Source organism: Etheostoma spectabile, chromosome 11, assembly GCF_008692095.1.
Source record: "Etheostoma spectabile isolate EspeVRDwgs_2016 chromosome 11, UIUC_Espe_1.0, whole genome shotgun sequence".
In the NCBI taxonomy this organism is placed as follows: Eukaryota; Metazoa; Chordata; class Actinopteri; order Perciformes; family Percidae; genus Etheostoma; species Etheostoma spectabile.
The window spans coordinates 1869281-2013459 of NC_045743.1; the positions used below are offsets into that span (position 1 = coordinate 1869281).

Here is a 144179-nt window from a genome sequence, read left to right on the forward strand (position 1 = left end):
GCAGTTTTTTTACACCAACTACTACTACTCATTTAACTCTCTATGTTGCAAGTCTTCAGATTGACAGCAGCTTTCCAAGGTCTAAGTTTTATTGACTTCAGGTGCAGTTTATTCTACATGAATATAAAATGGCAGTATGGCTAAGTTTGCTTTTTATCAGTTTGAAAACCTCTAGAGAGAAAAGTTTTAGGACAAACTGTATATGTACACCTCAAATTAAGGCTAAACAAACAAGGATTTCAAATAATAATAATAAAATTGTAAAAAAAAAAGTATCATTTTAAAATCACTAGGGTGGGCAAAACCCAACTGCCACGAAACTCCTTATTTGAAAATTATGCTGATAAACTTAAAATGCATTAACTTGGGCTATAATAAATTATTTTTTTAATTATTGATGAATCAGTTGATTACTTTTTTTTTGTTTAGTCTGTAAAATGGTGAAAAAGGCTTATCACACCATCCCAAAGTCCAATAGGACATTTTTAAGTGGCTTGTTTTTTCTGACCAACCACCCAAATCTAAAAGAATCAATTAACAATGATATATATTAAACTGAGAAAAAACAACAAGTCCCTACATTTTAAAAATCTGAAACCACAGATTTCTTTCTTTCTATTTGCTTGATAAACAATTAATCAATTTTCCGAAGTGTCTAAATTAAGTCTTTGTTGATCTAATTAGTTGTTGTCAGCTCTATATTTAACTATAAGAGTGAAGTCAAATTAATTTCAAGAGTCATGCTGTGATGACAACGGTCCCTCAGAAGATTAAAAGCAAATTTCATGGAACAAATCTTCAACGCCCTGATGTGACTTTTTACATGGATAAATCACCTGAAACCAAAGCTTGAGTTGTAGTATTGCCCTTCGACTGAACCTTGATCCCAGGTAACTCCTCCCACCTGTCAACTGTTGAGTCACTAACAGCTACATGAGTCCTCCCCTCTCTCTCTGCTCTTCGGTGCATGTCTCGACATGCCGAGAAACACCAAGGGAGGGAGGATACAAAAAAACAGAACAGGAAAAACCGGAGAGCATGAGAGACAGATAGATGGAGAGAGGGAGGTGTGAAGTAGCAACCACGGGTTGTGAAGAGCTGAAAGCGTGAGAAAGGAAAATGACATTTCATGCTAAAGCTGCAGTTTGGGATTGATGCTCGAAATCTTAAAAGAAGCGGCACAGAACCTGAAAGAAGGGAAGACTGTAGCTGTAATTGAAAAATTAAGGAACACTCAGTCAGGGTAGGGGTGAGATACTGTGTCATTATATCTGTGAAAAACATGTTGTCACTTCCTCTTGACTCATTCCTTTTCCCTCTTTCTGATTTCTGATTTTTGACGGAACAGCTTCACAACCATGGATCCTCTCCTTCGCTGTGGCGTATCAAACCTTGCAACACACCGATCATGACAAAGTGGAATGAAGAAAATTAAGAGGTGAACAATCAGCTGACTTAACCTTTTTCTGACTCATCTGCTCGTCAGCCTTACACCTCTAGACCTGAAGGGGACAGACAGCCACTGATAATAATCACCTGATGCACCACTTTCAGGAACTCTGTCAGGAAATGCCCAGAGCTGTCTCAAACCAGAGGTGTTAACAGCTGCAGCTCAACCTAAAAGTCAGAGTACAATTACTGGAGGAGCATGGTGGAACGTGGAGTTCAGAGCAGTGAGTTGTCGCCTGGAAGTCAAACACCCAGGAACAAATGAGTAGCAGTGGATTTGGCAGCAGCTCCAGCTTGCTCCAGGGCCGACGTTTCTACTGCCGGGAATGGGCCCTGGACAAGCTACGACGCTGCCTGGACAGCCGCTCTGTGCCAGGGCAACCGGCAGGGCTGCTGGTGATGGGGGGCCCCGGCGCCGGGAAGACCGCTCTGTGCACTGAGGTGGTGTGGCCCAGCTCGAAGGAAGGTCTGGCAGTCGGGCTGGCACCACGCTGCCTGGCCTCCCACTTCTGCCAGAGGGAGGACCAGAGGAGTACGGTCCTGTGGAGGTTTGTCCTGGGCCTGGTGGAGCAGCTGAGGGCCTCACCTCTCCTTTCTTCTGGGTACAAAGAGATCATCAACAGCTCATCTGTATCCGCTTCTCTGGAGCCTCTCACCTGTCAAAGAGACCCCGATGATACCTTCAAGAGGTTTGTATCACATTTTCTTCAGACTTTTACTTTAGAAAAGTTTTGATGTGACAGTCGAACTGAGGTTTATTCTTTATTGAAGGGAGAGTACAAGGTTGAGAGAAAAGTTAACCAAAGGTAGCAAGCCTGAAACTCATGCAGGCGCTTGGCATGTGTGTGCATGTTCAAGAGTGAGGCTCATTCCCAGCTCCACACAGCAAAATGTACACGTGTGGCATCACATTCTGTAAATGGAGATTATTGTTGATGAAAGCAGGAGCAGCTGAACAAAGTTGCATCTGACATGTGTCAAAAGGGAAACAAGTGGTTTATTGGTGAAAACAACACAGTGAGAACCTGTGCCACAAGTTCCTTTTTTTTGTTTTGTAAATGGTCGGTTCCAACATTTGATTGTGGTGACCAAAAACATTGGTTTGTGGTTATTTTAGATGTGACAACCGATTATGAGTCATGGGAATGTAACCTAGTCTGTTGTCCACCAGACAAGCTTAGATTTAAGATCATAGACACATTAAGGAGCCATTTATTGTTTTGTAACATAAAAGCTTGCTTGGTTATCTTAATTAATTTGTAGCCTATTGCAACAGTAAAACCTATGGCTGGCTGATTTGAAATCAAAATGACAAAACTTTTCCGTGATCAGTAGGGTTGGGTATTATGAGACTAAATCAATTTTCTACTGTACTGAGATTTCACATCACACACTATAGGATGTGTATGCAAAATCAATCCAATTAATGCTCAAAACATGTTGTGCTGTTAAAAAAGAAAGAAACCGATTTTGTCAGTTTATAAGTTTGCCTAGCATCACTACGTTGGACAAGTATATGATGTACGATTCTGATTCCACTGCAAGTTAACTAGTAATGATACTGGATTATCAGCCCTCATTGCAATGGCAGCAACACTATAATAAAAAATTAAAAGCTCCCCACTCAGCCTAGAAAAAATAGTGATTGTGTCAAACACAGCAGCAACTCCTGCTCATGTTGTGGGAAAAAGATCCGAGACAGCTTTGAGTTTGCACCTCTTCTTGTATAAACAGAGGTGATTCTATGCAGGTGTTTAGACTGTCAACAGACAAAAAGAGTTGCAAAGCCTGTAAATGTAAAAAACCAAAACGAGTGGCCGTTGCTGTAGCAAAGAGAGGCCACAACAGTCACAGGAAAAAGACGGCAGCTATTCTTCTTCATCTTATATTTATTTCTCCACTCATAATGCAGCCCATTCACAGCACACACAATGGGCCTCCAGTGTGAATGAATGCTACAGTGTTATTTACGACACAACTTTCCTTTCAGAGAGGAGAAAAAAGAACAAAGAAGTGAAAAATGCCTCTAGTACCCCAGTGACCATCTCAGCACCAGTCAGCGAAGTCACTCTCCTCTGCAGGACTTTTTCATTCTCTCCCGGTGTGTTTGCTCTGCAATGAGTCTGAACCCTTTCACGCTCCTCCTGTGTTTGCTTACCTCTGGTGTTAAGTACCTAGCTGGATTCCTCATGCCTCTCAGACTGGCTCACAGCCAGACACTGTTTGTGTTTGGAGCTCTTGTGGGAGAAAGTGGCAGCGGGCAAAACATTGCCATGTGAGAACAGCCGTTGACAAACTGTTGAAACATGGGCTTCAGTTGCTTCAATTAAAGGGCATACATGGGATGTATGTCTTGAGGCAACTGGTTGTAGTTATCAAGTCATTACAGTTTGTCTTGATTGCTAAATGACACTGGTCACAATTAAAGACTGTGCAAAACTCTTACCACAGTTTGCATTACTAACAGTGACCTGAGCAATAGTCTATATCCACAATCGTTCCAATTCCAGGACTGCTCTGGTGCTGCCGCAAATTCTGCCAGATGCATGTCTTTTCAACCAGTACCTGCTTCCTTCCGCTTTCTTTGTGTTGGAATTTTAAACTCCAGTTGATTTATGTGGACTATGGTTAACTGCTCCTTACCCTCTGCAGGGTAAATTGAGGCAGCTCGCTAGTCTGTCCACTCTGAGTTTTCTCTCGCACAACTAAAACAACTTTTGAATGTACACGTTTCACCAAAACCTACCTGAGTTCACATCACCTGCAAAACTCATACCAAATACAACTCTTCACACATGTCTCAAAACAGGCTCAGTGCAGCAAATATAAAAAATAATAATAAGAAGAAGAATAATGATAATAATAATAAATTGAATTTATATAGCACTTTTCAACAACTCAAAGTCGCTTTACAGGGCAAGGTAAAAAACAAAGCAAAATAAAACAAAACAAGATTTAGGCACAGATGAAAAGGGAGGGGGGTGTGGGGCTACGGATAAGCAGAGGTTTTGAGGAGGGACCGGAAGATGATGAGGGACTCAGAGGTGCGGATCTCTTGGGGGAGGGGAGTCTGGGAGCTGCCTGGGAGAAGGCTGTGTCCCCAAAACTGCGGTAGGCTGGACTTGTGGATGGAGAGGAGACTGGCTGAGGTGGACCTGAGGGGCCGTGAGGGTTGGTAGGGGGAAGAGGTCCGTGAGATATGAGGGGGCCAGATGGTGGAGGGCTTTGGAGTTGAGGATCAGGATTGTGTAGGCCACTGGCCATTGGAGTTGTTTTAGGACTGGAGTGATGTGGTGCCAGGATTTGGTGCGGGTGATGATTCGGGCGGCTGCGTTCTGGACCAGTTGGAGTTGCTTGATTTAGGTAGAGCAAGAGGAGATAAAGGCGTGAATGAGTCTTACTCTAGGTTAAGTTAGAAAACCACCACCTGGTGGCCTGAGAGCTCTGATCTGATTGTAGCCTGTGAAGTGATACTGAGTACCGGAATAATATGTTTTGATGTGAGGAAACCTGGTTTTAATTTGTGACATACTAACATCTACAAGTTGAATTAAAGCTCAGGTTCAAAGGTCACCCACAGCCCTGTGTCCAGGACTATGTGGGCTGAATGGAGCGGTAAACTTAAAGCGGCAATAAAAGGTTCATTACACTTCCTCTACCACAGCGCTGAACGTGTGCCCGGTGAGGGAGTGTCGCTTTAATCAGATGACTCAAGCAAATAGAGTTATGATAAGCTTGTTGTAACCCAGATGTAGTTGTCAAACAGGGCAGGGTTTAAATGTGCTTTTAATTGCAGGATATCCTCAATGATAAAAGTCAAGGCTACCGCGTGGGGCAATGTCTTACTGTAATAATATAATTGACACATTAAGGCTTGGCTTGTAATATCTTGCAGGAAGATGCTAGATTGATGTGAAGCTCTCTGACTAAAGACCTTTTCTTGGTGTGGCCTGTATTGTTCACCTGAATAGGTCTGTATTTCTCATACAGCACATTAGGTTTATTACTGAAACCAGTAATTAATCAAAAATACATTTAACCTCTTTAAACACACTTAAATACATGCTTTCTTGCCTAAATGTTTTACTAAAATAAAAGTGATACAGCTCCCGTATACTTTGGCCCCCTGGGATGTGGATGTGGAAGTTCATTGGGAAGCTAACACCCTCAATTTTGTGTTCCAAGTGTCAGTGTGATTCTAGGCCTCACTGACGCAGAACTACAGAGGTTAGAATGGAGGTTTTCTATTTCCGTCCAAGTAAAGCATCTGTAACATGATTGGGAAAACACTGAACATATCAGATGGGCTACACACAGTACTAGTACCATAGCCACATGTCTCAACTTACTGCAGAAAAAAATCCAGAAAAAAAAAAAAAAAGATTTTATATGATTAATAGAAGCTTTTACACACACACACACACACCACACACACACACACACACACACACACACACACACACACACCACAACACACACACACACCAAGTATATTAGTGGAGAAAACGTTTTCTCTTAAGTGGAGAAAACGGTCCCGTCACCGTAACTAATTTCAATGTGTTGCATGAAGACAAATCAACAGTGGTGGAAGTTCAAATCAAAATATACTTAAAGGTACCCTGCCACACTAAACCGTTTTTACTTGCATTTTTTAAAACATGTTAGGTCGATATGTGTTTGTGTTATGTTGAGAATGGGAATATGAACTGCTACCTCCTCTGTCAGCTCTAGCCACTGAAAAGAAATAATCAGAGAAATCCGGCCAATTAAAACAGCTGGTCAGTCTGATGTCATGTTGCCTGAGCTTATTATCATCATGAGCTCTCCTAGTTGCGCTGGGTAAAGGATGCTTATAGCTAGGCTCTCATTGGCTAGCTCTTAGCCAATCAGAGTCAAGCAGCTTAGCTCATTGAACATGAATGAGAACTGACGCAAATCTTCCTGCAGGCTTTCTATACCACGCTGGAATGGCTTGAAACACCTTTACATTACAAAAAGTAGAAGTAGTAGAAAACAGCAGTAGAGTACAAGTACCTCAAAAACTGTCCTAAAGTACTTGGGTAAGGTTCTTTGATTCTCCACTGCAGCAAATCAATCAAAAAAGGGCAAACATTTGCTGCTTCCAGCCTGTCAAATTTTTGGATTTGCTACTTTTCTTTCTTTTTTTAATTGTTGTAAACTTAATATTTTTTGAATTTTAGACTGTACACATAAAATAAGTAATTAAAGATCTTGTGATGGGCATTTATTCACTATTGATTGAATTATTTGTGGATGGATTAATGAATTATGGAAATAAACTTTTTTTTGCTGCAAGTATAAAATGACCACAGGGGTTACTGCTGTTTTTTTTATAGCAGAGGCAGGACACCTTACTTGAAAGACACTCAACCCACACCATAAAAAATGTAGTTTTTTTCCTTCAGGTTGAAATGATATGTGCTATTTCACACAGCAAATGCCATATCTTTGAGTCTCATTACTGTTTAGACTGTTAGACTGTTTATTCTAACTTATTTTGAGACGTGTCAGGATGTGGGCGGCTTTTCACCAATGCTGAATACTTTCCTGGGCTAAAGTCTGAAACAAAATACACCCATAAACGATGCTAGTTCAAATGTACATTAAGTGAGGATAAATGTAATAGTTTATGGACGTTTTAATGGGGGCGCTAATAGTTAATTTGTGTTTTTCAGAATCATATATGGTGCATGTAGTAATGCACAATTTCATGAGAGTAGCTTAAACAGGGCAGACATTTTTGATGCATCATTTGCCAAAGTCTAATTGTTATGGATGATTAGTCATCTGTGATGTTGTTAAATTTCAGTCCCCACTCCCTACGCGAATACTAAATCTGAGCCTGCTACTTTGTTGTTGACCTTAACACGTTCAGCTAATGACCCTGCTTGTAGTTACTTATTCAACTTCACAGGCTTCTGCTTCTGATTAATTAACCAAGCTTCTGTGCTTGCCAGAGTAAACTTCTCATAAAACTGTCATGCATCTCTGCCACAACAGCTCTGTTTACAGGTTAAATAATCTATCCATGGTGTTTTATAAACACTGCTGGAGCTGTTTCCTTCCCGGTAGCGGTCTAGTCTGATTGGAAACATTGCTCACTTTGCTATTATTAGGCACCGGAAACACGCTGAAAAAGCTGAAAACATAAAAGGTTTTTCTAGGTTTTTATAAAAATCAGGTTAAAAAAAAACAGCCCTGCTTGGACTAAAGGTGACTGGTCCTTCTGCTCATTTCTAAATATAGCCATTAACACTAATGACAGCACACACACAAGCATACACCCTGTGTTGGTTGCAGGATAATTGATAATCAAGTTTAGCCTCTGTGTGACCCATTCATACCAAACTGTCGAAGGTTAATCATTGTTTGTCACCTTTGAAACAAGACCGCTGTCAATATGTTAGTTCTGTACAAATCTCTGCTATTCGGAACACAGATTGAAACGAGGCCTGGTAAAAATGCGTTCAGGTTATTTAATGTTGCATCTGAAATGTTTACAATGGCAATTCAGTATGCCACTATAGGTACGGTGTTGTGTATTTAGTTTTATGACATTTTTATATAGTTATAAAAGACAGAACATATCAAACACTGTCTGGGATAGATCAGTAGGTCCATGTATTTAAGAAAATTGAATTGCAGACGTTCATTAAATGTTCCAAGTATCAAACAAGTAAGAAGGTAGACTAGAAAAAAACAAGTGTAGAGCCACGCTATTGGCTCTGTACTGCTGTCTGAAAGCACAGTGGCGCTTTGAACTAAATGCTAAAATGCTCACAGTAAGAGAACTAACCTGCAGATGTGAAACAGGTATAGGTATAATGGTTACCATGTTCACTATCTAAGTTTAATTTGCTAGGATGCTAGTATTTGCCAATTAGCACGGCTAATACTGATGGGAATATTCCATGTATTTTGGTCGTAAACCAACGACCAACAAACAACAAAGAGGAAAAGTGAGGGGATCACCAAAGTCATTAGGCTTAATCCTATGGGCAACATGAATGTTAAAACAAAACTTTTATGCAATCCATCAAATAGTTGTCGAGATTTCTGGACCAAAGTTGTGGGCTGACCAACAGACTGGCTGAAGATGTCAGTGATCCACTAACTACTCCTTTACAACCCTCACCAGGCCCAGTTTAAACACAGGTCTGACACTGTTTGGCTTAGTTAGGACAAGGTAAACATGGGTTCCTATAATAACTACTATTACTATACAGTTGCCATAACATTATCAGAGGTGTCAGAAGATGTTTGTGTCTTTGTCTTGCATATTTTTACTGCAGCCACAGTATTCATCTGGAAGCGCCTCCACCTCCCTCAACTTGCACTGTCATCATGAAGTTTTCATGCTCCAACAGTGCTATACAATCTTGATGACTGCAGTATTTCATTCTCCCCAGATAAACTTGCCTCAGGTCTTAAGTCTAGATTCAGGAATAGTAGCCTGGAGGTCCAAAAAACATTTGATCTCTGTGCTCCCGCACTGGGTTCAGGTCCTCATTGAAGACATGTTTTCTTAAAGACATTCTTTTTCATGTGTTATTGTTTGTGGACCATTTTTGTGTGTTTTAAAGGTCCTGAAATTAATATAGTCAGTGGAAGTACTTAAAAAGGAGAGGTGCACATTACAAGTATGCTACAGTATGTTAGGATTGTGTGTGTGTATATAAACTGTGTACACCTGTGAGGGTGGGGGTGGGGGGTGGAGCAGAATTTTTCAGAAGTTCCATTAACCTGAGTCACCATCAGATCACAACAGGGTGTGGGTGCTGCCTGTGCACTTCAAAGTTACACTGGAATTTTTTTTGTTTTTGTTTCACTGTTTTACCTCCAATTCCAGTGTTTAATCACAGTAGAAGATACAATGTTTGCTATTTCTGTTCCTTAATCACAGCTGTATTTCAAAGTTAAACGTTTGAGGTAAATGTCTCAATATTACAGTTTACAGAGTAAAAGGTCAGGAGAAACCCAAATTTGAGTCACACTGCCTGCTTATGTCGCTGATAGAAACATTTTGCTTTGGTCGTCTGTTGTGAGGTTGGTTTGACTGACATGCCTGTTGTTTACATTGAAATGATTTGAATTGACTGTGTGTCTAACAATCTGAGAGGTATGGTAAGATTATTTGTAAAATGAGTGAAATGGAAAGCAAAAGCAAAAAAAAGTGGAGTTGCCTTAAGTAGGTATGGCAAAATAGCTGCCTGCATAGTGATTGAATTATCTCATTTTGTGTCACTGACTTTATATTTAAAATGTTTAGCCGGCTGTGTTGCAGTGAAGTTATTACACTGCAGTCAATATAAAAGAAAATGCTCACACTGTTACTTTCAACTCCCTCATCTGCCCTTCTGCATTTTTTGACGGCCGACTTGCATTTAATCTCTTTCTTTGTGTGTCTGTCTCTTTCTCACATCCTTTAGAGCAGTGTTGGGACCCCTGTTGGACCTTCCTCCTCCCGCCCAGACGCTGCTGGTGGTGGTGGACGCCCTGGATGTTGGGTATGGAGCAGGAGAAGGAAACGGGAACAGCGGCTCCATTGCACAGCTCCTGGCCGCCAATCAACACCTGCTGCCCAGCTGGCTGCTGCTGGTCTGCTCTGTCCGCCGCCACAACAAGGCTGTGTCCAAGATGTTCTCAGGTAAGAAGAAAGAATAACTCATCTTTGTGGACGTTGCACTTTAAGATGCTATTATGTTAGTGGGGCTAAACATGAACTACCTCAGGCTTGCATGTGGTGGATATTCGGCAGCCTTGATTGGGGAGTGAAATGACTGTTTGTTCTTCTCTTGTTTTTTTGTGTATAACATTAATTGATTCATTTTAATGATTATTATTAAACATACAGTTAACAAACAATACTTTTTTTAGAATTACTACCTAGGCACACAGTAGATGTAAAATATTTTTTTTTTAGATGAAAACTAGAAGAACCCAAATAACACAATGTTGGACTGATACATTCCAGAAAAATATGCAAAACTATATTGGGTTAAAAAAAAACCTGCACTCTCTTTCTGTGTTGTAGGTTTTCGTAGGCTCTGTCTGGATGATCTGCGCAAGCCCCCGCCAGTCCGTGATGTCCAGCAGTACATCCTCTGCCGTCTAGATGAAGATGCAACACTTCGCCGTCAGCTCACCCCTGACACAGCTGACATGTTGAATCTGCTGCATATTAAGAGCGGCGGCTGCTTTCTCTTCCTTGAGCGTGTGCTGGATGGAGTGGCAGGTGCACTTGTGGGACTCCGGGAGATCCGAGACATCCCTGGGACTCTCAACGGCCTCTACCTGTGGTTATGCCAGAGACTGTTCCCCCGGGGGCTCTTTGTCTATGTCAGGCCTCTCCTCAATGTCCTCTTGGCTGCCCCAAGGCCCCTCACGCCCCAGCAGCTGTTCACAGCAGTCTGGACACATGACACCCCGCTCAGCATCCAGGACTTCCAGAACAAGCTCCGAACCCTTGCACCTCTCTTGATCAATGGCCCTGGGGACACCAAACTACTTTTTCATGCCAGCTTTGCTGAGTGGCTGACGGATGTTAAGTATTGCACACAGAAGTACCTCTGTAGCAGAACAGAAGGTCACAGCATGCTTGCTATGGCTTTGACTTTGCAGGGACCCCACCTGGACATTGAGGACACTTGCCAGCTTGCCACACATTTAGTTTGCTCAGGTCACCATAAAGATAAACCCTCATTATTGGCCCTGTGGATGCTGTGGGCAGGTGTGCCTGCTCTTACTCCTGTCGGCAGTAGTGCCCTCACCACATCCATAAGCCATCCTCCTGTTCTGGTCAGTCAGGAAGTCTTTCAGCTTTTAACAAGGAGTGGGCTAGTCTCTGCAACATGTTTTTCAGATGCAGACCTAAGGGTTGGAGTGCATTACACAGGAGAAGAGGGAACAAATTTACGAGAGGCGTTTGAAAGGGAGATGTCTGTAAAGAAGCTGCTAGGCAGTGGGGTGTCTGTAAACCAGCCTATTTCTACAGATGGACAGACCTTGCTAGCCATTGCGGCTCATGAGGGTTCTGCAAACGTAGCTGAACTCCTCCTGAAACATGGATCTGATCCACTGATTAGTGATCACCAGGGTCAAACGCCACTGACGTTGGCTTCCAGGCAGGGTCATGTCAAAGTGTTGTCTGTGTTCCTTGAATGGACCAAAAGCCAGGAGCCAGAAACTGCAGTGCGGATGATGGAGCATCACGACAATGAAGGCTGGACAGCATTGCGCTCTGCAGCTTGGGGAGGACACAGCGAGGCTGTCCGGCTTCTACTAGATTCAGGAGCAGATGTGGATGGATGTGACGCTGAGGGCAGAACTGCTCTCAGAGCTGCTGCCTGGGGGGGGCATGAGGAAATTGTCCTGACCCTGCTGCACTATAGGGCACAGGTGGATAAAGCTGACAGCAAGGGCCGCACGCCGCTTATTGTTGCTGCCTATATGGGACACCATGAAGCTGTGGAGATATTGCTGGACCACAATGCAGAAGTTAACTTAGCTGATGGAGATGGGCGCACTGCTTTGTCAGTCGCTGCCCTCTGTGTCCCTACAGCAGCAGGGGTCAAAGGTTATGGTGAGGTAGCAAGTCTGTTGCTGGAGCGTGGAGCAGATCCAGGACACAGAGACCATGATGGAATGACACCATTGCTTCTTGCAGCCTATGAGGGCCATGCCGATGTAGTTGAGCTTCTGTTAGAAGCTGGTGCTGATATAGATGAGACTGCTGGCCCTAATGGCAATGTCCCTGCTGCAGCTGCTGTTACTCCCCTACTGGCAGCTGCAGCAATGGGCCACATGAAGACAGTGTCACGGCTGCTTTTCTGGGGAGCAGCTGTGGATGCCATTGATTGTGAAGGCAGGACGGCACTCTGCCTTGCAGCAGCAAGAGGCAGCGTTGAGGTTGTCCGTGCCCTGCTGGACCGAGGCCTGGACGAGAACCACAAGGATGACCTTGGCTGGACTCCACTGCACGCTGCTGCTTGTGAAGGCCATCGGGGTGTGTGTGCTGCTTTGACAGAGCGAGGCAGCATGGCACGTGTTGGAGAGATGGATATTGAAGGACGCACCCCTCTTATACTGGCTGCCCAGGAAGGTCACTGGAGCACTGTCAGGCTGTTGTTGGACAGACGTTCTCCCATTGATCACAGGGCGTACGATGGACATTCTGCCTTGAGTGCTGCACTCCTGGAGGGCCATGCTGAGGTTGCAGAGCTTCTTATGAGGCGAGGGGCTGATACTGATGTCCGGGATGCAGAGGGAAGGCCTCTGCTCTACCTCCTAGTGTTGGAGAATCGCCTTGAAAAGGCTACTCTCCTCATAGAGAAGGGGGGGGTGCCCCTGGAGTCTAGAGACTCTGAGGGCCGTACAGCGCTTCATGTGGCTTGCTGGCAGGGGTGTGTGGAGATGGTAGAACTACTTTTAAAGCATGGGGCAAACCCCAATGTACAGGATACAGAGGGGAGACCACCAATGCATTCAGTGTCTTGGACAGGACATGCTAAAGTAGGACGTTGTCTCCTTGATAGCAGTGGTGTCAATATAGACCTTGCTTGTCACCAGAAGGCAACAGCTCTGAGTATTGCTGCCCAGGAGGGGAAAGAAACATTTTGCAAAAACTTTGGAAAGGGTAATCCAAACATGGGTAAAATTTGGCCCCCAGTCCATCAAAAGGCTGGGGAAACATGGGCACTTTAACATTGTCAGGGTTTGGAGAGCTAGGATCCAAGCCAATTTTGGGCCGTTGCCTAACCCCAATACGTCTTCTGCAAAAACCCAAAAAGTCCCTTTTTGGGGTCTTGGGGGTAATGGAGGGGTGTCACAGCTGCTGCTAACCTCCCCTCTTCAGATCTTTTCCGGCCCACGCAGAACCTTCCACTCTACGCAGACTCCCAAACCTCATTCCCCCCCACCCTGGCCCGGGGCAGCCCGCCCCCGCCACGCCCGCTTCATTAGCAATCCCAGCATCATGCCCGCGTGTAGTGTCCCCCCCACCCTCCCCCCACCCCGGGAGGGCCGCTGGCGCCTCCATGGGAAACAGCAAGACACCAAAAGGGCAGCCCCCCTTTCCCTGTTTGCAAAATCTCTGCCATGGGCAAAATGCGAACTGCCCCAGAAAGGTTTTGTTGGGACTTGAATATATACAAAATGAACAAAAAAACTCAAACCTAAAAACCAGACAGGATTTCATATGGGTGGGAAAGGACTCGTCATGTTCCCCGGATAAGCCAGGGGAAACAGCCCCCCGCAGTAGGGCTAAAAACGAGAAAGTCCTCCTCTGGGTACCAAAAGGCTACAGAGCCAACTTCAAGGGGAAGCTTGGGATTCTCAACCCCAGAAGAACATTTTGTCACCTGCTTACTACAGTTTTTTTCCCCCCCCCAACCCTTTTGTGCCTTTCCAAGGGGTGTTTTGGGTTTCTAGAACCAAGACCCAGGCTTAATCTGAAAAAGGGCCCTCAAAGCAGTTTGGGGGCCCCCAGGAGCCTTTCAAAAAGAACCCCCTACTTTTGCTCATAGTGATAAAGTTTTGCATTTTACCTTTTTTTACAAACCTTTACTTTAAGATTAAAAGGGGGAATTGGAAAAAAAATTTCACAGCAAAATTTAAAAAAAGTAATTTATCAACCAAAACTCTCTGTCCAGCATCTCCATGTGAAGTTTGCGCATTTTTTTTTTTTTTTTATTTTTAAATTAAAATTGTAGGGATTGTAATTTTTTATTTTGAAAAAAAATATTATTTAAATTTAAAAAACTAAATTGCCCCCAGTGGGGTTTTTTAAAGGGTATTTTTTTGGGGACAAAACCCCAAAAGTGGCAAAACATTTTTAAACATCCACAAAAATTTAAATTCAAAATGACAAATTTTTTTTTTGGGGAGAGGAATTTTTTTTCGTTCAAAGAGGAAAGCGTTTTTTTTTATTTCACGAGACCTTTTGGGCGGAAAAAAAAGGAGTGGTCCTTTCTCCACCCCCTTTAGAAAACCAAGGAGAAAAAAAAATGACATCAAAGTTCATTCCGCCTTTCCGTTTCCTTTTGGGGGTGTTGGCAGGGCTTAACGACGTCTTTAATTTTAAAAGGGCTGTAAACTGTGTTAATTTCAACCCACCCTATTTTTGTTATGTTTTGTTTAAATTTTTTTTTTGCAAGGAAATACCTTTTTTTTTAAGCATAACACCTTTTCAAAAGGGTTAAAACTTGTGGCCTTGATCTTTATTGAAGCCTTTAATATTTACTATAAAGTGGTGTACACCCCACATAGGTCCAGTGCTGACAACCAAAAACAGTTTCAAGAAAAGCAAGCTTACCAAAAGCCTAACCCAGTGCGGGGTTTATGATACAAAACTATAAAAGACAGCCAAGTGTACTGAACCAATTTGGCTTGCTAACAGTGCGTGTCTGTGAGCAAACAGGAAGGAAAGTGAAAATTGGACCATAAAAACTGAGGGTGGATGTGGGAGGATTGTTAATTCCAAAACTTGTGTGGCGGCCCAAAGACATTTTGAGTTCTTTTATCATTTTCCATCGGATTAATGTTTAATTACATTCATTCATTAAAGTGGCAAACGGTGCCATAACAATGTCTACCTCTTTGCTGTCTGCTTCATTTGTGAAAGAAGTGTGTTTATGTTTTATTTCATGCACTTTACTACTGTAAGTTGCAGAAAGCTTCTGATGTAGCATCATGCAGAGATGAAAGTCTGTTAGTGGGCTGATGGTTGCCACCTGGGAGTGTAAAACCAAGCAATTTTGGATAGGTTAGAAACTGGAGAAGGGAGGGGTCTGCATGCAGGCCCAAGTGTGTTTTATCATCCACTTTTGGGATGGGTTGTATTAGTGAAACATTTCACCTACTCAGACTTTGGGAGCTACATTTCTATACAAGCACAAGTGTGCTATTTTGATGTCATCATAATCTTATTTGTCAGCATTTACCCTCACAAAGTCTAGTACCTGAAAAGCTTTAGCATTGTATGGTCCTGAGTGTGATCTTCTCAAAACGACAGTTTTCAAGCTAAAATGTAACACTTTCTTTTCACCAATTTACTTTGAATCTACAGCATGTGGCCAGCTACTCCTTCCCAGCAGGTTAAACCTTACCTTTGTGTTCTGCAACTTTCTGAGACTCATGTTGTGTCTCAGTATAGAGAGCTCACGCCACCCCTCATTTTAACCTCTAGCTAGGCACTTTTCTACTTGAAATGCAATGCATTCAGAGGGCTTCTTTCATCAGTTGCTTGTTTCTTCAGTTCCTTTTCCAAACTAAATGTGTATCTTCTGTTATTGGACCGTAACATCAGGTCATTTTACTGTAAAACTGCACTACAGTATTGTACTGAGAATTTTTAATTAATTAATTTTCAACATTTTGACAAGGAGTTGACATTTTTTACCCAGTACTGTAGTAGAAACCCAACTAGCTTAGAATACCGATAGAAACCCCCAACTGAAACAGTTTTCAGGAAGATGGATAAAATGGAACAAAAGCTAAACCAGACGTGAGGTGGGACTTCGGCTTGCTACACCCAAGCAAACGCAATACAGCTGTTGTCACTGACATGTTTCTGTTGTCAGACAGCTACTTCTGTTCAAACCACTAAATTCTCAGCCCGTTTTTTTGGGGTGTTAAATGGGTTATATTGGAAAATGTCAGCTTGGGGTCAACTAGGGAAAAAAAGTGTACTTTGAAATCATACTGTAGCAGAATTTGCTGTCACCGTGGGATATCGTCAGCGCAAATCACAGCCCAGACAGACAATTTACAGGCAACAGTGATTATTTTGTCTGCTCATACTTTTAACACAACTTTATAACCACCAACCACGCTCTGCTGTCTGCCCAGCTACTGGCGAGCGCATAGCCCGTTGCTCATGTTTTAACAAAGAACCAACAAAACAATAGCTTTACAGCCCAGTGTCCTGTCTCTGTGGTGTGTGGCAAAGATCAAGTACAGTACTGCATATAAAGGGAGAGTTTAATTAGTACAACAATCAGCTGAGACAGTTAACTCACCTGGCACTGATCTCCTGATCTATCCTCACAGCTCTCTCCACTGCAGCTGATTGCAGACCACATACACATTAGTGAAAACACAGTATGGGCTGCATCCAGAAGAATGTACTGTACTTTTTGTTTTAGTTCCGTAGTATGCACTGTCACCAAGGGGACTGGCAAAGAGAGAGCACTGTGTACATGTTTGTAGGCTATGTGTAGGCCATTCACAAGTTGTGCTGACATCTGTGTTACAACTGCTTTAATGAAGACAAGCTGGAAAGGTTGGAATGATCTTTCAGCCACTCTGCCCCTCTTTTACCCAGCTGAAACATCAGTCTACACACTGACTTTAAAGCAAGGAAAGATGAACACAAGCAAACATGTTTTTGGAAATGTGTTAGTGTAACATTTGTGAAAACGATCACATTCCCTGCTTGGTCGACAGGGTTCCAAAGGTAAACATCTGGTGCAAAATTGGTATTGACACTGAGAATCGTAAACTATGAGCCTCTTATCCTGTACAAATGCACTATGCTCTGTAAATAATCTGGTATTTTTGCGTTGGTGTGTTGTGTGTAGGATCCCAGTCATTTCCATAATTGCTCAACATCTCAAGTGTTTATTCAACATCAGTGAATACATTGAGCACAACGTTATAATGTTCTTATATAAATGCATTCATCTATAACTTACACAATGCTTGTTCCAGACAAAATTACATATGTAAAATATGTTATGTAAGTGAATTTGCTTTGGTTTAAAGACATCTTGTGCTGGTTGTACATTTCTTTAGCAAAAAAAAAAAATATTTTTTTAAATCCATAATTTAGGCATTTTCTGTGTGTTTATAACCTCATGTGTGAAAATTTAGGACAGTTATTTTTGCTGTATAATGTTAGGTAAGTGAGTAAAATTGTCTGGAAGCATCCAAACAATTGCCTACTTACTGTAAAGAAAATATAAGCTGACTATGAGTTGGGCGAGTGAAAGAGCTTGTGAACTTGGAGAAGGGGTTAGCTGACTGAGGAACAGGAAAGCTGGATAGCAGGATGACCAGCTGGTTAGGAAACAAGAAGGCTGGCTGACTGGAGAACAATGGATAGTTCTTCACCTAGGAAACCGCTGAAATGGGTGAACCTGATGACCGGGAAACAGTAAGATAACTCTCTTAAACTCTGTAGTAACACCTAGTGGTAGTGGCAGGAAAGTACAACAATGTGTCTTCTGTTATCACTCAGCAGGTTTCCTTAAATATACGTAATGAAGTCTTTAAAATAGGTCTTGACTTGACTCAGAGGTTGTTTATCATAATAAGGTTTTATGTAACAACCTAAGTCCTGCACTGGTGTGTATCCTCGTCTCCATCTGCACAACCTGACTCGGGTGAGGGGATTGGTGCTAGCAGTATGCTAAATATATAGCATGCTGAATAAAGTGCGGTGTGCATTTAAAAACTTAGCTGACACAATCCGAATATTGTAGGATGTTTGTATAATGTTTATGAGAGATGCTCTTGAGATTAGCTAGTTTACGTAGCTTCGTTTCATCAACACCAAACTTGCTAGCTTTTGTGGCTCCTATTGAGATGTAGCTAATAGTATTAGCTACATCTCATTGCAGGTTGCCTTGCCTGTCCGTCAAGTCTACCAAGTGAAGAGCAAATTGTATGAATATGTTTGGGGCCTGAAATGTAGAGCAATTACAGTAAATACCGTACTTTGGTGCCACAGCCCTTTCAGTGAATCTTGTAGTACAGAAAATTCCCAGCAAATACTCTGTGCCCGGGGTTGGTTCAGGGAACATGAGAACGTGGCGCATCCCCCTGGAAATAGACATAGCCGGGTGTGCTTCCTGTCTTCAAAGTGCTCAACTGCAGCAGCTAACTAAACTGGATTAACTAACAACGTTTATGTTACGGTTAACATTACCGTTTGCACCAGAGCACTTCTATTTGGCTACATAACAGGGTGTGTTAAAATCACTTTAGTGGATGATGAAAAACAAAACGTTGGTTTGAATATCAGATGTGTAGGAAATTGATGCAAACAAAGCCTTTAGGCTACTGCATGTATCTTTAGTTGGCAACAAATACGAGTATTGTGGGTGTTAGACCCACGAGATTCCTCCTTCAGTTTTTTTTTTCAGTTTTTTTTTTGTGGTTAGTACTTTTTCATCTGCATTTAAATTCTAATTGTGGTTGGTGTAGGATTAAACTTGTGATTCCCCACTAGTGCAAGATATAGCTGACAAATGATTGTTTAGTTAGTGTCAAATGCTTCTAATGTGATAGAAAATTAAGAAAAGGGCTGTGATTTCTTGAAAAATGATCAGATTCTCCATTTTGTAAATTTATTTCTAGTTGCAGTGTTCATATACACCAATACCTGGATGACTCCATACACAAATTAGCTGTACTATTTTAAAATGTGTTTTAATGTTCCATTGTGTAGTGCTACAGTATAAACCATGTTTAAGGTTTTTTTAATATGTTGTTGTGGCTCCACCGTTGTATTTCTGGAAAAGCCTCTTATTTTGCTGACACTCCTGATGATGAGACTTGATAATACCAAGATTTACAAAAAAACAAAACAAAGTTTCTTAATAAACAAAACAAGCTGCAGGAGGTAAAGATCACAACAGTATAGTGTTGCTCATGAGTATAGGAACCTCTGCTTAAGTTGACTAAAAAGAGGAATTAAAAAAATTATCTTTTGGAAATTGATCTTATGGCATTAATTTAAAAAAAAAGAGGAAAAATCCAACATTTAAGGACACCAATTTTCTTTGTGAATGAATAATGTATAGTAAATGAATAAATGCTCTTCCTTAAAATACTTTGGCTTTTTCCTCGTTCTGTTAATTAAGGCATTAAGATCAATTTCCAAAAGATGAATTTTTCTTATCCCTCTTTTTAGTCAACTTAAGCAGGTGTTCTTATTCTCATAAGCAGCACTGTATTTCAGCGGAAAAAAAATTAACTATCAACATACAAGTCATCACAACAATAGATTTTCTAGGAATAAACATAATATTATAATCTCTGCATTCTATTTTTTTTTTTTTTAAATTACACCAGCTTGTCTTTTTGAACAATGCAAAACCTGCAAAGATATCAGGTACTGTATATATGAGAGCATGGTGACATTTAGGATGTAAACCTAAATGAATGCACTCCAATCTCCCACTTTAGTAAAAGTAGCAATACCCTAATGGAAAAACAAAAAAATCCAATAGGTAAAAAAATATATCTAAATTTGTGCTGTACTTGTACAAGTAGAAAGTACTAAAGTATCAAATGGTATTTGTCACAGTTTTAACTTAAACATCAAAGCAGTATTTGAGCTAGATTTAGCTACTTCATGATACTGTTGGGGGATTTAAACTACAGCAATGTCAAAACGCATATCTCAAGTTTAGAGGATTGAAGGCTTACATGCTCCTCCAAATGTTTAGAGAACTTTCTTACCTCTTTCCATTTCAAAAAAACGATGTGGTAATGTAAAAAATGCATAATTGAAGCTAAAACAAGTTCAAATTTCAAATAGCTGCAACCACGTACAGCATCCATCCACACACACACACACACACACACAGACACACACACACACACAGACACACACACCTTCACAAACACGTACTCCATGCCTTCAGCCTCTTAGGGTGAAAAATGACTGCCAAAGGGTAATGTGACTTTACATCAAACAAGGTAAAAACAAATTTCCTCGAGTGGTAGTGGAGTAAAAGTATAAAGTTTCCTAAAAAATGAAATACTAAACACACTAAGTATGATTACTGCAAATACTGTATTTGTGTATACAACTTTGCTTGATCCCAAATATCAATGTTCCCCTGATCTGCTATAAACAGACACATTTCACAGAAAAGAATTTGGATGACAGTCTGGTTTCACTGCTGATGATTCACCCTCCCTATACCTTCTGGCAACAGTGTATCCACATGTTAAATACAGAATCCATCAAAGAGTGGCGGATATGACAGACGCTGCTGGTGAAAGAATGGAGTGGGAGGACTGAAAAAAGCCACCAAGCTCTACTGGTTGTCTGTAAAGATTAGTGACGGCGTGAACAATTGTAGAATTTGCAGGAATTATTAAAGCAAATCGTGAACACTGAACACATCAAAATTAAAATGCCACATTGAAAAAACAATACTGCATTCATATTGGTCTTGAATCTTGTTGATTTTATTAAATCCATACACGTAAGAGTGAATACGTTTTCAGAGTTGATTTGTCGGTACTATTCTCTGCAGGTAAGCAGCTGTGGGTGAAAACTTTTACAGAAAATTAAGAGCAACACAGATATTATACAGACTGTAATTGAACTTTTAATCTATAAACTATATTTGGAAAACAATCAGAAATTTTATTTGACCTTGAATAGTTTAGATCATGAAAACCAAACTAAACACAGTTTAGCACCAGCTATTTGTTTTTTGTCTTTATAGCTTACCTTTAGGGCTTTTGCCTTTTTTGATGAATTGATAGCCTTTGGCTTACAAATACACCTCCTGCTCAACCAAACACCAATACATTGTCAGTGACGTTTACAGTCTCGGCACAGGAGCTGCATCTGATTGTAGTTGCAGTTCAGCAGAAAAAACAAACAAATTAGTTATTAGGAATAAATACACACTAGATCTCAGGTATGATTGGTTACCACACCACAGTTTCTTAAATCTTCAAACATCAAAACATTCTCTCTACTCCTTGTTCACTTTGTACTGGTATATCTTAATGCAGTGGTGCATGCTGTCAGACACAGCTAGTTGGCCCTCAGGCAGCAGGGTCAGTCCACGTGGACTACTCAACCCGTGGGTTACTATCGGCCACCCGACTCCCTCTGCTGGGTATAACAGGACTCTGTGCTGCTCCCCCCAGTCCGCTACCAGCACACTACCATCTGTATCTATAGAGATGCCCCAGGGGCAGGCAAGGACTGGTCCCATACCAGCACATACACCTAAAACTCTCACCGTGTTCCAGCCTGGTTCTAGCACTTTTATGCAAGGCACACAACCTGTTTCATTGCCCCTTTCAGACACAGCTACCATGCCTGAGCTCGAGCATGCTGCCACTAAGTAAGGCCGGTGGAATCCGGTTACTACTGTGCGCTCAAGACGGGAGCCTGTCTTAGGGTCAAGCTTTAAGGCAATGAGGGTACCTTTCCGGATATCGGCTATTAAGAACTCATCCATCCTGGTTACGGTCACACCCCTGGGAGCCTCAAGCTCATCTTTTGCAGAGCCCAACCCGGACCCTCCAAAGGTCTGGAGCAGGCGACCATGCCGGCTGAAGACAAGCAGGGCCCGTTCTGCTGCACAGCTTAGTGCAATCAAACCCTTAGCATTAACGGCAATGTCAAAGTAGTTTCGACATCGTCTGGAAGAGCCATCAGAAGTTGGGGAGGTCACTTGCTGGAGGACATTGCCCCGAGGGTCAGTCACCTGTTTCAAAGTTGGATTCAGTTTTAACAAGGGAGGAAACTTTGTTTCATATAGTACACATACTGTATGTTGTATGTCTGAAAGAGTGTTAACACAACACATACCTGAACACGTGCATTTCCACAGTCCACTATATAGAGTTGGCCCTGTGGTGTTGCATGGATACCACTTGGCAGCGTAAGCTCAGCTCTACCTGAACCCTGCTTCCCAAACTTCCTGATCAGATGGATTCCTCTGTGGTTGAATACGGTCATGGAAGATTCTACTTCCTCCTCCAACTCCACCAGGGCTGGCTCTCCTCTCTCTCTTCTGCCTTTCTTTGGCTCTTGAGTGAAACCATCTATGACGGGCATGGATAAAGACCTAGCCACCAGGGGTTGTTTTGAGCCAGCCATGGTGATGTTTTTCTGTGGCTGTTGCAGAATATTATAACTTCTATATGTAGGGTATGAGAGGGTCTGCCCTATGTCAGAGACCCTAGGCCCTCTACTGAAAGTTGGGGAGGTTGAGCCCAACATGGAGTTGAAGTTGCTACACTTCACGTTCCACACTCCTACTTGTTCATTTGTCCCACCACTGATCAACGGGCGAGTCTTGTGTGTCAAGTCCACTGCAGACTTTGATAGACGGCAATTGTAGTTCAGAGAGCCTCTGTTCATGCTGTGGTCATGAGGTGGGCTAACAATGAAAGTATAGCTGGAGTCCAGGCTGTCTGTCGGGGATGGTGCTCGGCCAGAGTCCCCATAGGTCCCTATAGAGTGTTCATCGGAGGACTGACTGAGGCGAGAGTGAGGTCGCCCCCTGGAAGTGAGGTCTAGGCAGCTTTGGCTGGTCAGAGGCTCTCTTGGAATCATCCTCGGAGTTGATACGGCACTGTTGCTGTACCTCAAAAGTCTACTATTTGAATCTTGACTCACTTTTCCTCTATCTCTACCCTGGCTGTCTAAACTCAAGCACCGACTTACTTCACTCTTAGCGTGCTTCCATCTTCGATCAGGTGAGGGGGATGGCTTCCTACCAGAGACCACCGTAATCGACTTCCTCACATTTTGGGGAGAGTTGTGTTTCCCGTTACTATTCACCCTGTACATCTGCTGCTTGCCTTCAGTATCAATGTTTATATGTACCTTAGGGGCGGCAATAAATGCATCCTCTCCTTGTTGCTGAATAGAGGCTGATTCCATCTCGTCATCCTGTGATGACTCCCAGTCAGACTGCTCACACTTCGGAAGCCAGCGACATATCTTTGTTGAGGACAGGTTTTGTTCCTCTTCTGATTCCCGATTACTCCGGGTGGAGAGGCTGATCTTTCTGGCAACCCTGCCTGTTGGTGAGCTCCACCCCTGTCCTAGGCTGCTTTTATCTCCTCCAGCACCTTGATGGTTTGTGTCTTCACACTGCGCCTCCGGTGAATGGAGAGCACAAAGCCGCCCCTGTGGCCCACAACCGCCAACATGCAGGCAGAGGCTTTGCTCTTGCACACAGATATCTCCAAAGTTGACAGCATGAGGTTGGGAGCTGGGTTTGAAGTTCACTTTCTTTAGGGAAACTGAAACTTCCCAGGGTTGTAGGAACTCTGCAATGTCCCTCAGCATCTGGTTTGGCCCACCATCCTCCAGACGTGACTGTTGACCCATCTCCTGAATCTGATGCTGAAGTTGAGCCAGTTTACGGAGCCTTTGGTCCAACAGGGACTGGCTGACCCGGGTTGCTGCCATGTTCTCCCTCTGGACCTGCTCCAAATGCTGCTGAGTGTCCCGATGGTCTTGTTCCACCCTCTCCAGCAGGCGCCGCTCTTCTCTGCGTGCTCCCAGGATGGCCCTCTCTACACCCCGCTTCACAGATTCAGTCTCAGTAGCATGGCGCTCTTGTAGGCGACGCAGATCTGCCTCTGCCTTGGCAAGGTCACACCGTGCCTGTGTTGCCCAACATGGAGGGGACTGAGGCAGGAGAGCAGGGGAAAGACCGTCTGAATGACAATCAGGACTGGGGCTGTGGGCTGGAACAGGAGAGGAGGAATTGCTACCCAAAGGAGTTCCCGCAAACATCGTAATGGATGGATGGATCTTTATTTTCTAGTTTGAGTTCCTACAGAAAGACATGATTGGCGGAAAGGGAAGATCATTAAAATAATAAATGCCTAATGTAGGTAATTCAGACTTTAACATTAAGAGTAATATGCCACACACATGTAGTGTACTGAATCTGACACACAAATTCAGCCTGTCAAAGGTGTCTGAGCAACCACTTCTTCAACTATGTGCACCAAAAAGATATTTTATTAGAGCCATTTTATGCTGCCTAGTGAACAGATGCTTTTAGAAAGGTGATACAGCTATGAAGGACGGGCATACGAGAGACAATTCTATGGGCAGAGAGAACTAGCATAGAAGGAGAAGAAAGTTTTACACTGAAAAACATCAATTGGCATTTAAAATAGAGGCAGACAGCCAGAAGCATCTAGAGCGAGGGCAAGAGTGGGAGGTAAAGAGACAGCCCAAGTCTCAACGCAACAATACTTCTCAACTCCCCAGCTCACCATACAGACTCCGCTTTGAAATTGTATTCATGAGAAGAACACAGTGATAGGGCAGTGAAAGATGTCTGTCCTCCGTGCAATGTATTGTGATAATAGTGGAACCCCAGGGAGCCATCATATAATGAACACAAAGAAGCATTCAGGGAATGCATCAGGACTTTTCTGGCCCCAAACTATTTTATAGAAATGGGTATGCCAGTCCAATGTATGAATATGTTATAATGCTTTTTTGCAAGTTTTTCTAAAATGGAAAAGAAGTTACTTTAACAAACATGTAACACAGCTGTACAAGGACATTGGCTGTAATAAATGCAGAATGAAAGTATGACTCCAAATTGCAAAGTATGCGTTAAAGAATACTAAAAATGACATTTTGAATGAAGTATTCAGTGACAACTTCTCATACTTTGGAATTTGTATTACTCAGTGGTGTTGGAGACAAGTATAACAATTAAAACCTCACACACAGACCCACAATTATATGGTTCATTCCTGCGCTACTGAGGATTTACGTGTTTTAATCTGTATGTTCAAGCTCAATATGGAGAGTTGAGAATATAAAGAAAGATAATTAGTGGGCCACAAAATTCTTTTTGGACGTGCAATGCATATTATATGATGACATATTATAGCAGCACTTGAGTTATAATACATTGAAAGAGGTGGAAAGTAATTGAAGTTGTATAATTTAAACCTATATCCCACGCAAAAAGCTTTTTCAACTAAATATTTGCAAATATTGAACATGTCTGAGTTATAACTAGCCTTATTTAGCAACATTCAATAGTTTAGCAAAAGGGAGATATTGAGGAAGGAAAAGAGAGAAAGAAGCCATTACTTTATCTGTATTTAAAAATGCTATAAATTCATCAGTAAGAATGCAAAGTATTAAACTGAACCTCCAGTCTAGTCCTCTGTCCCTGATATTTGCCCTCTACATCCAACCTTACCCTTCATCCCAATTTTTTTGTGCAATCACTTGTGCAAGGCACTATGGTTAATCCCTTTCCTTGTCTTTGTCTTGCACTTTAATTGACATAACCGCACATATTGTAAATCGCACTAATGTTTCGAATTTATATCTTTTACCCTGATCAGCGGAGTTAATTGACCACACCATCACAGAACGTGTCATTGATAAGGTTGGATAACAAAATGGTTTGGAAGTTCCTTAAAGTCTCTTTGTGGGAACGTCTGGATTGGATACCTTTTTTAAATGTTTAAAAAAGGCAGAAAGGCATTAAACACAGCGTGTGGTTGAAGCGTGGGGGCCTCCTTGGGTGGGGGTTAGCATTGGTATCTGACTCTGGCCTTAACTTGATGCTATTTAGAAGCATTGATGAGCCAAGCCGAGCCATGAGACGTAGTAGTTGAGAGAATGTACCTAACATATTTAAATTAGCGTGGCATTTGTATCAGGGTTGTGCATATTTTTGAGTAGCTGGAAGTCTTTTTGCTGCGGTATGAGTTGCGTAACACATTACTTATTAAACGTTATCTATTCTATTCATGAGTCTTCATATCAGTCTTGGAGATTTGATACTTGCTCACATTTTTGTTGACTTGGTCTATGTTCCTTGTGGTGTAGCTACTTGTATTTATGGAATGGATTTTAAGTCGTGAAGTTTTTTTTTACGATGAAGAGATGAAGTGACAGGTGTGTCTTAGGCACAGTGCCAGGCCCATCTCTTTGTGTCACACCAGGTTTCCACTTACAACTACATTATAGATGCGGAGGGTCCAGTTGCTCATCCTGCGAGTGCTGTGTTATAACTGGGTCACATTAGGAAAATGTAGTTCTCACTACATGTCCGTCTCAACAAAATAAGACTTAACTCCAGAAGTACTCAAAAGATATTGTGAAATTGTAATATTTGTAAAAATAAAATACTAAAAAGCCCCTTTTCGCATTTGCATTTTCACACAAAATAGAAATGAAATCAAGTACTTAATCAAACCGTACTTTATAACAAAACCATTGAAATCTGATTGATAAAAACACAAATCCACTGGCGCGTCTTACCTGCAGTCAGGCACCAGCATTGCTACGAACCCATGCTCTGCTCTTCTTCTACACATCTCCCCACTCCCTCACTTTTTACCATTAACCTCTGGCCCTCCCTCTGTGCTGTTTCCCCTCTTGTTGGCTGTTGCTAGGAGACCGCCAAGCTGACTCCAGTTTCTCTCTGCATGCAAACTCCGAACGTTCATCCACAATTTACATTTTTCCTGATCTGTGGTCTGTATTATTTATACGGAGTCCTGCTGCTTTGTTTCAGAGAAGAAGACTTTAAGTAGTAAACATTCAGAGCGGGGAGCAAATGTGTTGGCAACATAAAGCACTGAAATCCACCAATGAGCTTCTGTGTAGACATGCTGCATGATGAAAGTGTTCCCGTGATGGTTGAGTGTAAGAGTTTACTAAAACATTTACAGTTTACATTAAACATTGATTTGTAGGGTCGGTCAGCATGCCGTCCAGTGTTGAGCCAATACCTTCTGCTCCCGGATTGTTTATGTGATGTTAGGGCTGCAACTACTAACGATTTATATTATTAGTTAATGTTCAGATTATTTTTTTATTAATTCATTGATTAAATATGTAACTCATAACATGTCAGGAAATAGTGGGACATTCCCAAGCTCTATGGTGATGCCCCCCCAAAAAAGATATTTAGTTTATTGTTGCAAAAAAACAGCAAATGTTCCCATTTGAGAGGCTGTAAAAGATTAATTTTTGCTCAAAAAAGTAATTTGACAGTTAACTGATATCAGGTTCCTTGCCGATTTAATTTCTTGTTAATTGACTACTTGATTATTTGACTAATTATTTCAGCGCTACTGGTGACCAGTGTTGGTCAAGTTACTTCCAAAATGTAATATATTTTAGATTGCTATTTACTTTCATTTTTGAGTTATTAGTTATATTACAATCTTACTGTCTCTAAATTGTAATGTGCTACTTTTGCATTACTTTTGAATTACTTTCACCAAAATAACACCGGAAGTTTGACTTGGCAGCTAGTGTGTGAATTTCACTACCGGATCAAAAAAAAAAGTTTCCTCTTTATCCACTTTAATACATCATAAATTATTCATAATATTTTGTAAAATGAATATGCAAAGTAAAGCTATACAAATAGATAATTAAAACGTACAATAGACAAGTGGGAGAAACTGAAAATACTTAATTATAACTACCTTACAGTTCTATTGAACTATGGCATTGTTGTAAAATGTTTGTAAAGCATTTTCATGTAAATTCATGTTGTTTAGTTTAAAACTAAGGTAGTCTAAAGGAAACGGTCTATTATAGTGTGATTAAAACTCACCATTTACAGTACTTGATTTACAGCTATGTGAAAAGGTACATAACCTTATTCAACCGGAATTTAGTTTTACTGCAAACCGTCACAGGAAGTGCTTTTATTTTGAAGCAACCTCCACGGAAGTGTTCTGTTGTGCACTCCTGCCAGCTTATCGAGATGAACGTGAGACGCTAGATACAAAACATGTTCATCAAGCTTAAGTTGTTCACTTTCTAGTTTGTAAAACTGCAACATGTTGAACGCATGGTCCCAGTAACAGACACGGTCGCCATTAGAAGCCGCACCACTGCCGGCAGAGTTACTCCACGGCTGATAAAATGCTGTTAAGATATTAGCTCTGTGTAGCAGCCTCGACGTTACTTTCCGCAGCTCTGACACACTGCTGTCCGTGCTGCCCGTCACCTGTTGGGACCATAGACTGGATATTATTAATTTTATCATATTTATATTAACGGTCTATGGTTGGGACACAGAGGTTGTCCGTTCCGTCTCTGTGTCTGATCACGGGAACAGAGACGACACAGCACCAAATGTGTCTGTCTCTGCAGTCACCTCAACCATCGAATACAGCAACGGGAAATAACGCTCCCGCCTTTTTTTTTTTTCTTGTGAAGAACGTATTAAAAAAAAAAAAAAAAACACCCACTAAAATGTTGCGTTAAAATGAGTTGTAACTTGCGTTACTAATGTTGACAAGTATAATATTTCCGAAATTTAGTTAGTAATGCATTATATTCCCGCGTTACCGCAAAAAGGAATAGGCCTACTGTACTCCCAACACTGCTGGTGACCAGTCCAATGTATTTTTCGGAAGTTAACTTCAGTGATTTATTTCAGTTTTATTTGGAATATCCCCGTCTACATGATTCTAATATTAGCTGATTATCAATTAACCTTTTGTTGCAAAGATATTACATGCATTTACAGTGCTATGAAACAAACAAAAGCAGTAAATTGAGACACTGGAACATTTGGCATGTCTTCTTAAAAATGCCCTCTAACTGTCAATGATAAAAGTAGTTGCAGATTATTTACTATTGATTACTTGACTTTAGCTCTAAACATTACCCAGGTTTCTGATCTGTGGGTGCACCAGTTTGTGTCTTTGACTCCTCGATGTCCAGCACCTCTCTGTTTGTGTGCTGATTTAAGTTCCCTCAGCAGTTGAGGATGAACCAACTTTGATTTATGATTTCCCGGACACTGCTGAATTAATACTCAGTTTCTTCCTCATCTCTTCACCCGTGATGGAAGAAGAGAACAAGAGTGACAAGAACTGCACTCAAGACATCATTACTTTGCTTATTAGGCATGGGCTGCTAAAGGCTTCTGACGGTTTAAATTTATTTTTATTTTTATTTTTTTACATTGAACACAATGTATTTTACTTTTTAAATTTCGTAACTGCACTTTGAAGACTCACCGCAATAATGAGGGAAAATGTAGTGGTTTCAAATTTACTTTTAAAAAACAGCAATATACCTTAAAAATCGGTAATCGGCCCGTGCCTATTGCTTATTATTACATAACTACTACATAACAGTTAAAGATGTGCCAGCACCCATGGCAGACGAGCATCAGAAACCTGGTGAAGGGGTTATGTAGAACACTATCTTTCTTTCTGAGTAAAGCTGTTTCTCATAACCAGGCTATCCAGGATGTGTAAACAGACAAACATGAAACCTGAAATTGAAATACTAGTGTTCCAGGAAAGCTCAATGCATGCTGGGATGGGCCCCATCCCCCAAATGGATGAATTAGAAATCAACACTGCTTTGTGCATGTGCGCCAAGCATGTTAACATGAGTACTAGTTAGTTACTACTAGTTAGTGTTATCCAGTCTTTAAGCACAGTGGTTTCCAACATCATCAGCGTCACACAAAGTAATGTTTATTGCTTTCAGATTTATTTTACTAGTTCTTGCTGTTTTTCATGTAAAACTGTTTTTTTAGGCCCTAAATGGTTCAAACTATTCAAGAAGGAAAGTCCCTTTTATGGTTGAATGTGTCCATGCAAAAGCCGTATATAATCTGTGACGAGAGTTCACAAGTAGACTTATTGCACAAGCCAAGGCGGTCGGGAACCACTGTTTTACCAAACTGGAGATATGTTTACATGGAAAATAAATAAATGTTTGTACAGTCACAAGACGACAAAGAAAAGACACCAGGACAAAAGCCATATTGCTAGGCAAATTTATAAATTAATAAAAACATTCCCTTTGTAGTGTTTTCTGACAGATCTTTCCCACTTTGTATTTTTGTCCTTTTTTTTTTTCTAATGATTTCAAAATATAGAAAAATATTTCCGATAACATTCATCATTACATTATTTTTCACATGATTTCCATTCTGTCCTGTTGGTTATTTCACACACATCTGCATTTTTAACCCATTACTTTTTCTTTTCTTTTTTTTTACATTATTTACACATCAGTCCACATCCTCTTTCAGCCTCACTCGGGGGACGACACTTGAGCATGATTTTGCATAGATCACAGGGGAGAAATCAGTTGGGGGTAAAGTCGAAGCTTTTCAAAGGAAAAGTGAAGATTCTGTACATCCCATGATAAGCACTGCAAGTCAAACGTGTACACATCCTGTATGTTGAGAAATCAGCTGTGACAACAAATTCTAACCGGCAACTGATTCTCTTTAGATGAACTGTATATGTTCCCAAAGCTAAATGGCCAAAAACAGTTTGATCTTATAGTCATACAGTTAAAACCACTTTCAGAAATATTCTAACTGTTCGTACATTTGCGAGTGAAAAATTTTGCAACGTTAGAACTGTCAACAGCCAATCATAACCCTAACCCTGAAACAAAGGTGCATGCTGTAATTCCAATTCAAATGAAAAAGTCAGTCGCATGCTGTGAAATGAATCAATTCAACATCTTGGGAATTTGAAAGATCTGAAAGATGCTATTTTTATCTCACTGATGGATCACTTGTAGTGTAAGTACATCTGCCTGAAACACAGAACACAGCAGAAAAAAAAAAAACACTAAATATATAACAAAACATTTTCTGAAGCTTAGCTTTGGGTTTACCACTCACCACCATGTGTCAGTTAACAATCATAATTCAATAATACGTTGGAGTCTGAGCAGAGCTGAGGTGCGACACGGAAGCAGCAACCACCCCAGCTGAGACGTCGGTCTATCGAGCCAACACACAAACCAAAGACATTTACTATTAAACTGTTTCGGAGGGTTTAAATTAATTTGGGTTTGTTGTTCTGCACTGGCTTTAGCATCCAGCTGCTGTAGTTGCTGCATATTTAAAACCTCTTTCCCAAATGTAACATTCAAAGTATTGGTGTGTTTTGGACAGGCTGTCCCTGTGTCCATGATGCCTACTAGTGCCTGAACAGTTGGAGGGCTCACTTTCCTACCGGCAGAGGAAGCCATTAGCTGGCTGCCATTCTTGTGGAGTGTGAAAAACGACTTCCATAAAACAATGTGATCCATCACTGCAAGTGACCACACAGCGTCAATTATATTTGCCAAACTCCCTGTTTTTTTTTTGTTACACTGTGTGCGAGTTCTGTTTCTACAAATCAGCGCTGCGTTAAATAAAGCTCTGCTCACAGTCTGTCATCGGACTTCTCCAAATAGGAGTTAAAGTCCCGGTAGGAAATAATTCCTTTTATAAAAACGACAAACTTTGCCACGTCTGTGTCTGTGTTCTTAAAAATTAAATACAAGTACATACTGTATGTAAAAAGAAAACAGTAAGTAAGGAAAAAAATATGACTGCAGTATGTGTAGATACATGGGCTAAAATCCCAAATCAGAAAGAATTCCGTCCCATAGGACCGATACCAAGTTTTGCATCTCAGGGTTACTGAGTAGCTCCCTTTTTATTTAAATTACAGCTAAGTCCCCAAAAACCCACCTCCCCCTGGCCAATAAGCTTTACCTGGTAAATCTCCTTTTTAAGCAATAATCCTGGTTTATTACAGCTTTGGTCTCGTTTTCACAGGTTTAGCCATCGGTTCTATCGTCTCACAATGTTGCACCGATCAACTTGGGGGGTACAATTTCATCATAATGTTTTCCATCCTTTCCTTGCTTTCAACTTTTGCTGTCATTACCAGAACGGTTTGTAAAAAGTAGTACTAATAACGAGTGTAAAAGTAGACAAACTTGAGGAATGAGACCCTCTGGCCTTTTTATCTGTGCAAGGGAAACAATCTGACCAAGGTGAACAGATGGAAGGACGAATGGCAGAAGGTAAAAATACAGAGCCATCAATCACCATTTTAACTAAGCGAGTGCAAACATTCAGTGTGAAATTTGTTCTTTGCCGCCACCGATGATCTCAGTCGGCGAGATTAGTCACTAACCACTAAAACCTACACCATAAAAGCTTATTCGAGTTCAGCGCTATCGCACAAACCAAAGGAAACTTTCTCAACACTATTTCATTATTATTTAATTATAAAACTTGCCTTAAGTGGCATGCAGAAACTCTTAACTAATGGCATTAAAACAGTGAGGTGTTACGAAATGTGTCTAGAAATTTCATAGAAAAGTGAGTTACAGCAGTAATGAAGTTCTACGTGTACAAACATGACGACCACGGATATGGCTTTGACAAGTTGAGAAGGTCTCAACTTCTCTAGATGAAACGGTTGTCTTCGCAGGATGGCAGGCACTTTTAGCAGCTTCTCTACTGCTAAAAGATGAGAGAGAATGTCTATGTGTAGAAAACCAAACAAATTCACAAAAAGCTGGGTCATAGTTACATGGGTTTTACATCCCAGTCAATGCGTCATTTAAGAGGTCCAAAATTATGGACCTGTGAATTAAAGAACCATCTTATGAAACAAACTCCCAACACATAATTCAAATCTTCAAAAGGTTGCTGAAAAAAAAAAAAAAGAGAGAATTTCGTCTTGGCAAATGCTTTTAACACTGGGCGGCTGCGACTTCATTCAACCTCCGACACAAGAAAATAAATTAAATGCCGACCACAACGCTGGCACTGACTCTGTCACATCCTCACATGCACATTCATACTTGGTACCTAACAATGAAATGAGTGTTAGTGTTACAAAAACAAATAGCAGCATGTTAAGCTCCAAGATGAACAGTTGTATGTTGGCCTGTCTCATCCAAAGGAGACAACTGAAGCGAACTTAAAATGGAAAAGCTGAAATTGAGATCGCTTCATTTTTTGCATACAAACAAAGAAATGAAGAAAAGTGAGTGACTGCCTCACAAGGACCTTTTTCAAACGTCAGTTCAAAATAAATGGAAATCATGCCAACACTCCCTCAAAAAATTCTTCCCTTCTCACTTGTTTTTGGCAGATTTTCTCAGGTCTTTTAAAAAGACTGAATGACAGACAAAAGGTATGAATTGTAAAGCAGTGCTGCCTTTCAATCCCGCAGCCTCCTTTATGGCAACAGGTGAATGGCTTACTAATGGCCTGACGAGTTGGAGTCATTTGTTAAAATAAAACCTCGCTTACACGACAACAGACACACCTGCTCCCACATGTTGCTGATATGTCTAGAAAATGGTGCAAATGCAAAAGACAAACATGTTTAAAACAAAATATAATAGAAATGGTATTCATTACCCAAAGTTTTCCAGTACATTTTGTGTTGGCCGTGCTGATTCACAGGAGACAGTGGCACTGTCCCTCGCCTGTGTTCCAGTTCTCATCTCTCTGTGAGCTTTCTCTATTGGCCAGTCCTTGATAGAGGACCAAAGCAAAGACAAGCTTGTCTTACAGACATGGCCAAAGCTGATGGAATCATTTTTTTAGGCGATTGACGAGTCTACACTTTCAATGTTTTCCTGTCAAACTATTTATTTTTGGTTCTTCTACTCTGTGCCGCCTGAAAGCACCCTTTCAACCTAAAACATAAGAGACTAGCACCAATATGTGCACCTATTTCTTTTATCTGTGGCTTTACTGTGTCACATTATACCATGGCATGGTATGTGTATGTACAAGCTCCTAAATCTCAAGCATTTACTGAGATTTTACGAGTATAGAATGTAAATATAATACATGATATGCACAATATCATAAGTTTACAGATTAGGAAAAATGTTTCCAGTCATATAGGTATCCTATAACAATTTGGTACAAAAATGTCACTCTATCCATCTTGCCTTTTGTCAGTGTTATTTTAGACGACTCACTTTGGCGACAGAAAAGTCTCAGTGCTTTAGTCTGTCCTCTGGTGGTGGGAGAATCATAGAACAGTTTTTTTTGACAGCCTAATCAAAATGAAATAGAGGCTAAGAGCTAGATTTGAGGAGTTTGCAGTCTATTCCTCTGCCTCTGGGCTGTGAGGGAAAGGCAGAGTGACGGCGTGCTCTTGAGCCAGGGCAGCCAGCTCCTTGAGGAACTCACAGAAGATAACGGCACAGTAGACGGCGTTCTTAACTCGCAGAGCCTCAGCTTGCTTCTCCAGGCCAGAAGTCCCTCCGCCACCCTTGAACAAAGCGCTGTGCAGTGATTGGCTTCCGTCCCGGACGTGTGCGAGGGCCAGCTGAGCGGCGTGCCGAGCTCTGGTCGGGCTGTTGGTGTGACGAAGGATCAGGTCTCCGAGAGATGGCTTACGACTCTTCACTGGAACAAGAGAACGTTAGGTTTACAAGTCAGCACAGCACTAATAAGGATATAGGGCTGGAAATTATTCCACTTGCTAGTTTTTTTTATTGAGCGCTTTCAAAGACGACTGTAAGCACTGTTTAAAAAAAAAAAAAAAAAACCTATCCGTATGAACATGCATTTTTTCCTTCAATTTAAGATTAAGTTATTAATAGTCATTATTGTGATCTCACTCTTTTCAAAAACGAAAAATTAATTGAATGAAAAGCGCTCACTTGTTTAGAGAAAAGACTGTAAATTAATTGAGAAATAACTTGTTACATAGATTTCTGTGTGGAAATAAATATCTATAAATATATCTCACATTTTGAGTGCTTGGTAATTAACAATCACATGCAAAGAAGTTTCTTACAAACTGAGGAAACTGATTCTGTTCCACTGTAACAGCCAGATAGGGAAGGCATAAAAAGGTGAAACTTGAACTTGATGTAAGCCGTCCTAGTCTGCCTGATTAGATACCAGAGACAAACGACACAAAGACACAGTATGTGTAAATCCCTCCTGTATCCACGCTCACCTAATGAGTCAGAGCGCCGCAGGGTAGGAACTGCTGCAGGAGAGTCGGCCCAGTCCAACTTGCCTCGGGCCACCAGGTACTGTTGGGCTTTCTTCAGCATGGCAGGGAAGTCCTCATGAGAGGCAGCAAACGCCTCGATGCGGTTCTTCACAGAACCTAGAACCTGATGTGAGTCGGCGAAAAAGGTTTTTTGATTGATTTTCCAAAAGGCAGCTGGCTTTTGTTCGTTGATTAGTTAGTCAATTTTATTTAAGACGGATCCATGTATCCCAACTTAAGTGCTATTTTTTGTCCAATTCAGTATTAGTCATCCGTTTACAGCATATTAGAATACGGCAAGAAACGGAATATGAAAAAGAAACCGTGCAAATGCATTGTGGGCCTGATCCTATTGGAACAGAAGCTAACAGAAGTGAGGTGGGCTGGAAATGGACAACTATGCCTACAAACAATAGACTAAAAGCCGTCATCTCTTCAAGTAGAAATACAGAAACTATTAGGTTTAATAGACAGCATGAAGAGCATCCTTGGGTCAATACTGCATGTCACAGGTGTGGCATGGTGCAGTGTACCTGGATCAGTGACTTGATGCTCGGCTGGAAGACCATGTTGGTGTTGAGCAGGAAGGAGCGTAGGAGGGGCTGAGGATAGCAGGCCAGCTGGGCCACGATGCCTGTGAGCAGGATGTTGACGTACAGCGAGTTTTGGAGCATGTTCTCCAGCTTGGCAAACAGAACCACCATGAACGGACCTGCACAGAGAAGAATCATTGAGTGGAAAGGTACAACACACAATTTCAGCTCAGCTGCACGCAAAATAAATTAGGGATGAAATAAAAAGGTGTCTTTCACAGCTATTTTAAATAAGCGAGGTGGCGTAGAGGCTGTCAGACTGTGAAAAACAAGAGGCGGCAGGGTGCTCTAACAGCTTGTAGAGGTTAAATGGGGACAATTAAATCTGCCACTGGCGAGAAAAAAAAACTAATCTATTCCCTATGATTTCAGGACTGACTTAATGAAAAACTGTGTCAATGAAGAAACATTATTATAAAAAGAGAAGAACTGTTTAGTCTTGGTGTGTGGGTACTGCTGCTAAAAACTAGTGGCACCACACACCTTAATAGAAGAATTAGTTATGATTCAGTATTTGAACCAACAATGGAGTAAATCAACTATTTTAGTCACTTAATATTTAAAAGTAAAAATTTCACCTTGTAATTGTGTCTTATGTAATTGGTTTAGAATCGTACAATATTATCATTGCAAATGTATCTGTATTGCTTTTATATTGGATCCTGGCCTGTGTACACCTATGCTGCAAGAGAGAGAGAGAGAGAGACCGAACCAAAAATAAAATACCTTGATTACCCATAATTGCACAAAGTCAGGCACAGCTTTAAAATAAAATGGAATATAAAAAAAATACAGCCAACAAGTCATCACACTTTCAACACTGCCGCTCTCCGCAAATAAAAAAAAACCTAAGTCAAAAACACACACACACACAGTCTCACCTGTGTACGGCTGGTAGGCAGGCTGATTTAGTGGTCTGGCAGGACTGCAGAGGCCCACAGCAGGCCCTTCTTCCTTGGTGTCAGCTGTCAGCTTCACCTCCAGGGCCGAGGACAGCTGCTGCTCCTCCTCCTGCCGCTCAGAGGATAGGGACTCCCTGGTGGTTTCCTCCTGCTGGCAGGCTGCTCTGCTGCGCTCCTTCACTCGTTCCTCCAGCTCCCTCAGCTCCTGTGTGAAGGCTTCGATGCTGATGCCCTGACCGCTGGAGTCTCCGGGGAGCGGCGCTTCTCCTGGTGCCTGTTCCAGCAGCTCCTGGATAAGACTCTCTACAGATTGTTGCGTCTGGTTGGCTTCTGGAAGATCTGAGGATGCACTGGGTGGGTTTGAGGTTTCGCTGGTCAGCAATTCTGTGACAGACGTTAGCTGGGTGATGGAGCTTTGAGAGGAAATCTGGTTAGGGCAATCACCCATTTCGCTGTTGCTAAAAATGGACTGCGGGAGAGTGGTGCAGCTTTGGGAGGAGCAAGTGACAAGGGATCCATTTTGATTTGCGTTTTCATCCAAATACTGCTGCTCCCCCAAGTCTCTTTTCACTTTCTTTACCTGCAGTCCTCTGTCCCGATTATCTGAGCACCCGTCCCCCTGCCCAGTCACTCCGTTAAACATGGCCTGGTAGCTAACAGTGATGGCAGAGGTGGGATTGTGTGGTGCTGGGGACGAGGCGGTGTGAGAAGTTGATAAAGGGGCGGCCGAGGACGAGGGGACGAGATGAGGTATTGGCTTTGGCAGGAGCTCCTCTCTCTGCAGGCTGCGTTTCTTGGAGCGTGGTGTGAGGCTGATGCAGTTGTTTTTGCCGATTGTAACGTCCCACTCGCCGCTGTCCCGTTCTGAGCTGCTCCACTCTGCTCGTGCTGCAGCCACAATGGGCGCCCTCTGCTGGCCTGGTGGGGTGTTACTGCTTCCTCCCTGCTGGAAAGAGAAGTGCTCAGGGAACATAGCAATGGAGGGGTTGGAGGTAGGGGGAGGGGGAGGTGGAGGGGCTGTGTTCGGGGAGGGGTTTTCTCCATCATAGGGCGCCGACCAGTTGCGGCAGGCCCAGGAGCAAATCTCAATGCCCCGCCGGGCGTCTTTGAGGTACTCCAGGTAACCCGAATCCCAGTCCAGACACTCAGTGTTAGCCTGCTGCTGGTGCATTGGGCTCTCAGGGGACAGGGGGTGGGAGCTGGAAGGACCCGACTGCAGCGGCTCCATGCTGGTGGGGGTAGAGGGACCCCCTCCTCCTGATCCACCTCCGCTGCTCTGTTGGCGGATGAAGAAGGATAAGCGGGATGGGGTGCTGGGTCTGGGTGCGGCTGGAGACTCTGTGGGGGGACTGTTCAGTGCTGTAAGGTGAAAGAATACAGATGCAAACAGTTAACTTTCTCACACTGTTGGTAAGTTACATTATATAAAAGAGTCACATACAAAGATTACGTGTATGATAGAATCTAGACCTTTTCAAAGTAATTCCATTGCCAGGCAACAGCTTGGCCCCTTGTTAACTTCCTGTCAGTTGATTTCATTCACATACACCGCAACAGGAAATCAACTTGGAGCCATTTAGAATGTTTATGTTTACATCTGTGAAATTATCAGTTACTTATGAACGTTTGTCTTGATTTGATATCACAATAATTATGTGTGGTCCTGCACTGAAATTAACAATTTGTGCTCCTGAATTACTAAATTTGCACCATCCAATAGATGAAAAAAAACAAAAAAAAAAAACATTTTCAGTTGTGTCACAGCCACAGCTAAAAAGGTAGTAGCTCACCTTTTCCCCAGAACGCACCGTCGTCATCAGCAGTGGACCCTGCGTTCAGCCGGCAGCACTCTGGGATCAGCGACAGGAACTTGTCTGCTGACTTTCCGTACAGGTCAGCCTCCCTGATAGCACGACGCTGACTCAGCATTACATGGGTACAGGGCAGTAGATACCTGGCAGCAACACAAACATGCCCCCAACAATTAATAAACTGTCATTTTTTGATACCACATTTTATTTGGCAATATTGGCTTTTCTATCTTGCTGTGACGGTTGGCAGATACAAACTTTAGTTATCATGTTTATAAAGATTCTTAATCATCTGGTGAGAAGATACAAAGAAGTACAACGACACAAGCAAATGTATTAACTGTTTAGTCCTAAAGACAAAAAGGCAAAACTGACCTTGGAAGTTTGCAAAATGCTTGTTAAAATTTTAATATGTGAAGACAGTGTGTTCCCTATCTGGTTTGTAGGCTGAGGAACACTTCATTTTTCAAACTTCTGGAAGGAGGGTACATATCTAAGTGACACAAAGTGAGTGTTTCCTTGCAACTACGTAAAAGGCATTTCACATATTCAAAAGGACCCAGGTAGTACATCTAAAAGCAAAGATGGGGAGGGACAAATACTCTGTGCTGTACACAGAAGACAAAGAATGACTTTCTGACACATACATTAACCTTCAATTAATCTAAATTAGTATGGAGAAAAATAATTACTACTAGAGCCATGTTTTGCATATTAAATGAGCCTATTAAAAATATAACACTCGGGAGGACATGGTGAGATGTGCAGACATACCTGAGAACAAGCTGCAGCATGACGTCCTCACAGTTGAGAGACAGAAGAGTCCTGAAGAGGCTCAACGATACCATACAGAGCTGCAACACACACAAAAGGAAATTAGTTGGAAAACGTGTCCGCAGAAAAAATTTAGACGAATGCTAATTTGCATATGATATGGTCAAAAGTTGGAGTCTTTAAGTCTTATTTTTGCAATTTACCAAAAATTGAGACACTTAACTTTTCTTCTCATTTGTCTGGTATATTTCAGTAAAAAAAGATTTCCTAGGACTGTGTTCAGTGGTACCGTCGTATTTAAATGTTACTGTGTGAGTGATGATGATGATGTGGGTGAACAGAACTACAAAAAAGACTGACGTCAAAAAGCACACTTTTCCTGAAATATTTACTCTGTTTTGTTTCCATTGTTGCTTCCTATGACAAAAAAATAAAATAAAAATGAAATTTAAGAATATTTGCACATTTCACTGTGGATTGTTTTACCAACTACAAACAACGTACAATACAGCATGCATAGATGCTGGAGACTTGATGACATTTGCTCTCCACGTTTGTTCTGAAAAACCAGATACTTCTGTATACTGCCGGAATCACTTTCAATCCATTTTTGTTCTCTGCCCACGCACCGCCCACACAAGTGAGTTCATACAAGGACCTTGAGGCTCTCTCACACACACACACACACCCTTGAATTGCTGCTGATGCGTGTGAGTAATGTGTCCAGGATGGTGTCGTTGTCGTGGCGATGCAGCAGGAAGAAGCGCAGGAAGGTTTTGAGGAGAGAGGTCTCCGACACGCTGCGCAGGAAAAGGTCCAGGTAGGCGGTGCTGGCAATCATCTCATCCACCGACGACTACAAAAACACACACACACGCACATAAAAAATGAAAACAAAAAAAAGGCAGTACAACAACCGTCCTATGAATAAGATGAAGTCCAACATTAAAAAACGGCAATGAGACAATTTCTTTAAATTGTCTTCTTTTTTTGCTTTGACTCACAATCTGACTCATCTGTTGAATGGTCAGCAAACTACCGAGTGAACACAATTGTTCCCCTGCTAATTCACTTCAGATACACAATAAATAACATCTTTCAGTAACTCAAGAGCAGCCATAAACAAGAGGTCAATTTCCATTTGTGTGGTCCACCATATCTTGTTTTACTTACAGGATGAGTTTATCCAAATCACAAAAAAAAACTCACAAACCCTGAATGGTTTCTGGCCATGCATAGTTTATGGTCCACAAAGCCTTCAAAAAAAAAGAACCAGGGAAACTATTTCCTAACATTAAAATAGTTTTAAGGTAAACTGGTGACATGGAGGTCTGTGATAATCCTTTCCTTTCTGGCTGTACCTTATGCAGTGCTGGGCCCATGACGGGTACGAGGAAGCCGTTGTGGAGGTAGTCCAGGAGCTGGGAGCGGACTAGGGGATGAGCAACCTGCACCACAGCATTGCAGAACTCCAGAGAGTTCATAAACAGCACGAGCGACGACACGCCCATCCAGTCCTCCCGCCGCAGGGCATGCCAGTCGTCTCCTCGGACCTCGATCTTTCTCGGCAGAGAGGAGTAGAGACCGCTGAGGCCCGTCGCCAACACCTGAGAAGACACCGAGAGGCTTTAGATAAGACAGCTGTGGGTCAGAAGGTGGTGGAGGTGTCGAACAGCTCTCACGTAAAGATGTGTGAGTATTCCTAAAGCACAATGTTTTTAGTGTGGAGATTTTCACAGAAAACAATAACACCCTAATAACAAACGAGAGCTAAAACAGTAGCTATGTTTCCATCCACACGTTTTTATCCAACTTAAGTGATGTCAAACAAAAAATGACTTATGGAAATAATAGATCATATGGTCTGCACACAAACAATCCTGTTATTTTGTGTCTCTGGTGCTTCCACACGCATACCAACTTGGACAAAAACTATCTATGCTGTTTTGAGTGAGATACAGGTTTCTGAATGTCCTCTGCCTTCAGTCTCCGGGTGAGCTGTTAAAAATCTCCATGGCTTTTTAGCGTCACTAGCCCAGCCAGGGTGGCTAACCGTAGCACATGCTAACACTAACATACTAGGTCGTTCTCGATGGCAAAACACTGCTACAACACACACTAGTTCACCAAAATCTACAAAAGAACTACTTACATGTCCCTGTTCTGAAAATGAGCATAATATAGGCACTTTAAGAACTGAGTTTGATAAGCAAAATGACCTCCCAGTATGTATAGACATGATGGAAAAGTCACAGGTAAAGCCACAAAAGCCCTAAAGGTTTTTGATGGCATTTATGAAACTCTATTTTTGCTTGCTGGACCAGTGGAAACATGATGTAGAAATCTGGACCCGTTATCCCGACTAAGCAAACGCAAACAATTCATTGATCAAGCAATGCGCTGAGATTCCATGGGACAAAAGAGGAGTGGGTTTGTGATGAGCACTGCTTGCGGTACCACACAGTAAGAGGGCTGTTACAGTTGTCACAGAATCTACTGCTACATCCACAAACTTCAAACTAAGTTAATTAGAATGTGTGAGCATGTACAGGCAGAAAATAGTGAGCCTCGAGCAGGAAGGAGCATTGGGTCCTTGATGCCACCTCCACTGGTCCTGCTAGCCTGTAAGTAGGTCAGACTGAAGCTGCTGGAAGGAGGGCGAGCGGAAAATAGCTGAGCTAGCTCTTTGGAAACAAGAGTGAACAGGCAGAGGAAAACAGTACTGACCATAGCATTAAAGTATGGCATACAGCCACACTCCACAACAGCCACAATGCCGTCCTAATGCAGTTTTGAAGCTAAAAGGTTGCTCGGTTGCTGTAATTTTAGACTAGATTTTGGCAGCAAAGACTGGATTCAGAACGATGGGCCTGACGTTAGAATGTGTGCACACAAACCTGCGCCTCACACCGAGTCACTTTCAACATTACATCCAGCAAGTTAGCATTGCATTTTTTAGTACCAAATACACTTTAAAGTGCAATCAGCAAAGAATGGCTCTTTAGTTACACCTGGTGGCAGAAGGTGGAAACTACAACAACACCAGCAGAAACAGCTCCAATCTTCTACATCTCTTTTGATCATTTACAGACCAAACGAAAATGTCAAAACAGACACCAAGTGCTTTTTTATATTTTATCTAAAAGGAGAATTTTACGGATTGTAATAATGATGGTTCATTTAAAAGTAATTCAGAAATACATGGAAAATCATAATCTACAATTTTTTTTTCTTCTTTTTTTACTTAAGTTACTTGCTACACCAACTGCTATGTTTCATTATCAAGTTTCAGTTAAACTCTTTGATTAGCTGTCCTGGTAGTTTAGCCGAAAAAGCAGTGGTTAGAGATTATTGATTAGGTGGCGTTGAGTGAGGTGTTTTTTTTTTTCGTTCAAAATGTCTATAAAAAGCTTTCTAAGATGAGGCAGAGCTGATAGGATGTGGGTAAGGACGAATGATCTGTCAGATGGCAAAGTCATGTCCTTCCCCTTTCCATTATCACACACCATTACACACACACACAAGTATAGGTGTACGGTGTGCACCTCTCCCACAACATCGCTGATGCAACACACACCCCACATTATATGCTGTTCTCAACTATCGCATCATTAAATAGTAGGTCATATTTACAGTCTGTGTATAGAATATGGATGGCACTTTTACTTAAGAGCCAAAAGTAACTATAAATAATCAAACCGAGTTTGATAATATGCATAGTAATGTGAATTACTGTTAAGTCAGTTATGGTAAGAGTGGGGGAAAAAAAGGATTTGACAGGTCATACATTTTCAAATGCTTCACTTTTAAAGAAGCTCAGTAGGATTTTACCTTGTGGATGGGAACTAAAAAAACTTGATAGGGAGGAGGATGTTAATAAACCATCAAACCCAAATGAATGGATCTCTTCCCTACTCTGAGTTATTAACAATTGAACAAGATAATTAATGAATGCCTGAAAATGAGTCAAGACTCTACTTTGCTTGATTTCTTATTTAGTTCAGCTATCAAAAATATGCCAAAATACCAAAAGCAGGTAGAAAATAATGAGGTTGTTCTGGTTTTTAAAACAAATGGACAAAAGCCTTGATCATCAATTTCTGTGACTATGGTATATTGGAATTATTCTTTAACTTTACTTCAAATTCACAAACTGAACATATAACTACAGCATATATAATTAAGTGCCTGGAAATAGTTACAGCCACATTTTTCATAGAGCCCAATACCACCCACAACGTGTCAACAGTCAGACCCACAGCAGCGAAATGAGAAGAAAACATTTATTGTATAAGCAAAACAGAAGATGCCCAGACACAGGTCCAAATGTATCACTTTATGTTTTCTCTTCTCTACTAATACTCCAGTTAAAGTCTAAAAAAAAAAAAAAAAAACTTTCCATAACAACACACTTTAATGAGCACCATCACTCACTGGGCAGAAGTAGGAGTTCTCAGCAATGTAACGCGCCACGGCCTCGTGGCTGGCCGAGGCCGCCATGACCAGCAGCAGTGCGTCTCGGGCCTGCTGTCCGATGGCTCCGTCCCGGTGGATGAACGGCACCAGGAGGGAGAAGATCAGCAGATTGGTGGAGCCCTGCTGAACCGGTGCCGCCCGAAACAACATCTCTAGAACCACAGGCTGCCGGGCCATTGACACACAGATCTGGTGGGGATTCACAGAGTCACAATTATAAAAACAGTATTATTACATGGCTTGGTTGAATGTGACATTGACATTCTGCGGTCTGCTAATTCTTGATTACAGACCATCGCTAACAATAACAGACCGTTTCCATGCATAGAAGAGCGACGCCATGGACGCAGTTCTGACCAATCAGCAGGGCAGCACTCATTTTGACAGTCACATATACGGCTACTACCAGAGCCTTTTGCCAGAAATGTATTCACTGCAAACAGCTGGCTATCAGTAGCTCATAGCTGGAACAAGTGGGGCACAACCTTGCTCTTGGGGAATTACTGGATTTGTGGGTTTTTGTAAATTATAGTGTGTGGTCTAGACCTACTCAATCTGTAAAATGTCTTGAGATAACTGTTGTTATAAATTGATACTACAAATACAACTGAATTGAACCACCAGTCTGATGCCAAGGAGGAGATACTGTGGTGTTGGATGACAGATGGAGGGTTGCATTAAAAAGATAGAGTTTATGTTGCTGTGGGCGCTGGATTACAACCGTAGAGATGGAATGGACTAATTTCTTTAGCGGAATACTTTACTATCGTTTTTAAATCAATAAAATCCTTTTTAAATCAATATTTTGGGTCAAATTATTAATTTATTTGGTAAGTAGCCATGTAATAAGCAGGATAATGTAGAGAGAGGCAGTCTTAATGACCGCCTCGCTCTACATTATCCCCTACCTATAGTATAGTATAGTCCAAAATACAGGACAGGGTATAGCTAAAAAAACTCTCTCCTAATTTTAGAGAAGCTCCCAGTTTCAGCCTTATCAGCCAGGAAAACCATGAAGTTAGGAGGACACCTAACAAGTTATAGTTATTTGGCTGTTCTGTCTGATCGTTCCAAGTTGGACTGAGAGTTGGCGTCAGTCTGCGTGAGTTGGTGTTGGCGGTCGGGAGAATCAGTTTCAGAGTTTGCCTTCTGCTACTTTTCATCTTCATAAGAATTATTTACAAAAGAAGTTGGATCTTTAAGTCTTGAAACTGAGACAGTCAATTTTACATAGTGAATCATTAAAAAGACAACTGTCAAACAGCAAAAAAAAACCCATTTTCTTTCCTTTTGGGTTCTACGTGCATATTGCAGCTAAATTAGCTATATCAACTTCCTTCGAACTTCCCCCTAAAAGTACTCTATTGAAATTGTTGCCATTTGTAGGTCTCAAAAATCTCAGTCTGTTTTCATCTTTAGTTTACATTTTGCAAATATAGCTAGAAGGCCAAAAAAAAAAAAAACTTCTTATGTAGATTGTAGGTCACTATATATACCAATAGAGAAGTATATAGACCGTAGGGGAATCTACCTGATTGAGCAGCAGTACCAGGCTGTTTTCAAGGGCTAACGGACAACCAAGTTCCGGGTCAGCGCAAGCTCCCAGCAGCCTCAGCAGGGGGTGGAGGATGGCCGTGTGCTGCAGCAGAGGCTGCTGGGACTGGCCGATGAGCATCTCAAACAGCTTGAGTAGCGCCCCCTGGCTGTCTGGGTCCAGGCCACGTCGGAGGTGCCACTGAACCAGGCCCGCCAGAATATTCTGGGTGACCACCAGCTCCAGTATGGGGCCCATGGGTGCCATGCCAGTGGCACCCTCTGGGCTCTCAGCAGGCCGCTCCTCTGCCAGCAGACATAACATCTGGTCTGTGTGGTTTCTCACTGCCGTCAGGTCATCACTGGAGGACGAAGGTTCCTGCTGCTCCAACACCCAAGAGACCTGAATAAAAAGGTACAGTGTTTAACTGTAAAGTTTAACTCTTACCATTGCTGCTGTCCTGATACGAGGAGTTAAAGAGTAACATAAGGATGGATGGCCTCATTCCATTTCAGTTCAGTTCAGTTCTTTAAACTAAACCAAAAAAAGATTGTAGGCTATTATATAAAAGTTTGCTTCTAATTTTTACTAAATAATTTAAATGAATTCACTAAGATCTAAATACTTTGACAGATGATATACATTTGATAAAAAGCCATTACTGGCACTGCAACACAGTTGTTTTTTTTAAAGTTCAAATGCAACAAAATTGCATAATTGTTGTGTGGAAAACAAACAACAAATGAGGTTTCGCAACAACAATTTATCAAAGGGACCTATCAGTCAGCATGACTACAGCAATTATGAATTTACAGATCTGCAAACAGCTTGTGCAGACAAAGGATGTGCTTCTTTGTGTTTCTGCAGCTTGAAGTTTGTGGTGAGTGTTGCACAACAAATTTGTGTTTGCAAAAACACACTCGTTCACAAAACACACTTTTTTTGTCATATCCACTTGCATGTTACTGGATTGTCGACACGTATACCTCTATCCTCCCCTTACAAACGAAGAAAACATGAAGGACTGATATTTCAAAAACAAATGTACAGGGCGCTCCACTTTCCTTCCACTACAACACATGCAGGTTAGGTACAGTAGTAGGAATCATTTAGTGACATGAAGGAGCGCTTTAACATCTATTCAGTCACGCGTGCACGCACGTGCACATTCAGTCAGTGATCGGACATTGGCCCGTCACACTGTTCCAGTAGACTAACTGACCACGCCCATTAGCACTGGCACAGCTAACTGAATGTGTGAACATCCACACTTGGTATCTAGACAGATTATCATTCACTAAAACAAAGAAAAAAAAAAGAGTCTTAAAACTCGTACTGGTCTTGTTATGATTTACTGTTAACCAAAAGTCAACATTTACTTTTGCATCTGCACAAAGCAAAACATGCAAAAAAAGATGTCAACCATTGTAAATGACTGATGAGTGTGGGGTATAGCAGATTTAGTTCTGAAATGATTAGTGTTTGATCGTTATTGTACGTTTTAATCAGAAGAGAAGACACATTAAACACAACTAGTCTGTTACCATTTCTTCTTTTTTTAACATACATTTGAATGTTTCATAACAAAACCTATTTTGATCAAACTTGGCTAGACGGGCCAGTGCCGCCCTGGCCTATTACGGACTACGCCCCTGCAGCAAACTAATATCCAGGTTCTAAACAATAAAATGCATAATTTTATCAAACTTCCCAAAAGAGGCGCGTTTGTAGCTCACCTGTCTCCAGTGGTTCTCAAACACCATGAGGCAGGTCTCCGGGTCAGCAGTGCAGGGGCTGGAAGGGGCAGCACCCCGGCCAGACCGACTCCCCGGGGCACGCGGGTTCAACCTGCTCAGCCAACTCATTCTGGGTCCGGCAAGGGGCAGGTCAAAGGTCACAAGAACTTAAATATGAGAGAAGGTGTTCCGGTTTTTAAAAAAAAGGTCAAAGTCTGAAAGCAACAGAAGGCAAAAAGAAATGAAGAGGGGTGAAAAAGGAAAAGATGAGGGGGAGGCAGGAGGAGATGGAGATGGGGAGAAGGGGGAAGGGAAGTGTTTCCAAACAGAGAGGAGGGGAAGGAGGTCTACTGCAAACGCGCTGTCACAGCCAGTCAGTGTACATCTAGGAAAAGGCCGCTGCTGCGTCAGAATCTGTGTGAGCCTGTCCGCCCTGTAGACCCTGTCATCCAGTCTGAAGCCAACACCACTCCATAGCCAGTCAGGACGGCCACTCTGCTCTGTGTAAAACAAACACGAAACATATTAGCATGTACACCTGCGGGCACAAACTATAAGGCATTTTCACAACCTTTTAAACTTTATAAAGTTAAAATATCAAAATGTGTATATAAGGCTACTTGAATATGTTCCAGTATGTCCCTAAAGCGTGATTTCTGGTTGGGTAGAGGCTCCACGCAGAACTTTTGCCTCTCTTTTTAAGAGAATAACAGGGCCTGTGTGTGTGTGTGTGTGTGTGTGTGTGTGTGTGTGTGTGGTAGAGCGAGTGAGAGAGCGATGGTGATTAGGTTTGGAGCGAGTAACAACTCTAGCGTTACAGTGAAAGAAACCAGGTGTCTCCCCTGTGCTTTCTGACGACGGTGGGAAAGCTGTAGCAGGAAACGTTAACCCTTGTTAGTTATAATTCTCGAGGGGTGCACGTTAGGCTCAGCGTAGGGTCCATATCTCCACGTACCTACCTTTGTAGCCACAGCGTAGGCACACTTTAGTTTGATGTAATAGCCTTTTTTATTCATGGTAGTCCCTAGGTATGTTTCAGTGGGTCACACTTAGCAAAATCCAGACTAGTCTGAGCTAGTGCAGTGTTTTACTTTACACTAATGCATGTGTGACGCCCACCACGTCATCAACAGTCTGAAAGTGTTTTATTCATGCCAGCAGTCCCAGTGGGAAACATGAATAAAATAATTTTTGGGGCTAATCCAGTTATTTAAATATCAATTATATATAATACTATATATATTATACTATAATATTACACACACACGTGATCTTGATTAACACACACACACCACACACACACACACACACACACACACACACCACACACACCAACACACACACACACACACACCACACACACACACACACACACACACACACACACACAACACACAACACACACACACACACACCACACACACACACACACACACACAATATAGAGCGAAGAAACACACAGTCTGTATTGCCATAAGGTAGTCCAACTCATTCATTTGCCAAAACAGCAACATGAAATAGTCTCATACAGCCAGAGATATTAAGTGATGTACAAAACACCCATTCATTCAGAAATCACATCATTTATGCTAAAGAGCATCTGTGTTTTTTCTGTGTTTTCCTAAACAAACAGAATGTTGTTACCAGGGAAACCATTTTGTCCTTCTGTGGAAAAACTACATCCAATCCACCTCCAGCTCAACCTGGGAGAAACTGCCTGTCTTGTATTATGCGTGCACATTTCAAGCATTTTCCTTGCATCAAAGTGAACAATAGATTAAATTATAAACTTACAAGATGCATGCTTTCTTTCAATGATTTTTGTTCCGCAACCATATTAAAATTCAGTGTGTTATCAAAAACGCCCACCTAAATCAACGCCTCCGTCCAACCTTTTTTTCAAAAAATAAGGAAGGTTAAATTAAAGTTTCGCACAATTTAAAGGCTTCACTGCTCAACGTGCAGGACACTTTAGAGCAAAACATTCTGCTTTGTTGTATCAACTAAAAAAAGGTTGAGGGTAAAAATGCTGATATCAAGTAAGAAAACATAAAACAGTGCCCAGGTCTGGCAACAGATCTTAGTTGTTTTTATTTGAGAATATGAGATAATTAACATGGTCAGAGCTAAACTGTATGCAAAGTAATATTCTCTGTAACTCTGTTGATAAATCATGTGGTTGAACACTCTGGCATGTCATCGCAGGTGAAAAAAGATAAAAGAGGAAGCAGCCACAGTGAACGGATGAAGAGTTTCAGTTTGGGCTCAGACTGGCTACGACACGTACTTTTTTTATCAGTCAATTCAGCTGTTAAAAACACCTGCAAGGAGCAATGTCTAACGTATGCACATGTCCTCATGCTGCATCTTTGTGCACTGCCAGAGCCTCTCTCTATGTTTTTATACTGGATGTATTTAAGTAACAGGGTTACTGTCAACTCTCTGCAGTAACACAATTGCTTAAATATCATGTGAGCTTGAAACTGGTTTCTTTAACTAGGGAAATGTATGATGGAAATAGGCTGTTAAATGTGTTTTTTGACAGTTTACGGTTGATGAAAAGTGTAGGAATCTCTGGGCACTTTACAATTTGATTCAGTGGCCAACGATAAGCCTTAAACATGCTAATGAAAGTCTCCTTCTCTCACAGTAATCTTCCATGTCAGAGGATCAGTCATGTGTAAAGGTGGAGAATTGGCTTCTTAGAACATGAAACATGAGGTGGTCAGATGTAATATGATAAAGTAGATGAACAGTCTTTATGTGTTTTGCCTCATTAGATCATGTGCACATATATTCTCTTTCAGTCCCTCCGTTTCCGGATTTGTACATTTCTGGAGACAGTAACTTTTAAATAACACATTCAATTTTTTTTTTTTTTAAATAATCAATTATTAACTTATCAGCATCAAATCATTCTAGAGAGAATCACGATGCATCTAATTAATTTTTGCACCCCTACCATTTATCAATAACATTGCTAGAGACGCTACTTCTGCTCTCACATCCTAAAGAGCTCCAAAAGTATTAACTAGAAGTAGTACATTATATTTAGTCATTTATTGTGAGGATTATTTGGAAAGGACTGAACAGATGGATCAACATTGGAGAAGTATATTATAATGCAGTAACCCAAAAAACCCTTTTGGATGTTTTGGTGCCTTTTTTGTTGTTGTTGTTGTTGAATGTGAACAAACATCTGACACCCTTTCCAACATGCCTATTTTATACCTCAAAGATAGATTAGCTTTGGGGAGAGAGAGAAGAGAAATGTGGTTATCAAAGTTAGATTTCTGCTGGAGAAACCGGATTTCCCTGTAATGCATCTAGTCCAAGGTAAATGTCAAAAGCAATGTTTGACCAAATACCTCGATATCGATACTGCAATGATATTGTAGTGTTGACTATTGGTGCTTTCACAAAATAGTTACACTATGAGATTTTTGATAAATAATCATCATAATAAGTAGGTAAAGCAAAATGATAGAACAGTTACAAAAAAAATCTGGTAAATTCAGAAAATGACATCACTTTACTGTAATGCAGCCTTTAAAACCAGGAAAAGACAACACTTATGCCATATTATATCACAATATCCAAAATCTAAGACAATATCTAGTCTCTTATCACAATATCAATATAATATTGATATATTGCCCAGCTCTACAAGCAATAGTTATTAATGGACCTTGATAGTGTATGAATAAAAGATTATTCATAAGAGCCCTCTGGTTGGTCCAGAAAGGTACAATAGGTTCACGGGTTTAATGCAAGCCGTTGGTATAGATAAATAAACTGTAACTGTGTGTTTTTTTGTATTATTAATGACCACATAAAGTGGACTGAAGTCACATGACTTGGTCTTGGGTCGGACACGAGTAGCAGATTTAATGAACAACAAATCAATAATGCGCCATGATTTTTCTTCGTTGAATTTCTAATCCAGCAGCTGTATGAGCAGACCTTAACGTCCATGCTTCTTTAATGATTAACCAGTCCTCAGTGGGTGAGTCAATCCAATCTTTTCTTTAAGTGCACTGAGTGAATCCATTCACAGGCACGGAAATGGAGAGAAACTCAGCCCACAAAAAAGTTGAAACAGAGAGATAGGCGATCTACAGCGAAATGACGGACTGAAAACAAGCTCAGTGGAAATACAGTCTATGATTCAGCATAATTGCAACTGACTTAAATGCACGTCTTCCAACCTGCCTCAGCAAATTCAAAATGTGTTTCATTTCATGTCACATGCACACACAATTATAAAAAAAGCACCCATAAAATGAGTTCAAAGTTCAACTACAGATTCCACTAAAGGGAGGCTGCCATCCAAAAGACAATAGTTTGTCAAAGGTTAGTGATTAAACACGCCATGACACGGCTAGTCTTGACTGGTATATAATCTTTCACCACAATATCTAAAAGCCAAGATATACTCTCTCACATGTTCAGACAGAAGTGGAGAAAAGCTTACTGTGCCTTCTTACGAGGGACAAACTGGCAGCCACACCTGCTTTCTGCAGGAATTTTCAAGGTGTGCAAAGGTTTAGAAACAGGTAGAGCTCCAAGGTGTCCTTCACTTTCATCACATTTCTACTTCTGTCCCTGTCTGTTTTACCTGTTGAACTTCACGGATCACATCTGTGTTTGCAGGGGTAGAGGCAGGCAACGGCGACAGGTATCAGCTGATACAGTGCATGTTTAGTAGTTTAGTTGTTGCAAAGCTGATCTTGAAACCCACCATAAAAAGTGGCTACCTTTGTGCTCCTGTCTAACTGCAAAATAATGTATTTCCTGCAGCCCGTTTACAGATCTACCGTACCAACAAATACTCCTGCTCTGTCACCCCCACCACTCACCAGCATGACAACCGGCTTCTCGGCCTACCTTCAAATATTGTCTCTATAAAAAAAAGTGAAGTATGTAGTCTATAACTTGCTTCTTTTCTGATATGATATCATCCAAACTTATTCTGAGAGACTAGATTGCAGCCTTAAAGTTAACTTATGGCACAACTACAGTCCTGAAACTTTACAAGAATATTGTCATGTGGGTCACTTTTAATGAAAGATGTCAGTGACTTTACCCAAGAGAAGCAGACAAACTTCAAATACATGAGTTATTAATTTTGTCTTCTTAATACTATCCGTACACAAACGTTGCAATGCAGGCCGGCGCTGCAATTAGCAATGACTTTCATTATCAATTAATATGCAGCTTATTTTCTAGATTGATTTCATAATTGTTTGGTCTATACATGTCAGACAATGCCAGAGTCCATACTTTTCAATACTACAGACACATTTCAGTCAATACTATTAATATATTAACATCTAGACCTACACTTGAGTGAATTAATAACTATCATAATATAATCTGTTATATTAACTATCCGATACTTGCCTTTGATTTTCGATTTGATTGAGAACTGATCTACTCAATTTGGAGGTGCGTTTGGATTACAGTTCATTGAAGGATTAGGTGTCTTTGCTCCAGCTCACAAGGAAGATAACTACCAAAGCAAAGTTTCAGGGAAAACAACATCCTATAATTTAATCAGATTGTTCACAGATTGTATCGTGCAAAGTCAGCCATCAATAATCGCAGTGTTTAGGGTCATGTGTTCTCTTCAGTCTGACAATGGGACACCTAGGTTAGCTCTCGGTCATCCACAACATTGCCTTTACACTGATGGGTTAATTAACGTTACCTAAACAGCATTTGGGATTTACACCTGATCCTACAGTCATCATCCTGCGCCAGATCTCACAATAGCCAACCCAAGCGGCTTAGCTCCAGTACGTAGGGTCCGCCGAAAAACAACAATCACTGCCTTTCAATAGCGAGATGATGTAGCAAGCTAGTTGGTGACGTTACTGCAAATATAATTAGCTATCTTAGAAATGTCAACCACGCTATGTGGTCAATTCATCAAGTTTTCACCAAGTGCACTGTCATAGAAGGTAATCAAATAGTTGTTTACCTTTAATATGTGTTGGAGTCTCAACAGTTGTTGCAAGGTCCTGATTTCCACGGATACCTGCTAGCTGGTTGCTAGTGAGTTAGCGCTGGTAGGTTGCTAACGACTAGCTGCTAATGAATTCCACAATGTCAGAGCAGTAAACGGATGACCAGCGAGCAAGTAACCTGGAGACAACTGGCGAGCTAGACCATATTGAGCCGGGAAAGCTAACACATTAACCACTCCTTCTCTCGGGCAGCTGTGCATCCTGTTAGAGACAGATAAACATCCCATTTGATGATTTCACAAACACTCTTCCCTTTCCCGCAGCCATCTTACTTTAACTCCTCCCACACGACTCCTCTGACTCACACCCACAGCGACGCTGCTCCTCTCTGCTCCATCCTGCTGTCTGAAGGGTTCAGAGTGCCAAAATTAAGAAGAAAGCATGGTGACCCAGTTCTATACTTACTGACAAATGTACATTGTGTGGCCTACTAACGGTTCTATTTTGGTCTTTACTAGGCCTACGTGAAAAACTGATTAAAAATGAGAAATCAGTCCTTAAAGCAGCTCATGATGACTAAACATCATTATTGATCCTGGAATAGTAATTTGACTTTCATGGCCTCCAACCATAGCCTATCATCTCATCAGTTTGATTTGCTAGTTGCTAAAATACATTGTGACCTCAGTAGCTGACTTGCTCATCCTGCATTGGAATTTTATAAAGTTTGAGGAGACAGATTTAGAAACAAAACAAAACGTAACGGTCAAAATTGAAGCAACAGAGGCCGAGATACCCTGACTTTAGTCCCCCACTATGGGTCAGTCAACCTTTAAAAAAAGCTGCATCCAATTTTCAACTCAATTGTCTTTTATTAGACCTTCCCTGCCTACTAAATGCTTTAAAATCCAAACCTCACACAGTCAGTTTGTAATTCAAGCTTTGTGCTAAAATGCCCTTTAGAAGGCTGATCCCAATGATTAACACACACAAAAACAGATCAATTTAAAAAAAATTGAGGCATGTATTTCTCTGGAAAGAAGTAAAATATTGCAAACTATTTACTCTTTTTATTAACTCTTAACAGCTAAAACATCAATGAATTGGGACAAAGCTACGGCTAAATGACATTACACCAAAACAGGGCTTTAACACCAGAGAATGGCTCATGTCTTAAACCCACAGTGAGATAACCCTGATGACACATGACATTTCGTTTGTTTTTTCAAACCTTAAAAAATGCTCCCTCTAGAGCAGTGGTTCTTAACCTGGGTTCGATCGAACCCCAGGGGTTCAGTGAGGGTCAAGACACACACCCGACTCATATGATTCGTGATGACACGCCCCGCTTGGCCATCATCAGAAGGGTTCGGTGAACGCGCATATGAAACTGGTGGGGGTCAGTGCCTCCAACAAGGTTAAGAACCACTGCTCTAGAGCTACAGAAGACTATCCTGGAAATCCAGGCCTAAAATTAAGGGTCTGGCATCAAGTAATGAAAGTTGCCCAACCCGAGGGGCGGCACCAAGTGTGCATTTGAAAACGTCACTTCACGCAATTGGATAACACTACGACCAATCACAACAACACACGGGGTGAAGTATCCAGAGCCCCAAACACTTAGCTACCAGCGGAGCTAACTGGTAGATTAATCTGTAGTCATCTGTTTAGCTCGCCTCTGGCCCGCCTATATCAGATACACCGATGTGATTGGTGCAGCTCGGCTACAAGGCTCTAGTTAATGAGCAGCAGTACTCGATGTCAGAGTAACTCGCTGAGCAAATTCAAACTGTGCGCCTTTAAAAGTTAAACATCTAAGCTCATTCCTGACCTTGTAAATAATACTTTGACACATTCTGTGTCTGATGAAGGGCAGTGGTATATGCATACATATAAAACAGTTTTATATCAATGGGTATACGCTTGAAAGCTCTGGAGGGGGGAGCTAGCAAGTGAACTTTGAGTTGGGATTGTTTTATTGAAATGCTGATGCTGATGGTTTCTTTATGCTCTATGTCAGTCTTTGAATCTTCAATGTTTTTCTGGTCAAGGTTTATATGGGCAGTCAGACCGATCGAAATATAACATTTCAAGTAGCTCTGGATTCAAAATTACAAAGAACAAAAGTATTATCAGCAAAACAGAAAAGTTTTAATGGGATCTAAATTAGTCAATTCATCATGATGAAACATCAACCCAAATGATTGAATTATGTGCAAAGAGAGCAAAATGCAAAATGGAGGCAAGAAAATGGGAAGAAGAGATGCATTACTGTAAAGCTTTTCAAGTTCCACATTTCCAGGCTACATGTAGTTTATACATTTGACTTCTCATTTCAAGTTTTTAAATTTCATTTTATTGACAGTGATACATGCTCTATAGTTTGGGTTCTATACACTCCATTTATTGTTTGTTGTATCTAACAGCTACTGTGATGTGTAAAAGAAAACCTCGCTGGTTTTCTAGGCAAAGGATGAATTCCCTGAGGATGCATGCCATCTGTTGTGGTTTTCTTCCATGGAGACCTGCATCACCAGGCAGTGCTCAGGTACACCTTGTCTGTTGTTATAAATGAAACACGTAGTCTACTTCCTGATGCATGTCAACAAGGTTGTTTGAACTATTGTCCAAGAAAGTGCAACGGTCATGCAAGAGGGAACAAGATCCAAGGCCATTCTCACTTAGAAAAAGTGTTGGTTTAAAAGGCTACACTTTGGAGAATGGATAAAACAGGCGATGTTAGTATTAGAGGTAACCAATGGAAGAGACTGCTGCAGCGGCAACGGGTGGAGAAAGTGACTGAGGAAGGAGAAGATGGAGTCAAGAATGAAGGGAAACATAATACCAACCTAGGTTTGAAGTTGAACGTTAAGTAAGTAATTAATGGATCTTAATCGGATATCTGGTTTTAAGGTATTTTCGAATTAGTGTGAAGACATTTATTCATGTATTCAGACTTAATTACTTCTACATTAGTGAAGAACTACAGCAAGCCTCTTGGATGAGAGAATGCATGTCCAGCTAGTGTATAGGGAGCATTTTTATCCACACTGAGAGCTTTTTTTTAACATTGTATGTTCTTATTTTTGTATCTGAATTGGTTAGAGGATTTAAAAGAAGCATCTACCAAATTGCATTTTAAAATGATATACATATGTTTAAGACTGTATAAACAAGCTGAAGTAGACAACATGAACAAAATTAAATATTCTAATAATTACCAAAAAATCTTAAAGGTCCCATGGCATGAACATTTCACTTTGTGAGTTTTTTTAACATTAGTATGAGTTCCCCCAGCCTGCCTATGGTCTCCCGGTGGCTAGAAATGGTGATAGGTGTAAACCAAGCCCTGGGTATCCTGCTCTGACTTTGAGAAAATGAAAGCTCAAATGGACCGATCTGGAATCCTTCCCCTTATGAGGTCATAAGGGGCAAGATTACTTTCCCTTTCTCTGCTTTGCCCGTCCAGAGAATTTAGCCCACCCATGAGAGAGAGAGACATCATGGCTTTCAAATGAGTAAAGTGGTAGTTGGTCAAGGCAACACCCCCACCCCCACCCTCCCCCTTAAACCCCAGTCTGTATGTGACAGTTCCCCTCATGTTACACTGACATCATCATGACTGATGAGCCTCATCTCCGCTCATTACTCTTCATCATAATTTCCTTCTCAGCTGGAAAGAGTTGGTGGTTGATCCGGCAGAACAGTTTTATTATGTCTGGCTACAGGTCATGATCTTCCCCATCGTCTACAACTGGGTGATCATCATTTTGAGGTACAACACATTATGATCATATAGAATATCAAGTAGTAATGTTACATTTAGGCATTTAACCTGTAATAATTTGACATTCCTTGTCTTATTGGAAATGTTTTCACAGGACATGCTTCACTACAATTGGACTGAGCTACCGGCCTGTGTGGCTCACACTGGACTATCTGTCAGACCTCATGTATCTGGTCGACATGATCATCAATGTTCACACAGGTTAATGTTTTTTTTTTTTAATTTTATTTTTATTGAGACTTTGCAATAGAATATAACTCTTAAAATTGAACTTGTATTTGTCAGATATGTAGCCAAATGAAATGGATAATATAAAACGAACATCAACAGATCAGTTGTAATAAACTGAGATGGCATTTCAGTTTATCCAGTTGTTATCATAGCATCAATGGGATTAATGGGAACCGTCGCATTATGTGTCACATTAGAGTTAAAAACTGGTAAATACCATTTATGTCATCTTCCAAGTTGAAATTGAGACTAGGAAATTCAGATTTGTCGAGATCCTCCCATGTATGTGATTTGGTACTCAATAATAAAGAAGGACCTGAAAAAGCAAAGAGACATGGCTGCCTTATATCAGCCTTAGTCCATTCTTCAGTGTAATTTCATAACAGTCAATGGATATATTGCCATATTGATGATGCACAGTATTTGAACCCCCACATGAGCAATTTTGCAACCAAACAATGATCTTGAGATGTCAGATGATGTAAAAGCTTGAAACCTCATAAACATGGATATCGTCCTCATCTTCCATTTATGATGTGAAAGCAAGACCAAGGCTGAATCCCATTTTTCTGTCTCACCCCTTCCCTTAACCATTTGTCTTATCCCTAGCCTCTTGCAAGTCAGATGAATTTGATACTCCCGAATAGTTAGCAACAAATTACGCTTTGACTTGATCATTCTGCCAGTGTTTGAAGTGTACTCTGAGCTTTGTCCAACCGCGTTCTTTTCTCTCCAGGTTACTTGGATCAGGGCATCCTGGTCAAGGACCTAACTCATCTGAAGAAGCGCTACCTGCATTCTAAACATTTCTTATTGGATCTGATTTCCTTGCTGCCCACCGACTTCCTCTACTTTGTCTTTGGCATTGAAACTCCACTAGTTAGGATCAACCGCCTTCTGCGCATTTCACGACTTGACGAGGCTCTGGATCGCATGGAGACAAGAACCTCTTACCCCAACACCTTCCGCATCTCCAAGCTCATGATCTACATCTTTGTGTTGATCCACTGGAACGCCTGTTTTTACTTTGCACTGTCAAGCTATATGGGCTTTGGAAGTGATCTTTGGGTTTACCCCAATGTCTCCGAACCAGAGTTTGCCTCCATGCGTCGTCAGTACTTTTATTGCTTCTGGTTCTCTACCCTGATTTTCACCACAGTGGGAGATTTCCCTGAACCACAAAGGGAAGAAGAGCACTTATTTATGACGGCAGACCTGCTCATTGCTGTACTGGTGTTTGCATCGGTTGTTGGCAATGTTGGCGATGTCATTACAAGCCTAAGGGACCGTGATAATGTCTTCTTTCCTAACCATGAGCTGGTAAGTTTTTGAACTGATTCTTCATTCTGTTGGTATCTTTAATATATAGGGCAGATAGCTACATGTGGTAATGTGGGAATTTCATTATTTTATATAAGATAAGGTTAATCGTATCCTCTTTCAGGTGAAGGCTTACCTGCGTAGCCATGTCATTAGTAAAGAGCTTCGTCAGCGTATAAACAACTGGTACCAGCATCTTTACATCAACAAGAAGATCATTCGAGAGAATGAAATCCTGCAACAGCTGCCCATACACCTGAGGACAGAGATTGCAGTCAGCGTTCACCTTCCCACACTCTCCAAAGTCACCATCTTCCAGAGCTGTGAGAAAAGTCTGCTGGAGGAGCTGGTGCTCAAACTAACACCTCAGGTCAGGGGGGAAACAGGTGAACCTGCTACCATCAGGTTCAATACTCAATGGCTATGGGGCATGTATGTGTTATGTATATTTGAATTCAACCCTGTTTCTTTGCCTAGTATTATCTTATCTAAAATAATTTGTTTAAGGATGAGGAGATTTCTCATGCCGTGTGTCTTGCAGGTGTTCAGTCCAGGAGAGTATGTCTGTAGGAAAGGAGATGTGGGCCATGAAATGTACATCATCACAAACGGCAAACTTGCAGTTGTAGCGGATGATGGGGTCACAGAGTATGCTGTGCTGAGTGAATCGAATTTCTTTGGGGAAATTAGTATCCTCAATATCAAAGGTAGGTCAAGTGTCAAGTACTTCATGCTGCATTTATTATTGCATGTATGTGGGGGGGAAATAAAGCATTTTTTATTGTACTAAAAACAAATACGATTGGAATCGAGAGTTTGATTGGGTCAACAGTGCAAAAAGGTAGAATACTAGACTATAGACAAGACAAGCATGAGTTGGTACCATGGAGAAGAGACATGTTGGTACTTTAGGACAGCAGCTCTGGAATTATGAAGTGAAGGGTTAGTAATAAAGCAACACTTATGTCTAAGAAAATGTCTAAAGCACCTGCTGTAAGATTGGTCAAGACTGGAAAATTTGAAAGGTTGTAGTTCACATTAAAGGTCAGTCGAATAATTTCAGTGACTTGAGTCATGGAGAATGTGCATTGGAAGACCCTGTAGAAAAACAAAATGTAGATGAACATAATGAAAGGAAATTTGCAGTGAAGCTGGAAAGCACAGAGCTGAAAGACACAACTGTAAAATCTTAATACTTTTGACGGCTTCATTTAAGTCAGCAACAACAACGTTTCCCTAATGTCCCTTTAATCTATATATATATATATATATATATATATATATATATATTTGTTAAATATAATTAAATATAATTGTTTTTTTAAATCTTACTGAAGTTTTCAAGAAATTACAACATGTTACCTTTTAGGTAACAAGTCAGGCAATCGTCGCACTGCCAACATCCGAAGCATTGGCTACTCTGACCTGTTCAGCTTGTCCAAAGAAGACCTGACAGATGTGCTATCCGAGTTCCCTGCAGCCAAACGTCACCTGGAGGAAAAAGGCAGACAGATCCTCACCAAGATGGGCATGTTGGAGGAGACCAGAGACCAAGAAGAGGCAGAGAAAGTCGAAACCAAGATAAACAGGCTGGAGAGCCATTTGGAAATCCTGCAAACAAAACTAGCTCGCCTCATGGTGGAATTAGAGTCGTCTAATCACAAGGCGCAGGCCAGGATAGAGCAGCTGGAGTGGGAGGTGGCAGCACTGGAGACTCAGCTGCCGAAAGACGAGATGGAAGGAGAACAGGGAAGAGGTGAAGGGGTCGGAGGGGAGGTTGGATGGGAGCGAGAAGAGGCAGAGGGGGAGGAAGAAGAAGAACAGGGTTTAGAAGCCAAGGTAAAAAAACAAGGACAGGGAGAAGATGGTAATGATGTGACCAAAGAGGGAGATGGGGAGAGCACTAAAAGTACAAAGGATGATGTGGAAGGGACGGTGGAGGGAGATAAATCTGCGCTCAAAGACCTGTATAATCAGGGAAACAAAAAAGAAGACGATGAAGGGAAAAACAGAAAAGGAGATGACAGACCTGGGAAAGGAGATGGAGCGGAAATTGAACCTGAAGATGAGAAAGAAGAGAAAAGTGGAGGGAGAGAATCTGAAGAGGGGAGGGAAAGGGATGAAGAAAAGATGGGGGAGAAAGGTGAAGGGCAGAAAAAAGAATAATGAAAAAGCTAAATAACGGAAAAGAAGAGTGATTAAAAAGATGTAATTGTGTAATTTCGTTTGTAGGCATTTCTAGGTATGATATTAATAAAAATATTGAAAACCTTAACATCTCATTGATACACTTTCTGCAATACAACTTTGTACCCCAAGGTGACAGCATTGTATTCCCCAAGCAGTGTAGAAGTGTCTCATCCAAAACAGGTGTTGAAACGTAACCTACATGACAGATATGTATTTTAACTTTTCATTTATCTACAAGTTTTCTTTTTAATTTTATAAAATACTTCATAAACATTTTGTAGGTTGCATGGTGACTAATTGTTTTTGCTTTTGGAATTAATTGAATGAAAAAATGTTACGTGGGGTTTTGTTATTTGCGTATTTATTTTGATTCGTCTCTTTGGAGCTTGAGCAATTTATTTTAGTTTTCACCTCCGAGTCAGATAAGCTACTTGTATAAAACACTTGTAATGGGTGCGCAGCGTGGATGCATGGCGCATCGACAGTAAAAATGAATTGTCGTAAAAAGCACAGGTCGGCCCTTTAATGACGCACGGTTTACGCAGTTCCCGGAAGTGCAGTGGAGACACAGGCCCATCGATTCAACACAACTGCATACATAAGCATTTACTAATAATAAAGCTCGGTTTGTATATATTTTTCATGGAGTACCACCGCTAACACATATGGAGTGTCAAGAGGAAAAGCCAATCATCTATACTATGGAAAACAAGCCGATTGTGACATGTGAGTGTTTAGTAAAAGGAGACGTTCAATCTTATTTTTCTGGTCTTGACAGTTAGCCAGCCAACTAGCTAGCTACATCCAGTAGCTCGTTTTATTTTATCTAGCAGGTACCCTCATATTAAGTAGCTTGGAGACGCTGAGTGTGGTTATGTGTGGCTTCAATTTTACTCGTCACAGCTATACTTATACACTGCAACACTGTCTGAGATAAATGTTAACATGTGTAGCGGAATTTCTCTCAGCTAGTTTGTAGCTACATCGATTAACAGGCCTAGCTAACGATACAACGTCACGGCTATAGTTGCTGCAGTTTTGGGAAGGATATCACCTTGTTCGCTGATGGACAGCCACAGTTTTCTCCGTGAACAGCCCAGACTGTGGCTATAGTTGTCACATGATGTTTGGATGGTGGGGTCAGTTTGCCATTCATAAATCCCTTGGAGTCCTATGGAAGCTTCTTGGAGAGGTTATTTTAGGAGCTGGGTCTGGTTGGTGCCAGCTTCCTCTCGCACCGCAGGCGGCTCCATTTTTAGGACAGAGTGGACATAGTCAGAGAGGTCAGAATATGAATATAAATCATAGGTGTGAACGTTGACTCATGGGATTTGTTGGTGGATTCAAATGTTAAGTCACAGGTTTCCCCAAGTGGGAGCAGCCTGTGTTTCTTGAGTCTATCCGGTGTCCTGACTGAGGCTATCGTCGTTGTTACATTGGGACTTTTGCATTGGTGAATAGATTAAGAAATTAGCAACTTAATTAAAAAAAAAAACGCACACAAATAAACCCTGTATATGTGCGACACCCTGTTCCTTCTCGTTTTTGCTGGTGTCCCTTTGGCTATTATTTGACGCTGTGTGTTGATTTCCACAGGCCCAGGGATTGTAATGGTGTTTGCCTTGATAACAACAGATTTGAATAATCTTTGTAGAACATTCAAAGTTCAGTTTTGTTCAGACTTTACTGGAGCTTTAATACCCTAAAGAGATTAATGACATCAATTAACAAACACATGCACATTAACTTTTTTGTTCTTTCATCTCCCACCCCCAGTCACCTCAAAAAGTCCCTTCATGTGACCACATGTACTGTGTGTTGTCCTGTGCACCAGTATGATCATTGTGTTTTTTGTGTTGTTTTCTTGTTTCTTCTCCTTCTCATGCTGTATCGGATGCTGGTAACTTTAATTTCCTTGCGGGAGTCATCCCAAAGGGATTAATAAAGCTAAGTCTAGCTAAATGTGTAAACTGTTGCATTTTAACAAGATTTCAGATCATGCTGAGAGACATTGAGAAAAGACCTTCAAATACAAATAGTGTTTGCTGGCAGTCATGAACTTTAATAGTGACCCCCCAGCACCAAAGGAAAATCACTAGTACCAAAATAAAAAATTGCACTTCTCTGAATGTGTTTAATAGGAATTTACCAAACAACAGTTAAAGAAGTAGATCATAAACTGGAACGTGAGAACTAACTAATCATTTTCAATCAGAATTAACAGGTGAATGCACAGATTTCTGTCAAATAACACAGATTCTGTCAAATAATCATTGCCTTTACACCAGACCGGTCATGCTTACTGTCGTGCGTGATCGACCAGTTCATATTTTGTTACTAATGTAAATGGAACTCACTCGAACTGAAGCTTATCCCGCAGGATGTTTGAAGGTTTTTACATCAACAGTGCATGAATAGTGAGGACTAGTTATCCTGTTTTTCCCATTTATAAAAAAGGGCTAATTATGTGGTTCATTGGATGTAGCCCAGTTCCAGTGTAGCTTGAACAATTACTTCACTCCTATAAGTCACTGTTTATCAAAAAGCACACAGCTACCATGAATGACAGATTGAGCTTTGCTGAAATGGGGAACTGGTGGTGACATTGGAGTAACTTTATTGTTGAGCTGGACTTTGGACTCTACCAGTGGGGAGGAAGGCCTGGTCCACAACAGTAGTGGGGATTTGGAGGATGGACCAACCTCAAAAGTGGATCTACACAGTTTAGGATCCAAATGTTAGAGAAGACTGACTCGTATTTACTAATGCTGTCAAACGATAAAAATAGTTAATCATGATTATTTCATAGTTAACTCGCAATTAATCACACATTTTTATCTATTCTAAATGTCCCATTATTTTTTTTCTCATTTTAATGCTCTTATCAAGATGGAAAAGTGGATCGGCTTGCTTTGTCTAGATGTTTTATTTTTATTTTTATTGAAAACAACATTGGCATATAGCCTACTGTAGTGTTCAATTTCACATGTAACAGTCTCACCTGGAGCAAATAATCTCTCACATAGTGTAACACTGTCCATCAATAAAAGGGGGAAAAAAATACTTTGACGAGGGGGCGGAGAATTGGCATCAGCTGTGTGCTTGGCCATCCAGTGGTATTTCAGACTGGACGTGTTGCGGTGATAGCTCAGTTCACAACGACAAAACACACAGATCACTTTGGTCTTGTCAGTGGAACCATTTGGCGACTTAAAAAAAGTAAACTTTCCATTCAGAATCTCATTGGCTTTCATTTCGGCGTCTCACGCTCGCCATCCACTCAAAACGTAACGTTACTACTCTTTGGCCGGCTCGCAAGCCCAAACAAGTGAGCACGGCGCGCCTGTTGTTTTGTTTCCGGTCTAGCTAGATCTGGTGTGGTGTTGTAGTTTTTCTAATGTTACTAGTAGTTACAACAGCATGTGAAAAAAAACTACAAAGTTTGCTAGGCGAAAAATAACGTTAATCTTTCTATACAAAAATTGACGCCGTTAAAAAGGGTTTGCGTTAACGCCCTTAATAACGCATTTAACTGACAGCACTACATATTTACACAAACTCACCAGCTATAAAAAAAAAAAAAATCAATTAAGTGCAATTTAAAACTGAACATACGCAACTTACTCTCATAGTAATATTTTAATTTTAAATGCAATGTACTTCAGGTGCATTGCCACAACAACTATATAGCAGTACTTAAGGACTGCTTTTCATATGGATAAGTATAAGATGATCTAAGGGGTGGATTTTTAGTTTAAAGCACTGGTGAGATGTGAGCAGTTAGTTAAGTGAAAAAGACCAAATGTTAATAGGAAGGGCTTTTTCAGTTTGTGTTGTTAGACTTCTATGTAGGTTCAGTCTCCGACTGTGCACTAATATGACATGGTGATGAAACACGGTCTGAGGACAGAGGGTGTTGCTCTCTGTAGATTGTAAAGCCCTCTGGGACAAACAGTGACAAACTCAATGGTTTGAAATAGCTCCGCAGTCGCTTTGTCAGTTCAGCCACACATTTTTAACATTATGTTCCCTAAAGCACAATAACAGTAGAAAGCATGATATGTGCACAGACATATGAATCCAATGCAATACAGAACAATTTTCCAAAGCTTTTTGGAAGCAGGCATTTACCAACTCAGCTCAATGGAAAAGAAGTGAGTAAATAATCCGTTACACAGCTCCGTGATTCCCAGAAAGACAGCAACCATGGCAACTTTTGCTGATTTTTCTCCTCCACTCTCCAGTAGACTGGCAGTAACTCCAGTGGTGACGCCACACATTGAGCTCAGAGCCCATAAGTTATTTATTGCTTCAGGGCTGAAAGACAATTTCAAACCATATATAAACAAAGCATATTGGAAATAGTTACCAACACTGCATTTGGCTGTGAGTGTGAAAACATCAGTACAAGGGTTGAGTGTGAGGAGAGCAAAAACAACTTCTGACTTCTGCTCTGGATAATGTTCTTTTAAAGTTCTATTTTTTTTGTCTGGTAAGTATTTTTTGTAGCATTTGTACCCTTTTCCCATTGTGCCCCTGCCTTTCACTTGAGTTTATTGGGTAAGCGTATATTCTTTTTATTTACATTAGTATGATTGCAAATGAGCTTTCATTTAAGAGCTTTGTTAATTTCTGACATATTTTTAATTGCCCTTTGTTCTGCCCTTTTCACCACAGGTGCTGGAGACCAGGGCTTGTTTACGTCTCTCTATACCTCATTGGCCCAACAACTTCCCAGGGAGCCAATGGAGTGGAGGAGGTGAGTACTGCTCTGGTGAATGAACAATGGAAAAAACATTGTAATAGCTTTTACTTTTTGTTGCTACTGTGTTGGAGAGGATGGAGTTGATCGGCTGCTCTTGAATTTTTGTCCACTCTCATCAATGCCAGTGGGTTCTATGTTTTTTGATACAGGTGTTCTAAGTGGTTAACAGCATTACACCATGCATTTTTTATTTCTTACATAGCCACACTAATAACCACGAAACATTCACAGTAAAAGACAGGAAGCATGTAGGAAGCAGTGAGTGCAGGATGTACATAAATATAAGACTGTTTGAATAGTAGTTATGGATGGCAAGAACTCCTGCACTCACAGGGTGTGTAGAGCCATAGACTCTCTCCCTTTACGATCCTCTTTACATTCTGATAGAGACATTTAACGAGTGTAAGGTAGTGCTGGTGATTTGGGGTGACTTATTTATAATGTGCTAGAGTTTAAAATGCAGGTCAGACAATCCAGACTGCCATAACAAACTGCTGTGTATGATGTAAGAATGTTTTTTTTATGATGGCTGAGATGGAGCATGAGAAATTGCCTCACATTGACTTTTTTATGAGCTAAAATAAGTTAAGAGTTTGTTGGGCTTTTAATGTGATGTCTGCATTTTGATTCCATGTCAGTTTATTAGTTATTAGGAATAGATTTGAATGAGCCAATGAAGGATGTCAGAGATGAGTGTCAGTTTTGACAAATGACATATTTTTTTTATAAAGGCCTTGTTGTTCTCTCTTTAAGTGAGGGATAGTATTTACTCAAAACAATAGTATGAGAAACTGAATTGTCCTTCAAACACTTTTAAACGAAGCTTCTAAAAAAGCTGCTGATCCAGTGACAGATTCAGGGGTTAGTGTTCATGAACTCTCTCTCTCTCTCTCTATCGTTTTCTTTCTCTTCATCTACCTCTCCCTTTGTCTCAAATGTGGAACTAATGTGGAAAAAATGTCTGAGGGAAACAAAATATCTGGCATGGGTTTTCCATAGATATGGCCACAGTTTTTCATGGACCAATGAAAATAATATTCATCGTAAACAGTATGTACGGTAATTGATCCTATAAAACCTGCTTTCTTTTCCTTACAGGACTTATGGCCGTGCCCCGAAAATGATCCACCTTGAAGCTAATTTTGTCCAGTTTAAAGAGGAGCTACTCCCCAAGGAAGGCAACAAGGCTCTCCTCACCTTCCCCTTTCTTCACATCTATTGGACCGACTGCTGTGTGAGTAGCTACACACACACACGCACGCAAGCACGCACGCACGCGCACACCACACACACACACACACACACACACACACACACACGCGCACAACAACCTCCATCATTCAGTCACACTGTAATTTCATTAACAATACTGGGAACAAAGTGTGTTAAGATACGAGGGAGGTTTGTCCTCCTGTTCCAGTGGGACAATAAAGTACTGTTCTCATACATGTAAATTCCATTCTGTTCTTCTCTATCCTGCTGGCAGACCCGGTGCAAAGACTCAAGTGCTTTAATGATATAACTCTCTGCTAGGGCTGCACAATTATGGCCAAAATGATAATCACGATTAGTTTGATCAATATTGTGATCACGATTATTTGTTGATTTTAACCAAAACAAATTTTAGTGTCACATAGGCTGTTTATAACTGCTTTCACATCCATATTATGTTACATTCTTCTTATGTTGAAGTTGTATAGATCTACAGCTGCAACACATGTACAGGAACATTAGCTATCTGAAATAAATAGCGTAGGACTTTTTTTTTATGGATCTCTGAGAAAGCTCCTTCACTTGTTTTCAACAATAACTGATTAAAAGAGCTAGGGAGAGAGCTAGGGAGTGCGATGGACGTACAGTATATTCTACTCAAAGAGCCACGGCTGATCACTGTCCAGCACGGGTCGAATGGCGGAAACACACGTTGTGTGTATGAAATGTCTGTGTCGTCACTGCGCTGCAATTTTATGAACTATGATATTCTGGCCATGGGTCACATCTCTCGCCCAGGTCCAGCAGCTCCGTCTCACACGCTGTTACTCTACGAACTGAAGTTAGTTGCATTCAATAACTTCTTCGGTGTTTTTCGCCGTGGCGGCTGCGATAGCAGAGAGCTTTCAGCGGAAACACTGGTACTAATACAGGTTTGCCCCTCATACTTAACAATATACAGCTGTGTTAATAAAAAATTAAAACTGTAGACAAATGTCAAAAGTGTGGACTGGGCCGCTGTGTGGCCGGGCTGCGCGGAGAGTAAGAGGAGAGAGAGTAGAGGAGAGATCCCACACAGGCACGGCTTTACAGAAGAAATGGGTCATGTAACGCAAAATTAAACCGTATCCATATAACAACATTGCAGCGGATGAAAGGACATTAGCACCGGTGCGTCCTAGAGGAGCTAACAGCTAACAGACGCTACTAGCACCGACTAGCACTGGTCACTGCTGTCGTCTGAAAAACGATTTAGACGGGACAAAATGTTGCGTTTACTGGTAATCTGGTAAACCTTGAGACCGGCGTATAACCGACTGCTATCTGTTTAATTTTCCCCCCGTTACTCTGTCCTCTGTGACTGTCTACATCTAGAAACTAAGCTGCGCGGTGCAGGAACTACTCTGACTGGCCCTTGAGCAGACGGCGGTTTACGGAGCGGTAGACTGGCTTTGCAAAAAACCCGGAGCGTTCTATGAAATGACGCTTTAAAAAAAAAAAATCGCTCGATCACGCAAATTTGATCGTGGGAAGTCAAAATCGTGATCGTGATAAAAATTTGAATTAATTGTGCAGCTCTACTCTCTGTGAACACTTTTGTGTTTCAGTAGCCGAACACTCGGTGCAGATGATTTGGTTATTGTGGTAGCTTTCTGTCTTTACTGTCAGACAGTTGCACGCATAATTACTTGAATTGTGGTCATAAAAGCTTCCTGTCAACTAAGACTAATGAAAGATAAGCTGCTGCTGTTAGTTTGGATTAAATGTGGACTGTTTTATGGCCATTACCATTGAGTTGTCTGACACTATAAATATAAAGACACATCAATAACACTTTTATTGTGTGATCACTCACTCTATCATACAAACTGATTAATCCTAGAGATGGGGTGGCGGCAATGCATTAGTATTGCTGCTACCCAACTTTTTGTGTGCAGGAAGTCCCAAGAAAAAACAAGTTTATTTCATGTGTTTTGGATTATAGGAAATGTATGCTTGCCTATCTGGGAAAAATAGGTCACACAGCTCTGTAAGCAAGATATGCAAACTCATAGTGTAAGATCTATAAGATAAGTTAAGATCATTTTGGCATAACTCCCATGACTCATAAGGTTAACAGGCACACGCAAAGCTTTATTTTCCTTGTCCATACACCCAGAAAATGGCATTTTCAAATGTATTTAGTTGTAGAGTAATTTTCATGGAAGGAGAAAATGGCACGTTTGCAAATGCACCTGCATGTATATGCACACACAGGAGCCTGCAGTCACCAACGTTAACTGAACTTTATATCTACTGTGCGGGGCCGCTGCTTAGGGAAAGCAGATAGGGAAAAACAAATGGAGACACAGGAACCTGCTGCTGCTTAGTTTAAGGAAGTGCTGTCATCAGTGTGTAACGCATGGCATTTCTTAAGAACTATGCCTCCAGTGTGGGAGTAGTGAGCCTGCATATTGTAGAAGGGCACAGCAACATTATCACCTGTACAGTATTACAACTCACTACACTACACCTGCAATAAGAGACTGCGTCAGAGTGCAAATTGCCACTTCCTGATACTATCTTAAAGGAAAATAACAAATTAATTTGTTTCAATCTCCTTTTAAGGTTAACTGTCAAATGTAATAATTGTACCTTAGATGCTGTCTAGTGACTGAAACTGTGACTCTAATGTCTATCAACACGTGATTGCATGTGCAGTGTCAATCGACTGATCCCCAAGATTCACAACCCAAAAATGATCCTACCAAATGTAAATAGAAGTTCACTTCCAAAACATTGTGAAACACCAGGGCTTCAGTTCCTCTCCCTGCCACTCCACACTGTTACATAATAACAGACATGCCTTAATACATCCCACCTCTGCTCAGTCCAACCAATTTAAAAAGAACTCCCTCAAGTAGCAGTCATTCACTGAGTCACAGCCTTCAGTAAGTTTTATTAAAATGTTAACTTGCTGGCCAGCGTTCTTATTGTAGTTTCTGTCCTCTGGTATCTTCTGATGTGAAAACATCCTCATTGTGTACATTCAGGGCACTTAAAGGAGAAGACTCCTTTCCCTTTCTTTCATCATTCAATCCTTCATTTCTAGAAGACTTGATTTCCCCCAAATTCAGTATCAACAAGAGTTTTTAAAGTTGTATTCCTTCCTGTATAATTGTTTGTTAACCTCTTTTTTGGGGGTTCACATTAGGCAATCAAGAGTGAGAGGATACTGTTTGCCAACCTTCTGCTCTAAAGAATGATTATTTTCATTTGACCTATTATTTTGTAACTTCATTGTAGGACACAGAATTGTATAAGGGCACGGTGAAGGAGGACATGATGCGCTGGCAGAACAGCTTGCGAGCTCATGGCTCAGCAGACTGGGTCATCATTGTCGTGGAGACCAACGACACTAAGAAGAAGAACAAGACCAACATCCTGCCTCGTTCATCCATCGTGGACAAGATCCGCAGCGATTTTTGCAACAAGCAGAACGACAGGTGAGAACACTCCTCCCCTATAAACTTAAGCAAAAAAAGTTGATTTTGGTGAATTTTGGAGAGGACCATGAGAATTGGTAACAAACTGACTCATTGCCGTCGTTTTTATATGTTCTCACTGCAGGCAACGTGATCAATACCCGCTGACTATATAAAACCTTGTTGATTCAACCTTCCCTCAGTGTATAAAGGTTATTTCCCCTTTGATGCAGGTGTGTGGTGCTGTCTGATCCTCTGAAGGACTCGTCTCGGTCTCAGGAATCCTGGAATTCCCTGCTGCTCAAGCTGCGAACTCTTCTCCTCATGTCCTTCACCAAGAACCTGGGGCGCTTTGAAGACGACATGCGTACGCTCCGAGAGAAACGCACCCAGCCTGGCTGGAGCTTCTGTGAATACTTCATGGTCCAGGTACATACTGTAGAAAATCTACAGGCATGCGGTCTGCACAGAAAGAGAAGTAGAGGTTGTGTAACGAGTGAAAATGAGTCCAGTCCAGTCTCATTAAACTAGCCTCACCTCTATTTTCCACCGGGCTCCTATGCGCTGCGGTCCGGAGGCACTGCCACTTAATTCAATTCAACGCAATGCTTGATATTCCACCAGCTGGGCCATGGCGCGTCCCGGGAACGAGCCCCTCTCCGCTCCGCTAAAGAGATACGTGCCAGGTTTATTTCCATGCAAGCCGCAGGGCATTCGGACAACCGGGCAGGAAGTGAAACAGCAAGACAAGAATATATATGGAAGGAAGGTACTAGCTTAATAAACATGCAAGTACTTTACCTTTTAGTGACCATAAAATCTGCGAGTCGGGCAGCAAGACGCTCATCTTCAGAGACGTTCCCGGTGTGGGATGGCGCATGACAGGGAACGGAACAAAACCATAACGCAGCCGGAAAGCAGCACAGACGCTCCCGGTGGAGAATCCGAGTCCGAGTGCTCAGTGGGGCTCTCAGTCGAGAACATATTCATCAATTTGATGTAGAGGGATTGTGTGTTGATGTTAATGCTGTCCTAACTCTGCCTTGCCTTGGGAATTACGGTGCTAAAGTGTCCCAGTTCAGTTGTTTTTTGTGTGTGTGTGTGTGTGTGTGTGTGTGTGTGTGTGTGTGTGTGTGTGTGTGTGTGTACGTAGGAGGAGCTGGCCTTTGTTTTTGAGATGCTACAGCAGTTTGAAGATGCCTTGGTCCAGTATGATGAACTTGATGCTCTTTTTACCCAATACGTCCTTAACTTTGGAGCTGGAGGTAAATTACCACCACCTAACGGTTGGCTTCAATATGGCAGTCCTCAAGTAAAATAACATGCATTTTTTGTTTTCAAGATAAAAGGTCCGTTCTAGTTTTGATTTTGGTCTGACCAGTCTATTTCTATCCACAGATACAGCGAACTGGCTCGGATCGTTCTGCGCCCCAGTGCGCAGCTGGAACGGCTTGCTTCTTCGGCGGCCCATCGACATGGAGAAGAGGGACGGGATCCAGCGCGGGGAGGCCAGCCTGTTGGATCTGAGGAGCTACCTGTTCTCTCGCCAGTGCACCTTACTCATCTTCCTCCTGAGGCCCTGGGAGGTCACACAGAGAGCCCTGGAGCTGCTGCACAACTGTGTCCAGGAGCTCCGCCTGCTGGAGGTGCAGACTCTGACTACAGGGACATTTCTGTCATGTATATTACACTTTAATCAACTACATGTACTTCATACACTCTGAATCTCAAAATGTATTTAAACTCTGTAGTCATCTATAGAAAACGTATAATACTTATTGTTTGTTTGACATATGAACGGCTCTACATCCTAAATCCTAAAACAATCTACATACAAATTTAACTGAACTAAATGTATCACTCATCATAATGCTGTTGTGTAGGTGTCGGTGCTGGAGGGGGCGCTAGACTGCTGGGTGTTTCTCAGCTGCTTGGAGGTTCTGCACAGGATCGAGGGCTGCTGTGATCAGGCCCAGTTAGCTGCTAACTGCTCTCATACCGTTGGGTTGTGGGCGTACGCCACTGACAAGGTAACAAAAATACTGAATCATGTAGCTTTGGCTTTGATTGACCAAGATGTGTCATCGGTCCCGTTCTTTACAACAGTAGTACATTTTGGACTTAAGAGGACAAATTCTTTTGCTCATTCCTTTACTCATTCATTTAAATAGTGAGCAGTTAATAGCTGGTAAAAATGTTTTTTTTTTTTCCTGAATAATAAAAGTGTTTTCAAATCAAATTCTTTTTTCTTTTTCCTATCTGATTTCTCCAGTTGAAGTCCCTAGGGGAACTCTGTGGCCTGGTGTCAGAGAAGGGACCCACATCAGAAGACCTGAACAGGACTGTGGATCTGCTGGCCGGACTGGGGGATGAGAGGCCCGAGACTGGTGAGTTTTTTTAGACTTTGCTGTTAAATAAAACTAGCGTAATTTTCTAGTCCTGCTGGGTGGTAATGTTTACAGGGATCCCAACCCCTCCCTGATGACATCAACACATAGATTGTGATTTAGGGCCCTGACACACCAACAGTCGGTCTTTGTGCCGGGTGTGGTTGTCTTTTGCAGTGTGATCGTGATTCTAAAAGCAGATGGCCATGGGCTGGAAACGCCAGCAAAGCAAAACTTTACAGCACTAATTCCAACTTTTTATTTTGTATAGAACTTACAACTACTATTTACTGAATAGATACTCATATTTGAAAGAGTTCTGCCTTGTTTTCCTTTTGTTATCCTCCACAGTCAACAGTTTGCAGAGCCCTTACAAAAAGCTGAAAGAAGCCTTGTCGTCTGTGGAAGCTTTTGAAAGGCACTATCTTGTAAGTCAATTTCTTGCCACAGCTGGGTGTTGTATTTCTGTATTTGGCAAAGCAAGAAGATAATAGATTTGCAATAGATTTTCTGAATTTCTGTCCCAAATCTTAAATAATTATTTTTCTGATGTAATCTCCTGGAAACCACAGTGGAAATTATCCTTCTCGTCCCTTTTCCTTTCTCACCCTCTCCCTCCTTCACCACCTTCTTGGCCACTTTTTGCATCAGGAACTCTCTCATGCTGCTATGGAGATGTATAGGGCCATCGGCCGGCTTAGGTCTGCCAGACTGGTGGGAAAAAGCCTCGCTGAGTTCTACATGTAAGTTATCCTTCTACTTCCCTTTGGGTACACAAGGGTTAAAGCTGCTACACTTCGGCGCTGGTATTTTCAGTTCTTCTGGCTGATTAGGCTTCTTCTTCAGAACTGTCAATCAGTTCCTGTTTGTAAACACCCACACACTCCTGTGGAGAGGTCTAATTAGGCAGAACAAACGAAAACACTAATGTAGTACGATGGGTGTGAATGGGGTTTTAAAATAAATGTGAAGCCATAAATGTGCAGTTGAAAGTTGCATTTTAAACACATTTATTATAGTATATTATGCAGTGACAGGTTTCTTTTTGCTGAGTTTTGAAGCCGATCTTTGACATCCCTTTTAAGATAATTATCACCTAATGCCAAACACCAGTCAAAAGCAGGTGGATTGTTAATCATTCTGCATTCACAGTAGATATCGGCTTTTAAAAACGATTTAATTGGCAAAATAATACCCTTTACAAATATTTAAAAAAGAGTAAAGCTTCAATTTGTTATGCTAAGTACATGAAGGATATAGATACTCTCTATCTGTTGTCTGCCTTTACTTTGGTCTTTAAATTAGAGTTAATTTCTCTTCTAAGTAGCGTTGTGTAAAAGGATGTGGAAAAGCAAACATTCTGTTAGTTATCTATGTGCTTTTGTATAGATGTGAGAAACAAGGCAATGTATTTTTGTCTGTCTGTGCGTTTATTAGGAAGAAGGGAGACCCTGAGCGGGCAGAAACCTTCTTACAGGAGGCTTTGAAGTCGTACGTGTCGGAGGGATGGAGCCTCCCCGTCACTCACACCAGGAAACAGATTGCTGAGTGTCAGAAACTGCTGGGCAGAACTGAAGAGTATCCTTCATACCACCAAGAATAGCCAGAAGATCAATTAAGGGCCAAATATTTCAACTCTATAGTAGTACCAAGATTAAATTGTAAAAGGACAAAACCGTCAGTCTTATGTGGCATATGCAGTTGCTTAAATAATCAAAGCCGTATTGTGCTGTACACTAGAGGAACAAATAATAAGAAATACATTAATCGACTTTGAGTTAGTCGTACTGTGCCATCTTTTCAGTCAGGGTTAAAGTATGCTGGCCCGTTGGTGATCCTAACTCTCATCCAACATGCTCAGGCATTGGAAAGTTAACAAAAGGGTTCCTGTGTTGACCTGATAGAAGTGGTGTTCTTGTACCAATGCACTGCAGTGTTCGGTTTCCTTTACAGCCCACTGCAGTTACTTGCAAACCAGTGCCTTGTTGGCTGGTGATGTGAATCTTACCACGGAGGAGAGGAAGCACTTTTGTCAAGAAATTCTGACCTTTGCGGACAAGTCTGAAGATCAGTGTAAGTGATCATGCCATCATTACAAGTTCACCTTCACAAAACTTAAAGGGGCAACAACACCTCATAAACCCTGTTGTACAGTATATCATTGGTCAGTGATGGTCACTGCTTTCTGGGGGTCTTTAACATCAAATTTAATTTTCTTCCTCCTCAGCTCACAAAGTGACTCTCAGTATGGATGTTTTTTCTCAACTCACACGGCTACAGTTCCGACCAGCCACAGCCTCAGTGCACTCTGGAGCCGTCCTGCAGGTGGAGCTCACTCTGCGATCTTTGATGCCCATGGCAGTGCACATACAGCAACTAGCTGCTAGCATTCACTTTGACCTGGAGCGTGGAGGGACTAGTGGAAGGTCTAAGGGAAATCAGAGACAAACAAACCCGGGGACAGTAGAGTTTCACCAAGGTAACTCGTCAGCGGGTCCATCCTCCTCCTCAGCTAATGGTCCCCCTTTAGAGCTAGACGAGATTCAAGACAGGAGTCCTTCGGACAATTCACTCAACTCTACAGGAGTGGTCTGTAAAAACACTCATCTGGTCATGCGTGTTCATGACAACCTCTCGCTCCCGGACACGCCCAACTGTGTCAGCCCTCCTGCTGTTACCATAAAGGAAGGCGCACAGATGCTGAAAGTGCAGGATGTAACATTAGAGCCCGGGAATAACAGCATCATATTCACAGCACCAGTAAGAGAAACTTTGCTACTGCCTTAAATGAAGAAAAAAAAACACACTAAACTAAACTAAAATGTGACCTTTTTAAAATAACTTTTGCTCTGTCACTATTATCTTTTCTTTGTAGAGTGGACAACCAGGTACTTACACATTGCGTCAGCTATATGCCACAGTGGGTCAGGTGCAGTTTGTACTTCCTCATATCTACCCATCGGTCCAGTATGAAGTCTATTCTCAGGAGCCTCAACTCACCGTGGAGCCTCTCTCAGGTCTGAATGGTTTATATAATGGGTGACATGAATGCCTAAAATCTGAGGTTGTGGTAAGGGTTTCAATTTTCAGATGTGTGTGCTTTGTACTACATGAACTTAATTCCATTAAACACTTAAACTGCGCAACATTGATTTCTCAATTTTATATAACTTACTTACATTAGGAAGTGCACTCAGCTTTTCACAGATGTCTCTTATTGAACACACCAAACATGCAGCCGGCAGACCAAAACGTGTCACACTGTCCCCAGACTTCTTCAGCTTACCATTTTATGAGTGTTTATGTGATTGTCTAGAATAAGTTGGGTATGCTCATGTAGCAAGTCTAGAGTCTTGACAGCAATGTGTATCATCATCATATTTTTTTTTTATTTTATTTTTATTTTATTTTTTTATTAGGACCATGCACATTAATGAACATTTCTGTAAATGCGCCAGTGTTAGCCAATTGGCTTTAACTGTTTCTGTACAAGCGTTCTGTATTAACGTAATTATGCAGGGCTGAATCACCATTAGCTGTCATGTAAATATTTATAGGATCATCAGTTGCAAAAGCTGCGAGGGTAAAATAATGTTTTTCTGCCTACATAGGAAGTTCAAGTTCAGTTAACATATCATGGTGAAGTTTCACCTGAGCTTGCATCACATGTGTTTCTACTGCTCTGGTTACAACCATATCACGTTTATGATTGTATATAAACCGCAGTGCAGCATTTGTGTGGCGTTTTTGTTCACTCTGGTTGTTCGTTCTTTCAGAGCCACTGTTGGCCGGTCTGCCTCAGATGGTGAAGTTCACTCTGTTGACGGGTCACTACGCAGTGAAGAAGGGAGACGCTCTGCAGCTCAGCAACACAGACACCATGCCCATCCTGCCCTCTACCAGCTGCACCGCCCGCATCAGCAACCCTACAGCTGGTCAGTACACATTTGAAAAGCTTAATTTGAATCGGCCACTTACATTGGAGAAGTGATCTTTCCTGACAATCCATCTCTCCACTGTTGTTCTTTCCCCGTCTGAAATCTTTGTAAAAAACATGTTTGAAGTATGGTTACGCCTCTACATGGACAAGAAATCGGGTTCCTCCAGCACAAATCTACCTATGTTAACTGATTTCATCTGGATAGGCAAATTAAACATGAGACAACTACGTATTGTGTTCCTGATTCCAAAAAGTGATAATGTTGCTCATGTTGTATAAAAACATGCATATACTATTTTGTGAGTTCTAGATGATCTAAGCACTCTTTAGGTATGTTGTTTATGATTTCAGTTATATTATTTATGGATTATTATATCATGCACTGTATGTTGTTGCATTGTATGTGTTCATCGCGGTTTGGGTGGAAGTGGAAGTTTTTGTTTGCGTCACCTGTTCACCTGGGGCTTTTTGGGCTTTGACAGAGAGGGAAACAGACTGGGAGCAAACACTTTCTGTTGACCGCAGCACTTTTTTCGACTCCAAAAGTAACTTCACATTTGGTAACTGCAGTTCTAGTTGTATTTTACGTGTGGAGGAATAAATCATTGCCATACAATCTTGAGCACATTAGTGTTTATGCATCTCAGTTTAGTCCCTCGCGGCAGCACTTTGTTGGACTGCCGCAACAAACTCCTACCACATTAGGAGACATTCCCACCATAAATAACCACTGTTTGTTTTTGTCAAACCATGCTTCTTGGGTATGTAATGTTCACATCATAAAAATCCGGTTCCTGCAGAAAGCTGATCACAACCAAATATGTGTGTGCCTATAAACACACTGACAGACCCATACACAGCTTTTCTCATTGCCCTTTATTCCCCTTCCTGTGTTCAGAGTTGGTGGGTGAAAGCGCCCTCTTCATCCAGTCGTCTGAGAAGGTGACCAGCATCAGCCTGCCCGCCACCCCTCCTTACCACACTGTGGAGTTCCTCCTGGAGGTCCTGTGCATCATCCCGTCCGGGTCCGACCGACCCCCGAATGAGAGGCTGACCAATGGGGAGGTCCGCCATCGACCACGCAGCTACAGTCATCCTGACACGCCCATGACCGCCATCGATCAGAGGGTGAGCCTCTCAAACAATTACACACTTTCAAAGTGTGAGACCGGGAAATAGTAATGGAAGCAACATTTCTGTTGGCACAGCGCACAATGTGTTCAACTATGATTTAACGGCTTTATCTGTACAGTAATCTAGAGCTGTAATGATTATGGATTCATAGATTAAATGCTCGACAGAAAATGCATTGGCAACTATTTTGATAATTGATCAATTATTTAAGTCATTTTTCAAAAATGGCTAAATAATTGATATTAGGGAGATTCCAGATTCTCAGATGTCGGTAATTGCTGCTTTTCTTTGTCTTACATTATACTAAATTCATTGTGGGTTAGGGAGTTTTTGGTCAGACAAAACAAGACATTCGATGAAGTGGCTTTGAGCTCAAGGATACTGTAACAGGCATTTTTCACTTTTTACCAATGTTTTCTAGACCAAACAATTATTTGAAAAAGAAAATCTGTAATCAAAAATAATCAGTAGTTGCCCTTAGGCCAGTTAGAGCTGTTTGTCACAAGATACTTCGAGAGATTTGAAAGTAAAGCCCCACTGGTGTCTGTCCCCAGATGTCCATCGACTGTCCGTGGTCCATCTACTCCACGCTGCTTGCCCTCACCTTCTACATCCCTTTCAAGACCAAACACTCTCTACTTTCTGCTGGAAACAGGTCAGTCTCATTCTCATAGAAATAACCTGTATGTGCCATTTTGAATTGTTAAACCAACCATGTTTATCCATGGGAATCCTTGGGAAATAGTTTTGATTTCACATAAATTGTAAAAACAAAAGAACCTACTTTACTAATTTAATTAACAGCATGCTTTACCATTTACATTCCCCGTCTTGCTCATACACATGCCTGACCTGTGACCTTTGACCTCCCCACAGGAAGTACATCCAAGTGTGTGTGCAGAACGTATCAGATGTAAACTTCACGCTTGCAGAAGTAAAGCTGGCCGAAAAGCAGTACGCGTCATTGGAGCTGCAGTCTCTCAACACTAAAACTCAACAGGTGAGCAGAAAAAAAGAAATCAAACAAATGTATACATACATTATACATTTTATTATATTTATGGGAAAATTTTAGAAATTAATAAGATGGGTCATGGACATGTTTATACTAGTCTTGCATTGCCAAACCTTCCTCCACAGCACTGCGGAGGGGGGTCTGGTGAGTCCACATAGCACCCCCGGGATGGGAGAGACGCATGCTCTGGTTTATTGGCATTTCTTTAAACCAATCACAATTGTCTTGGGTGGCGCGAAGTCCTGGACTCAAAGACTGTACTGCTGCAAAATATCCTCGGGAAGGAACTTGTTTAGGTGGAACATGTGTCCTAAATTTAAAAGTTGTTTTACTCGTCCAACAGAAAACTCAGCTTGGACAAATAGTGTAGCTAGCTGTCTGGATTTACCCTGCAGAGATCTGAGGAACAGTCAACCGTAGTCCTCATAAATCGACCGGGAAAGGGGAAGGTGCGGAACTGTGACATCTGGCCAAAAATGACGGACATCTGGCCAAATTTCCAGTGACACCGGAAGTGGATTGTCGTCGATATAGACTATGTTCACAATAATAGGGATGGATATGAAAATACTTGTTTTTTCCCCTTAGTTTCAGCCTTCCATGTAAAGAGAGCAACCTGAGGATGCAGCTCTTGATTAACCAGTGAATCTATGTTGCATGAACTCTGGCTAGTGACAGAAATTATTGTTTTCACAAGCAGCCAAAATGAGTTTCTTTAGCAGAGCTGAGACGGAGGGATTTAAAGTGGCCAACTGAGATGGTTCAGGCATCTGATAAGGATCCTCCTAATGTCTTTGGCTCTGTTTAGTCCTTATTTCTCAAATAAACAAGTGGACACTGGCTAACAATCATTGTACATTTCTCGTCCGTTGACTTCATTTTAAAGAACATCAAAACTACATCAACCACTAATTCATAGTCATGCATTTTTTTCGTAGCTTTTGTGCAGTAAGCACAGCGTGTTCTGCTTGTGGGAGGTGAGGTGGAAGGACGACCTGCCCTCCTGTCTACAGTGTGTTTTCTCCGCCAACTTCTCTCCACTCAAGCAAGACGTCTCTGCTTACAAACCCTTCCACTACCAGTTCCAGTTGGAGAAAGTCACTGTAAGTCCACTTAAACATTTATTGTGTCCTTTTGTCCTGGCAGTTTGATAGGTGAAGCTGTAATTGTGTTGCCCGAAAGCCAGACGAATCTGCAAGCCAGAGGCGTTGCTGAGGTGCGGGGCTAAGCCCAGGCCTATTTCAAATAAACTGAAGGCAATGCACGCAAATCACAAAAGCGGTGATTTGCTCTCCCAGTTTGCCATGTATGTTCATTTCAGCTGCCCAGTTTGTAGATGTTAGTTTGATGGCACAAACATTTGGCTTAATTAAAGCTGGCCAGGCACCAAGGCAAAGGTTTTTTTTCACTTTTGGTAGACACACTTGATGGGGGTGTCGGTGGGACCTCTCCCAGTAAACTTTGAAGATTAAACATTTAATTTCCTTCATTCTGGTGAATTTGATGCACCTATTTCTACTGATTTCTGAATCAATTTGTGCTGGAAATATCTTTATTTATGTTAAGGGAAGCATAGATGACAATTGTAAATGTAAAATTATAATTGTAAATTATGCAGTAAGGCTCTTAGGCATTCTGTATTGTGTTCATGTATTCTCCTGTAGATCAACTTTTCTCATCATCTAAACTGACTAAGACAGCACACACGTCAGCATAATTTACTCCTCACTCCTCTTTTGGGTTTTTTGTCTGGAAGTAACCTCTGTTTTTTTCTCCTTTTAATTTAATAGGACAACACACATTAATGAATATTTCTGTATATGTGCCAGTGTTAGCCAGTCAGCTAATTTTCAACTGTAGTCCTTTTGCCAGATGATTTAAGACCAGAGCAACAGCAAGATATTAGCAGTTACACAGTCTTGCGTCTTTTGTTGGGGAAGTAACTTCTTTAAATGTGGCACAAATATCTAGATGTTTTTAAAACATGTGGACAGGCAATTATGTTCCTGGTTTGAATACATGATAATGTTGCTCATGTAGTATATAGACATGCACATACTATTTTGTGAGTTTTGGTAATCTAAACACTCCTACCACATGAAGAGACTTTTTCCACCATAAATAACCCCTGTTTGTTTTTGTCAGACGTTGTACAGTGTGAGAGCTGAGATCTTGCCTCCTGCTGGTGAGCAGCACTGTCGCTCCGGTTTCCTCTGCGGCCTGGAGGTGTGTATAACCCGACTGACTGAACCTGCAGAGGGAGAGATGGCGGAGGACAGTAAGACTGACACAGATGGCCTCAAAACCACCAAACTCATGTATGAAGGTATGTCGGGTTTATCATCTGGGTTTTTTCTAATATGATGGAAAACACATGCAAAGATTGATGAAATCAGGGGGAATGGAAATGATCCTAGCACTGAAAAATGAATTATCAGTAAAGTCTTTTTTTATTCAGCAACGTATATCATCGGCGCTTCAAATGTGAGTAAAAAGATCAAGTTTAAGTTTTCTTCAAGCTCTGGTAATATGTGACAAATGATTATATGATGAAATAAAAATGTAATGAAGATAATCATCCATTGCAACTAAGATTATAGCAAAAATATTCAAATAATGATTCCAAAAATAGTCCAGAATAAGTGCTACAATGTTTTTTGATTAAGCTTGATTAGTCAATCAAACTCTAATTAATTAGCAACTATTTTAATAATTGATAACCTGTTTAAACAAATTTTAAAATAAAAATGCCAAACATTTGTAGGTTCCAGCATCTCCCGTGCGTTTATTTTTAGCTTTTTCCCGCCTTTGTTGTCATTTCAGTCGTTCATCAAATCAGACATTTGATAAACTAAATAATTCATCAATTTGATGAAAGAAATATTTGATAGGCAAATCATTAAGAAGATATTCATTAGTTGCGGATAATATTGACGTTGTATTGGTGTGCCGTCTTGGCCGGGTCTCCCTCGGAAAAGAGATTTTAATCTCAAGGGACTTCATGGTTAAATAAAGGTTAAAAAAGAATATGAATAATATTGAAAGTAAAAAATCAAAAAAGCGTTTGTCAGCTGTAAGCATAACAAAGGGTCATTGATGCAAGTTTAGCAATTTTTGCAAATATTTCTTGAAGTAGATTGATCCACTTTGTAGGTCATATAACCAAACATAGTAATAAAAATATGTTATGTAGAGTCACTCTACAGTCAACTGTAGAACAGACAAAACATCAGTGACGTGTGTGTGTGTGTGTGTGTGTGTGTGTGTGTGTGTGTGTGTGTGTGTGTGTGTGTGTGTGTGTGTGTGTGTGTGTGTGTGTGTGTGTGTGTGTGTGTGTGTCTGTGTGTGTCTGTGTGTGTCTGTGTGCCCACAGTGGCTGACAGCAGCAGTAACTGGGCGGTGTGTGGGAAGAGTTCGGGGATGGTGTTGATGCCGATGGCGGTCAACGCCACTCACAAGGTGCAGATCGAGGTGATGCCTCTGTTCGCAGGACACCTGCCCTTCCCCAAGATTAAAGTGCTGAAGTACCTGCCTCACACTGCAGCAGTGGCCATTCAGCCAGACCCTGGTAAGACGTCCCCAAACACAAAACCACACATCTTAATGTTCATTCCATATTGAAGGAATGATGACTTCCAGAGAAACCGTAGATCTAAGAGTGTTTTTGAATTTACTGTCATCCCATGTTATGTAGCAGAAGAAACAGGTAAAAACACTTAAATGTCATTCAAGCAGCAAGTAGTGGGTTAGGGTAAGAGCTATATATAGGGGAAAGTTTTCCATGATTTCTTAAAAGAGTAAGAGGCATCTAAATGTCAGGTAAACAACATATTAACCTCCAAACCACGGTCTGTTGGGAAACATGTAGTCATCATTCAGGACAAATTTTAATTTTAGCTCTGGACAACTTTTTAACAAACAGAATACATCAAATAGGCTCAGATTAAATGGAGTGGAAAGCACACTGGTCCATCAAAACCCAATGGACCTGGGATGTGAAAACATTACAGCAAATGGACTTCTGCTAACTTGCTGATCGCCTTTCTCATCCTGTGGACGCTTAGTAATTAGTTTTTCTCTGCCCGTCCTCAGACAGCTGCGTGGAGAATGACAGTCTGTCCCTGCTGGACAAGGCGCTGGACGACCAGGGGGACACAGCGAGCATCCGCAGCCGGGGTAGCGTGCACTCTGTGGGCAGCGGTGACCAGCAGCAGAAGGGCGTGGCCATGCCGCGTCTGGAGCCCTTTAGCCCCGGACAGGTGTTCAACCACAGCCACACACAGCAGGTCCTGGTGCTGCCCGCCACCGACGACCACATCCTGGAGGTCAACGCTACATGACCCTGGTGGCAAGACCGCCCGCTTCTTATAGAACTGAACCCGGGCCCTGGGTGGACTCCGCTGAGCTTTTCCTCTGGGGCAGATCGGGTCCATGAGTCCTTGTCAAAGACCGCTGCAGGTTGCCGGCATGGACTCACCCTTAAGCATGGATCATTCAAAAGACATTACGGACTAGACGCAGTGAAGAGCCAATGACATCTGCTGATAAAATTTAAATAAAGATGTTTCTTTGCCATACTTTGTACATAGCTCATTGGATGGATTTATAGTTATAAATATATAAATATAAATATATATATATATATGGACTGATCAATCAGATCGCCGCCTGTCCTGCTCCTTTGAACTGAAGAAAGCAGTCCTGATTGTCCCACGATGCACCAAAGCTCTAGATGTGTGTACACCTCAGTCAAAGTTACAGTACTCAAGTAGCTGATGGAGTGTGTCCAGCTGTAAGTGCTGTTCCTGTGCCACTCAAGTCATCGTCATTTTTACATTTGAGACTTTTGCCTTGATGATTATCTTTTGAGTTGCTTCAATTTTACAGAAGTCACATCGAGGAAGGTTAACAAACTTGTATGCATCTTTCAAGACAAATACATCCATCCTCCCAGACTCTTCTGTCCTGCCAATACGGACACTTTTCCCTCTGATGTACAGTATGTTGAAGCAGAATAGTAGGAGTAATAGTATCAGCCTGATAATGGTCCAAAAATTATCAAGATTTTAGCTTTTGGACAGTTGTAACGTTGTGAAATTGAGTTGTCTCTGGCATCGTTTTGTATTTTCTAATAGAAAAAGAGTTTAAAATTGATAGAATGGAAATTTGAAACGTTTTAAACTAATACTGCTACTAATTTTGGTGCTTGCTGATCGATTATTCAAACATTCAAAAACTATTACCTGTAGCCAGGTTTTTCTTTAGATCAATCTGCTGCTGCTGCTCGCCCTCCACAGTAGAGTTTTGGTAAAGATTTAGATGAAAATGTACATTACTATACAATGTATTCTAAATATTAGTTTTATTACAAGTATAACAGAAAAGAAAATAGTTTTTGTTAAAAAAAAAAAAAAAAAAAAAAAAAATGGAAGCCCAAGGCTAATTTTTCCCTCTTGTTCTTTTTTTGCATCTGTGAAAATGGGTGAAATGGGTAGTGGTGCACTTCAGCCTCTTGTGGACGAAATTAGTATGACAACAACAAACCTTCAAAAGAAAATTCTCTCTTGCCTCTCAGGGCTTCCGTAGAAAAAGTCGCCAGTGATTATAAAAATGTCTTAAAGCATACAAGTAAGATTGGTTGGATAACTTGATTCATTTTGAACAAAAACAGAAAACCAATTATCAGCACAAAATTCTCAAATGTAAAACCGTTGATGACATGACCGTTTCAGACTGAGTCTAGCGGTGTGTGTCCGTTCAGCTCATAGACTGTAAGGGTTCAGCTGTAGTTGTGTGTATGTGTGAGGATTTACGTGTATGTTTCTGTATGAGTGTGTGTGTGATCAAGCGAGATCAGCCAGTGCACATTAGTCTTTCTATTGTCTTACCTTATCAGTGAATTGTGCATAATCAGTGTGTGTATATTTATTGTTTGTGTTTGGGTGTGTGAGCATTGCCAAATCCATATGCGAGCTTTGCACACATACCGTTAGGTGTTGAATAGATGAATGTAATAAGTCTTTATTGGATTTATGTATTCATTTATTTGAGAGGATGAATGTTAGCTACTCCCCCCCCCTTCCCCCCCACCATCCTTCAACCCTTTCCTCCCCCCTGGTGCGCACACACACAGTGTAACTACAGCCTCTGGCTCCTCTCTGACCACTGTGCATACTGATCTGTAAATAATGAATCAAATCAAAATCATCTTTGATTTCCAACTATATTAAAAAAAATCCTTGGAACTGACTCGATGTGTGGTGTTTATAACAGCATGCAAGCAAGGCCATTATAGTTAAAGAGAGTCTCCTCAAACAAGAAGTGATTGTTAGACATGTCTAACATGTGCATTTATCTGCTGCTAAATCAGCCTCAATTTTCAGGCTTTCCACCAGATTTTGGAACCTGGCAGGAGTTTACTCCCATTCAAAGTAGGCCTGCACGAAAAATATGAATCATGATTTTATTAGCTTCGAACTGATATCACGATTCTCTGCCACAATTCTTTTGACCATGACAAAACAAAACAAAAATTGGCAGTACCAAACATGGATTTTTTTTTGCATCACCACAAGCCTGTTAACATAGAGGCTTCATTAAAGAGAAGGGAGAGTATGGGAGCGCTTTAAAACCTTTTTTATACAGACAATGTTTAAAAAATACAGAAAATTCTTGTTTTTGAGATCGTGATTTTATAACAATTGACGTGCAGGCCTAATTCAGAGCATTATCGACGTCCAACACCGATGTTGGCTCTCAGTTTGCAGTGCAGTTCATCCCAAAGCTGTTAAATGGAGTTAGGTTCAGGACTATGTGCAGGCCAGTCAAGTTCTTTCCCACCAAACTCAGAAAACCAATTATTCACGGCTCTGACTCTGTACACGGAGGAGTTGTTGTGTTAAAGAACGAGACAAACTGTTGACACAAAGTTGGAAGAACACTTATATACAGTATATTGGTGTTTGCTTGGAATGTGGACAGTGGTGTCAAACTTCTGATCATAGAAGAAGAAAAAAGACAAAACAAAGTTATATGGATACATTATTACAGATACAAAACCTGAGCACAACGCAGCAGAAGGATTTCAATTATCTTTGGAAGTTCAGTGAAAAATAAAAAAAAATGTAAGTCCAAGTGTTTATTTAAAAAAATTGTGAACTTTACAACTTGAAAAAAAAAAGGTTAGCTGTGATTATTGTGTGGTTTAAGCAGGAATTGGGCACCAAGTTCTTTTTGTGAATGGACAACGGACAACACTGACTTAATGGGCTTAAATAAGGTAGTGTCTCCAAATTTACCTTAAGTAAAACTTGGCTCCTCCTGTACTACAGCACCTACTGTTAAAAATAAGTTTGGAGACACTACCTTATTTAATCATTACATTTATAGATATTTTTTTGTTTTTTGTTTTGTAGTTTCTACTGCTACTAGAGACCAATCTTATTTCTCCAGCTTGGAGGAATGCTTGTTTTGATAAAAAAAATTGTCAAAAATTGTGTTTTGATAGCTCATTGTTAACTTTACTATGTAAGGAAAGATGCGTCATTCGTGCTTTAATATAATTTCGCTATAGAGTAATTGATCCCAGAAGTTTGAATCTGTGAATATCTTTCCTAGTTTGCTCTCTTTCATAAAACCGAGAGCACGGATGATGAGTCCGTGCTCTCGGTTTAGTCTTTTTTTCTAAGCTGACCCCAGGGGGGCTCTGTAGACTTGCAAAGACTGAGCTGGATACTAAAATGTGATACTGCCAACATGGGCCAAATTGTTTTGTGTGTGTGAAATACTGGCTATTTTTTGTGAAATACTGGATGTTCTTACCGCCTTGGGCATTTAGAAATATAAACTACACTGTCTGAAAGGGAATGTTGAACTATAAACTATGAGTTGTCACAGGCAAAAAATGTTATGAGCCACAACATGACAGTACAGTTAACATGACAGTACATGGAAAAAGCAAAATAAGCTCAACACACAGTTGTTGCTGAGAGCTGTGTGGTTGTTTGTATTGGTGCTGTCAGTTTGTAGAATTACAGAGAGGGAAGTTACTGTAATGGACACGAGATGGCGTAAGAAACCCACAAAGTGCTGGCAGAACTGTTCAGTAATGCCTCTAACACACTGCAGACCTCACAGCTTTGGGTTGAAATACTGCAGAATAAACTCCAGCATTAGTTTAACACGCTGATATAGCTTTTTTCTGTTGAGTTTGGTGTGTGTATTTCTAACTACAATCTCTTTTTAGGTGTGGATAGACAACGGGTGGACATGCTAATTAGCAGTGTGCAGTGATGTCTGCAACAGTGTTATTTTTTATACTACTACTATACACCAGTATAGTCTTTTTTTGTCCTATTTATTTATGTATTTATATTCTACACAAAGTGGTGTTAATGTTTAGCCTGATCGGTGCCCGAGAGGGTTTAGAGGGGTGAAACAAACAGTGACTTTAAGTTGAAAAGAAATTATTTTAGGTGTCAACATTTTGGCAGTGCGTGTTGTTGCTATGTTTTGAACATGTTAACTCACGTTAGCTGTGTTGGTTGAAATAGTTCAAACTGCTAAAATAATTCGGGGCAGACATTTGTGGTCTCCAGATGACAATCCTAAGGATGTTGGTAGGTCCTGACCTTTTATGTCGTCCCGGTAACCTCCCAATGTTAACAATGGTTTCATTAGGGGACTGCATTGTTAGACAGAAGTTAAACAGTTTACACTGAAGTCTTAAGATTATCCTGGGAAACCACGACCACATGTCTGTATTTATGCTGCTTTTTGTTTTAAATATAAGAAACATTTGTTGTTTTGAATTAAATTATTAAAGTAATGTCCCCCCCCCTGTAGTCCTATCTTATAGTAGGCCTAAAGTATCTTAATTTGATATAGCCTACTTTGGATTAATTCAATATACCAGCTTTCTATTTTAACTTCTTCATCTATAACTCAAACTCTTGGGTTTGGTGATGAATCTCACACTTACATGGTAAAAGTCTCCGAGTCTCTTCCCGCCCCACTCACCTTATCTCTGCCCGCTTCTCATTACCTTAATTATGCAGCTGCACGCCGGGAGGTTTCACAGGGTAAAACAAACGCCCCGCTCTCTTTGGGGGCAACGGTCCAGGTGAGGTACCAACAGACCTGAGTAATGCAATCAAACATGAGGCCGAACGAGACTCTTCTTCTGCTGCTGCTGCAAGCGGCGTGTTTCCTCGGTGTGTGTGCTCTTTCACATGTCGAGGAGATGAGGAGCCAGGAGCGGCTCTTCCTCAGCTCCCTGGGACTCTCCGAGCAGCCTCGGGCCGCGGGGAGCCACCAGCCCCAGCGCCACGTCCCCTCCGCTCTCTGGAGAATGTTCCGGAGGTCAGGCAACACCCAGGCCCGGGAGAGCGACCCCTGCACGGTGTCTGAGTACGGAGTCCGCGGCAACATCATCCGATACGTGCAGGACCAAGGTAGGTCTTCATATTTTGTGTGTAGACACACTAATGTTGACTGGTTGTAAAGGCCAAATGTTTTCAAGTTGTCATGTGAAGTGTAGTTGTTTCCTCATGACCACAAGTTAGGCCTAGATGGAGACCGATCAAATGTAAACTCAGCCTTTTAAACTTCTAATTAGGTAATTAGATAATTAACTCAAACTTAGATAGCCTATTTTTAGTAGACTAGTTATGTATCTGAAATACATTTCTTAAAATCTGCCCAGTGGTGAAGAAAATAAAATGCGTTTAAATAAAATAATAAATTAGTAGGCCTACTCGTGGAGTTGTGGATAGACTTTATAATTCTCATGTACTTGCATAGCCCTAATTTTCCTTTCCATCCGTTTTCAGTCGACTACAAAGGACATTTGTATCAGTGTCACTGAACAGTGGCATATTCCATGTGTTGTGGTTGTGCGAAGTTTCGCACATCTGTGTTTATTAAAAAAACAGGTTCTGCCGAGATTTGCACTCAGGTATGTAAATGAAAGCGAGAATACATGCTTTTATTTATTGATCAAAGTGTTATCAGAAACATGGCAGAGCAATCGGTGAAAATACATTTCTATAAAAATAGACAACAAAAGGCAAGTTATTTTTAGGCGTTGGCACTAAATCATACTGTTGTTCTTTATTTGTGCTGCTAAACATGCAGAGTGAGTACAACCCCAGTGTGTGCGTTTGAGAGAGAAGTAGTCGGCCATGACAAATGATTATTCCCCATGATTGAAGTTATCATGCATCCCATCTCGGCTTAAATATAAAACTTAAATAAACCCCTGCGGTTAAAATGCTCCTCTCCCTGCTGATGTTTTGCAGGCAGGCTGATGTCAGGCTGGAGCAGCAGCTGTCAGGCCTGTCTGGAGAAGCAGCTTTTCTTCAACATGTCGGTCCTGCAGCCTGTGGAGCTGCTGTCTCTGGCTCAGCTGGAAATCAAGTTCCACTGGAACCTCTTCCAATCTGCAGATTACCTTCACGGGCCCCGGGCCCTCGGCGTGTCTCTGTATAAAGTGCTTCGAGCCACGCTGAGGGGAGCCAATCCCCAGGCCAACCGCAGACTCCTGCTGTCCCAGTCGGTCCAGCTGCAGCCTGAGCCCGCCTCCATCACCATGGACCTCACCTCGCTGGCAGAGAGCTGGCGCAAACCGGGACGCAACTACGGTTTAGTTTTAGAGCTGCTTCCTCACAGCACAGATTCAAAGGAGCTTCTTCCATTTCACCCCGGGAACTCCCTCCCTTTGGAACCAGCCTTCACCCTGCCGCTGATCCAGGCCTCGCTGGTGGCCGTGTCCCTTAACCCCCATCAGTGTAGCTCTAGACAGAGAAGAAGTGCTGTCCACCTCCCGGTGACACCCAGCAACGTGTGCAAGGCCCGCCGCCTCTACATTGACTTTAAAGACGTGGGTTGGCAGGACTGGATCATCGCTCCACAGGGCTACATGGCCAACTACTGCCACGGCGAGTGCCCGTTCCCGCTCAGTGAGAGTCTGAATGGCACCAACCACGCCATCCTGCAGACCCTGGTGCACTCCCTGGACCCGCACGGCACGCCACAGCCCTGCTGCGTCCCCATCCGCCTCTCCCCAATCTCCATGCTCTACTACGACAACAACGACAACGTGGTGCTCCGACATTACCAGGACATGGTGGTGGATGAGTGTGGGTGTCGATGATGTCTGTGGACATTTCTCACCACCATATATCCACCAGTTATTTTTTTTTTAAAGCTTTTCTTGGTCCAAAGTTAGGATGTCTCAATTTCTTAATGTGACTTAATGCTGTTTGTCAGACGAGGAATTCAGTGTACAATGTTCTTTGCAGTCAATGATATAGAATTTTAACATTTTGTATTCTCACAGACATGTAGACATTTTTTAATATGAAGGCTGTTAATAAAAATTACAATAAAACCACACTGGAGGACTAAATTTGAAAGACAAGTTTTCTTAAGTATTCAGTTTTGGTGGAGCTTTCTTAACAAATCCACACTTAAGATAAGGGGGCTGAAAATCAAATCACTTGGGGGCCACTGGCCAGGTTATCCTCTCCTATGGGTCCCCTCAGTGGATGATCGGGGGGGGGGGGGGTGTTGTTTTTGCAAGAATTTCAGAGACCAGTGCTTTGGAACAGCAATCCAGATGTGAGGAATAAATCATGCATTATCTTTAGAGGGTTTGTGCTGACTTTAATGAAAGAAACCCTATGTTCTGTGTTTTTGTCACTGGGAAGATTGCATATCATCCAATAATTTTATATTTTCATCATTCTTCCCCCCCCCCCCCCCAGCAAAATTAAAGACCCTTGTGAGACTGAAATGTATCAGACAGCTAGCTAATCTAAAACTGAGCAGCTTGTCTTTCCTTCCCCTCTCCTTTGTCCCTAGTGTGCCGCTCTGTTTATTCCAAGAATGCTGCTTAAGTAACCGGTTACTTTAAAACAAAAGCTGGTAGTTTAAATCTCACATTTGAGAAGCTGAAAGCAGAGAATATCAATGTGTGCTTAAATGATTTCTGTTGATCTACTAATCAATAAATCAACTATTGAAATAATTGTATCCTGAAGATAAAACTTACAAACAAATTCTCATTTTAACTGTTATACAGCCTAGTATTTGCTTAACAATGGAAACAAAATTATACTCAATGCATTCACTTTGCAATCATGTTTCTTCGCCAGAATCAATACTGATAGAAAGAGACTCAGATCAGCAGAAATTCTCTCCGCCTTTACGTGTCTCTACCGGTTTCCTATGGTGTCAATGTCTCCCTGACAGGGACCAGCTACTCTCTTATCTACTAAAGGAGAAATGAACTCTTATCTCACCTTCCTGCCTGATAACACCCCCCACCAGCTACCTCCTCCCTCACTGTGCCACACAGACCACTGGAGTTGCCTTGACGACAGCTAGTCGCCACAGCAACCGAGAGAGGCTGACAGGTTGTACTAATTAGTAAGAGACAGGGAGACAGAGTTTGGGGTGTGAAGGAGGAGAGAAGAAGAGACCCAGTGAGCAGTTGTTGGCTCCCAGAAGGTTCTCCTAACGTTCCCACTGGGTTGTGGTAATGTTAATCTTTTAAAGGTTCCTAGCCTGTCTCTCTTTCATTCCCACGTTATGAGAGCATTCTTGAAATGCTCTCAAACAACATTATTAACCCTTTAAACTATTAAATTTCACTTTTTGATTTTCACACTTGTTCCAACCCATGCAGTCCATTGTTCCAACACTTACTGACTCAAATACTGATGTAAATATTTAAAACCAATTCAGGAAAGTGTGTTTTTGTTGTTACGACTATTTCACATAAAAAAATATTGTAGACGCTCTGAGCATCAATTCATAGAAATGTCCCTAAAAGAGTTTTAGGCATTTTTTGGTGGGTTTTGGAATCTCGACTAGAAGTGAAGTGAAAGATTCCTGGAACCGTAAGTGCTTCAGAGGTCAGGAGGTTGAATTAAGAGCCGTTTAGTGCACACCTTGTTTACCGGTTCATAAGAAGTCATGCAACAGAAACAGAGTTGGAAATAAATACTGTCCTTTGAAGAGTTTCAGAAGTTAACAATACAGCAGAAAGGTAGAGCTAGAGGGTGCTAGTCCCCTTTCCCTCTTTTATTTTATTTTTCATACACATCCACACTCCAATAAAGGGACACTTTATTGAACTTTCATAAAGTTGGCAAAATCTGTGTAGCAGGGGCTGTGATACTCTAACTTTTATTCCCTGGTATGGGTTGGGCTAAAAAAAAAAACACAGGGTCCCTCATTTCCCATAATGGAACCAAAAGGGTCAGCCTGGTTTCCACTGGTTGCAGAACAATGGGATTTTGTTTTTTAAAACTGGGAGCTGCACAGTAAAACCATTGACCACAGATTTAAGCCAATCCAGACCAATCCATCTCTAATTCCTAAAAGATGTTAGATCTGAAAGCAAAGGTGTAGCAAAAGTATTTTTATTTATTTTTTTTTTTTTTTGCATCCCTTCCTGTTTATTACTCTGCCAGTTTTTATTTTTTATTCAATCATATAGTTTTCTTATTTTCCTCTGATGTGTAACATAACTGAACTGAAACAGAAGATGAATGAGAGAGAGAGTGAAGCAGCAGAGGGATAGATGGGAAAAGGAAGGAGAAGCCTCAGGCTGTGCAACAGTACTTTGCTGTCAAAGACAAAGTCATTTCCACTTTACCCTCTAGGGGAGGGTAACAGTCAGATTCACAGAAGTGTTTTCTTCCTGTCTCTAAAACTAAAACACTCGCTCTCTCCTCCTCCCGAATGAATCTTCACTGAGTTACGGATGAGCCACAGAGTCAAATTATCTTTAAGCTTTGCGTCAGTGGTGAAGCCCGGGGACACCCTGAGCTCCTTTAACACTCTCAGAAAAAAAGATACAGAGTTCAACCTTTTTTTATTGGGTCCAGGGGTCTGGGACAAAGTACCCCTTTCTTTTTTAGTCATGCCAGCAGCGTTGCTCTGTGGTCCACCACTTTGGTCCGGGCTGAAATATCTCAACAACTGTTGGATGGGTTATTATGAGATTCAGGACAGACCAGCATGATTCCTCAGAGAATGAATCTTACTGACTTTGGTGATCCCCAACAACAAATCACGTCTCATTTAAAAAAAAAAAAAAAAAAAAAAATGAACGATGTCAGAATAATTTAAAGTGTTCCTATTATGCTTATTTCCAGGTTCATTGTATTTGGAGGTTATATCAGAATAGGTTTATATGGTTTAATTTTCAAAAAACACCATATTTCTGTCATACTGGACATTGCTGCAGCTCCTCTTTTCACCCTGTGTGTTGAGCTCTTTGTTTTAGCTACAGAGTGAGACATCACACTTCTGTTCCATCTTTGTTGGGAGTCGCACATGCTCAGTAGCTAGGTAAAGACAACTGTGAGCAGAGTATGAGGGCGTGCCATGTTAGCCGCTAGGCGAGCATTATAACGTGTGTTACGAAGTGACGCACGTTGGTCAAGGAAGTAAAGGCTGGACTACAACAGAGGTGTTTGGAGCAGTTTGTGAACAGTGTTTTCTGTTGGAGATGGTAAGTCCCTTTGGGGTGGACTTTGGGCTTTTTCACTTTGTAACGTTCACAAAAACGATGTAAAACCTGATAAAGGAAAGGGAAAAAGCATAAAATGAGCACTTTAAAAGACAGCAAAAAGCTTCTGAATAATTCCTGTAATTCAAATATGATCAAGTTGCATTCTTATAAGCCACTGTCTTGTTACTTGCAGTCAACAAAGTGGTTAATTTGGGAATTAGGTGATTCGACTAGGATTACTGACTAAATTTAGCATTTCCACTGGGTAAAATGCATGTACCGGTCATACCAGTTGACAACAAATGACACAAATGACCTTTCATACACTGTTAAACAAAAACAAAAAAACAACCCGTGTTTTTATTGACTGGCGTCGCAACCTGAGTTCAGATGTTAACGGACACAGTGGATAATAGCTTTCCTTATTTCTTCCTTCCTCTGCAGTTTCTCCCACATGTGCACAGTCAATGAGAAATGAATAATCAATACCAGTCGAGATGGAGCCTGCGGAGCCAGTATGACTAAGCCATCCTGACTATGTTTCTGTCTTCAGTCCCTGTATCCATTTGTGTTTTCAAGGGAAGAGAAATCATAGTGCAACAGCATACGTTGATATTTTAGGACAGTGTTCTTCCAACTTTGTGGCAACAGTATGGCGAAGGCCTTGAACACCTTTCTGATGAAATACAACACAGACTGTGAGTCTCCCTACATCAGTATCGGACCTCACTAATACTCTTGTGTCGGAGCAAATCCCGGCAACCAGGCTCCAAAATCTGCTAGAAAGCCTAACATCAAAAGAGCGGAGACTGGAGCAGTTTATTGTCTATGTTTTGGAATGACATACACAAATTATTTTTCACTTTCGTTAACATAGCGTGGCCTTGGTGTAGGTCTGCACTCTCTGAAGACATTATAAGCCAAACTCTACGGTGAAAGGTATTACATTTAACAAAGCAACCGTACAAAGAAAAGATACTTTTATTTTAGTGAAGGATCTCAATACTTCTGAGACTTAGAGACAATATTTTATTGACCAGCAGGGGGCAATGTGGCTTCAGAGAGGACTGGCTTGTGTGTGTGTGTGTGTGTGTGTGTGTGTGTGTGTGTGTGTGTGTGTGTGTGTGTGTGTGTGTGGGTGTGTGTGTGTGTGGTGTGTGTGTGTGTGTGTGTGTGTGTGTGTGTTGTGGTGTGTGTGTGTGTGTGGTGTGTGGTTGTGTGTGTGTGTGGTGGTGTGTGTAGAGAGAGAGATACTCTCAGCATGAGGGTAGGCTTGGTTAGCAGTGGTAAGTGCTGAGTGACCACTGCAGTGCCCATCAGTAGTGAGGATGGGGGGTGTGTGTGTAGGGCTCATTGTTTGATGTCTGATTTTATTTAGGATGAAGTGTGTCATTCAAAACACAGTCAAACCTTATATTTGTTCCAATGACCGCAGTCGCCCCATCATCACAGACTGGCACTTATGAACGTTATGATTAATGTTTGCTGGGGCTGTACAAAGATGTATTTATACCAAGAATATATACAATGTTAGAATATAACAGTATTTTCAAATTAAACCCATGCTATGCACAAAACATTTCCATCTAAAACTCTTCAGTAATGTCAATTATGGCTGAAATGTTTGCGAAAAGATATGAAAAGATAGATTGGGACTTTAATGAAATACTATTCATTCCCATGCAAGCAATGGTCTCTTAACATTTCAGTACAATCACACACAAACATGTAGAAAAGTGTCAAAGAGAAAAAATGAATTAAATCATTATATTTTACATCATATTTGCAGATCAACCTTCGTTTTAAAACTATTTCACATTATCAATGTGTGTAAAATTTTTGCTGCAGCTTATTTATCACCTGAGTCTGCAGCTCTCCTCAGCTTCATACAGCTTCTTTCTGCAAATTGTCTTGGTTTTATGGTCCACAACTACTGTTTTGGTTCACCCTTCACTGCTCTCATAGGGCTGTTTTCACATGCACGCACGCAAGTAGTTGTTTTCAGTGAAAAACTCTAAAACCCCACTGTACACTGTCTGCCCAGACAAGCTGGTGAACATCGATTTAGCAGCTAAAGAGTCATATATTTCCCTCAGGAGGTCGTGGACACCATGAACAGAGCTAAAAGGAGGTTTAAATTTAACCTTAAATTCACTTGTTGGCCTAAAACACAACTTCAAATAAAGTTAATTTTGCTTAGTGGCATATCAAAAATTGACAGTGTAGTGTACACAACTTTGTTTCTTTCTTCTACTTTTGCTGCATTTGATTGACAAAGAATTGTTGTGGGTTAAAGAATTCTAACTTAAAAGGAAACAAGCATGAAGGAAACATGGCATCCTGTCAATTTATTCTGCAAGCTGTAGTGGCGATACAAAGTTCAGAGAATCTGACTTTTGGCACGTTTTTGGTGATTGTTGATGTGTGTGTGTGTTGTGGCTGTTAGAGGCTATTTGATAAAAGTGTTTAATTCAAAAATTAAGTTATTGTGAGTGGTTACATGTGTCAAATCCCAATGTATAGTGTGCCAGTGTTGTTTTAGCTTGTTTACAGCTTCCATTAGATGTTACGGCACCTTTAATGTGAGCAGATGATCATATGAGTGGCAAAGATGACAGTGAGGCACTTACTCTCTTTCAAACACACACAGACTCATTGTTCCATTGACCTCCATAGTGAGTTCAGTAATACCCCGTCTGATGGGACAAGCACTCTGACTAATGATCTGTCACCACACACACACACACACACACACACACACACACACACACACACACACACACCACACACACACACACACACACACACACACGCTCTTGGCTCCCGTATTTCAAATCCTTTTACAGTCAGTGTTACAACAACATGCATTTGGCGCGCACACACACACACACACATATAGTATCTAATCAATGATAATGGAATCACTGTGTATCCTGCCTCGTAACACAAGCTTCTGTGTCATTAACATGGTAACCTACACTTCCGATCACACACATACACGTTTACATGTTGGAACATGTATGTACACTCAAATGCACACTAAACCAGCTATCACACAGTAGATAATGCCGTCACTGTGCCGCAAAAACCCTAAAGGGTTCGATGACAATTTGTACAGAACAGAAACTATTATCCCTTGTGTTGTCCTTCTCGGTCAAAATTGAAAATCAACACTTTTTTCACATTTTTCGATGCTTTTTCCAACATTTTTGATGCTTTTAAAAACATTGTTAATGCCTTGTTTGAGGCATTTTTCCAAGCTTTATTCTGCTGTTTTCTAGGCTTTTAATGCCTTTAGTGGCTTTTTTCAATGTTTTTGGTGCTTTTGTCATTTTAGTCAACATTCTTTGATGTTTTTTTAAAAAACATTTTAATTGCAAAGAGCACTGCGTTGAACCATCCAAGTTATTTCTGGGCAATTTTGTTGAAAGAAACCCACATTTCTGATATATAAAACTTTCAAAAGGGGTCACACTTGACCCGAGGACAACAGGAGGGTTAAATTATACCTGTCTTTGATAGTTTTACCCATTCCTCGGTTATAGTTGCTCCCAGCAGCTTTGTGAATGAGTCTTAAGAGGAAAAACTCTTAGCTCTTAACTTTTTAGTGCCATTTAGAAGAACTCCTGGTGGTAAAATAAAATTCTCTGTGAATACGGCCCCTGGATGTCAGCGTGAGTTGTGACCGTGGGTACCCTTTAATGAGGGGACAGCAGGTTCCACCAACACACACTTTAACACCTCACCTTGAGACACACACACACACACACACACACGCACACACACACACACACACACACACACACACACACACACACACACACACACACACACACACACACACACACACACACACACACAAACAAACCATTACCCCTGACCCTACAGCCTTTATCTGTTGGTGTGTGAATGCGTGTGTGTTTACAGCTGGAGGAGCCGTGGCAGTTGGAGTATTTAATTACAAACCATACGGTTGAGCTGCTGCTTCACGCTGATAGAGTTCAACACATTTACATTAATTCTTACACAAATGTGATTTTAATGAGCATCTAATATGTGTCAGATAGTCAGACACAGGTCACTGACCGTCTTCAGGTTAATGTATCCTTTGGCCATATTTTTGAAGATTGGTCTCGGTTTAACTTCCATTTATATAATTGCTGGAGAAGAAATTGGTTAAATTCTCCTGTTGCTATGACTTAATTTTGCAAATCAATACAGGAAGGGACCTGCAGTTATTTTGGCATTTGTTACCTGTAGAAGCAAAACAAGAATGTATAAACGATGTAGTATTCTGCTTAAAGTGTGACTTTATGTTTATTTTGTATTGTATGGCACTCTGTATATTGTGTGTGTCATGGTTTTAGAGTTCAAAAGGAAGACACAAAAGCTGGAGACCAGTCTGGCAAGTTGGCAGAACAAAAAGTGAGCTTTAATAAACATAAGGCTGAATAAAAATCAAGGACACTAGGTTCATAATTGTAGTTTGAGGTTGTACCAGAATAGGTTTACATGGTTTCATTTTCAAAAAAAACCATATTTTTGTTGTACTGCACATTGCTGCAGATCTTGTTTTCACCCTGTGTGTTTAGGTCTCTGTTTTAGCTACAGAGTGAGACATCTCACTTCTTTACTATCTTTGTTGGGAGTTACACATGCGCGGTAGCTAGGTAAGACCACATCAGCTAGATAACTTTCTCCAACTTTGGTCAGTACAAGGCTGAGCTGGGAGACTTCTTCTAAACGAGGGCCACTTGTGGAATACCTGCAGCACAGGGACATGTAGTTGTTTTGTATATTTTGGTGAACTAGTATGTGCTATAGCAGTGTTTGCCATGGAGAACAAACTAGTATGCTAGTGCTGGCATGCTACGGTTAGCCACCTCATCTTGGCTAGCTACATAGAAAGTTGTGGAGATTTTGAACAGCTCACCTGCAGACTGAAGGCAGAGTACATTCAGAAACCTGTATCTCACTCAAAACAACATAGATAGTTTTTCCCCAAGTTTGTGTTAGTGTAGAAGCACCAAAGACACAAAATAACACACTAAATCCAAGAAAAGGTAATTATTTTATAATATGGGCACTTTAACACTAGAAGATACACTGAAAGCCAGGAATGAACACAGAAAATCAGACACTGAAACAAGAGAACAGCACAAGCAAAACAGGGTGGCAACGGGGGACATGATGGCAGACGAGGAACAGGTGAAACACATCAGGATGGGCCAGATGATTATAAAACACACAAGGTAGATAGTACAACAAGACATTAAAACATGAGAAGAACCTACAAAAAAATACAGGAAAACAAACAGGAGCATGGCAGTGTGGTTCATTTAGTTTTAAATGGATGCAAAGATAGAGTCAAAACATGTTGTGTCTCTGCATGAGATGGTTCTGTAAGACACAAGGGTAGTCTGACGGAAAACACTATATATAGTCAGGTTTCCATCTAAATGTAGTGCAAGTTTGAAGTGAATTTCCTAAAAAAAATCAGCAGAAGAAATTGACTGCATGTTTCCCTCCACTGTACTGTTGTGTGATCATAAGGAGTTGGGCGTAGCAGTTTGTGGTGCTAGTTCTTCAGTTCGGTGCCAAATAAACCGTTGCAGAAGAAGAAAAATAGAATTAGACAAAATAAGAGCATCAGTCATACCTCAGATGGCAAAAAAACATGTGAAAAATGTGATGGAAATTTGTTTGTTTCATGTGTTAATTTGAAGAAGGTTACAGTCTCCTCTCCTATTTGGACTTTTCTAAAGATTTCCAGTGTTTAAGCCAAGGTTTATTTATGCACACCTGCACATAAAACAGATGGATGGAAAACATTATGAGCCTCACTACCAGCAAGCATAATTATTCCAAGATAGAATGTATTGCTTTATAAAATTATTTTGTTTAATATGAAATTTTTTTTGACTGACAATTGCAAATGCACTTTTTTCTGAATGTGTGTTGATATGTTTTGACAAGAAAGACGACAACAACAACAACAACAACAACAACAAGGTGACAGAAAACTGAAAACATGACCTAGGATGGGGAGCTGGGGCATGACACAAGGGGATAATGTCTGCAAATTGATATTCAATATCTTGAACCACAAATAGAAGTAGATGTTGACGTTGGCATATGTTTCTTATGTCTTCTACCTCTCCTCACACAGAAGTCAAACTAGTGCTGAGCTGATGAGGCCCAACAATAGCGTGTTTTGCACCGTTTCATGCACAAGTGAAAAATACAGTTTCATAATATGTGTCTGTCCATATACACCACATCATTGTGTATAGCAGCTATACAGTATGTGTAGTTTTTGTAGTTTTGCTACAGGTCCCGGCAGCAATAGGTTTCCATTCCTGAAAAAAATCTTCCAATAATTCTGGTATTTACTGTATGTGTTTGGGTTATGTATGTCCATCACAGTCATCAGACACATAAATGTAACTTTTAGCAAGCAATGAATCCAGGAAAGATAAAAATGATTTACTCTACACTGTGTCAGGTTTAAGCAGCATACTGCATGATTTTCTTTTACTGCATGTAATTGAATGTAAAGCAATGGCTACCATACACAAATCTAAAACACAACTGCATGAGATTTTTAGTAAATGGGTTAAAACATGCAAAATCTCCGTTGGCACTTAGAATTTGGGGGGAAACCCAGAATATATTTGGGACTCTTATCACTGTTGGAATAAGGCAAGAAAAGTCACACAGGTGCACTGATTAAAATCAATGATCAACACATGCAATATTAAATCAGAACCTCCTTTGGAGAAATAAATCCTGTTTGAGGCTTTAGACTGTCTGAGTCTGAGGTGATGGAGAGGATACTGCCAGGAAACCTTTTCAAATCTACACACACACACACACACACACACACACAAAGTTCAACTGCTACTATCTATATATAGGTCTTCTCATCTATTCTGTTGTCTCTCTGGTTCAGGTTGTTGTTGTTGTGTGTGTGTGTGTGTGTGTTTTTGAGAACACTGCCCCCCCCCCCCGCTGGGACTTTCAGACCAGCATGAGTAAGCACCCAGTCGGATTTACAGCATATGATTAAATTAGCATTCGTTCCACAACCTGAATATTAACTCATCCAACACACACACACACACACACACACACACACACACACACACACACACACACACACACACACACACACACACACACACACACACACACACACACACACAAGCACAAAGTGATTAATTTTGTCTTAGAAAAGAAAATTGACACAAAAAACCCCGTCTGTCACAAGGCCTGAGGTGCGTCTGGTTTGTAGGTCTGTGAAAAACGGCAGCAGAAGATGATCACCTGTTCACTCCCTGAGGACAAAAGAGGTGTTTTTTAAATCTTTTTTATTTTTTAAGGGAACACTGACAAAGCCGATTTACAGAATCATCCTGCACCACATTTATGCAGGGGGCTGTCCAGTCTTCTTTTAATTCTAGATTACACATAAATACACTTACTATAACCAAAAACACAGAGTGAGGCTAGAGCCCAGTGATCTGCCTTGTCTGTGCACCAGCAATTACATTTGTTTCCATCCGCTTTATTTGTTGTAGAAACATGACCAATTAAGCATAAAAATAAGGAACTACCGATCTGTTCTCTTGTCCTTTAGAATCCTTTATTTCTACTTTCCTGTACTCAATAAGCTGTCCTCTGGAAGAAATACTCCCAACAATATAAAGGATTCTTTCACCACCTTGTAAGATACAGTTTTATGTGTGAGTCTTAAATATAATTTGCCCGACTCTGTGACAGAGTTGAGAATAAATAATTAATAAGGAAGCTCAAAAGATGTGCAATGCCAGTGAGGAAGGCAGGAGAAACTGTCATGATGCTTTGAGAATTGTAGGCAATACATTAATTGTATTTATATCTTTTAGCATTTTGAACCGGAAATTAATGAGTTTCTGAAGGGTAACTTTTACATTTTAGTTACTAAAGTAACTTGTGACCATATATGCTGTATTTTTTGCTAATATTTTGTTTAATATTTTGTCAATTTTCATACCACAAAAAATCAAATGAAAAAAGACCAATATGCAGACTTTATGAATATGAACACATGCTATACATAATATAATTTGCTCAAATATTATATACAGTAGACTATGACACTTTACTACTTTTATTACACTTTACTAAATCTCTGTTAAATTACTGAAACAGTTTATATAACAGCCCAGCGGGGAGCTAATGATGTGCTCTAATGAGGTTTTCTGAATCATTTGTTTTGAAACTTTCCACTGTCTTTACTTTGTTCCTTGTTGACAGTTTTCATTCACATTTCCTTTGTCTGGCATTTATGAATTTAAATGCTGTCATCCAAAATTTAACTATTTCTTTTTTAACCATAATTCTACAAAAATGCTATCTCCGTTTCTACTAGGTAACCAATCAATCAAACAATAGTTGAGTGAGTAGTTTTTGGTCCACTTGGTGAATGTAAGTCCAATATTCACTCTCTTTTTAGCTCTGGTTTGGTCTCCACCTCCTCCTGAGAAAAGAAAAGGTGTCTGTTGTCCCTCTATGTTACATTAAAAGTCATTTAGCTGACTCATTTATCCAAATCGACTTCCAATAAGTGCATTCAACCAAGAAGGTACAAACTACAAACTAAGCCAAACTGCTACAAAGCAACATGTAAGTGGAATTTTTTGTTTTTTATCAAGCATTATCTTCTTAGCCAAGGTGCAGTCGGAAGAGAAGTGTTTTTAGCCTGCGGTGGAAGAAATGCAGACTTTCAGCTGTCCTGATGTCAACGGGGAGCTTGTACCAGCATTTGGAAGCTAGCACAGCAAAGAGTGGGTATTTCTTTGAGCGATGAGGGAGCAGCAAGCAGGTTGGCTCATGCAGAGCAGGGGTGTAAGGTTTAATCATGTCCTGGATGTAAGCTGGATATAAGCTGGGCCGGATCTGTTGTTGTATGTGTTACATGTTCACCAGCTAGTCACTAAGTGCGTCTGAATACTGTTTGTCTACTGTTTGGAGCTGTGCTGGTAGAGTACAGTTGGTTTATCAGAGCTTGATATGAATGAGGTTGATGAGACTGAACCATACAGTGTTGTACAACCAAAACAATGAACTGAAAGACTGAAAAGCTTTGCTGACAAAGGGAGCTGAAAAGTTGGGTTTTTGTTACTGCAGCTTTAAATATCATTGCACTTCAATGACATTCAATGGCAAACTATTTTGTATTACCTTCTGCCAAAGAGGTTCCTCCACAAGTGTCAAGACCCCAAGAAGAATCCTGTTCTGACTCAACACAGATAACCAAATGCAATCTTTCACTATGAATTTATATCCCACAGTCACTTTGCACTTGTGTTGAATGTTGATTTATGATTTAACTTCACTGGCTGCACTGCTGAGACTTACACCATTGAGACACTCACTTTATCCACATGCATGCAGCGTGTAGAACACATTCTATCGGTTACTTTTCTGCGATTGCTTGAATTTTCCCAAGGCAACGGGAAAGTTCAGGCAGAGTATCTTGAAATCGGTTATCCCTGCCCATCTGCTGCTCCTGGCAGGTTTAAAGCAAACAATCAAACTGAACATGATTGTTTGTGAAACCTGTGAAGCCATATGCCACAGCAAACAGGATGATTTCAGAGTGCAGCAGAGCCTCAACCATAGAGGGCAAAATCAATCAGATGTCTCACTTTGACTGAGATTCTGCTAGATTGAAAAAGACCTATATTGTTGTACATGTATTGAAATTTTGTTTCTCCATTATAGTTTATTTGCTCTTTAACAAACCAGGGTGGGACACAGCTCAGGGAGCAGCACGGACAGAAAGGTAAGAGACAAATTCCAACTCAAGCAAAAGTAAAAGTAAACGTGTGTTTGGATTGGATGTGAAGCACATTTTAGTGGTGCAAGTGGATACAAAGTCAGACACAGATTTGCAACCAGGTGAAACAAATTACAGTGAAGATGCATCCACGTGAGTCAAAAGTTTCAACTTAAAAACCTCATTCAGACAAACTTGGACATGTGGCTTGCTTCAAATGTTTAATAAGGATGGTAGTTTAAAATTATCTGAAAATTTTTGTTATTTAGTATTTCTGTTTTTTTGACAGCTTTTCACGAACCCCATTTCCCAAAACCCCCAGACATTTGCAGGCTAAACTTTACGACTCAACATACAGTTATAGGTGAGTTGAGGGAATGCGGTTGGATCAGTCATGTCTGTAGCAACAGTAGGACATTTTTAGATAGCTGGTTAGAAAAATTACTTTAGAAGAGAGCTTTGGTGAGTTTAATGGATGAAACTAAGCTACAATGACAGAAGTTCCTGCACTGCAGCGACTGTGATCTTTTAATGGGAGCTATATTTTATACTATATTCTTCCTGTGATACATGAAGTACCTACTTTTTTTTTGATGGCCTCATGCACTAACAAGCACGCGTGGCGGACCGGCTGTTAAAATAAACAACAGAGTAACTTAGATTACAGCACACACACAGCGAGTGTGACTTCTCAGGACGCCATTAAGTCAGTATTTCTTTACATAGAAAATATTTGTTCACTGCTAAATTAAGGCTCTGAATGTCAAGTACAACCCTTTCAACTTTGTTTAAATCACAAAGATTCAATTACTTTATGTTTTCAGAAAGGCGATAATAGAAATGCTTAATGGGAATTTTCTTTGTATGATGTAAATCATTTGTTTGCAGAGAGCATTAATCAGAGCTTTAAACCAGCAAGAAAACTGATTATCGTCTTCAGGTTTATTTGAGAGTTATGATATACAGTGGAATGTCATTCCCATCGGTACTGACATAAATCTATTATCTTAGCATATTCAACATGCATGCTGTGATGAAACTGAATCTCTTCCTTCTCCATTCTCCAGCTCTCCCGGCCGCTGTAAGATGTAACATAATGCAGTTATCACCATGGAGATCTTCTGGACAATGTCAAGAGTCCTCTCTGTCTCTCTGTAGATTTGATCCCAGGCTTCAGAGCTGCCGACAGACGGAGCAGATGGATGACGCCTACACTAGAATATGAAAAAATCAACTTCAAGGGTAGGATTTTATTTTTTACTACGAAACCGTGTGAATACCAAATGACAAAGATTACATAAACATCAGCTCAGCAGCTTTTTGTGTTACAGAAAAGACTTTGGATGGAAGAGCATTATTTAAAGAAGATAGAGCACTACTTACTGTAAAGCTGCAACATCCAACCATTTTCAATATAATGAAACTAAAAAGCCAGAGGCAGGCAGTGGCTTATCAAGGATGCAGACTTTATTCCTACAAGAACAAAGAGCAGGAACTGGTAATGAACACAAAACACAGCGAAGCTAATCCTGTTCAGCTAATGTAAGCTTGATCATAAGCAACCTTGTAGAAATGCTTTCATGTGAAGAGGTGACTGGGCTTTTTTTTGTGCATTTATGTTTCTTTGGGGTGAGAATTAAAGCTTTTGTTTTGTTTTACGGCAACATTGTAATTTGAATCCTGTTTTTCATGCTGGCTTTAAGACACTGCGCCATGAAATGTTTTTTTTTAATAAGCTCAAAGGACTTAGCAATTCTCTAGCTGATAAGATTTGAAAAATAAACTCATCAGTATTTTGTTTTGGCTGACATTACCTTTGGGCCATTAACAATTGGGCCTTAACTGGGTTTTTTTTTATCAAATAATTTTATTTTACAACAGCCTTAATAGTGTTGATGGGATAGACACTTTACAGTCCAGTGTATTTTGTACTAAAAAGTTATTCTCTGGCAGAATAAAGACTTCATAACATTAACTGATTAGCTTTCAATCTTAACTGCTTGTAATATGGCTAGTGAGCTAAACACCAAATAATTTTTTCTCTGCCACTTTACAGTGTGACCGATTTCTTAATCTTAAATACGTCCAGCATGGTTTTAATTTTAATTGAATTGAATTACTAGTTAAGCATTGCTGTGAGGTGAATTGTACACACACACACACACACACACCACACACACACACACACACACACACCACACACACACACCACACACACACACACACACACACACACACACACACAAAGGAAGCAGCTGTAAAACCTTGAAGAAAATTGACTAAACGTCACAGGCATCCTGAAATTGTTCCTTCTATCTCAAAATGAGATTGTCTGATGAAAATTGGGCTGTATCAGTGAACTGTTTATTATTATACATCAGGTGTCACAACGTCTCTGTCCCTCCCCTCACCCACACTCACTTCCCCTGCTCTTTGCATTGCCGTTCTCTATCCATCCACAAAATTCTCTCAAACTTTCCCACCTATCCCAGTCCGTTAACTCTCATTCACCTGCTCACCTGTTTCCACTTTCCCTCGTCAGCCCTACAGGATATGACCAGCCCATTTCCACTCACTCCCCGCCACATTGTCAATGCTGCCGGATGTCAATTCCCTTCCGCTTTCTTTGTGTTGGAATTTTTAACTGGTTGATTTATGAGGACTATGGTTAACTGCTCCTCAGATACACAGGACTATCTAATCTGAGTTGTCTGTTGCTCGACTTAAACGACCTTTGAACGTACCACCAAAACAATTTCCTGGCTCTGTCCAGCACCACCGAAGATGATTGTAATTGGTTTAGAGAAATGCCAATAAACCAGACCACATTTCTCTCCCATACCGGAATGCTGTGTGGACTAGCTAGACCCTCCTTTGCAGCTCAGTTGAGGAGGGTCTGGCAATGCAAGACTACCTGTTCCTTACCATTGCTGTGAGAACATCTCTCTTTATCCTCCCTGCTTTCCTGGTGTGTATTTGTTAGCACTGTCTCTGCTGCAGGATCTCACTCACTGTTTTAAGATAACTCTAGGTTCTATGAGTCCAACAATGTGGAAATCTGAATACGGTACGTTAAAAAAAAATTAGTAGGGCACCATTATGGAAACAACAAGTCTGTTGATACAAAATATGTTGTTTGTAATTGCCCTCCACAACAATGCATACAAACCCTTTTCTGTCAGTTTGTTCCAAAACTGTCCAAATAAATTATGGCACAAACATGACTTGGTTAAGGTTGGATTAACATCTTGGGTTGGGTAAATGTGGCTCATCATGGTTGGTTGTCATGGTTACAATATAGGTGGTTAAAGTCAGGGAACTATCATGGTCAAAATAAGCCAACGTTGACTTGTCGGTAGAAAATGGGACACACACACAGCACTGCATAATATATTTCAGTCTGTCCATAGCAACAATGCTGATGCTTATGATTATTTTTGCTATTACTGTTATTTTGTTTATCCCTCTTATCCTTTTAGATCGTTCTAACCTCACTTATTTGAAGTAGTACTGTACGATTGGGATACTTGCCTTGATTTGATTAGTTCTACTCCTTTTTATAGTCTACTGTAATAAAGTATTATTGAATTAAATTAAAGTCTATTAATGGTCCTCTGTGAGATAATAGAGCCGAGTGTGAGGGTTAAAACATCTGTGAGCATGTTCTTGTAGCTTGGGGAGAACAGAGATCGAGACAGAGATTGAAAGAGAGAGTAGAATGAGAAGGAAATAAGGTTCAGTACGTCCTAGAATAGAAAAAGAAAATCCATTTATTCTGAGAGGCCTGTGGGGCTGGAGGTAGCATGAGTACACTGTTACTCTACACGCACATGCACATGCACGCACGCACACCACACACACATACACACACACACACACACACACACACACACACACCACACACACACACACACACACACACACACACACACACACACACACACACACAGATAAACCTCTCATCCTACTGGATAAAATTAATTATTTTCCTCCTTTCCCCCTTTTTTCCCTTCCACCCCTTTTTCCCTCTGTCAGAGCAACCCCCATAACAACCTGGGCCCATATCCCATCACACACACACACGCACACGCCACGCACACGCACACGCACACGCACACGCACACGCACACGCACACGCACACACACACACACACACCACACACACAGAGTCACTTACCTGGTCACCTGCCTGAGGGGTTGTGATGCTGTTTCACTCTTTGCAGGGGTCTCTGTTTCTTGTCTGCCCGGCCACAGAGAATAGGAGGCCATCAATAATCCTGCTGAGAGGAGAAGAGAAGAAACCAAGAAAAAAAAAAAAGGAGGAAAATAGGGTAAATAAAGAAGAAAGGAGAAAAGGAGCAAAAGGCAAGGACATCAAAAACAAGGAGAAGACAAAAGAACAAACTATAAGAAGGAGGGAGAGGCAGGAAACAATGAGTGGACACAAGTTAAGGAAAGGATAGAGGGGGATAAACAGAAGAAGAGGGGGAAGAGGAAGCAAAGAGAGGACTGAAGAAAGGGAGGGAAAAAGTAAGCAATAATAAAATAGGAGAGAAAACATTGAAGAGGAGTAGAAAGAGGCGAGAGAAGAAGAAAGAATTAAGAAAACATTGAAAAGCAAGAGTAGAAACAAGGATGGAAGAAAAAGAACGGAAAGGAGTGAGGAAACCAAGAGGAGAATGTGGAGGGGGTGGGTCAGCAGAGCTCTCCGTTCGGCCTGATCCTGATGATTCCTATTGGCAGATTAAGACCGAACATGGTGTAGACGTTGTTTCTTTACACCTGTTTGTACTTTTACACCTCTGAGGACCATTCGTGACACCTTAATCCTCAAACCAAGTCTTAAGCAGCCCTTTAAAGAAGTAAGAAGAGGACAAAATGTTCTTACTTTCTCCAGTGTCCTTGATGTCCTTAATCTCAAGGTATAACATTTAAGCTGGTCCTCACAAAGATAGACGTACAAGAGCACACACACACACACACACACACACACACACACACACACACACACACACACACACACACACACCACACACAGAGAAGGGAATGAATAAAGAGACAAAAGTTAAATATCTTTTTTGCCCTCTTCTTCACTACACTGTGCTGAGTTGATTCTCCCTCCTCCCCATTTCACCTCAAATCCATCTGCTTCTCTCTCTCCCAAACTAAATCTTTTTTCCTCCATCCTTTTTCCCATCCCTCTGTCCCCGCCAACCTATTTCCTTCGCTTCTAATCCCCCAACCTTCAAACCACCTTTAAACCTTCCTTCAAAGTCCAGAAATACCTTCTGTTCTCCTCCACCCTCTAAAATATCACCTGTCAACGCTGATACCTGAAATGGACACCAGAAAAAGACGTTGCAGCTTTGCATGTCTCAACCACGTTTTCACACACACACACACACACACACACACACACACACACACACACACACACACCACACACATATTCAGTGAAATTACCAGACATTTGAGAGACTTGTTGTGCTTTGCTATGAAAATGATTTCAAAAAAGATCTGATAAAACTTTGGACGTACTTGCTTTTCTTTTACTGTAGACAAAGCTTTTATGTCAATAAATATCTCGTTATGTCGTTGCATGCCCTCTACCCCTCTATTACCACGGCGGCTGTTAAAGACACTACAGATTAATTCATCAAAAAATGTAATACTAATCATCATGCCAGGTGGGAAGCTGAGTTACTGTTACTCCATTAATTATGTAATCTGGTCATGTTTTTAAGAAAATTTGCATGTAAGGTTAGTTGATAGAAACACAATATGTGTTTTAAAGTGCAATCTTTCAGTGTACTCTACAGACTCTGTTACTGTTGTCCTTGTACCAGTGGTACAATTTAACCAAACACATTTAGTGCAATGAGGTACTCAAACTTAAGTATTTCTATTTCATGCCACTTTATACTTTGACGTTATTTCATTTTAGAGGCAAATTATGTACATTTTACTAACGGTTACTCTCTAGATAAGGATTTTGCATTCATAATATATTATTTTCTCATAAAGTATGATGCATTTTTATATATCAAACTATTATTCAATCTATATTTAAACTTTGACCAGGTACAACATTAAAATGCTCCAATCCAATATTATGATATACTGTATAACAACAGTTTACTGCACTGGCTTACTTACTGGCTTATTCTTTGGTACCTTTATTTTTTATACTTTATGTACCTTTAGCTGGTATTGCATTTAAATAAAAACAATTTTGAATGCAGAACTTTTACTTTAGTTTAGTATTTTTACACTGTTGTATTGCTAATTTAAGTAAACCTAATAGTTTTTCCACCTCTGCACTGTAATAATAACTCTAAGTTATGTTATTCAGTTTCCACCGCAGACAAAAAGAGTGAAAACATCCACAACAAAAGTTCACTTCTCTGCATGTTCAGGATGTTCCAAACACCCCATCAGATTTAAGTTGCAAGCTACAGTGTTCAAAATGACAACAACCAGTATTTAGCTCTCTGAAGCCCAAGCCGTTTGGAGCGTTCTTTGCTTCTGTCACATTATTTCTCACTGTGAGCTCATTTTTCACTCATCAGAACGATTTGCATCTAACATTAAAATTAAGTAGGATTAACTCCTAAATGTATTTTGAGCAATATAACAAAGTTATAATGGCAGAAACATAACAAAAAAGGAAAAAAACGTAAGTTACATTTATTTGCTAATTTATTTATATTTTTAAATAGAGCAGCAGTTGAAACAGATAATTCAACATTTCCCTGAGGGAACACATGCATTGTGTATCCAATACGGAAAAAAAAGAGGGATGCTAATGAATAAACATTCCAAAGGGCAAGAAATGTTCACTTAGACAGGACAGAACAACTAAACAAAACATGTCAATCATTTCAACATTTGGTTTGTGCTACATTTTGAGGTAGTTGGCGGTTGTACAACTCTGTTGGTTAGTGGCATTTGAAAGCATGTCACTACAGATGACAATGGCTCTCTTTCTGAAAACAATGAATGGTGCTGTGTGCATTCAACTTGATCCCTCCAATCTGGTTTATTGGCCCACGTGTTTCAAAGCACCTTCAGGCCAACCTTTTATTGCTGAATAGACATTTTGCCATCTACCACACACCGACACAGTGTGACTGCAGCCTGAACTGATCATTTCATTTCTTTTTAGTCCCTCCTGGCTCATGCTGCTGACGGAATCCTTGTGATGGGCACTTTGGATCCAAAAGGAGAACATTTGAAAGTATAAACCTCTGGAGGTCCGACATGTCCATCCACATATAATATGGCACTGGTTTGCTTTTGTGCCAACAGACACACTAACCTGACCTGTTGAAAAATGATGTTCTGTCGATATTGTGTGTGTTGTATTTTGTCCACATAATGGGGGATAGACCACAACAACCCTGCATGCTGTAGCCCCAATGATTTTGATGATGTTGGATCAACACCACAGTCTCATTGTGTGCCTAAACTAGCCTCACAGTAGGTGGACAAGAGCTGACAGTGCAGTTTAAGAAAACACATTTAAATAATAATAAAAAATAAGCAAATGAAGAAAAAAAAGCTGAAAAAAATCAAACACAAGAAGAGTCAGAAACATTCACCAATTTACCAACATGAACTCCTGGAAACCTGAAATCTTTATTTAATTTGTTTTACTTTAAATACGTATTTATTGTCCACGCCCTCTCCTAGATTTTTAATGCACAATTGATTATATTATTTGTCTAATCCATTGTTGTTCTCTTTGTAAATTCTTTGCATATTCATTTTTTTCCAATAAAGTTGAAATAAAAAAAGTTTCCACTTTACCTGACCTGCATGGGTGTCTGATTAACTAATGATTACTTGTTAATTAAAATGAATTGTCTAATTAACTAGAATGGTCTCTGAAGTGCAATAAAAGTCATCACATGAGAGCACAACTATTATCAGCTCAGCTTGATTAGCGCCTTCATGCAGGGGGGCCAAATAGGACCCACATCCAGCTCTGGGGCTGGCCATATTTAATGTTTTGGGGACCCAAGTGAGCTGTTTCTGGGGGACAAGAGGTTTCAACAATGCCCCTGCCTCAATATATTGGTCTATGAGTGTAATGGAAATAAAATATTATCAGTCACTAACACTAGGGGCACATTTGGCTTTAGACCCAAAGGAGGGGGGTAAAGATTAGGAACAAGTCTGCTAATAAATCTCAATCTTGTAAGGAATAGTAATGAAACTCTCGAAAATGGCTGAAGTCGTTTATTTTATAATGCTGCTAAACTACAGCGTTAGGTCAATTCTTTTCAATAAGAGTGGAATATATAATACACTCATACACTGCTTCTGAGCACGTTCAGAGAAGACAAGAGGTGATTAAGGAAATAAAGTGAACTATATATAAGGGGGCATTTGTCTTATCAGTGGTGTGAGATAATATGAGACAGTGTTTTTAAATTTATTAACCATAAAACAAAGACTTAGTCTGGATTAGAGTGAGGGAGACAGACTACATTGGGGCCACTATATCCTGGACCTACTGACACATTGGAGACGAGGAGGAATTAGGTCAGGGCTCAAATGTAGAAGGTAATAGATGGCTACAGCAGAGATTAATGTGCGACACCCTCTTTCTAGAGAGAAATAGAGAGGGAGAGACAGAGAGAGAGAAAGAGAGATGGGAGGTTGGTATTGGAACTAAATCAGACTGTCAGTTGGTGCTGAATTCTTCCTGAGGCGACAGAGGGGAGGAAGGGAGAGAGGGAGGGAGGGAGCGATGGCGGTAGGGAGGCGAGGAGGGAGGGAAAGGGGAGCAGAGCAATGGAAAGAGAACTGGGACATGGAGAGGGAGAAGAATAATGATGGAGGTAGCAAAGAGGCTGAAAGAAGATTAGGGTGGTGGAGTTCATGGGGTAGAAAACAGCACAGCCAGCATGAGAACACCGCAGAGATCAGGAAGGAAGTGGTGGCAAAAGAGGAAGCGGAGTTATTTCAGGTGTCCAGAAGTCCCATTCATTTTATACATAGATTATGTTAGGCAACTGACAGTTGGAGCACTCCCAAGGCAGCTTAGATAAACATGGAACTTTCTTGGTTGAGTCATCAGTACAAAAGATATGCAAAATATGTGGTTCTTTGATAAAAAGTAAAAGGTACATAAAAATTAAAGAGAGAAGTCCACTGTGAATCATTCATTCTATGAGCTTTACATTTTGTTGTGTTATTAATGGCAGGGTGGCGCTAGAGTAAACATTACACTTCTGATCAAAAAATCTGATCAAATATTCCGTAGTTGACTTTCAAATTCTGTGAGAACCTTTTGCCCCGTTTTGTTCCCATTTTAAAATGAAAAAGTTTTCTAAATTTTTACCACAACAAACGGTGAGGTCTTCAGCATAAAAATGGCTGCTCGGGTTGATGGTTACCATGTATAGGGTCATGAATTCCACCAACTTTTCTTTTCATCGGGTTTTGCTTCATCACTAACTTCCCTATCATTTCAGATCTTGCCTCCTTGTCAGGCCTGGCTACCAACTACTGTTGCCTCCAGATTTTGATAGTGATAAAACATTAATGCATTGCGAGTGGAACGTGATAAAAATGCCACTGGATCAATTCAGGTCAAAGTCTTCCATGTTAAACCATTCAAGTATTGATCAGTTTAACAGCAGTCTAAATACATGTAATCCAATATGCTGCATCCCATCCTTCATATCCAACTGGACATGATCCCATTTTAATACAGTGTACGTATGTCCCATGGATGTAATGTTCTGACCTTGACGTATTGACTTTTCTCTCCTTCACTTGGACATCAACATTAACCCATCCAACAGATGCACCACTCATGGGCTCCTGTTGTTTTTAAACCAGAAAAATGTCTCTTCTATGTGTATTTGCCTGAAAAAAGCCTCTCAAGTTGTTAATGTAGTGTTAATTTACCCTGTCAGAAACTCTTTTTTTCTAATTATTCCAACACCACATGAATTTAGCACAAATGCCCTAACTTGCAATGTTGAAAATTAAAAATGAAAAAAATATTTAGCTCCAAAATCAAATGTCTTTTTCCTCGGCCCATGCCACTCCCTTTCACAAAGTTTCTTAAAAACCGGGATAGTTGTTTTCCCGTAATCAATTCTATTCAATTTTATTTATAGTACCAAATCATAACAAGAGTTATCTTGATAAACTTTACCGACAGAGTAGGTCCAGACCACACTCTATAACTTACAAAGACTCAACAATTTCCCACGAGCAAACATTTGGTGCAACCGTGGCAAGGAAAAAAAACTTCCTTTAAGGCAGAAACCTTGAGTGGTGAGGAATAACTTCCTTTAGGCTGAAGCCTATGACAGACCCAAGCTCTCTGTGGGTGCCATCTGCCACTGCCGGTTTGGACACAGACACTGATACAGATATACAGATATAGAGAAACATGATTCATAACAATTATTGCAGTTGGAATGATGAACAGTGGCAGCTATAGTAGCAATAGCAATAAGATAATGAAACTGTGACTATGAACATAGTTGAAGCAGTTCAGGGCGTAGCGGGGCGATGCAGGGGGACAAACAAACAACCAAAAAAACTAACAGACAACCCAAACCAAAAAACATAACCTCCTTGGCGGAGGTAAATATCAGTCACATATGGAGAGTTGGGGATGACAAATTTGAGGTTTGAACTGCTAAAGCCAACCACAGTATCCGATCGTGTAAGTCACAACTGTCAATCCTCCCTTCAGCAGATACTTTTTTACAAAAGAAATGGAGAAAAAGGAGAGTTTAAATTGTTTTTACTCTCTCTTTTTTCATACTGTTACTCAAGCACACTCCACACACACATACTAATCAGTGTTTGCTGCCAGTGACCCTTATTGAAGGCTGTGTTAATGATGACTTAAACAAACAGTGTGTCTTTAGCTCCAGTCAATAGCTCTAAACTTCCACGAGTCACATCACCCATTACAATTAGGGTAGAAATATGAGAGCTGCTGCTAGTGCGCACACTATCATTATGTGTATGTGTGTGTGTGTGTGTGTATGTGTGTGGTGTGTGTGTGTGTGTGGTGTGTGTGTGTGTGTGTGTGTGTGTGTGTGTGTGTGCCTGTGCTAATGACAGTATTGAAATTGTCATTAATGTGTGTGATGACTCAACACTAGGAGAGCAATTGGGTTTTATGAAAGGCTCATTGCGTTTCATATTTCAGCCTTAAGCAATATAAATGTTTATGTGTTTTCTAATTGACAAGTCCATTTAAAGCTGCTTCCAAAGACCTGACAGGCCATGACTATTTCTCTCGAGCAGCTGGCCCACCAGGGATACACTAACACACTGGGCTCCTCGTATAATGGTCCTGGTTCTCCTTTTGTGTAAAATGGATACAGTGCAGTCGGTATCATCCATCCTTGATGCACTAGAATGACTTTTTTTCCAAAACCATGGACATTATCATTTTGCTTTAACAGCCTCCACTCTTCTGGTGTCAGCCTTTCCACCAGATAATCAAACTGGCCGGAGGATTTTGATCCCTTTCAGCCAAGAGAGTGACAAGTGAAGTTTGAAAAACATTTCTCCATGTCATATTCTACTTCTCTCTTGCTCCCTTCAGCTATATTGCCACTTTACCTGTTTATTGCCATTCACTACCTGTCCACCAGATGCCTTCAGACTTTTCCACCTGCCCTAGTCCCATGGCTTCCTCATTCATCTACTCACCTGTTTCCACTTTCCCGCATCAACCCTGCAGTATGACCGCCCCAATTCCACTCATTCCCTGCAAGATCGTCAAAGTTGCCGTTTTGCTTTGTGCTCACCTGAACCTGATCCCTACTCAGCACCTGTACCTGCCAATATATACCTTCACTTTTTGCAAAAACTCTTTGAACTTTCCCTGTCCATCCATCCATCCATCTTCATCTGCTTATCCGGTGTCGGATCGCGGGGGGAGCAGCTCCCCGCAATCAGCAGGGGACCCGGAACTGCCCTTTCCTGAGCCACATTAACCAGCTCAGACTGGGGGATCCCGAGGCATTCTCATGTCAAGCTGGAGATATAATCCCTCGACCTAGTCCTGGGTCTTCCCCGAGGCCTCCTCCCAGCTGGACATGCCTGGAACACCTCCCTAGGGAGGCGCCCAGGAGGCATCCTCACCAGATACCTGAACCCAGCCATCATGACCATAGGTGAGGGTAGGAATGAAAACTGACCGGTAGATCGAGAGCTTTGCCTTCTGGCTCAACTCGCCTTTTATCACAACGGTGTGATAAATTAAAGGTTATAGCGCACCTGCTGCGCCGTTTCTCCAACCTATCTACCGCTCCATTGTCCCCTCACTTGCGAACAAGACCCCAAGGTATTTAAACTCCTTCATTTGGGGTAAGCCTGACAAATTCACACAAATTCTAAAAAGACACATTTCTTAATAACTCTTGTTGTATCTTGCAATGTAGATAGTTTTGTCGTTGACAAGGTTATGTCATATTAACTCAGTTTTCTCCTTCTACCACAGCACAAATGAGTGAATGGAATTCAGTCTATATTCTTTTGTAAAGATTGTTTTTTGGGACATATTAGGCCTTTATTTGACCGAACAACTGTAGATATGAAATGGGAGAGAGAAGGGACATGCAGAGAAGGGCCAAGGAGAAAAACCTCTACATATAGGCACCCGCTCTACCAACTAAGCTATCTGAGCACCCAGGAATTCAGTGTATTACAGAAAAACTCCACAGCAGTTTGTAATATCAGAAGTGATTCATTTTAATAAAGTTCTTCAGTGGGGGTCTGTGGATTATTCTGAATGACTGGGACATTGTTTATAAAAAAAAGACATTGCTGTTGAGTTTAAAATGTAATTTTTAATGATTTGAATGCTACAAATGAAATTCCATTTGGCTCCATTGTGCTGGGGAAGCGGCATAAGTCTCAGAGACGGTTATCTATAAACCTTAAACTGCAAGTAAAATTGAAATCTGCATGACGTTTTTTCTATGATTTGAGAAGCCCTTAAATGAAATCTCTACATCTGTGTGTGGATGTGATAAAGCTGCAGAGTTGAAATGTTCTCACTGCACTCAGTGTGTACTTGGCCTCCATTATCTTTTATTTATAGTCTGATAGCGTCTCTTGGCAGGAAATAAACAGGCTGTAAATCAGAAATGTGTTTGTGCATTGGTATGTGGGAATTTAGACGTGCACAAACACAAAGAATAAATGTGCAGGTGAGGAACAGAAATTCAAGCAAGTGCTCTCCGTTTTATTTTATTGTGAATATCTGAAAAACAATGAGCCTGATGCATCCATTAGCTGTGCAGAACATGAGCACAAACCCACTGTGTGAATATGCATATTAGAGAATCAGCCATGGCAAGCTTTACTCCTCAATGCATTTGAATATGCAAATGTTTTCCAGCACAAAAAGCCTTGACAAGCTGTTATTACATGATTCCTGTGGGTGCAGACACAACAGCCTGAAAATATATTATAGGAGGCATAACGAGAGAACGAGAGTAGAGAGGAGGAGAGTAGCCCTAGACAGTTGCTGGGGAGATGTGTGCACGTCGCTTGCATGCATAAATTTGTGGGTGCTTGTTTGTGTGCATTCACAGAAGGCTGTAATAATGCGAGTGGGTTTTCTTTACTGCTCACCAGAATATGAGATGTGCTGGGTTATACTGGTTGTTAAGGGGTTGGTCACACAGGGCATCAAAACATTCTTGGAAATACATTTTAATCCCTACTCAATATAGTAGACAACTGACTCTCCATGGTGGCTCTGCCAAAACAGCAACAGCTATTTCTACACATTTCAGGAATCATACCTTAATGATAAGATAATGATTAAGGGTACAATCACAATTATGTAATGACTTCAATGGACAGTACCCTATTATAGTATGAAGCTAAATCCATAGTTAATCAGCCATAAGGTTGAAACTGTAATCAATCAATCAATCAATCAATCAATCAGTCAATCAATCAATCACTATAACTCATTAAATCTTTTGTCTCAAGATAATCTTTTTCCCACTGAACATAGCCTTTAAGAGAAGTTTGTCAGTAAGATACTTGAATGTTAGAATAGAAACATACTGTACAAACCGTTAACAGTGAAATTATGTCCTCACCTTCAAGCTTTAGTGTGTTGTAATTAAGACATATATTGGCATGGTATAATATAATATGAACAACCATTAGTACATAATCACCTGAAGTTGTGTTTTTGTTACCTTAGAAGGAGCTGTTTATGTCAACATATGGAGCATATGTTTCTGTTTTAGTTGGTTTCATGTTTTCTGTTTGTTTTCATGGACTCCCTGTTTTATTTTGAAATCCACTGTTTGTCTTCATTCACTTTACTTCCTGCCTTTGTCTACTTTCCCGCCTGTGTGATTACCCTTCCGTGCTTTATGTGTCTCACCTGTGTTCAATTATCATCACCTGTTCCCCTAGTGTAAATACTCACCACATTCACTTACCTGTGCCAGATTGTTGTTCCTCATCATGTGTATCAGTCGCCAGCGTTTTCCCAGTTTGTTTTTTTCCAGTGTTTCCATGACCATTTGCTTCCATCCTGATTACGATTTTTGCTTGTTGATTGTTCTTTGAGCAATAAACTGAACTTACCTGTCAATTGTGAATCCTGAGTCGTGCATTTGAGTCCGCCTGTTCCCCTGGTGCCCTGACACTACAATCTGGCCGAGATGGACTCAGCCGACTCCGGTATGGATCCAACGGAGTTTATGTCAGATAAACTTTGTCTACTTCTTTTTGACTTTTTGTTGGAAACTTGTGAGAAGGTTAAAGAACTCTATTCCTTATTTGGCCATGTGCTTCATTTACAAATTGACTCCTCCAACTGTTAATGGGTTTGATTCATGTAAGCTTGTTAGTCAGCCTGCTAGCATTATGGCTACAGGTTCTTTTTTCGTCACCCAGCCTGCCCCTTTGCCTACGTGTCCTAGTCGTGTCATTTCTCAATCTGGAGGAGAGCCAGAGACTTTTGAGACTTTATTCCAACATGCTGCTATGTGTGCTAGAAGGACTGAGAAGTCAGAACAGTCAGCCTTTGAGCTGGAAAAGAAGGGTTCAGTATGATTTCTGACAGTTCCTCTGAACTCCTGTCTGTTGACTCTGCTGCTACCTGTTCTGTGGGTAACCCCTACAATAAGTCTTTTGTAGGGACTCTCTTGAATACATTCCCTGGAACTTGTGGATAGCCATAGACATACAGGGTCAACATGGCTCCCAATGCCATGTCCAACGTCAAACTCTTTCCAGTCCTGAGTCCTCGCTTTTCAGCACTCCCAAGCCCGTGGTGTGCAGCAGGCCCGAGTCCGCAATGTACAGGCTTCCAGAACCTCAGCGGACCCGTCTGGCTACAGTTCCTTGGAACCATGGAGGCCACAAGAGAGGACGTGGTTGATGTGGGTCTTGATGCCCTTCCCCGCTTCAACCTCTCTTTAGACCAGAGCCTGTGTTTTCCAGTGGACTGGAGCACATGTTGTCCAGTGGATCTGAGCCATTGCTGTCCAGCAGTCCCGAGCCCTTGGTGCTGTGCAGTGGGCCAGAGCCTTTAGTGCTGTGCAACAGCCCAGAGTCTATGCTGACCGTTCTCCCAGAGTCTACGCTGACTAGTCTCCCAGTGCCCGTGCCATTGCCCGACACCTCAGAGACTTTGCCTTGGTCAGGCTACCTTGAGACTCTTGTTCCCTGTGTATTGTCGGTGGTCCGACCGACTCCTGGCCCTGAGCTTTGTTGGTGGTCCGGCCGTACCCTGACACCGCCATGTTGCTCTGCCATGTTAGCCCAGAACGAACAAACCAAACACTGGTTCTAGATAGGGCCATTCACATTTTTGCGTGGGCCACTGTATTTCTCCTCCACGCTTGGCACACGGTAGTTTCAGTTGGTGCAATCTGCAACCACACACGGTAGATACCACTAAATCCTTACCTTAAAAGTGCCTAAAAAGTGTCTGAGCAAATTGATCATGGGTTGAGTCACCAACTCCAGAGCCCATCTTGTAAAACTGAAACCGTATAAAAGGCCTAATGCAGTGTTTGAAAACTGGTGACCACAAATGGCAGATACATGTGAATATTTTAAGTAAAAGATATCAAAATGAACTGTTTTTTGCATGGCAGCCTAGTTTGACCAGTCTGTTGTCCCCTTTGAGGACAAAGCACATTCCGTGAGTACAGAAGAGTTCCTCTTAAAAACTAAATCAGTTTAAGTCTTGTTCAGCTAAAAATAGATACAAATTCAATTGTCATTCCATTTGCAACAGTCTATAGTATGTGTATTAATAATACTAGTACGGCACTAACTATTCTTTATAGAAAAAAAAATTGTAATATCAATATATTTACATTTTTGGAGTAAATACCTTGAGTCTAGTCTTTCTACTTTACTTGTGTCGACTGCACTCAAGTATCCTTACCGAGCTGTGACAAGGAAATCGGACAGCAGTGAAGGTCAAATGATAATTTGGAGGAAGAAGCAACAATGAGAGAAGGGAAATGAATGCAACTCCGATTTCCTGGTCATTTTGTAAAGGTCAGGGGGAAATGTTAAAACTCTACAGGGAATGAGAAACCACAAATTGCAGCGGTAGAAAAAAAGAAAAGACTTAATTTGGAGACATGGTCTTGTGCCAAAAGCTTGAACTTCTTTTAACTGTTGGCCTTCGCTTTGAGGGTTTTTAAACTAATTACCGAGGTCAAATCACTTATGATCAGCATGAATTTAATAATCAGATTCTTGGATTAGTTCTTATCAAGGGTATATCAACCTGTTTGTGACAAAGTTACAAAGTGAATGGTTTCTGAGCTATGGTAAAAAGACAGAGACAGCACTAATTAATTCAAGTAGCAAGAAAACCAAACGTGCGATACGGATGGTTGTCCATTTGTCAAAAAGAGTATACCTCAGATAATTTTCACATCAAGTCAATTTCCAACTGACTGACTGTTTCAACTTCAGATTCTGCCCCCTAAAAGATCACATAGATTCTTCTAATTGATTGACTCAAGCTTTGGTCTTTAGTTTGATATCTGATGTTAACAAGTTTTTGTGAATTGCAGAGGGACTAATCATCACGTGTTGTACCTTTTAGTTAACATTCAAGTAACTCTTCTGCAGGGCAACTAAACAGCAGGAGATAAGTGAGAGGTGATTTCCCCAAGGGAACATTTTGATGTTGTGCAACAAGAGGTGTACGAAATCCAAAAAGTACAAAAGCTACAGGTAGCCAGCTCAGAACTTGCGAAGCGCTTTGAAGTGCATCAAAGCAAAGAGTCTCAACAACTCAACCTGTCAACGTTGTCTTTTCATTTATTTCTCGTTACATGCATCTTGGAATCTTCCATATTAATGACCAGCATTATGTTCATGGTGTGATAGGAGAACACTGCACTGGAGGTGTCCGTCCACAGAAACTTTAACACCCTTCATCATCATGAGTATGAGCAAAGAGCTCATGCAACGTGTTCACTAATGGGGCGGACAAATATTAGAACTGTTGGGCCAATCATTAACCCTGTTTCCTAAAAAACAGGTATACATGGCTGTCAAAATAACATGTTAATTATTCTGAGTTTAAGTTTAATGATTATGATTACCCCAATAGATGCCAAAACAACAGGTACTCCAAACCATACAACAACAAAAGTAATTTAATCCTGTCCTCTAATACAACCCATAGGAGCGTTTCATTAAATAGTGCTCTTGGTGGAGCATCCCAGTGTTTTCGGTAGTCATTTCTTAACACGACAGTCGTTGTTTTGTCATCATTGTGAATCAGCCGCAGTTTGGTTGGGCTTAGGCGCCAAAACTACTTAGTTAATTTAAAAAAAGATTGTGGTTTGGGTTAAAATCAGTACATATGTCATAATCCCTCACTTCCAGTTGTCCAGTCCACATGACGCAGAAGGTGTGGTAGTTCCGTTTGTTCTGCAAAGTAAAAAAAACAAACTTATGCTCTTTGCTTACTTTTATTTTGAAATAAAAAGGTAGTCCTGTGTTTGTTTGACTCATCGACCCCAACCTGCCTCTTACACGAAATTTGGCACTATTATACTTCCTGCTTTGCTCCCGTCATAATTACTATAGCAACTGGAGGGCAATGCCGCCAAACAATTGCTGATTGTACAAATGTACAATGATTTTTTTTTTTTTTTTTTTTGCTGTGTGCCGATCCTTTGGCCCCATTCTGCTCTGTGATGAATTAAGTGGAAGGAGCTGATGGGATAACATTTCACTGGAATTGTACCTTGTAAAATTTCATGTGATAAATAAAACTTGATAGACTGAAATTGTTTTTCATGGTAGAGCAGTTAAAGTAGCCACTTTCAAATTATGAAGTCAAATATTTCCTCACCAGGAAGTTGTCCTTAAAGGTGCTCTGCCACACGTGTTTCATTACTTTGTGGTAATGTCTGAAGTTCTATCATGGACTTGGTAACATTTCTTTTGTAAAAAATGGTTTGGTTATGCCGTGGCTACCTTGTTTAAAGTCATTCTAGTGTGGTAAAGAAAGCCTGCAGGAAGACTTAGCTCAATTTGTGCCAGTTGTCATTAATATTCAACGAGCTAACCTGCTTGACTGTGATTGGCTAACAGCTAGCCAATGCGAGCCTGGCTTTCTGCGTCCTTTACCCAGCGCAACTGGGAGAGCTCATGAATAGTAATGAGCTCAGGCAACATGACGTCAGAATGACCAGCTTTTGCAATTGGCCTGATCTCTCCACTTATTTTTTTACAGTGGCTAGAGCTGACAGAGGAGGTAGCAGTTCATTTTCACATTCACCAACATAACCCAAACACACATGGACCTAACATATTTCCTTTAGGCAAGGCAAGGCAAGGCAGCTTTATTTGTGTAGCACATTTCAGCAACAGGGCAATTCAAAGTGCTTTACACAAAATCAGTTAAACAGGTAAAACACAAGTACAAACAGTTAAAAGTCATAAGCATTAAAAATCAATAAGACACATGAATAGACAGTTAAAAACAAAATAGAAACATTAGGACACATAAAACACAAGAATAAAAGTTACAGTGCAGCATAAGAAAGAAATGAGCATTCATTCAAAGAAAGGCAGCATCAAAAAGAAAGGTCTTCAGCCTTGATTTAAAAGAACTGAGAGTAGCAGCGGATCTACAGGTTTCTGGGAGTTTATTCCAGATATGAGGAGCATAGAAACTGAAAGCTGCTTCACCCTGTTTAGTTCTGACTCTGGGGACAGAAAGTAGACCTGTCCCAGACCACCTGAGAGGTCTGGGGGGGTCATAGTGCAGTAGCAGATCAGAAATGTATTTTGGACCTAAACCGTTAAGGGATTTATAAACTAGTAAGAGTACTTTAAAATCAATTCTTTGAGACACTGGAAGCCAGTGTAAAGACTTCAGAACTGGAGTGATGTGATCCAGTCTCTTGGTCTTAGTGAGGACTGGAGTGATGTGATCCAGTCTCTTGGTCTTAGTGAGGACTCGAGCAGCAGCGTTTTGAATCAGCTGCAGCTGTCTGATTGATTTTTTAGGGAGACCTGTAAAGACCCCGTTACAGTAGTCAAGTCTACTGAAGATGAAAGCATGGACCAGTTTTTCCAAGTCCTGTTGACACATAAGTCCATTAACCCTTGATATGTTCTTTAGGTGATAGTAAACAACCAACAAAGTGTGGCATAAACTCTAGTTTCATGATGTTTCAGATTTACAGTACAAGTTGTGATAGACAATTAGCACATTTTTACTTGGTTGACTGGAAATGATAATGTCAAGCTGTGTATATCTAGCATTCTTAAATAACACAAACAGTGACTTCCATTGGTTAGATCCTACAGTGCATTTTTCATAGCTGCCTCTACAACTGATACTGTATTACCAAACAGCAAAATTGATTGCAGCATTTTCTCTATGTTTGGTGTTATTGCATTGCAAAGTTTTAATGAATAAATGAGTTGAATAGAAACGATAAACTGAAAAACATATTTTCAGTGGCTCAGTCATCCACAGTGAACACTGAGACCACTCATGACCTTACCTCTAAAGAGTGAAACGGCCAAATGTCAAGTAACAAAAGGAGAAAGATACAATATATCTCACACAATAAAAAGGACATGAATAGGCTGCCGGATTTTTTTGTACCAGCCTGAAAGGTCAATAACCACTTAATATATGTTCCAATATGTCAGAATAGAGTTACATGTAATAAATATTTGAAAATGCTGCCACTGTATCCACAAACCAATGCCACACACACACACACCCACACACCCACACACACACACACACACACACACACACACACACACACACACACACACACACACAGGCCCATTCAACTGGATGGTTAAATAACATTACAGCTGATAGTGTGAGTGGCCAGAAAGGCAGCTAGTCATTTACTGAAGGGTGCTCACACTAAAGTGTGTGATGGCTGTTCATGGGTGTTAACAGACTCCACATCACCATCATTCCAGCTCTCGATGGAATGATGTAACACAACACACTGTACTGTAGGTTTTTATATTCGGAAATAATAAATAAGTTTAATAATTAAACTATAAAAATATTTAATAAGTTGTTCGGAACGAGGTTTGTGATTAATGGATTTTATTTCAGTGAGACAAATGAAGGATACACAGGAATTAAATAATACATTTGTAAATGCCAACCAATCAGACCGACGATCCAGGTGACTTAGAAGCAACAGTGGCACCAACGGGTTGCTGCGCTTCAGTGGCCGCTGCTATGTTGAATGTAAACAAGCTGCTTGGTCGCTTTTCTATCGTCGTTGTCTTAAACCCAATAGCGCGCCAGGTAGATAAGACAGTTTCTGAATGGTTCCAGCAAAATTGTGAACTGAAGCATGAGAATTAAACGTGCAGGTTTCCAGACCGAGCTGCAGAGCAAAATCAAATCAATGCATGCTAGGTAATTAGGACTACTGTTGAAAATTAGCTGAATGGCTAACACTGGCGCATTTACAGAAATGTTGTGTGTGTGCATTGTCCTAATCAAATAAATCAATCTTGTATCGCCGGCAGAGTGGTTACCTACAGACCAGGACTACGTTTTGACAATGTCACAGTAGGAAAAGCACTTTTGTAAATGACAACATGTAATCCATGTAGCTGCTTCAATTTCTGGGTCCTGGCACTGTTCTTGTCACACTGTCGTTGCTTACTGGGACACTTGAACAGAACAGAACAGAGCCATGGTAAATGGTAATATTAGTGCTTATCTTACTAAGTCAACGGCCTGTGCACTGCTGCGAATACAAAGCTGCTGGAGTATCAGTGTTGTCAAGGTGATGCAGGGCATCTGGACCTGAGGCAGTTCTGTAGTGTTGGATTACAACAAACTTCAGATTTTCTAACTCTGAATCTCTTAACAGATCTATGCACATACTTTATTTACTTCAATTCAATTCAATTTTATGTATAGTCTCCAAATCGTTAGTTATAGTATAGTTATATGAAGACACTTTAAAGATAGAGTAGGTCTAGACCAAATTCTATAATTTACACGGACACAACAATTCCAATACTTCTCCCAGCATTCAGTGCAAGAGTGCCAAGGAACATCTTCTTTATAGGCAGAAACCTTGAGTGGTGAGGAAAACTTCCCTTTAGGGAGAACCCTTGGGCAGACCCAAGCTCTTGGTAGGTCTGATTTGCTTGAGGTCCATATTGTTCCATATTGTTGTTAATAAATTGTGGAAATGGACAGCCCTCGGACACATGGACATCTGAATTCCTCCTGCTGAGAGAATGTAAAATAACTGAAAATAACACGTTGGTAAAATTGTTTGCACCTTTACTTTCACTTGCAATGACAATAAAAGACAGCAATCGGTTCTATTTTAAGTAATTTAATCTTCAGTTGACCGGTCTAGGTTGTACAGATGTGGAAAAAAATCTCCGTTAAAGGACAATCTGCATAATGGCTCTTAGTGAAATTCCCATGGGACACAACAAAATGAAGGACACTTCACTTCCCTCATCAGCACTCCATCCACACCCCTCCATAAATCTATCCCAACATCACTGACAAACTTCCCCAACTCCTTTGTTCAGCCTCTGGCCAAATCAAAAAGTTCCACATCATTAACAACTCTAGGTGGCTATACTGTTAATGAGAAGCCCAATTAGCCTTTGCTAAAACAAAGAGAGTTGGAGGAAGGGACTCAGAGGAATAGTTTCCCTCCTGTATAAAATTTGTTGACCCATGTTTGCACAGGCCGAGAGAAGGATGGAAAGAGAGATGAGAGAGAGACAGAGGCGAGAGTTAGAAATATATTGAACAAGTGCCAGCATTTGTATTCATGGCGATGAAATGCCTAAAACATTTTCCAGTTTAGAAATACATTTGTATTACTAAAAGAGAGAAGAAGCATATTTTAGGATGTCTTAGAAATGATCCAGGAGCCTTAAAACCTCTGAGTTGGTTGGCTAGTAGGAGCCAAATATGTGAAATGTGAAAATTGGATTTTGGTTGACCCATTTATTCAGTTTATTTACTTATTTGTGCTTTGGGTTCAGAAAATAGGTTTATATTATATTTCATTACAGAAATCCAATAAGTAGCCTTGCCTAGGGTTATTCCCCTTTTTTCCTTGTTTCCTTTTTACCACTCCTATGTGAGGACCGGTACCCAGATCTCAGGTTGGCTCCAGGGAGAGCGGTAACATACAGTCAGTGTCAGCCAGCCATTGAAAGGTGGTGGTTACTACTTGATGCAAATATTGATTAAATCAAATGATTTGATTGGCAATATGTAAATCATTTCTCTATCCATGTAGATTGAGAAACAACAGCAAATTGACTCAAATATACACAAACCTGAGGCCCAATCAGGTGTGCCAAAGAAATATTGTGGTCATCAGTCAATCTGAAAGCTTGTTGTTGACCATATTCAAAAGTCCTCCAAAAACGATTGAGAACTTTTGCCTTTTGCCCAATTTTTGAGTCATAAAAATGCCTGCAGGTGCATCATTTATAACGTAAAAGGGTGATATTCTCAATTTTACTGTGCGTTGTGTAATTTTAGACAACTCTCAAAATATTTGTATATTAAAAATGTACTGTATCATGTAATCACATTCTTTTTTCCAGGTTTTGGTGATAGGTGGTCATCTGTCACTGGTAAAAATATCACATGAAATGAACCAATGAAAAAGCCACAGCAAGATGTGAATAATAAAAGATAGAAGGCACAGAGGGAATCCAGTCACCCCTCTTAGCCTCCACCCTGCGCAGAAAACACCCTGCCTTCACCACAAAAGCTATTACATACTGGATTTATAGGGATATGGAATAATTTTGTTGAAATTAGAGACTAGAGGCACTGTCAGAATGGGATAAAAAGGGCTGGATTGCAACTTTAGCCCAAGGCTTTTCTGTTCGCCTCGTGTTGTGACAGGTCACGCATTACAGAAAACAAATTACTCTGCTCCAATGTGTATGCCTCCTTAGACACAGGCACAGGTGCACAATGCTGGCATATACTGGCACATGCAGACACCAAACAGGAGCAGAGTATTTTGCCCAGTACTGCTCTTCCTCTGTGGTTTTGCTGATGTTGCTTTTGCACAGACCTGCCACTGGTTTCAATGCAAATTCCAATAGCAAACATGGATATTTTACACTTCACAACATGGGAAGACCACCTTCATTAGTTTAGACCTGTGAGAAGGATGAGCCGGCCTCTGGCCTTTAGTCCTCTGAAGGAATCATCTTTGTAGACTACTGTGTACTTGGAAGAATGTATCATAACCGACATCACTTAACCCTGTGTGGGCCGTCCATTCCCAGCTTGATAATCCCTTCATTTCACATCATCATTCAGTCTGACATTGGGTTAATATCAGTATTTTTTTCCAGCCTAACCAATGCCATTTTCCATCAACACAAAAGCCGTAGTTGTGGTTACCAAAAGCAGTTAACGTTTTTCATGGCGGTGAAGAAATCTTCCTGTAAGTCACTGTACAACATCCTGCCACGCTTATCATCATTTTTGTGGCAATTTTTCTGTTGCTATAAAAATGACCTCATTTTGAATCCTGCCAACAAAGATCATTCTTTCTCCAGCTGGACTAAACAGCCTTTTGGTGACAGACACTCACATTGTAATTCAGTTCACTGACAATTAAGTTTGTTTTTCCAATATAATAGACTTTTTATTCCACTTCTTGTAAACTCATTCTAATGGCTCAATCTAATTGTTAGGTTAATTATTCTATTAACAATTTATTTCTACAATATCTGTCCCTGCCAATATTGTTAAGGTTGGCCATATACAACAGTGTGTTCCAAGGTCTGTTTAGAGGTCTGTTATTTAGAGTAGCAGAGAAGGGAGAGAAAAAGAATGAAAGAGTCAAAGCAACATTATTTCACACCATGTCAGACAGAGCTGTTGGCAAATTAAAGAAGAAGAAAGAGGAGTGCCCTAAAAGTGTTTTATGGCACTCCTCTTTCTTCTTTTCCAAACATCTCTCTTCCACACTGCCTTTTCTTTTACTTTTAATCAACTGCTTCTCTCATACCCGCAAAGTCTCAGTTTTTTGGCCTCAATCTCAATCTTTCTCTGCCCTCTTTATCTCTGTCTCCTCTCCGAACACTCGTCTGAAGCACAGCTTCGTCTCAGGGGACTGCAGAACTCTCTGTCTCCAACAGCCTTTTCCCTCTTGCATTCTCATCTTTCCTGTCTTTCTTCTCAGAGTTGTCAAATCAGCAGAGAGAGCAGTGGGAGCTCAGTTTTTCCAAGCGACATGCTGACTTCTGTACAAGGTGACCAAAAAAATTTGTCACAGCAATGACAAACTGCAGCAACTTTAAGGCAACAAGATGAGGGAAATTACAGGAACCACTGCAGATAATTACATGGTTACAGTGTCAGTGTTGTGGCAATGTCATATCATTATGGAAACATTGCCTGCAGTTGAAAAAAAAATGTCCAGGAGAGTTAAACAAAAGTTATAAGTTACAAAAAAAAAGAATATGTAGCAAGGTCTTATATTAGTGGTCCTAAGCTCCTGTGCTAGCGATGTAAACACAAAATCAGTGGTAGTGTTGTTGCAGTCCTCACGAGAGATTGTGCCCGCTCCCCAAAGTTACGACTTAGTTTTTACTCTTTTTATTAAGGTCAGTTTAACAGAAAACAGCATCATGGTTAATACTGTGACGGTTTATAATTCAGAAAATTTAGAAATTTTTAAACTTTGCATCAAGCTGTGCACCTGCTTTTGAGTGAATCTGAATAATTCATGTAAATGTGACGTGGACTCTTGCTTGTATCTGGTCCTTGTCAGAGCAGAATGATAGAGATGGCACATAAAGGCGGTGGTGTGTGGAGAAATAAACCAACAGCCTGCCAGAGGGCAAAAAAAAACAGTTTCCAGGGAAACGCTTTCATCAAGTCCTGCTCATAAAAGACGATTTAAGGCCATCTGGGGCTTTGACCATGAGACTGAGGTGTGTTTGTGTGCATATGGGCATCTGTGTATGGTTGTGTTCACAGGGCTGTGATCATAACTCACTCAGACGAGGTAAAAAGTGAGAAGAGAGTCTGGTAAATACACATCAGCGTGTTTCAGCACCGAAATAGATTTCAACGTGGTGACCAATGTGTCTTGTACAATCAAAAAAGATTTGTTAGTCTGTAAACATGCACGCACTCACGCACGCAAACAATCTTTTAGCTCCTGCAACATGTACAAACGTGTTCTAAATCACATAAAAAGATCTTATTCCCAAACTTTAAACACAGACCAAAATTCTCCTACTCGCTGCAAACATATTGTGTAATAATTTTCAACATGATGGCCACCTTTCCTCCAGGCCACCCATTCAGCATCTTGATAAGAAAGTCATCCTAAAAAAAATGGGGTTTCATGTTATTCTATAGTAGGTATGTAGACATTTTTTGTTACATTTTCTTTAGTACATTTTCTGTAAATTTGGTTTAGATCTGTGCTTCTGTTTGCTGGCTACAGAGTTGGTGTTTGGCTGATTAGACCTTTCCCCAGCAAAGTGTGAGCTTGTGCCACTCAGCCTACCTGGTAATGTCTACCAGCTGATTAGCGCTCCTTGATGTAGAAAGGAGGAACACATGTGGGATCCATGTTCATGGAAACCTTTGTGCCAAACATTCTCCCTAAGCCCATTCAGATGAGCTCTTAAGGAAACCCAATATTCCAGATATGTACACTTTAACTGATATTTTAGTGGATGTTATTTAACCCAATTAATACATCCAAATTCATACAAGAAAGTGATCATGGAACTTTTTTCGGTTTGGATCGGCCCAGTTTGCCTTCATACTGCTTCCAGTTGGAGTAACAGAAGCTGGAAGTTCCATCCATTATCCATTACATATTTATCTATTTTGACTTATCTGCTTGCTTTTGAGCTAGTCTTTGCACACTAGCTCACAGCATGTGGTGTGAAAGTAAGGTTGGGAGACCACAGTATCACAGACACAGTATCCTGTGCAGCCAGTATATAATTTTCTTTTTTTTTTTTGCTTATTCTGACAAAGATTATCCCAAAGCCTATATTCATTATCCTATCTCTGTTATTTTTTTTCTGTAACACAAATACAGTATGCAGATACATTTTTCAATCAAATCATTGTTTCTATTTTTTCAAATTAGTCTAATTGATCTAGCAACTGCAGAAGTACACTTGGACACACATAGTGCTGTCCGGGAATCACTGAGAAATGTGTCTCAAGATATACTAAACATCAGCAACGATCAGCTCATATTTTGGAAGAGAGAGGGGGAAAGCATGTTGAACGAGACTTTTGATTGCATGGGAGATTGATGTGGCAAAATTTAAAAAAAATATATATAAAAAGAAAGTAGATAGTACAAATGCAATCTAATGTAACACAGCCTACCTATATTGAGCGACTTTCTCCTCCATTTATCTTTTTGTGAACATGCAAATCAGAGCAGCTGCATTTGCATCTCACCTGCGTAAACAAGCAGGAATTAGCAGAGACAATCAGAACACATGAGGAGTGAAAGATGAGACGTGAAGAGCACCTCTCCCCAGCATGATAAATAATACAGCAGTGTGGCTTTTTACATTGAGTACACAGTCGTTTACACACACGCACACACACACACACGCACACACGCACACACACACACACACACACACACACACGCGCCATACACACACACACACACACACACACACACACACAGAGCGGAAAACAGACTTCATCATAGGGTGAAAAACAGCTGACATTTGTTAATTATGGTAAAACAGTGATGACACAGGAAGCTCCAAAACAAAACATTCACTCACAGCAGATTTTCTGATGGGAGACCACATCGCTTGTTGACACATGATACAACTTGACAAGATCAGAATTCCCTGGAGAAGTTTCACCATCACTGCTGGATAATCTAAAGTGAAAGTGCACCAAGCAGATTTTCAATTCATCTTTGTATGAGGACTCTTAAAGTAAAGAGCAGACGCAGGCACTCGACCGTTAAGAGCTTTGAAATGTTGCTGTCCATGGTGCTGAAGAGTTCATTTCAATGTAACCTGGTTTGTGTAACAGTGTGGCTGTTATGCATAGAAATACAATATTGCAATGGAAGACGTGGAGGCTAAGAAAAGTTTGACTTCATCTAGGAGGATTAACCTGCTTACATTGTGTCTTCTTGCAAAAAACAATGCAGAAAGGAGTTTCAAAAACAATGAAAAGTTTAGAAATCAAGACAGAGAGAGATTTTAAAAAGGTTGAACATTATCAGTGTTTGATTGGACAATAGCAGTGCATCCTGCTGAACAATATTATTTAAACTGTAGATTTGCATTACTAGCGCATTCACTTCAAACTGCACATCTGCATCGTAGGTGTCCCGTTACACTGCCCAAACCACCCCTTCCATCCTATCGGAATCGGGAATGTTTAGTCCTTCAGTCCTGTCATCATCGCCACATGAGGCAGGGCGTTGTCACTTCATATTGTTACATTGTTGAGGTAAAAATGTTTTTTTTGTTGCTTTAGTTGTTCCACTTTTTGCATCAACTATTTGCTAACCATAGCTAACCATTTGGTGCTGGGCAGGTGTGTTTATCAAAAAAATAAAGAAAAGTGGAAAAGAAAGGCATACGCAGTAATGCCATGTTTTATACTGGCAAACATGTAACAACAACTAATAAATAGCAAAGAAAAAATAGGTAACAAATCTGGAGGCTCACAGGTCTTCTTTCATACTGACTCTGCTGTTGGCTGGTAAGTAGATGACCATGCACCACCATCACCAGCTGCTTCTTTTTACCTGCCAGCAAATTGAGATCAGATACCCCCTCACACACCCCTTGGTTGTATTGCTGAATGTCACTTTACAGTCATGCTGACCTAGATAAAGCCTTTGGAGAAAAGGTGGCCTGCACCTCCAGACTGAAGCCATGTTTCAGTTTTAATTAGAGGGGGGAACTTTATCTCCCTCTCAGTCCTTCTCTCCTTCGTTAATTCCCTTCAGCCACCTGGCCAAGGCAGCAGTAGAATGTAAATTTGGTTCTGGGCTTTAATTGGATACTGTACATGCTGGGAAGGACACACACGCACGAACACATGCACGCACGCACGCACGCACGCACGCACGCACACAGAGAGACCTGCTGTCTTGTATTGAAAGGTTGAGCTGGAGGATACTGACAGAAGATCGCTGGACAAGGGATGCTCTGCACAGCCAAGCAAATTGTGCTCGCACACGTTAAAAGAGGAAGTCAGCAGTTTGGGCATAATTGTACGTAGAAATGATTAAGTAGTTAGTAGGTGATTGAATAGGTCCAACCAATAAGATCCCTACTAATTTGTCAGCTGACTCAATTTGCACCTACCAGCATGCCTAAAATTCAATAATTAACACAGTTGCAGGAATCACCACTCCAAGAAAAAGTGTGGCAGATAATAATATATAAATAATTGCAAAAAGAAGGAATATTTTATAGACTTATAGGAAAATTACGGCCAATTTTTACGTTAATCTTGATTGTTATAAATATGTGTGAACTTTTGATGGAAAAAACAGGCAAAATATCTGCAGCTACATGTACGAGTTTTCACTGAGCTTGGAGTCAGTTTTAGAGTGCCTCATGACAGACACAAAATGCAATTAAAATGTCTGTTAAACTGTTTAAAATTTACCTACCCTGTCTCTGTCCTGTCGGTAGCTAGCTCGCACTGCTAGCTGCTAGCTGTCCGTCATAAGTCTGTTCAGCCAGTCTTCTGTAATCATTACACAGCAGTTCTGTGTGAATTTGTAGCTCATCCATTTTGTGTGTGATCAGTCTGATGTTGCTGATGGTTTGGCAGTGTCGATTTGTGTGGTAGTTCCAGGGCTGCCAACTTTTCCCAAAACCTTGGAGTGAGATTTGGGGGGGCCAACCCATATTTTGCCGCGTACAAAGCAATTTCTTTGGGTCTTTATCCTTCAGGGTTTAAATTGGGATTTGTTATATGTGGGGGGGGATGGGGGTATGCCCCCCCAGAATTTTTTTTTTAAAAATAAACCATTAAATGGCACTTTCTGGAGAGTTTTTTGCAAGAAAATGCAGAAATTAAGTCTTACATGATATGTGCAAAACTGTAGGGTTAAGAACCTTTGTGTTGTTGTAGTATCAACAGACGGCATTTAGCATTTACATTATTTACAATATTAACTTCTTATGATATAAGACCTGACCCAGACAATGTGCCAAACATAATGAACCACATGAAGAGACAGTAGCATATGTCAGCAACAGCTGAGAAGATTTGGGTCTGTGGGGGAACAGGTCCAGGGGTTTCTGGTGTAGGGAACAGGGACCCAAAGTTAAATTAATGTTGAGGGATCAACTAAGACCACTGAAATTCTAAAGAATAAGAACCATTGAGTTACATAGATTCTTATCCTTTAACCTTTGTGCCAAGGCTCAGTAATGTTTGGCCCTTATGCTCTGTGCCCCACTTACTGTATTTACTTTTTGGGAAAATAAAGACTATTTGTTCATTTTATAAAACATAAAATTAATTATTTACAGTTACATTTAGAGATGCACCGAGGTTAGAGAAGCACAATAGTGGCCCAACGTTGCAGTATATATAGTATATATAGTATAGTATATACTGTATAGTATAGTATAGCTCAGATGTGTTTCATCAGATTTTTGCTCATGTTTACAACTTTGTGCACATTCAAAATATAACTCCTCCATCTCTGTTGTCCGACATTTGGAGAGTTGTAATCTAGTCTGCTGTGCATGTTATTGCTCCGCTGATATGGTGGATCTCATTCAGACCGTCGCACAGACACAGACGCCCATTTGGGTCTCTGGTCTCTGACAAAGTTTAGAGGAGGCTGTACGCTCTCTTCATCGGAGGTCTGCACGGATGCAACGCCTCACTGCCCACAGCAGAGCGAGTCCACCAGCCGCGCTGCTCACCTCTATTTTTACAGAGAGAGTGGTCACGAAGCGACGGTCGGGTCTGTAATACTCAGAGCTCATACCTGGAGCCGGGGAAATGCACCTGAGATGGATCGTAAAAAAAATGTTCTCAGTTTGCGACAATTCGAAACTTCCACAGACAGGGAGCGCTCTTGAACCCCTCACAGTCTCTGAAAACACAACTAGTCAATCAAGAGTGGCAGTGGCACAACAGGTAGATCTATAGATAAACTCATCTTTCAGAAATTTGACCGACCGGGTTGACACTTCAGCGTGAGAAATCGGGAGTGTGGCGTGTGCGCGTGTGAAACCAGTCAAATGCGTGTGTCTCACGGCCAATGCGTGAGAGTTGGCAGCCCTGTAGTTCCCTCAGTCGCGCTAGCAGGCCCGACCGGAAGCATGCTGGTCGGGCCTGCTAGCGCGACTAAGGGAACTACCACACAAATATATTTGTACAAATATATAAATCTGTATATAGATAAACATGTAGTTAAGCAAATTGAAGATTTTCGTTTCAGTTTACCTAAAAACTGGTATAAAATACATAAGAAAAGAAAATAATTTCACTCTTAAAATATTGATTGGTGTAAAGTCACTTACTGTAATGTACATTGACTTTATTTACTGGGTATAGATGATGATGTAGATAATGTTGGGACTGGGAGAACCAGGGAACAGCGTTGTGTAACATTAAAAAGACTATTTGTGGCTATGTCATGATTGCCACATTGGCATTGGCCAACAGATACAAACTTATTTGGGCTGAGAGTCAACTCCAGTTAGCAACTAACTCTCGGGCCAGCTTTGGGGTGGTGGGTCCGGTAGCCCTATTTTTGGCTGATTCTGAAGTTTGGCATGAAATTTAGAGCACTGCTTTGGCAAGACGTTTTGGCTTCTCTGTGAGATGTCGATGAAGCACCTTTCCTTAAAATGATTAAGTGTTCCTTTAAGATTCAAGGTTTAGTAAAAAGAAATAATTAAAACTAGTCCAACCAATCTTCAAAATGTCAATAGGAAGTTGTGTAAGTGTGTGTGTGTGTGTGTGTGTGTGTGTGTGTGTGTGTGTGTGTGTGTGTGTTTGTGTGTGTGGGGTGTGTGTGTGTGTGTGTGTGTGTGTGTGTGTGTGGTGTGTGTGTTGTGTGTGTGTGTGTGTGTTACTTGCAAGGAGTCAAGTTGCCTCTGTGAATTTAGCAGTTGACAGTGACAAACTGTTGTTTATTCTGCATTTGTGGGTGCTGTGTGTGCATGTGTGTGTATGGATATGTGTGTGCGTCAATAAGCTAAGGTAGAGCACACACACACCCACTGGGAGATGCTTCAAAGCGTGGCATCCCTGTCGGTTGTATTAGCTTGTGTTTCATGTGTCCTCTATTTTTCTCCCCGGCACCCTCTCCCCTTCCTCCCCCCTCCTCATCCGTTCTTTATTAATGCCCCAGATGTGGCAGTGGCACACAGGGAGCTCATTACACTGAATACAACACCAAGCAGTTGTTTCCATATTCAAACATTTTGCGAGGAGGCGTGTGGTTACATATTGTGTAATATGTAACCATACCAGTGTAGAGCTTCTAAAAGTAACATTGTTGCTTGTTTGACAGTTTCCGCTCTGTGTTGATTAGGTGAGAGAAGGGAAGCGAAGGAGAAAGAGGAGGTACGTTCATGCATTATGTAATTTCATTTAGCTGCATCTTGTGTACTATTTTCAGAAAGGGAGACAAAGTGAAGTGACTGAACGAGAGGTGATGATGAGGTAAAGAAAGACATACAGTGAGGGTGGAGGAGGTGAGGAAAAAGATATTTAATCGAGGAGGAGGAGGAAGCCAGGAGGGCAAATGATGAGGTAGATAAAGGAGATGAAGGAGAAAACAATTATGGGATGGGGAAAGGAAGAGGAAGGCTGAGAAAAGAAGAAAGAAATGCAGAAAAAAATGGAGAGATGAGGCATAAATAAGAGGAGTGGTTGAAGGAGGTGAAGGTTATGACAGGAGGAAGAAATGCAATAAAGAAGAGGATATGGAGGAAAAGAGGACGGAGGAGTGGATATAAGTCAGTGTAGGAATTGAGGCGTGATGTTAGTGAGAAAGAGGTCATGTGGACTATAAGAGGCCGGAGGAGGACCAGAAAGAGGAGATGGAGGAGGAGAAAGAGTGCAAGGGAAGAGGTGAGGGGGAGGAAGAGGACAATTGGCAGGAGAAATGAAAAGTAAAGGCCCAAGAAAGAGGTGAGGAAGAGGAGGAAGAGGAGGAGACCACCGAAAACAGGGTGTGGAGAGAGACAAAAAGGGAAAGTAAAGTGGGGAAGAATGTGTAAGAACAAAGGGAGGTGTTTTTGAGGGAAGTGATGAGAGGGTGGAGAAGAAGAAGAAAAGAAAAGAGAGGGATGAAGTGTAGGGCAAAGTGATGAAGAGAAAAAGGAGGAAGTGAGGAAAAGGAGGCGAGGAAGAGAAGGAGGTGGGCGCCAGGAGTCAGAGTCACTTTCATCACAGAAATATATCGTGTTGATCAGAGGTGTGAACACAGCAAATCTGACAAGTCTCTCTCAAAAATCTGTCCCAAAAACGTGGCGACTGTGTGTGTGTTGTGTGTGTGTGTGTGTGTGTGTGTGTGTGTGTGTGTGTGTGTGTGTGTGTGTGTGTGTGTGTGTGTGTGTGTGCGTGCGTGCGTGTGTTTGTTACACCCTAGGGACAGTCAACATTTGAAGTGAACAGTCTTTATCAGCCTCCTGATCTGCTGTTATTCCACTCCTCAGAGACGAAGAGCCAGTAGAATTGAAACATACTTATTTTTACACATTTCTGCATCGTATGGCCAGTTGATTGGATGATGTAGCATGACACAAGGGTTTCATCATGATGACATCACACACCCAACTCACTGTGGGTGCATCTCTTGCAATATTCAAACTACTACCAAAATTTAACAAGAAGCAATCAAATTTATTTCCATGAAATCTGTGTGAGACCACTACCAGAGTGTTGCTGAGAGGTCAGTCTGTTTTATTTCATGTTAATGATCTCTCTCTCTCTCTGTCTCTCTATCTCTCTCTCTCTCTGTCTCTCTATCTCTCTCTCTCTGTCTCTCTCTCTCTCTCCTCTCTCTCTCTCTCTCTCTCTCTCTCTCTCTCTGTCCTTTTGAAGGATGGAGAGATCATGCCTGAACCATATTTCTTTATGGATCTGTCTTTGTGCATGGGGACATTGTCATGTTGTAACAGAAAAAGACTTTTTCCCCAAACTGGCCCCCAGTTGGAGCCACACTTTTGTCTAAAATACCATTGTACGCTGCAGCATCAAGATTAGAGCTATGGTGCCCAAAGTATGAAAAACAGCCTTGGAACAAAAGTGCTCTGAGTTTGTTGTTTCCACGGTCCTGTATTCCCCAGCACCGGATGTAATCTTTCAGTGGGGGAGTCAAAACATGATTTATGCTTTGAAGGGACTTCAAGAGCTCAACTATGTAAGACACCAATCTAACAGCTTTAAAAGAGAAAGTTCAACTTCATCAGAACCAGAGACCCAAAACGTTTGAAATTTTTCAGCGGGAAATTTCCCTGAAAGACTTAAAGAGCTCTGAAACATTGACGTCGTGTTTACGGGTGAGCTCTAATCTGATTAAATGCCAATAATCATCCTGTATTTCACATGTTGTGTGTGGTTTCATCATGTTGAAGTTATAATCCTAAAGATTTAGGTCCTGCTTGGTTTGGCGAAACCCATGGTTACCATGGTGACAGCAAGTGTGGTTTAAAGCTACAGCAAACACTCTCAAACAGCAGCTGCTTTGTCAGGAATACAACAGAGGAGCAGCTGGTGTATCTGTTTACAGTGCAGCCAAACAAACTGACGTTGTTTAAATAAAGAAATCAGTAAATAGTCGGCCTTTTTCCATAATGCCACAAGAAACAGCAATATTTCATGCAATGCTCGACATGAGTAAAGCCACTCAAAAGCAGGAAAGTAGAAAGAGTTGGTTAGCTTGCTGAGCAGTTGGATCTCACAGTGGCTGCTTCTGACTAGTCCACTACCCCCTTACATATTTAAAACTGGTCCTGTGACAAAGACATGACCTAAAGGACTCTTCCTTGTTTTGAGGATCATTGTCAGCATTAAGTTTCTTGTGGTTTCCTTAAAAACAAAAGCAACCCTGTGTTTTAATATCTTTTAATGTGAAGCCGCTGCAGTGGGAAGTCTTGGTTATTATGAGCAGTAACTTCCAAGTGCAAAAAGCGCGGCTGATGTCAATGACTTGAAATCATGTCGGATTACATGCTGCATGGTTTCCTGTAAATCCTGCATGCCCGTGAAAGCAGACTCTGCAACTAACAACGGAAAGTACTTTAAATAAAAGGTAACTGTAGAATGTAAACAGTGAATGGCTATTACAGCAAAAAATGAAGACTGTAAATAGAATGACAAAACAGATTTGATTTCATGAAAATCTTAAAGTCTATAACTTAAAACAGCACTTCCAACTTTGTTCAAGGCCTATACACTATAATGTCTGAGGGCTCTATTTTATTTTATTCATTTTATGGTAACATGGAGTGCAGCAAAGCTTTTCTCTGACCAAAGTACACACAATGTTTTTCTTTTCCGGCACCTGTTTGGTATTTTAGTGACATGTGTGCGAGTAAGAAGAGAGGCACAGCAGGGGGACTGTCCTTGCAGCGGTGCAGCGCAATTGCAATGTCAAGATTCATCGTATTCGATGCCGTCTGCTGCCTGGCTTTTTGGATTAGATCGCGCTCTAACATAAACCTCTAAATCAAATCACTCAAATCAACTTTTGCTTGTCTGTTTCTTTCCTTATACATTCTTCGACCAGTAGACACATATAATGCACTGAAAAAATACAGTTTTAACTTCTTTTTTTTAGTTTATGAAATGCACCCAGTTACTTTTTATATAAAATTTCACACAATGTCAAATTGAGTTTCCTTTCAATCCCGGTTGGTGTCATCCTGCTATTTCTCATTTACCTCCTAAAAATTTCTTTGCCTTTTTGAGTGTTTTCACATATAGTCTTAGTGATACTGCCAGTTTGTACACGTGTGGATGCGTGTCCAAATGTGTGTGTGTGTGTGTGTGTGCGTGCGCGTGCGTGCGTGCGCTGAGGTATTATGAGTGGCTCAGTGGATGCCGCTGTGTTATCAGCACATGTGAGCCAAGCAGACCTGCTTGTTTGCCCAATCTGCAGCTCCACCACTTCAAATCAAATCTCATGTAATTAGCTTTGTCATGTGTACAAGTCAGGGTGCTCTCAGTGGATTGTGCCGTGTGTGTGTGTGTGTGTGTGTGTGTGTGTGTGTGTGTGGTGTGTGTGTTGTGTGTGTGTGTGTACTGTGTGGTGTTGTGGTGGTGTGTAGTGCTGTCTGTGTGTGGTTGTGTGCTTGTGTAGAATAACCATATTCATGTGGTGCTTGTCGCGGTCCGGCTCAGAGTCCAGTGCCTGTCTCAGTGTGTGGTATGTGGGAATACTGGTGGTGCTGATTTTGGTGGCTGTGGGCAGAGATGTTCCTGTTATACCTGCACTTGTATCACATCTGCAGCATGAACGATGGAAGTCAAAAAATGATCATCTTTGGCTGATGTGAGGCGCCCGTGTTTGTTTGCTTTTCTGGCACAGCCAGATCTTTTACAGATTCCCAGTAGTTTACGACTTGGACCATGACGTAAGTGATGTTTGAACATGGCATGTGTCTCTATAATGGAAAGCTGCTGTTCAGTAATTACTATGGACTACAGACCCAGAGATGATGCTGATGGAAAGCATAGGAACCAATAAGTCTTTTAACAGTTATGATAACATGCAAGGTTTATTTGTAAAAAAAAAAAAACCGTTTTTCTTGCTATGGGTTCCTACTCAAGTGTCTGTCTACTGACCTTAAAACAGGACAAGAATACACATTAATACCCCAGTTTTGTTCTGTAGATTGCCTCAGTTTCTTTCCTTCTTCTTTTCTCTATACGTTCAGAGTTATACATATTTGAGATTAGCCTAAAATCTTTGCTTAATAGCCTCAATGCATTTGCCGAAAGAGAATCAGCAGCTATCCTTTAAACGTTGGAGCAATTGTTTTGCCAAAAATGTGCTTCACATTCAATCTGATCACTCTTTTATTCTGCAAACACACAAGGAGAAAGCATTTTGATTCTGCAAATATTTACGAATGTTTCTGCTGACTTTAACAATCCTGAGTTGTTGTTTTTTGAATGATTATTGTAACATGTTGTGATTATGAAATATGAAGAATAAATATTTGAATTCACTTAATTATTTTAACATTACTCCTCGGCTCTGTAAGAGCTTTTATGAATGTCATGAGGAATGCATTGTTGTATAGAGACAAATCACCATTTTATTCGGTGTGCGACAGGCTGTGTATTAACTGATATAGCTACTGCAGAAAATGAGCCTTCACAAAGAGTTGGAGAATAGAAAGTTGGCTTTTATGTTGCTGCCACATAGGAGTTCTTATCCATGTCTGTTAATGTTGATTGACAGAAATACAAGAGTTTGAGAAAAGCTCCGTTTTCCTTGTTCCCAGTGCAACATGAGACTGACAGTTTTTTTTTAAGAAGCTTCCACTCTGAAGAGCAGTTTGTGCTCCCATTAGTGTGAAAGAAAGGCTAAAATGGAGAGAGAAAAAGATGTGATTTCAAATTCATCAACATTAGCGCGGACATTGCCTCAGAGACGGAATGACAAAAGGGAGGAAATCAGAGAGTGGAATGGTAAAATCTCCCTGGAGACTGATAGAGGGAAAAGTAGACAGTTTCCACTTACTCCCTCTTGTCTGAACCTTTGTTCACCCCGCCGTCTCCTTCTCCCCCCCCCCCCCCCCTCTCTCTCTGTCTGTCTTTCAGTGCTGCGCGCACACACTTTCAACACACAGCTCTGGCATGCAGTTCACACATAGCCTACAGCATGCTGGGTAAATACACGATAGACACAATGGAAGCTGAGCATGAAGATGCACACATCCGCTCCCCATACACAGTTGTGTGATGAATTGTTTGTGTATGTTTAGATGCAGTTGTTGGGTTGCCAGCTGGTGTTGCTGGTTGCCAGGTTTCTTGCGGCTGGCCAGGCTTGTTGACAGCTGCGACTCACACCCGTGCTGCCTGTGTGCCACATTCACCACCTCCACTGGCCTTGGAGCTCAGTCAGAGGGACTAGGAGTGCATTTGCTGCAACTACAGAGGTTTTATAAAAAACCACAAGGGTTTTCTTTAAATGATAATTTTCTTGTGTTTTGTAGGTGAGGCCTTGAGCTTAAATCATTGGTCTCAAAGAGAAGACCAATAATTTCACACTTAACCAATTGATTAGTGATGAAAATATTCGTTGGTTACAATCCATGTGTGCAACCACACTGTCTGAGCACACAGTTAGAATAGAATAGCTATGCAACACTTTCAGATGTTGTGTGTGTAAATACATAAAACCCTTTATCGGCTTCTAGCAGGACTTTTACTCCTGTTTTATTTAGAAAATGTAAACTGATCTCAGTGCTGTCTTCCAGCATCACACTGCTTTACCACGGTAAACTTGCACACATTCAAGGTGTAAGCTTCCTTTCCTATCCTGTTAGAAGGTGTAGCTTCTCTGTTCCAACCACAGTCCTGTAATGTGGTAATTTTGGTCAGGTGATTTGCTCAAGCTGATCTACTTATTCACTTTCTACAACCACATCTTCCACGACGTTCGTGGGATTGAGACTGAAGCCTCGGCCTTGATATCAAATAAAGATGAAGGTGTCGCCCTAATCGACATTGTTCCCAATGAATAATTTAGCAATGTTAGTCTAACATTCCAGATTCCAGGTCAGTGCTTCTCACTACTCATCCCCCTGCCAGCAGGGTTTAGCCTGGTTCGGCCTGCCTGCTCCAGACTGGCAGCACTCTGTCTCTGCTGCTGTTGCCAACCAGCAAACCCTTTTTATGCCCTGGCCGTCCCTCAGGCACCAAGCTCCGATGTGTGCAGGCATTTCCCTGCTGGAGCAGAGAAATGCTGAGGGGGGTGGAATATTTTAGAGAAAAACATTTTCCACTCCGCTTGGATTGGGTCGGATTAATGCTCCTGTATAAATCTGATCTGTTATTTGCTATCTTGCAGTCCTTCTTTGTTATTTGGTTTAGCACACTTGTTATGAAGATTTAATTATTTGATCCCACTGGCATTTAGGTTGTTAGTTTTTGCATGATTGTTAATAGGTGATTTTACAGCACATGTATGTGTGTTTTGGCTGTAACTAGTTGCCTGTCTCAGCAACAATTCTTCGGAAAACAACATTTCATGTATGTGACATTTTCCTGGCAATTCTCCCGGGTGCAGTATACCAGTGTTATTCTCGAGACATGGAGCTTCTTATAAAAGGATCAAAATGACTGAAAAAACATGAGACTTATCTGTGGATAAATATATATATGACATACCCATATCCATGTAACTTTGCATAGTGCTGCTATGCTTTCCTGCATAGGCAAAACAGTGGTAAAAGGTACTACACAAATATAAACTAAATTAATTCCACATGAATGTATTTTTAACTTAATATTTGAATAAACTTGATTTGCGTGCATTATTTATTGTGAAGTACTGTACATAACACATGATGTGTTGTTATTGAGCGTGCAAAGAGCGTTCACAAGTTTGCAAATTAGAATTAAAACAAAACAATTCACAACATGCTTATTTGTTATTGCAAAATAAAAGAGTCTGAAATAGCTAAAGTTAAAAAATGTTTATATACTGTATATATATATATATATATATATATATATAAATAGATAGATGTGTGTGTGTGTGTGTGTGTGTGTGTGTGTGTGTGTGTGTTGCGCTGCAATGTAGCAGCCAGTAAAACTAGGTCAGGAGAGAAGGGCTCCCTAGAAGACGATGTGAACTCGTCACCTTGAATTGCATTAGAAGCTGCTGAAGGAAGGGACGGATAGAGAGGAGGGGGAGGAGGAGAGGGGAGGTCTATAAAGGACAGCAAAAGAGACACAGAGAGAGAGAGAGAGAGAGAGAGAGAGAGAGAGAGAGAGAGAGAGAGAGAGAAGAGAGCATGAAGAGACTGAGGAGGAGGTGCGGAGCGTGTAGGAGTGAAGAGGACAAACAACAAGAAATATGGGAGTTTGAAAATAAGTCAAAATACATCCTGGCACGTGTCCCACTGGTTTCATTTAGTTTGTACATGTCATCTAGTACAATGTTTCATGTACTGTTACATGAAAACACCTCTAAACTACAGTATGTCTACAATGAAAGATGTTGTTTTTTGACTTCTGCTGAATGTCTTTATTTAAATTCTTATTAATGTGTCAATGCTGGGTTTTATTTATTGAAATTGATTGATTGGTTGTATCCTGTGGAGTCTTCTTGTAGACATGCCCAGGCCTCACTCATGTGTTTGTGACAAAACATAATTTCACTGAGGGATCTTGGAACTTTTCAGTTACATGTAAATAGCGTGTAAGAGGAGTCACTCAGTCTCTGACTTGTTTTTGTCATTTGGCTATGAACATGGTAAATCAATTAACATGAAGGTCACTGGGTAATGGACATGTTATGTACAACAGAGTCCAAACATGGCAGCTGTCCTAAGTGGATAGATATTGGGGGAACAAAAACCTAAACATTGACTGTGTGACCAACAGTCATGCCACCATTCAGTACACATAACTGTAAGGTATGAGTGTTGGGTTACTTTGATAAAAAAAAAAGGTTTACCGGATGTTACATATTTGCGTAGGCAACCCTGTCCCCTAAAAGTGCATGTATACACTATACATACAGTACAATATCAGCTCTACAAAAGTCTCTGTATTTCACAGCATGGCTATGTTCAGAGAATGGTATCGTCCGGCAACTTTGCGCGCAGAAAATTGGGCGAAGATCATTACCTCCTCTGAAGTGTCCATCATGTTTTTGAGGTTTTAATTTGAAGCTATTGTAAAAATTAATGATAGTGATTACAAAAAAGGAAAATGCGAGATAGCATAAACAGTAATCAGTCCATAAGTACGATAAAAATACAATATGATTTACATTAATAAGAAAACTGAACTCTCAAAAGTAGGCTAAATGTAAAATTAGTTACATTGCTCAACTTAAGTCTCAATAGTAAGTTAAACACAGAATCTATTAAACCTACACACACAGAGTCAAAACACCAAGACTTTACTCAAAAGTTAGCATAACCTAGCAGCTAGTGTAATGACTAGCATGGTACTATTTGATATTTCTTATGTAATTTTCACTTTCATTGCTGGGTGCAGAAGACAAATTGCATGCACGTGCAGTAGACAAAAGAGATTTATGTCATCTTACTCAAATACAGGAAGCATCTTCTGATACTGGCACTGTTTTGCCATTAGTGATTTAACCCTACTGGCCCTTTAAATTTATTTTAGTTGGATATGAACTTTGAACCAGAACAGTAAGTTGGCCATTTTTGTTTTTAGTACATTTTTTGTTAAGTGGAACTGCTGCAATCCTTTTTTTTTTTTAAATTCCTTCGAAAGCATCATCTGTAAGTACTAGTTTAGCACCGACAAGGGAACAATATCTGGACATTGTTTTTGCGCTGAATATTAAAAAAAAAAAGTAAATTTCTGTAAATTAGTAAATTGTAAGATAAACCACCAGTATGTTATCAAGTTATCTGCTTAACCACATGCCATGCATACTGTATACTGAAATCCCTATACAACTGATGCATAGTAGGAGTTTATACTATAGTGTACACTTTGATTGTGCATCTTGCTAATTGTATATTTTTATTTGTGTTCTACAGTTCCACTTCCATTCATACTGTATTTGACAGTGACTCCAACTAAATCCCCAGGAGCTTGGAAGCTATATCCTGACTCCCGTATTCATTTGAATGGAGTTTGGCTTATACTTGTTAGCACACATGTAAGGTATTTACACAGAGAAAGCTCAGAAAGCCTTTTTTATACTATCACCAAATAAGAATTACAGTAAACAATTATACACTGTACCATTTGAGAGAAACAGGTAAAAGAGCAAAGATACCAATATGTCCAGGTAAGATGTCTGAGGTTACATACACAGCTATAAAAAAAAAGTGCAAAACACTACATCTTTACTGTAGTAAAACTGCGTTCGTACTGTTATTTCAGAAAG

At 40.9% G+C, this 144179-nt stretch overlaps 6 protein-coding genes across 10 annotated transcripts in view; 4 read left to right on the forward strand and 2 right to left on the reverse strand.

Annotated features, from left to right (window-relative positions):
• The window catches only part of ankrd50l (ankyrin repeat domain 50-like), a 17125-nt gene extending 2541 nt beyond the window's left edge, over positions 1 to 14584 (forward strand). The window contains exons 1-5 of one of the 5 annotated variants that reach the window (XM_032529990.1): positions 1017 to 1243; positions 1349 to 1438; positions 1555 to 2138; positions 9900 to 10117; positions 10505 to 14584. In XM_032529990.1, coding sequence (XP_032385881.1) covers positions 1711 to 2138; positions 9900 to 10117; positions 10505 to 13173 — 3315 coding nt within the window. In that variant the 5' untranslated portion in view covers positions 1017 to 1243; positions 1349 to 1438; positions 1555 to 1710 and the 3' untranslated portion in view covers positions 13174 to 14584. Of the gene's footprint in view, positions 1 to 1016; positions 2139 to 9899; positions 10118 to 10504 lie in introns of those variants that run through there. The other 4 variants (XM_032529991.1, XM_032529987.1, XM_032529988.1 and 1 more) reach the window with 4 other exon arrangements.
• Positions 14585 to 20579: 5995 nt separating this feature from the next.
• On the reverse strand, positions 20580 to 24031 carry LOC116698359 (uncharacterized). Its single transcript, XM_032530272.1, has 2 exons — positions 22040 to 24031; positions 20580 to 21935 (listed from the first exon to the last, which is right to left on the reverse strand). Exons 1-2 carry the CDS (start codon positions 23981 to 23983, stop codon positions 21192 to 21194), a joined length of 2688 nt encoding a protein of 895 aa, XP_032386163.1. The 5' UTR covers positions 23984 to 24031; the 3' UTR covers positions 20580 to 21191.
• A 7103-nt stretch (positions 24032 to 31134) lies between these two features.
• Positions 31135 to 53167, reverse strand: fhip1b (FHF complex subunit HOOK interacting protein 1B). The gene is made up of 12 exons (XM_032529738.1): positions 52808 to 53167; positions 46825 to 47324; positions 45086 to 45490; positions 43513 to 43743; positions 40440 to 40685; positions 39767 to 39934; positions 39079 to 39158; positions 38284 to 38447; positions 36473 to 37852; positions 35532 to 35710; positions 34960 to 35122; positions 31135 to 34400 (listed from the first exon to the last, which is right to left on the reverse strand). The coding sequence occupies exons 2-12, from the start codon at positions 46951 to 46953 to the stop codon at positions 34096 to 34098; spliced, it is 3450 nt and encodes a 1149-aa protein (XP_032385629.1). The 5' UTR covers positions 46954 to 47324; positions 52808 to 53167; the 3' UTR covers positions 31135 to 34095.
• A 3306-nt stretch (positions 53168 to 56473) lies between these two features.
• cnga4 (cyclic nucleotide gated channel subunit alpha 4) lies at positions 56474 to 60297 on the forward strand. The gene is made up of 6 exons (XM_032530296.1): positions 56474 to 56568; positions 56675 to 56781; positions 57548 to 58131; positions 58256 to 58501; positions 58673 to 58838; positions 59501 to 60297. The coding sequence occupies exons 1-6, from the start codon at positions 56525 to 56527 to the stop codon at positions 60295 to 60297; spliced, it is 1944 nt and encodes a 647-aa protein (XP_032386187.1). The 5' UTR covers positions 56474 to 56524.
• Positions 60298 to 60844: 547 nt separating this feature from the next.
• On the forward strand, positions 60845 to 83131 carry trappc10 (trafficking protein particle complex subunit 10). The gene is made up of 23 exons (XM_032529723.1): positions 60845 to 61047; positions 64999 to 65080; positions 66185 to 66320; positions 69584 to 69783; positions 69996 to 70191; positions 70916 to 71027; positions 71161 to 71408; positions 71646 to 71792; positions 72035 to 72149; positions 72501 to 72577; positions 72801 to 72892; positions 73587 to 73727; positions 74113 to 74222; positions 74377 to 74909; positions 75025 to 75166; positions 75926 to 76084; positions 76988 to 77217; positions 77778 to 77878; positions 78100 to 78223; positions 79177 to 79341; positions 80384 to 80564; positions 81612 to 81806; positions 82331 to 83131. The coding sequence occupies exons 1-23, from the start codon at positions 60987 to 60989 to the stop codon at positions 82576 to 82578; spliced, it is 3795 nt and encodes a 1264-aa protein (XP_032385614.1). The 5' UTR covers positions 60845 to 60986; the 3' UTR covers positions 82579 to 83131.
• A 4169-nt stretch (positions 83132 to 87300) lies between these two features.
• Positions 87301 to 89777, forward strand: gdf3 (growth differentiation factor 3). The gene is made up of 2 exons (XM_032529724.1): positions 87301 to 87690; positions 88537 to 89777. The coding sequence occupies exons 1-2, from the start codon at positions 87384 to 87386 to the stop codon at positions 89388 to 89390; spliced, it is 1161 nt and encodes a 386-aa protein (XP_032385615.1). The 5' UTR covers positions 87301 to 87383; the 3' UTR covers positions 89391 to 89777.
• Positions 89778 to 144179: the final 54402 nt, after the last annotated feature.

Excerpts from the sequence above, each read along its gene's own strand:
- LOC116698359 (XM_032530272.1), bottom strand. The coding sequence starts at position 23,983 with ATGTTTGCGGGAACTCCTTTGGGTAGCAATTCCTCCTCTCCTGTTCCA. Across the intron at positions 21,936-22,039 it reads GTGGAAATGCACGTGTTCAG|GTGACTGACCCTCGGGGCAA; the intron begins GTATGTGTTGTG and ends ACTTTGAAACAG.
- fhip1b (XM_032529738.1), bottom strand. The coding sequence starts at position 46,953 with ATGAGTTGGCTGAGCAGGTTGAACCCGCGTGCCCCGGGGAGTCGGTCT. Across the intron at positions 40,686-43,512 it reads AGAACTCCTACTTCTGCCCA|GTGTTGGCGACGGGCCTCAG; the intron begins GTGAGTGATGGT and ends GTGTCTTCTCAG. Across the intron at positions 39,935-40,439 it reads TGGGCCCAGCACTGCATAAG|TCGTCGGTGGATGAGATGAT; the intron begins GTACAGCCAGAA and ends GTGTTTTTGTAG.
- cnga4 (XM_032530296.1), top strand. The coding sequence starts at position 56,525 with ATGATCTTCCCCATCGTCTACAACTGGGTGATCATCATTTTGAG. Across the intron at positions 56,782-57,547 it reads GATCATCAATGTTCACACAG|GTTACTTGGATCAGGGCATC; the intron begins GTTAATGTTTTT and ends TTTTCTCTCCAG. Across the intron at positions 58,839-59,500 it reads TAGTATCCTCAATATCAAAG|GTAACAAGTCAGGCAATCGT; the intron begins GTAGGTCAAGTG and ends GTTACCTTTTAG.
- trappc10 (XM_032529723.1), top strand. The coding sequence starts at position 60,987 with ATGGAGTGTCAAGAGGAAAAGCCAATCATCTATACTATGGAAAACAAG. Across the intron at positions 70,192-70,915 it reads GTGAATACTTCATGGTCCAG|GAGGAGCTGGCCTTTGTTTT; the intron begins GTACATACTGTA and ends GTGTGTACGTAG. Across the intron at positions 73,728-74,112 it reads CTGCTGGGCAGAACTGAAGA|TTACTTGCAAACCAGTGCCT; the intron begins GTATCCTTCATA and ends AGCCCACTGCAG.
- gdf3 (XM_032529724.1), top strand. The coding sequence starts at position 87,384 with ATGCAATCAAACATGAGGCCGAACGAGACTCTTCTTCTGCTGCTGCTG. Across the intron at positions 87,691-88,536 it reads CCGATACGTGCAGGACCAAG|GCAGGCTGATGTCAGGCTGG; the intron begins GTAGGTCTTCAT and ends GATGTTTTGCAG.